This window comes from Sturnira hondurensis, unplaced genomic scaffold (genome assembly GCF_014824575.4).
Source record: "Sturnira hondurensis isolate 20B ecotype Veracruz unplaced genomic scaffold, ASM1482457v3 Scaffold0023504, whole genome shotgun sequence".
Lineage (NCBI taxonomy): Eukaryota > Metazoa > Chordata > Mammalia > Chiroptera > Phyllostomidae > Sturnira > Sturnira hondurensis.
Genome location: NW_028096135.1, coordinates 1 through 144179, shown reverse-complemented (window position 1 = coordinate 144179; position 144179 = coordinate 1). Strand labels below are relative to the sequence as shown.

Sequence of the window (144179 nt, the reverse complement as noted above, 5' to 3'; positions counted from 1 at the left end):
GTATTACAAGTCATGAAATCCAAAGACCTACAGCCAAGATTGCTATATCCAGCAAAGCTTTCATTTAGAATGGAAGGGCAGATAATGTGCTTCTCAGATAAGGTCAAATTCAAGGAGCTCATCATCACCAAGCCCTTATTATATGAAATGTTAAAGGGACTTATCTAAAAAGAAGAAGATAAAATATATGAACAGTGAAGGGACAGCAAACTCACAGTTATTAACAACCACACCTAAAGCAAAAGCAAACTAACCTGACAGCTAGACCAGTAGCAGAGCCACAGAAATGGAGACCACATGGAGGGTTAGCAACAAGGGAGTGGGAGGAGGAGGAGTGGGAAGAAGGTACAGAGAATAAGTAGCATAGACGGTGGGGAGAAAATAGACAGGGGGAGGGAAAGAGTAGTGTGGGAAATGTAGAAACTAAAGAACTTAAGACACATGGACATGAACTAAAAGGGGGGGATGTGGGTGGGAGGGGGTATGCAGGGTGGAGGTGAATGAAGTGGGGAAATGGGACAACTGTAATGGCATAATCAATAAAATATATATATTTTAAAAAGTTCCATTGCTTAAATGTACCATAGTTCTTTGATCTATTCATTTACTGATGGGCACTTAGGTTGCTTCCAGCAATTGGCTATTATAAATTGTACTGCTATGAACATTGGGGTGCATAGGTTCTTTTGAATTGGTGTTTCACGATTCTTACGGTATAGTCCCAGCAGTGGAATTGTCGGGTCAAAAGGTAGTACCATTTTTAGTTTTCTGAGGAAATTCCATACTGTTTTCCACAGTGGCTTCACCAGTCTGCATTTCCATCAGCGGTGTATTAGGGTTCTCCACAACCTCACCAGCACTTGTTTGTTGATTTCATTATGATGACCATTCTGACTGGTGTAAAGTAATATCTCATTGTGGTTTTAATTTGTATCTCACTGAAGGCTAGTGATATTGAGCATCTTTTTTATATATCTCTGGGCCCTCCACGTGTTTTCCTTGGAGAAGTGTCTGTTCAGGTCCTCTGCCCATTTTTAAATAGGATTGTTAGTTTTCCTGGAGTGGAGTTCTGTGAGTTCTTTATATATTTTTGGAGATCAAACCCTTGTCTGAGGTCTCATTGGCAAATATGTTTTCCCATATGGTTGGTTCCCTTTTCATTTTACTGATGTTTTCTTTAACTGTGCAGAAGCTTTTTAATTTGATATAATCCCATTTGTTTATTCTTTTTTTATATATCCCTTGCTCTAGGGAACATATTGGTGAAAATATTGCTGCATGGAATATATTGAGATTTACCTGACTATGTTCCTCTCTAGGACCTTTATGGTGTTGCGACTTATATTTAAGTCTTTTATCCATCATGAGTTTATATATGTGTATGTTGTAAGCTGGTGGTTGAGTTTCATTTTTTTGCATGTGCTGTCCAGATCTCCCAACTCCATTTGTTGAAGAGGCTATTTTTATTCTGTTTTATGCTTGTGCCCCCTTTATTGAATATTAATTGACCATGGAGACGGGTTTATTTCTGGGCACTTTATTCTGTTCCATTGTTGTATGTGTTTGTTCTTTTGCTAGTAGCTGTCTGTTTTGATTAGTGTGGCCTTGTAATATAGTTTGCTATCAGGTATTGTGATCCTTTCTACCTTGTCAAAGAAAATAAATATTAAATAAATCAGGCAATAGTGATTTAGTATGTTAAGGAAGAAATTCAAGGTATTGTGGAAATACATAAAGAGGCATAACCTACAACTAGAAGTGGTGGGGGAACTTGGAGCTGGAAAATTTTAGTTTTAAGTAATAGTTAATAAGCTTAGTAGTTAATGCATGTAAAAAAGCTATCATTTCAGAAACCAAAGGTACGACCCACCCTGACTCCAGGAAAATGCAGGAAATTTGACCTTTGTGCTCCAGAAGAGACCATAAGCAATCAAGGTGGCATCTCAGCCATTGTGTTCCAGGGAGAGACATCCACCACCAAGGACACAAAGAAAATCACCCAGGGTACAGGACACAGAACACAGATAGAAAATCGCCCACAACAGCCCTGGCTGGTGTGGCTTAGTGGACTGAGTGCTGGCCTGCAAACCAATGGGTCACAGGTTTGATTCCCAGATCAGGGCACATGCCTGGGTTGTGGGCCAGGTCCCCAGTAAAGGGCATGTGAGAGGCAACCACATATTAATGTTTCCTTCTCTCTATCTCACTGCCTTCCCCCTGTCTAAAAATAAAAATAAAATCTTTAAAAAAGGTTTAATCTTCAAAATATACAAAGAACTTACATGACTCCACTCTAAGAAGACAAGCAACCCAATTAAAAAATAGGCAAAAGACTTCTCCAAGGAGGACATACAGAGGATCCAGAGACACATGAAAAGATGCTCAATATTGCTAGCTATCCGAGAGATGCAAATTAAAACCACAATGAGATACCACCTCACACCAGTCAGAACGGCCATCATAAACAAAGCAACAAACGACAAATGTTGGAGAATGTGTGGGGAAAGGGGGACCCTAGTTCACTGTTGGTGAGATTGCAGACTGGTACAACCACCATGGAAAATAGTATGGAATTTTCTAAGAAAACTAAAAATGAATATGCTTTTTGACCCAGCAATTCCACTGCTAGGAGTGTATCCTAAGAACCCTAAAACACCCAACAGAATGCAAAAGAACCTATGCACCCCAATATTCATAGCAGCACAATTTACAATAGCCAAGAGTTGGAAGCAACCTAGGTGCCCATCAGTAAGTGAATGGATCCAAAAACTATGGTACATTTACACAATGGAATTCTATGCAGCAGAAAGAAAGAAGGAGCTCTTAACCTTTGCGACAGCATGGATGCAACTGGAAAGCATTATGCTGAATGAAATAAGCCAGGTGTTGAAAGACAAATACCATATGATCTTACCTTTAACAGGAACCTAAACAACAAAACAAACAAGCAAGCAAAATATACCCAAATGCACTGAACTAAAGAATAGGCAGACAGGGACCAGAGGGGAGAGGGGAGAAAATTTCAGGGGAAAAGGGGAAGGATTCACAGGAACAGGTATAAAGGGCACATGGACAAAAACTAACAGGGGTGAAAATGGGAGGGAGGTGGGGAGCACTGGAGTGGTGGGCTGGGATGGGAGTAAAGGACAGTAAACTGTACTTAAATAATTAAATTTAAAAAAATTTTAAAAAGGAAAAGAAAATCCCCCAGGTCTCAGATGCCCAGGACACAGATAAAGAATCAGTGGTCAATGGATGAAAGGATGCTAGGAAAATTGATGGACTGCAGCTTTTATATGATTAATCTCTTTCCTGAGTTGCAAATCTCTTACCTACTCTTTTGTCTCCCTGAATTCTAAATCCCTTATTATACTTTTTCCTCCTTATAAAAAAGGCTGGCTTGAAAGGACATGGAAGATGGCCTTTTAGGGTAAATACCCACCATCTTCTCAGTTCACTGGCCATCTGAATAAAATGTCCCTAAAGATTCAACTCCTGTCTGTGCCTACTCCTGGTTCTGAGGGTGACAGGCAGCATGAATGCTGACTTTTCAAGTTTCATATTCTGGTGACTCTGTTCCAGGACAAGCTTTGGGACTTTCTGGTAAATCTGGGTATTTGGCGGGGAGTCCTGTTGGCTGCCTGGACTGGGCAGCCCTGGGCAGCAGATTTGGAGACTCCCTAGTAGCTTCCAAGTGATTTCACTTGGGGACTCTCTCCAACTCTCAGCGTTCCCTGTTGCCTTCACTTTTAGATTGAATTGCTACACTTTCTGGTTCAGGGTTACAGGCCGGGATCATGACTTTAGATCATCAAAAATTAAAGTGCCTTCTGGTTTTGTTTGTGTGATCTTATAGAGGCCTGCTGGTAGAATGGGTGGAAAAGCCTCCATTCCAGAAAACAGCCCTTTGGGGCGAGTTTTGGCTAATTGGTCAACCTATGCTTATAACCTGTGACTAAAAAGAAAATAGTTTTTTATTGTAATACTGTTTGGCATATGTATAATCTTGACTCAGGGGAGTGCTGGCTGCTGAATGGGCCTTTACATCACTGTATTATACTGCAGTTAAAGTTGTTTTGTCAAAGACCAGGGGAGTGGGATAGAATGCTTTACGTAGAAGCTTTTATGAGTTTACATAATAAAGATGCAGGATTAAAAGGAAAATAATTAATAGTCTAGAGAAAAGGGAATTAGCCTGTGGCAGATAGCAGAGCTCAGAGGAGAAGGACCAGGAAGATCTAGATATTATGGCTGCTGTGAACATGGTCAGGGTTCCCAAGGTCAATCCAGCCCTGGGGGACCTTCCTCCTTACTCAGCTGAGGGAGCTGGGGGAAGTTAGCCTGAACTGGTCTCTATCTCAAACCAGGCAGGGAACCAAATTTAGTGCAGGACAAGCCCCTACTGGGGCAGGGCAATACCCTTTGTGAAGACAACAGTGGGAGTAGGGCCAGAAGGTCAGCCCACTTGATATTATTGGGCAAGTACTCCATTTTCTACATCATATCTGTTAAACTGGAAAAGCTCAAATCCTTCTTATAGGGATGGTCCTACTAAAATGACTGACTTAGTTGCATCAGTTTTTGCCACCCACCATCCCAATTGGACAGACTCATACAAACCTTACTAAATATTTTGTTTAGGGAGGATGAGTTCAGGCTGGAATTGGATAAGGTAAATGAGGAGGCTCAAAATGCACCAGCCTTGAGGCTTCCAAACCTACTAAAGCTCTTTCAGTTATATGTCCATAAAAGGCAGGGCATTGCCCTAGGAGTCCTCACCCAAATGCTTAGTGACATTCCTCAACCCATTGCATACTTGTCAAAGAAACTAGATGTCCAGGCGTGGCCAGCCTGCTTGAGAGCTGTGGCAACCACCTGTGAGCTCTTACAGGAAACTGAAAATTTTCCTTGGGACAGCCTATCACCACTTATGCACCCCACCAAGTTTTGAGCCTGCTGGAGCAAAAGGGAAAGTTGTGGCTCACTACTGGAAGAGTGGGCATGTACCAAACAGTTCTTTTTAACAATCCCAAAATCTCCCTCAAAACTATAACTTATAAATCCTGTCTCTCTTCTCCCAGAGTCTGACAACTTTGCTAATACATGACTGTGCTGAGATAATTGATGAAGTGTATTCTAGCAGAATTGATTTACGGTATCACCATGTGGAAGAGGCAGACTGGACTCTCCATGCAGATAGAAGCAGTTATATGGATAAATGAAAAAGAAAGGCTGGGTATGCAGTTGTGATTCTTGAAGGAATAGTACAGGTCAAGGCCTTGCCACCAGGAACCTCTACTCAGAAAGCTGAACTGATTACATTGACAAGGACTCTGGAACTGTCACACAAAAAGAGAGTGAATGTGTATACTGACTCAAAGTAAGCTTTCCAAATTTTGCATGCACATGGTTCCATTGGGAAGAAGAGTACTATGAGCCTTCAATAAAAAGATTAAGCATGCAGCAAAAATTTTAAAACTATTAGAAGCTGTTCAGGTACCTTTACAGGTGGCAGTTATATACTGCCTGAGGCATCAGAGAGAGGACACTGAAGTGGCTAAAGGGAACAATCTGGCTGATTGAGCAGCAAAAGAGGCTGCTAAAGGAATGTTTATAACGTCTTTGGTACCTGTTCTAGACTTGTCACAATTTTACCCTGAATATTTTAATATTTGCAGGATGGTTGTTTGTTTGTTTGTTTATTTATTATTGTTGTTTAAGTACAGTTGTCTCCATTTTCACCCCACCATGCCCCGGCCCTTGAACCTACCCCCTTTGGCTTTGTTCATATGTCCTTAATACATGTTCCTTAATGGCTCTTCTCCTATTATCCCCTATTATCCCTCTTCCCATTTCTCTCTGGTTATTGTCAGTTTGTTCTGAATTTCAATGTCTCTGGTTGTATTTTGCTTGCTTGTTTGCTTGCTTTGTTGATTAGGTTCCACTCATAGGTGAAATCATATGGAATTTGTCTTTCACAACCTGGCTTATTTTACTTAGCATAATGTTCTCCAGTTCTATCCATGCTATTGCAAAGAGTAGGATTTCCTTCTTGCTTTCTGCTGCATAGTATTCCATTCTGTAAATGTACCACAGTTTTTTGATCCACTCATCTACCAATGGGCACTTAGATTGCTTCCAGCACTTGGCTATTGTAAATTGTGCTGCTATGAACATTGGGGTGCACAAGTTCTTCTGAATTCATGTTTCAGTATTCTTAGTGTAGAGTCCTAGTAGTGGAATTGCTGGGTCAAAAGGCATGTTCATTTTTTGTTTTCTTAGGAAATTCCATACTGTTTTCCATAGTGGTTGTACCAGTCTGCATTCCCACCAACAGTGTACTAGGGTTCTCTTTTCTCCACAACCTCTCTAACATTTGTTTGTTGATTTGTTTATGATGGCAGGATGGTTTTCAATATGTGGGAGGACTGTTTATTCCTATGTTCCAGCAAACAGTTCCAGGGGACTGGGATCTCTGGGAAGACTGATGGTCTTTACACCTCAAAAGCTACACACCACCCAGACTCAATGGAACCCTATCTTGCACCTGATTGTGACCATGATTTGTGCTTTTTTAGCCCTGCTGGATATATATCCTTGACTATATATTTAATGCCAGCTATGTTACCTCTATGAATATAGAAATAAGTAGATTAGCCTGCATTATGGCAAAAGCTTTGAATGCCACCTCAGAAGCCATTAGTGCCATCAGTGCCATCAGTCAAGAACTAGGTCAAATTAGACAAGTAGTATTAGAAAATTGTGCAGCTATAGACTACCTCCTTTTAAGATAATCACAGATGTGAAGAGTTTAAAGAACTCTGCTGTTACAACTTGACTGGTAATTTATAGCTCATGAAGCATAAAGTAAAGCAAGTAAATGAAGTAGTGTCCTATATAATACAAACAGAGGAATTCTTTGATACTGATTTATCTAAACTAAACTCCTGGCTACCTAGTATAGTATTACTGGTCTTAGAAAGGCACTTGTTGTTTTTATTCTTTTGATTTTTTTCAGTGTCATAGCTTGTATTACATGGATCTGCAATTAATTGTATTCTTAAATCTTCTACCAGACTATGCAATGCTAAGATACATGCTCAACAACAAAATGATTACTTCAATATGAAACTGACCTCATAGAAATAAAATAAACTAACGGTGGGAGAATGATGGGAGAACTCAATAGTTGAAATGTTTTTTGTTTTAAGGGACAGTTAATAAGCTTAGCAGTTAATAAATATAAGAAGCTATTATTTCAGGAACTGAAGGTATGGCCCACCCTGACTCCAGGAGACTGAAAGCAATTTGACTTTTGTGCTTCAGAGGGGACTGCAAGCAATCCAGATGGTACCTGAGCCATTGTGTTCCAGGGAGAGACATCTTCCACCCAGGAGACAGATAAAGAAAATCACCCAGGACACAGGACAGAGATAAGAAGAATGGCCCAGGACACAGATAAAGAATCAGTGGTCAACAAATGAAAGGATGCTAAGGAAATTGCTGTACTGCAAGTTTTATCTGTGTAACCTCTTTCCTGAGTTCCAAATCCCTTACATACACTTTTTCCTCCTTATAAAAAGGGCTGGCTTGAAAGGAAATGAAAGATGGTCTTTTAGGGTACTAAACTCACCATCTTCTCAGATGTCCAGCCATCTGAATAAAGCACACATAAAGATTCAATCTCTGTCTCTGCTCATTGGTTCTGGTGGTGACAGGCAGCACGGACACCAACTTTTTGGTTTCAGAGGGAGGAGAAACTAACTTGGTGTGAAGGAGGAAACAGGCTTTCTAGGCAGAGGAAACAACATAAGCAATGGTCTGGATGAAAGAAAAGGCATGGCATATTTGGGTATAATACAAGATGTGTTCAGTGTGGCTGGAGCCTGGAGAGTGAGCCAGGAAGAGGAACACAATTTAGGCATCCTTGTGTTAACAAGTTTGCGTTTAGGTAAAATGGAAGAATTTTAAAGACTGGAGTGGCAAGATCAGTTCTGCATTTCAGTAAGCTCCCCCTAGCTGGTATAGTAATAATGGAGTGTCAGGACATGCAAAAAGACCAGGAGACCAGTCAGAAAAGAGATTACAAGGGCCTCAAGTCATAAGATGAGCCCTAGATGGTGTGGCTCAGTGGATTGAGTGCTGGTCTGTGAACCGAAGGTTGCTGGTTCAATTCCCAGTCAGGGCATATGCCTGGGTTCCCAGTGCAGGGTGCACAAGAGGCAACCATACATTGATGTTTTCCTCTCTTTCTCCCTCCCTTCCCCTCTCTAAAAATAAATGAATAAAATCTTTAGCAAAAAAGAAGATGGCAGTGTAGGAGGATAAGAGAGGACAATGGATGATCATGCTGTTATTGTTGGTTATATGATGATTAGAAGGAGGAAGTGGCGGATGTACTAACACTACTGAAGCACTATTCTGTTTTGAGTTACTTAGTTGAAATCACTCACAAATATCCTATGAAAAAAGTAGAGTTGGCCCTTGAATAACATAGGTTTTTAACTACGCAGATCCACTTACACACAATTTTTTTTTATAATATCTAGTTGGCTTTCAGTATCCTCAGGTGTCACCTCCTTGGAGTCAACCAACCACAGGTTGAAAATGGTACAGTTGGGAATCTTTGGACGTCGAGGGTGTACTGTATGCATTTCTTTGCCATTTTATGTAAGCGACATGAGCATTCACAGATTTTGGTATCTAAGGGACGCTCCTGGAACCAATTCCTTACAGATACCAAGGGGCAACTATGGTTAAGTTTTGGGGGAGTCAAAAGTTATACGGATTTTTGACTGCGCAAGGAGTCAGCATAACCTCCATGGTATTCAAGGGTCACCTGTAATATTTCAATTTTAAATTTTGAGGAAACTGAGACACAGGGAAGTTAAGCAACTTGCCAAAATTACTTAAAAGTTAATAAACTAAGATAAGAAAAGGTATACTCATTGAAGCAGAGAATAGAACTGTGGCTGCCAGGAGCTGGGTGTGGGGGAAATTGGGAGATATTAGTCAAAGAATTCAAACTTTCAGTTTTAAAGTGAATAAGTTCTGGGGATCTAAGGTATAGCCATGATAAGTATAGTTACAAATAGTGTGCTGAACACTGGAAATAAGCTGAGAGTAAATTTCAGGTGCACTTGTCACACACAAATAGTAACTGTGAGGGGATGGATGTTAATCAGCTCGACTGTAGTAACCATTTCACTATGTATATGTATATCAAACCATCATGTTGTAAACCTTAAATATACATACAATATACAATTTTTATTAAACTTTTATTAAGTTGAGTAAAAAGTCTTTGTTAGTGGATTTAATGAGGGGGATGAAGGTAGTAGTTACCCAGCTCCTGTATCTTCTTACCACATAGCTGCCAATGAAACTAAGGGTGCATTTGGGGAGGGGGCATTAATTATCATTTGCATCTCCTTTATTCCTGAATAGTAATGTAGTTTATGATCTTTTTATAATCACTTCCTCTGAACAATTGCAGCTCTCATCTCACGTATCAGAATAAATTAATATATTTATTTTCTTTCAGGAGCCCAACATTCAGATTGCAGCTCACTAACCTTCATCAAATACAGCAAAAAGTAGTACAAATTCATGCAAGGTCTGTGTCCTTTCTCTGGCCAGACTCCCTGAAAAAGAAGTGAGAGCATTTACTTTCTATTAAAAATCCTTTTGTAGCAAATTGATACTAAGAGGAGACATTACTTCATCATCAGCTTAAAAGTAAGCACAAATATAGTTATTTGTCTTCCATTAACTTGACTATAACATCATTTCTTTAATGACAGGTCTCCTTTATTATTACTTCTAAAACTAGGGTAAAGATCTATTTTTTAATTTCAAATTTGTTGCAGACCACTACTTTTATAAAATACAATAAAATTAATTATTACAACATGAAATTAAAAAGACACAGAATACAAGTCATATAATCATATCTTATTTACAGGGTGGGGCAAAAGTAGGTTTACAGTTGTTTACATGGAAAAATACAATAATCAATAAATAATAAAAGAATAAACTGTACTTCCCATACTTACAACCTGCTTTTGCCCCATCCTGTATATATCTATGTGTTTAGAGAAAGTATAAAAGAGAAAAGAAAAATTCTAAAAATAATGCACACTATTCATGGAAAATGTGCATATAAGCAATTAATATAGAGAATTTCTATTATGTTTTAACATTTGTTTACTTCTGCAATTGTAGATAAACAAAAAGTTATGAGCAAAACAACAGCTGTCCATATTAAACACCTGCAGTCACACTTCAAATGAACACCACGCACACCAATATTTAAAATTGTTAATGTTAAAAACGAGCTTGCTTCTTGCTTTCGTAGGTTGAGTTTGTTGGTTGTTTGTCTTAACATTGTATTTCTTCACTTTATTGAAAAGTTTTTTTGAAAGCTTATTTTAAGTAGCAAGATTTTTGCTTATGATAGTCCCCTTTTGTCTCTCTTGTACCCTTGATACTTGGAAAGTAAAAGTTTTATTAGACAAAAAAATTACTCATACAAATTTAAAACACAGGCAAAGCTCTCTGAAAACATTTTAATTCTTATTTTATTTTTTAAATTATCAAATAATGAAATTGACTTTCACTTTTTGGTGAACTACCACCATCAGGATACAGAACAGTTCCAAAAGCTCCCCAAACTCCCTCCTTCGATCCCTTTAAGTCGTATATCCAGTATATGTATGTGTATATACTGGAGTATATGTATACACCATACAGTTGCATTTTTGAGAATGTGATATAAATGGAACCATAGAATATATAAGCTTTTGAATCTGACTTTTTTACTTGGTATAATGCCTTTGAGATTCATCCATTTTGTTGCATGTATCTATACTATATTTATTTTATTTCTGGGTAGTAATTTGTGGAATGGATGTACCACAATTTGGTTAACCGTTCACTTACTGAAGGACATTAGGTTGTTTCCATTTTTTGGCTATTACAAATAAAGCTGCTGTGAGCATGCATGTATAGATTTTGTATGAAGGTTAAGCTTAAATTTCTCAAGAGGAAAAAAATAAGGAATGGAAATAAAGTTTATATTTAACTTTATAAGACACTGACTACAATTCTGACACCAGTTTCAGTGTGTGTGTGTTTTTCTTCAACATCGAGCAGTTCTGGGACATGAACTGGGTGTCATACAATTTAACTCAAACCTGACTCTATTCCTGGAGTTGGCATCAGACCCACCAGGTTAAGGACTCAGTTCTACAAGACTGCCCTCTCTCCACCACTTCAAATGCCAATTGCAAGTCCAGGTTGTCACCTGTGCTATAAATCAGAGGTTCCAGTGACCCCACCTTGGGTTCCATTAATTTTCTAGATTGGCTCACAGAACTGGGAGACACATGTTACATACTAGATAACAGTTTATTATAAAATATTATAACAGAAACAGCCAGATGGAAGATATACATAGGGCAAGGTATAGGAAAAAGAGAGGACAGTTTCTATGTCCTCTTTAGGTGCATCAATCTCAGACCACCTTCAGGTGTTCACCAACCAGGAAGCTCGCCAATCCCATCCTTTTAGGTTTTTATAGAGGCTTCATTACATAGACATAATTGATTAAATTACTGGCCATTAGCAATTAGACTCAACCTCCATCCCCTCCACCCCATCATATGAGTGGTACTGAAAGTTCCAGCCCTCTATGGTTGGCTCCACTGGCAACCAGCTCCCAACCTTAGGTGTTTCCAAAAAGTCACCTCATTATCATAATAAAGGATACATTTATCACTATCATCATAGGACATAACAAAGGTTTCAGGAGCTCTGCCAGGAATGGGATGAAGATCAAATACATATATTTTATTTTAAATCATATATTACACTACTAAATTGTTTTCCAGAGTAGCATTACCACTGTGAATTCCCATGAACAATGTTGTTGTGCATTCCTGCCAGCATATTTGATAATGTTTAAATTGTTATTTTAGCTATTCTAATAGGTATGTAGCAGTATTTTGCTGTGGCTTTAATATGCATTTTTTAATGATAAATGACATTGAGTATCAGGAGTCAACCAGCAGCCCTTGACACAGTCAGGAAGGAGGAGATACATCTGCACAGCAGAGGCAACTGTGGCTGGATTTCCTGTCTATCTCTCCTTGCATGTTTGTTTTTGTGATTAATAGGTGGTGAAATTTTGACACCTGTATTTCGGGTCCAATGATCCGCATAATTCCAATGAAGTTGTACAAAATGATTTCTTGGCCAGAGAACAAAGTTCCCCCTAATGAAGTTGCCCCTGAATATCTAGAAGTTGATGAGTAACAGCCCCTTCTCTACCTTGGACAGGAATATATATTAATTAGAATTAGACAGGCAAAGAAACAGGAGAAGCTGGTTAGCTACTACAAACTAAGCATGTAGAAACAATTACCAAGGAGTCAGAGTCCATATTACATAAACATTTTAGACAGAAAGATAGATAGCTAAGTTAGACATCACAAAGGCCTTATAATAAATTTCCTATAACCTCTGCTCAGTCTAGCATACCCTTTTGCCCCATGTCAAATGCTAAGAACTTTAATAAACAATAAGACATCTAAACTCTGTACATACAGCTATTTCTTTTTTATATTTATTTAAATATTATTTAAGTACAGTTTTCTGTCTTATACTCCCAACCCAGCCCACCCCTCCTCAGTGCTCCCCACCTCCCTCCCACTTTTTAAAAAATACTTTATTTATTTATTTTTAGAGAGAGGGGAAGGGAAGTAGAAAGAGTGGGAGAGAAACATCAGTGTGTGTTTGCCTCTCATGCGTCCCCCACTGGGGACCTGGCCTGCAGCCTAGGCACGTGCCCTGACTGGGAATCGAACTGGTGACTCTTCGCTCCACAGGCCCGTGCTCAATCCACTGAGCTACACCAGCCAGGGCCATACAGCCATTTCTAATTGTCTGATTAATGGCTCTCCTGGTCAAAACAACCTTTGTTTAACATAACTGAAACTATGGAAATTCTTGTACTTTTCCTGGTTACTTCTGTATTGGTTTTTTCTGCTTAACTGATCACGCCATTCGCCTGTTCCTTTAATGTTATGTAACAATCTCTATAAAAATAAAGCCGAAATCAAACTCTGAGAGTTGGGTGAGACCCACAGAGGCTGGCTGTTCTCTGGCATCCATTCGGGTGTCTGGCTCTTCATTTGTCGCCTGTGCCGTCTATCCTTTCGGGGACCTTGAACACCCTGCTGAGGCTGAACCCCGGCAACTGAGCATTTTTTCACATACTTATTTGCCACTTGTATATCTTCCTTGGTAAAGTATCTATTCAAATCTTTTGCTCATTTGAAAAATCAGGGTTTTTTCTTATTGTTGAGATTTGAGAGCACATTATATATTCTGAATATAAGTCCCTTGCCAGATATGTGACTGGCAAATATTTTCTCAGTCTGTAGCTTGTTTTTTTCATTCTTTTGTCAGTGTTTTTTTTTTTTACAAAATAAATGTTATTACTGTTGATAAAGTCAAATTTATCAATTTTTTTAAAGATTTTATTTATTTATCTTTAGAGGGGAAAGGAAGGAGAGAAGGAGAGAAGTATCAATGTGTGGTTGCCTCTCATGAGTCCCCTGCTGGGAACTGGCCTGCAACCCAGGCATATGCCCTGACTGGGAATCGAACCGCAATCGTGTGGTTCATAGGCCCTCACTCAATCCACTGAGCTACGCCAGCCAGGGCTCAATTTTTTAATAAATGATGTTTTTGGTGTCTTCTCAGAACCCTTCTCCTAACCCCAGGTCATGAATATTTTCTGCTATATTTCCTAAAAATTTTATGGTTTTATATATTATATTTATATCTATAATTCATTTGAGTTAGTGTTTGTATAAGTAGTAAGGCTTAGAATCGTTGCATAGAGATGTTCAATTTTTCTAACACCATTTGTTGAAAAGTCTATCCTTTCATTGAATGGTTTTTGCACCAAATCAATTGGGCATACTTATGTGGATCTGTTTCTGGACTCTATTCTGTTGCATTAATTTATGAGTCTATTCCATTGGCCAATACATGTTATGATTAATGAAGCCTTGCAGTAAGTTGTAAAATTGAGTAGAATTATTCTCCTAAATTTATTCTTCTCTTGCAAAATCATTTTAGCTAATCTAGTACTTTTGCCTTCCCATATAAATTTCAGAATCAGTTTTCTATAGCTACAAAGAAAACCCCCACATCATATTGGAATTTTTATTGAACTTATAGCTCAGTTGGTGAGAGCATCATCCCAATACACCAAGGTTCAGGGTTTGATCCCCAGTCAGGGCACATGCAAGAAGCAACCAATGAATGTACAAATAAATGGAACAACAAAGCTCTCTCTTTCTCTCTCCCTCTTTCCCCTCCCTCTGTTCCTCCTTTTCTTTCTCTAAAATAAATAAATAAGAAATTAAAAAACTATAGATTGGAGAGAATTGAGGATAATCACTACATTGAATCTTACAGTTCAAAAATAGTATTCCTTTTTTATTTTTGTACTTTGTTTTTATTTATTTTATATTATTTTTTATAGTTAATATTTTTCAACATGTTTTATTATTGTTCAAGTACAGTTTTCTGCCTTTCCCCCCACACCCCTCCCCACCACCCAGCCCTCCCCACCTCCCTCCCCGTTTTTACCCCCCTTTGTTATTGTCTATATGTCCCTTATAATTGTTTGTGAAAACCCTCAAAAACACTATTTCTTTCTATTTAGATCTGCTTCAGTTATTTCATCAGTACTTCGTAGTTTTTACCACACATGCATATGTTTTGTTACATTTACATAAATTTTAGATGTTTTGAGCTATTGTAAATATTATTCTTTTTTAAATTTTGATTTCTACTTATTGATAGTACATAGAATGCAATTTATCTTTAACAGCATTATTGAGATGTAATTGATATACAAAGAATGGCACATATTTAATGTGTATAATTTGATGAATTGGGACATAGGAAAACACCTTATGATACCATCACCAAATCAAAGTAATGGGTATATCCTATATCTCCCAGGGTCTCCTTGTGCCTCTTAGAGTATGTGTGTGTGTCAAGACCATTTCATGTGAGATCTACCCTCTTAAAATATTTTGAAGTGAAAAATACCATATAAATTATATGTTACCATGTTAACTATATAAACTGTTGTACAGCATATCTCTAGAACTGATTTCATCTAAAATAACTGAAACACCATACCTTTTGAATACCAACTTCCCATTTTTTCTACCCTACCTTCTGGCAACCACTATTATACTCTCTGCTTCAATGAGAATTTAAGACTATTGAACTTCTGGCCAAGATGGAGGTTTACATAGATATGCTTTGCTATCTCAAACAACAAAAAGAAGGACAACAACAAATTTAAAAACTAAACAAAACAAAAAATACAACCAGAACTGTCAGAAAATCAAAATATTGGAAGTCTGACAACCAAGAAGTTAAAGAAAAAACTTTCATCCAGACTGGTAGGAAGGACAGAGACAGTCAGCTGCGGCAGAGAGGATGCGGTGCAAGGCAGCGGACCAGTGCCAGTGAGGTGGTGACTGGAAGACCAGGGCAGGCAAGGCCACGGCTGGCATACTGGGCAGTCTCACATCTGGGTGCAGATAAACTGGGAGAAATGACTGGGGAGTGAGACAGGCCACACAACCCAGGAGTCCAGTGCAGGGAAATAAAGCCTCAAAAGCTCTGGCAGTAAAAACCTGTGAAGGTTGTGGTGGTGGGAGAAACTCTTAGCCTCACAGGAGAGTCTGTTGAAGAGTCCCACAGGGTCCTAGGAGGTATACAAGTCCACCTACCTGGGAATCAGCACCAGAAGGGCCCAATTAGTTTGGAGGCAGCTGGGGAAGTGACTAAAAGCCAACCAAGAGCCAAGCCAATGGCATTTTTTCCTCTTGGACCCCTCCCCCACATAGTGCCACAATGCAGCTTTTGGGCTGTCCTGCCCTAGGCTCCATCACATAACAGGTACACTGAGACACTCTCTCTCTCTCTCTCTCTCTCTCTATATATATATATATATATATATATATATATATATATATATATATCCCAAATGAAAGAACAGATCAAAACTTCAAAAATAGAACTGAGCAATGAAGAGCTAGCCAACTTATCAGGTACGGAGTTCAAAACACTGGTGGTAATCAGGATGTTTACAGAAATGGTTAAGTATGGTCACAAAATAGAGAAAGAAATGCAGGTTCTGCAAAGTGAAATATAAAAAAATGTACAGGGAACCAACAGTGACAGGAAGGAAATTGGGACCCAAATCAACAATTTGGAGCAGAAGGAAGAAAGAAACATCCAACCAAAACAGAATGTAAAAACAAGAATTAAAAAAAATCAGGAGAGGCTTAGGAACCTCTGAGACAACCTCAAACATTCCAACATTCAAATCATAGGGGTGCCAGAAGAGGAGAAAGAGCAAGAAATTGAAAACTTATTTGAAAACATAATGAGGGAAAAGTTCCCCAAGTTGGCAAGGAAATAGACTTCAAGGAAGTCCAGGAAGCTCAGAGAGTCCCAAAGAAGATGGGCCCAAAGAAGCACATGCCAAGGCACATCATAATTACATTAGCCAAGATTAAAGATAAAGAGAGAATCTTAAAAGCAGCAAGAGAAAAGGAGACAGTACCTACAAAGAAGTTCCCATAAGACTATCAGCTGATTTCTCAAAAGAAACATTGCAGGCAATAAGGGGCTAGAAACAAGTATTTGTAGTCATGAAAGGAAAAGACCTACATCCAAGATGACTCTCTCCAGGAAAACTATCATTTAGAATGGAAGGGCGATAAAGTGTTTCTCAGATAAGGTCAAGTTGAAGGAGTTCATCATCACCAAGCTCTTATTAAATAAAATGTTAAAGGGAGTTATCTAAGAAAAAGAAGCTGATAAAAAATATGAACAGTGAAATGACTATAAACTCACAAATATCAGCAACTGAATCTAAACAAACAAACTAACTAACTAACTAAGCAAACAACTAGAACAGGTACAGAATCTCAGAAATGGAGATCACATGGAGGGTTATCAGTGGGGAGGGCGAGTGGGGAGAATGGGAAGAAAGGTACAGGGAATAAGAAGCATAAATGGTAGGTACAAAATAGACAAGGGGAAGATAAAAATATTATGGAAAATAGAAAAGCCAAGGAACTTATACGTGTGACCCACAGACATGGTGGGGGAATGCTGGTATGAGGCAGGGTGCAGGGTGGAGGGGAATAAAGGGGAGAAAAAATGGGACAGTTGTAATAGCATAGTCAATAAAATATATTTAAAAATTGTGGGGATAGATAGTACCATATTCATAATTGGGACAAAATATTCCCAGATTCATAATTGGGACAAAATAAAGTCTGGTGGAGCTGATTTCACCATTAAAAATTTAGGATTAAAATAGATTATACAATGTTTATTTTCTAATTTAGTTTATACTATGAAACTATAAATTAAACAAAGACAATGAAAATTAAGGTTGTTTTTAAAATAACTTATAAACATATATAAATGCTTACTTTCTCAGATTTTTATATGCTTTTGGGTTAGAGATGAGAAAATAACCTCCCAAAGTAGTCTATACACCAATGATCACACATTTGGACATGTCTACCTTCATGAAGCTTTCAAGAAACTTAGCACAAAATTTATAAAAGGCACTACTGGGACAATCCACAGGATATTTGAAGTGGAAAGCAGAAATGGTTTGAGAAGAGAGACATAATTCAGGAAATTGGCTTTTCTTAACCGTGAAAGTGCAGTATGGCAACATAGGATGGGCATTTGTTCCTTTAAGAAACTGATTATTCTCCTTTTCATGGGCATGATGCTAGAGAAAAGGAGCCTCTTTCAGATTAAAGAACATAAATGTGATCTTTTATTAATAGATCCAAGATACTTCCCTTCTTATTTCCTCTCATTCCTACCCTTTCTTACACTTACCTTCTCTGCAAACCAGCAGAGTTCCAATGAGGCCTGAATTCAGGTCTTTCACCAGGTCTACATGAGAAAAATAGGAGTAGGTGAGACATGGTGGGTCTGAGGCCATTGGACCATTCTCTTTCAGGACCTGCCAGACATAGGTGTGACTTTCACCAGGAATGACTTTATCATCTTCCTTCTCCCTTTCAATGGTCTGATCCTCATATTCAGCACCTAAAGCAAGAATGTATAAAATTGTCCTTTTTACGCCCATTGTCCACTTAGGGAAAAATATCAAGTTTAGTCACCAGTAGATTCTACACAAGACACAGACTATCTGCAACTTATTTTTTTAATTTTAATTGTTGTTCAAGTACAGTTTTCTGCCTTTTACGCCCATTCCAACACCCCCTCAGTGCTCCCCACCTCCCTCCCATTTCCACCCCCCTTAGTTTTTGTCCATGTGTCCTTTATACTTGTTCCTGTAAATCCTTCCCATTTCCCCCCTGAAATTCCCTCCCCTCTCCCCTCTGGTCACTGTCCACCTGTTCTCTATTTCAGTGTCTTTGGTTATATTTTCTGCAACTTAATTTAGAAGACTAACAAGCAGCAGCTATAAATGGGGAGAAGCCTCATGTATTCCAAGGGAGTTCTAGACCACTATTGCAAAGGTAAGTGGTGAGTGTTTCTCAATGAGACCTCCATACTGTAACCAACTATTTGCTTTTATTGTTGCATATTTTAACCTAATTGAAATCAGTTTAACTTAACAGATACGTATTGGGTAAGTACTTTGTCTCAGACTCTTTAGTAAGCATTGGGGAGGATCAGGGAAGGAGAAGATACAGAGATTTTTTTAAAGATTTAATTTATTTTTAGTGAGAAGGGGAGGGAAGAAGAAAGAAAGAGAGGGAGAGAAACATTAATGTGTGGTTGCCTCTCATGCGTTTCCAACTGGAGAACTGGCTGGCAGCCCAGGTATGTGCCCTGACTGGGAATTGAACCAGAGACCCTTTGATTTGCAGGCTGGCACTCAATCAACTGAGCCACACCAGTCAGGGCTAGATACAGATATTTTTTTAAATGTTGTTAACTTGGTTCTCTCTAGAGGGGCAGATCACATAAGGGGCAGATGTCTTCTGTCTGTCCTGTCTTTAGCAATGTTAAATTTGATCCCTGGCTTAGCTTGATACTTCTATTGTAAATTGAGCACTATATGTGTTCATTGCTAATGAAGTGTCATTGCATCTAAATCTTCTCTTACTTCTATTGAACCATTTTTTCTGGTAACTCACCATAGCTTTATAATGGTTTCTGAAGTTTCACAGTGGCAAAAGCATCCAGGGTGCTTTTCATTTGTACTCCATCTTATCTCATAACATTTATACACCATCTCCAACACCGCAGTGCAAGCAACCCCTGTACTGCCCTTGTTCTGCCAATATTTTTACTACAAACTCTCAGCAGCCAAAGGCCACCCCCAAAGTCCAGGCAGGTGGTCCCCACCATAAAGTCAGCCTCTCCAGGGTATAGGGAAATCCCCTCCACTGGGGACTAGGGACAAATGGTTTCATCAAGAAGCAACAGCAGACCAATAGTTGTGCTTGGAAACCTTGGTGGACACTTAGAAAAACCTCATTGGTATCTGGGGATGGAGGGTGTGGTTCATCTGTTTATGTGATCATGGGTCAGTATCAAGTTCTGGATAGTGGATATGTTTGGATAGGGAGGGAGGGGATCATGGAGGGGTACAGAAGGGGTTTCAACCATATCTATAATGTTAAATCAAGGAAAGATGGCCAAATGTTAAGTTTTGGCAAAGTAATGTAATGGGCACATGTTTGTTTGCAATATTATTTCCTATAATTTTCTTTGAAATACTTAATTAAGAAAAGAATACCATTTTTCTTAATACTAAGGTTGGGAGAGGGGTATAAGAGGCCAAGAATGTGTGAAACAATATAGCTTTCTTGGGGAGAAGGACAGTGAATGGACTGGGAGAAATGTAGCATTAGGATGGTCAGGCAGTGCTGAGGAACCACTTGAGGTAAGATATTATGAACTTAGTGATGCAACTCTATTTGATTGTGTGATTTCTGTTTCAAGTATGCTATTCACTTGATGGCTAACAGAATAGGCAATGAACAGATTTAGCCAGGGTAGAGGTTTAGCAAACTGAACAGAATTGAGATCAAGGAGGCCAGGAACTTGAGAAATGCATGTAAGGGAACCATGGTTGTGATGAGCCAGGGCATCTAAACTGCTCAAGGAGGGAAATGAAAAATTAAGGGGAAAAGTGATGGTGAAAAAAAATGTAGGATTGATGGATGGTGGACCTAAATGAAAATGAAGAGTTGTTGGAGTGGGCAGTAAGAGAATGTAAGGTGAAAAAAATAGATGATACTCAAAATAGTGAAGGCTCGAACTTGAAATTTCAGGGACTGCACAAGCTGCTAATAACAATGTGTATCCTTTAATGAAGACAAAGTTGATTGTGAAGACCATGTGGAGTAAATGGTGCTTGGGAAAAAGCATTGTGCACAGCTCTTAGAGTTTATCTATCTACTTATGTGTATTTCATTTGGAAGACTTCTGCCTCCATCAATCTTTTCTGGACTTACTTATACATCAGCCACCTGCAAATATTCTAAGTAGAATGTGTTTTATATAATTTTAATTTTCTATTATATAAGGAAAAATACTGTTCACACATTTGAGAGTTCAGGGAGTCTGACTGTCTGCTTCCAATGTGCCTTTTGCACGGAAGATAACCTAAGGAGTGTACCGAAAAAACAGAAATCTACTTCTCAAAAGAAGTCATTTAATCCTTTAAACCAGTCAAAGCCTTTTTAAATACTTTTGGGTTTGAGATACACAATGAAAAGAGAAAATTTGCCCTAGCTGGCATAGCTCAGTGGATTGAGCATGGTCTGTGAACCAAAGGGTCACAGGTTCGATTCTTAGTCAGGGCACATGCCTGGGTTGTGTGCCAGGTCCCCAGTGGGGGCCACACAAGAGGCTACCACACATTGATGTTTCTCTCTCTCTCTTTCTCCTTCCCTTCCCCACTTAAAAATAAATAAATAAATAAATAAATAAATAAATAAATATCTTTAAAGAAAAAAAAAAGAATTCTAAAAAAAGAAAAGAGAAAAGTTAAGTAGGAAATCATGGGACTTCCTGTTGAGAAAACTGAATAACCATCCTAAATGTAGTGGTATAAACAGCTACTATTTTATTATGCTCACTGATCTGTGGATCAAGAATTCAGACAAGACACAGGCAAGCTGGTCACTCTGCTCCATGATGTTGGCCCTGGCCACATGAGTGTAATCCAGAAAATTAAGGACTTCCAATTTCAGAATGAGAAATTGGTCAATATGAGAACACAGTTAGGCTGTGCAACAAAGGGCATGTGCTCTAATACTTTATTAATGATTTCCTGGAATCTTCTTGATCTATATGTTATGATCTCTCTGAACAATATCATAGTTGATTGTGGCATTCTCTTCATTCCCTTCCTACACTATGAAGTTTAAGGAGAAGATAGTTGAAGAGACTTTGGCCAAACAGGTTGTTTGTTTTAACAAGGTCAGCTTGTGCTTCTGTTATTTGGCTCTCATCACATGATGGCATCCATATTTAGAAATTGAGAGAAGGGGAAGGAGAGGAAATATCTGAAAAGTCAGAATCTAAGGAAGAAGAATTTTGTTTCAACTTTATACCATGAGTCTTGACCCTTTCCTAGGAAGTTTCCTGGGCATAGGAAGGCAGATGAAGTGGGAATTTTAGACCCTGTGGCCTGGCTCTCTGTGAGAAAACAGAGGACCAAACCAAAACTTTGGAGATGAGAATAAAATGACAATATCCTTAACTTCATGAAATGGGCCTAGGTTAGAAATGGTCCTAATTCTACTATTCATTAGTTGCATGACCTTATACTCAATACTCTTCTATACCCAGATGACAGTATAATACAAGGACATTTGACTCACCTTCAGAAGCTTTCCAGTAGGATACACCAACAGCATGAAGACTGATAGCATGAGAAGCCATGTTTTTAAGTGTAATGAGTACTGTGTCATAAACCTCAGCCCGGATGGTAGGACCCAGCAGACCTGCAAGAATGAAATGGTTCCCAAAGGTCACTTGGATGGTGTCACTCCAGAAAACCTGTTTTTATGAAAGTCATGGTCAAAGTCACAGTAGAGAAGCATGCCCCTACGACTATTGATAAAAAGTACTTAAATGAATGAATGTAGAAACTGCTATCACCAACTCAACCTCGTGGTTGTTCTGAGGACAGAGTTCTGGCAATTCATTCAATGCATTCATTCATTTAACTAATACTAGTTGAGTTCTTACTATATTCTGGAAACTGTCCTAGGGAGTGGAGATGCAGTAGTCAGTAAGACATCATGGAGATCACTTTTGAGGGACATTAAGCACATAAAGAAATAAACAAGAAAGTTCCAGGTTGTTATAAACACTAGAAAATATGGTGATATGCTAGAAAATGATGGGGCTGGAGGTGGAAGATACTTTAAGTATGGTCATGAAGAGGGGCCTCTCTGAGGATGTAGCATTTCAGCAGAGATACAACTAATAAAAAAGCAAGATTTTCAAAGATCTGGTGGAAGACCATTCAACACAGATAAAATAAATGCAAAAGTCCTGAGACAGGAATAAGCTTCACAATAGTTGGATACATGTGGTTGAAACAAGCAGAGGAGTAACAGAAAATAAGGGTATAGAGGTAGGCAGGGAACATAACATGGAGGACTTTGTAGGCCATGGGAGTTTGAAGGAATTTAGAATTTATAAGAAATAAGCAGGAGCCCTGGCTGGTGTAGCTCAGTGGATTGAGCGTGGGCCTGCGAACCAAACGATCGCGGTTCGATTCCCAGCCAGGGCACATGCCTGGGTTGCAGGCCAGTTCCCAGCAGGGGACTCATGAGAAGCAACCATACATTGGTATTTCTCTCCTTCTCTCCTTCCTTTCCCCTCTAAAGATAAATAAATAAAATCTTTTAAAAAAGAAAAGAAATCTCCAAACCTGTAGAGAATTAAAAAAAAAAAAAAGAAGAAGTAAGCAGGAAGGAGGAGGAGGAGGAGGAGGAGAGGAAGAGGAAAGGAAAATGAAAAAAAAGTAAGCAGACTTAGGATTTGTTTTGGAGGAAGCATCAACAAGATTCGCTGAAAGATTGGATGTTGCAGATAGAAAAAAGAGAGAGAGGATCCAGGGATGCTGCTGTGATTTTGGTTTGTGCAACTGGTAGTCAGGCTATGATACAGAAAATAAAGAGGAAAAAAAAGACTCCTGACTTATACATATATTAAGTATAAGATACCTAGAAATTATTTATTGAATGAACTGGATTCAGTGGGATGAAAATATGAAATGCTTTATTTTTCATTATTTTTCATTTTATTAGGTGAAATTCCCCTTTCTTGCAATTTGAACAATTCCAAATTTTTTTACAGTAACCTTTACATATCAACAATATAATTTGTAGGTACTAATAAGTCCAGTCCAGTCTAATATCAAACTTTTTATCTCCCCTGCAATTTAAGGGTTCCTCCCTCCTCCAGCTAAGTTCTGACCAGCATGGAAAACTTAATGGGAAAAAGGTTTTTTGGTTGAAAGTTTCACAGGTTTTCACCTTTCTCTCCTAATCCTTCTCCCCTACTCACCTTACTGACTCTTGACCCTCTAAGGTTGGAGCTAGTGGGAAATAAAAACAAGGATGAAAAAAAGAGGTGTGATGACAAGATCTTTCTCAGAATGAGCAGTGGTAAAGTGGCTTTGGTACCCCCTAGTTGTGGCACATGTCAAAATTCTGGCTCTTTCTTTCTTAGGGAACATATATGAGTTCTTTGGAGATTCTCTCCCTTAAAATATATGTGTGCCCCACTCTACCACTCCCTGGCATGAGATATGTCTTCTCCACCTGTCACTTGTATCTCTCCTCTCAGTTCTTGTTTCTGGCAGTACAATCACATTGTATAACTTTTTTTTCCTGTTGGGATCACCTAACTCTGGAAGGAAGACCTCTCATACAAGGTCTTCTTGACAGAAACCTTGTCCTGTGACCTGCCTGGCTTCACATCTAGCAGTGAAAGTACAGTTAACTTCTGCTATAGCCTACTCTCCTTATTATACACCATCATGGGAAGTTCCCTCAAGACTCTGGCCTTAAAAGTTTTTCCAAATAAAACCAAGCACTAGTCAGTTTCTCCTAAACTCCAGAGGTCCCATTTCAGGTCTTCTAAGTAATTCTCCTGAAACCTCCCTCATTATAGCTTGATATGAGGGAGAAGCCTCTCTACCCTTATGGGTAGGGGACATACAAAACATAAAAAATCTTTTTCCCCCCAATTTTCAAATATAAACTCTTCTATAAGTTCCTAGCTTTTCTATATATATGCTGGTGGTGTGTGATGGGCAAAAGTTTGCAAAACCAATTTTGGACCACTACCTGAATGAACAAGTCCTGAATAGATGGGCTAATGTCTCTCTTTAGAATTTGAGGATGCATGTCACCTATAATTTTAAGCAATAATTTTAAGGTAGACAATGTCTCATCTTAATGTTTTGTTACATGCTTATCTGACATCTAAGTGAAGGTATCAAGCAACAGTCTGAACTGAAGACATAAGCTCGGGAGTTATTAGCATAGAAATATTTTAAAGCTATGAGACTGGATAAGATCACCTATGGATTGAAGGTAGAGAGAAAAGAAAACAAACTCATGTCCAAGACCCAGGGCACTCCAGTATATAGAGAATATGTAGAAGGGGAGAGTCTAGCAAAAAGATTGGGAACATTCGGCCTGAGATACTGTGGTAGGGAAAACATTTTCTTTTGCAGCTGTTATCTTCAACTACAGGCCCAAGACTGATAAATCCTCTCTTGGAAATAAGACACTCAGATTTATAATAAACAGTCAATATTGTTTTTATTACCCATCCATGGTGGCCTGGGCTTGGCAATGTTGAAAAGGTGATCCGTGAACTCTACAAAGACAGTCTTTTTGTACATGACTGAGGTGCTGAGTGGAAAAGATTTTTGCACTCCAGGAGGAAACCTGTGTGAAGAAAAGAAAAAGTCATTCATTTTAGTGGACTTTCTTTGAACCCACTTGGAAAGGGAGCTGGAAGTGGTGTTTCCATCCCACTCTCCTCGACTATTAAAGCAAATTGGAAGTTGTATATGAATTCGTACTATAGACTGAATGTTTCTGTGCAGAGCACTCATGAATGGGATTAGTGCCTTATAAAAGAAACCATAGAGAGATCTCTCACCTCTTTTATCATGTGAAGTTAAAGTAAAAATATGACCATCTATGAATTAGGAAAAGGGCCTTTACCAGATACCAAATCAGTACTTTTATCTTGGACTTCCACCCTCCAGAACTGTGTGAAGTAAATGACTGTTGTTTATAAGCAACCCAGGCTATGGTGTTTTGTTATAGTAGCCTGAACTGACTAATATAATCCCTAATATCTATGAAAGCAAAACCACGTTTTCAAAAGTCATCTGATACTTTAGGTGCCATGTGATAAGATAAATCATAAAATTGATACCCATACACTGAATCAGCCAAAAAATATTTTACCAAAATAATAACTACAGCATTCTTCAATTTCATCTTTAAAACAGACTATAATAGGAAATTTTGGCCAAGATGGAGGCATATATAGATACACTTTCACTTCTTCCACAACCAAAAGAAAGACAACAACAAATTTAAAAACAAAAATTAACCAAACTACCAGAAAAATCAAATTGTATGGAAGTCTGACAACCAAGGAGTAAAGAAGAAACATTCATCCAGACCAGTAGTAGGGAATAGAGATGGGCAGCCGGAACAGATAGGACTCATAGCAAGGTGGTGGCTGAAGGAGCAGGTGTTTCCACATTTGCATGTAGATAAACTAGGAAAAACAACTGGGGAGTGAGATAGACCATGCAACCCAAGGTTCCAGTGCAGAGAAATAAAGCCTCAAAGGCTCTGGCAGTAAAAACTTGTGAGGGTTGTGGTGGTGGGAGAAACTCCCAGCCTCATAGGAGAGTTCATTGGAGAGACCCACAGGATTCTAGAACGTACACAAACCCACTCACCCGGGAATCACCACCAAAAGGGGCCAATTTCCTTGTGGGTAGTGGGGGAAGTGACTGAAAGCCAGCCAAGAGCCCAGCAAGTGGCATTGTTAACTCTTGGATCCCTCCCCCACATACATCCCTACAATGCTACTACGTGGGTTGGTCCACCCTGGTGAATACCTAGAGCTCTGCCACTTATCACATAAGAGGCATGCTGAGACAAAAAAAATATATATGGCCCAAATGAAAGAACAGATCAAAACTTCAAAAATATAATTAAGCAATGAAGAGACAGCCAACCTATCTGATACAGAATACAAAACACTGGTAATCAAAATGCTCACAGAAATGGTTGAATATGGTTGCAAAATAGAGGAAGAAGTGAAGGCTATACAAAGTGAAATAAAGGAAAATGTACAGGGAACAAACAGTGACAGGAAAAAAAACTGGCACCCAAATAAAAATGTGGACCAGAAGGAAGAAATAGACATTCATCCAGAAAAGAATGAAGAAACAAGAATTCAAATAAACGAGCACAGGCTTAGAAACCCCTGGGACAACTTCAAACATTCCAACATCTAAATCATAGGGTTGCCATAAGGAGAGGCGGAAGAGCAAGAAATTGAAAACTTATTTGAAAACATAATGAAGAGAAGCTTTTCTATCCTGGCAAAGGAAATAGACTTCCAGGAAGTCCAGGAAGCTCAGAGAGTCTTAAAGAAGTTGGACCCAAAAAAGCACACACAAAGGCACATCATAATTACATTAGCCAAGATTAAAGATAAAGAGAGAATCTTAAAAGCAGCAAGAGAAAAGGAGACAGTTACCTACAAAGGAGTGCCCACAAGATTATCAGCTGATTTCTCAAAAGAAACCCTGCAGGCAAGAAGGGGCTAGAAAGAAGTATTCCAACTCATGAAAGGCAAGGACTTACATCCAAGATGACTCTTTCCAGGAAAGCTATCATTTAGAATGGAAGGGTAGATAAAGTGCTTCCCAGATAAGGTCAAGTTAAAGGAGTTCAGCATCACCAAACTCTTATTAAATGAAATGTTAAGGGAACTTATCTAAGAAGAAGATGATAAAAAATGTGAACAGTAAAATGACTACAAACTCACAACTCTCAATAGCTGAACCTAAAAAATCAGATAAAAACAAACTAAGCAAACAACCAGAATGGGAACAGAATCATAGAAATGGAGATCACATGGAGTGTTATTAGAGGAAAGGGAATAGTGGGGGAAAGGTACAGAAAATAAGTAGCATAAATGGTAGGTGCAAAATAGACAGGGTGAGGTTAAGAATAGTATGGAAAATGAAGAAGCCAAAGAACTTGTATGCATGACCCATGGACATGAACTAAGGTGGGGGAATATGGATCGGGGTGGGTGCAGGGCAGAGGAGAATAAAGGAGAAAAAATGTGACAACTCTTTCAGCATAATTAATAAAATATGCTAAAAATAAATATAAATAAAAAATAAAATCTTTTAAAAATTTTTAAAGAAAATAAAATACCAGTAACACACTTCACAGATATAGAACATTTCAAAAATTCATATGAAACCATAAATAAACCCAAAAAGCCTCAGCAATTTTGGGGAAGAAGAACAAAGTAGGAGGGATCACAATACCTGGTATCAAACTGTATTACAAGGCCATGGTAATCAAAACAGTCTGGTGTTGGCATAAGAACAGACACACAGATGAATGGAACAGAATGGAGAGCCCCAAAATAAACCCAAGTCTCTATAGTCAACAAATATTCGACAAAGAGAAAAGGAGTATAAAATGAAGTAAAAATAGCCTCTCCAACAAATGGTGTTGGGAGATCTAGACAGCTACATGCAAAAAAAATGAAACTTGACCACCAACTTACACCATATACAAAAATAAACACAAAATGGATAAAAGAATTAAATGTTAGCTGTGACATTATAAAAGTCTTAGAGGAGAACATAGGCAGGAAAAATTCAGATATTCCACACAGCCATATTTCCCCCGATACATCCCCTAGAGCAAGGGACATAAAGGAAAGAATAAGCAAATGATGCTACATCAAATTATAAACCCTCTGCATGACTAAAGAAAATATCAGCGAAATGAAAAGTAAACCAACTGTATGGGAAAATATATTTGCAAATGACGATTCCTCAGACAAGGCTTTGATCTCCCAAAGATCTCCCACAACTCCATACCAGGAAGACAAACAATCTAATGAGAAAATGGGTAATGGACCTGAACAGACACTTTTCCAAGGGGGACATACAGAGGGCCCAGAGACACATGAAAGGATGCTCAACATCACTAGCCATCAGAGATGAAAATTCAAACCACAATGAGATGTTACTTCACATCAAGTCAGGATGGCCATCATAAACAAATCAACAGACAATGAGTGTTGGAGAGGATGTGGAGAAAAGGGAATCCTAGTTCACTATTGGGAGTGCAGACTGGTACAGCCACTGTGGAAAACAGTATGCAATTTACTCAAAAAACTACAAATGGCTCTGCCTTTTGGTCCAGCAATTCCACCGCTGAGATCATATCCTACGAGCCCCAAAACAACAATTCAAAAGTACCTATGCACCCCAATGTTCATAGCAGCACAATTCACAATAGCCAAGTGTTGGAAGCAACCTAGGTGCCCATCAGTACATGAGTGGATCAAAAAACTGTGGTACATTTACACAATGGAATACTGTGCAGCAGAAAGAAAGAAGGAGCTCCTACCCTTTGCAACAGCATGGATAGAACTGGAAAGCATTATGCTAAGTAAATATGTCATGTGGTGAAAGACAAATACCATATAATCTCAGCTATAAGGGGAATCTAATCAACAAAACAGGTGAACAAAATAGAAGTAAAGCATTGAAATAAAGAAAAAATGACAATGACCAGGGAGGAGGGGGGAGGGGGATAATGGGGAACAGAAATAGAAGGGTCAAGTCAAGGAACATATATAAAGGAGCCATGAACAAGGGCAATGCAGGGAGGGAGGACTGAATGTAGGAAGTGGAGGTGGGTAAGGTGGGGGAGTAATGAAGGGAAATGGGGACAAGTGTAATTACACAAAAATAAAAAAAATTAAAAAACAACAGCAAGGCTCTTAAAATGATCAAAGAAATGCCAAAATACCCATTCTCTTTGGAGAATACACGGGGCTTAAAATAATTTATTATTTGTGGTTCCTTCAAGAATCACAAGATCATAAAATAAATTTAAGTAAAACATTAAGAAGAGGGAGAAAGGTAGAGGAAGAAACTGAGAGCTAGAAGAAAAAAAGAGAATCTCACTCATGTTAGCAATCTAATCATGGTTTCTGGTTTTAAGAGAGTTCCATGACTACCCTACATAAAACAGTGCCTACCAACAGTGTCTTTACCCTCATCATGCTTTTTCTTCACTTATTTTTATTGAAATGATAGATTTCTTTCTTTGTGTGTGTGTGTGTGTGGTTTCTTGTACTGTCTCCTGGCAATCGAATACAAAACCTGCACAAAGACAGGGTTTTTTCCCCTGTTTTGTTCGCTGATGAATCCCTAAGTGCTTGACACATAGTAAATAGTATTTGTTGACTGAATGTCGATGCATCTTTTCATTCTCTACTCCCATTACAGATGGAAAACATGAGCTTCTGGCATAAGGCCAGTTCCCCATCAGGGTTCTAGAAATCCCACCATCTCTCTCCTGATCCAATCACTTACTCTTCAAGAAAAAAAATATGGACAAACAGTATACAAGCCACTAGGGATACAGCCATATGCAAAAACAACCTGTCCCCAGGCTTCATGACCTCAGAAGCTCTAGTCTACAGGTCTAGGGGTGGAGACATACCAGACAATCACATGAAGAAATGTAAAAGCAAAGTTGTGAAAAATACTATGAAAGAGAGGTACTTGATACTCAGCAGGGGAGTCTGACCAAGTCAGGGAGGTTGGAGAAGCAAGCCTTCCTGAAGTAAGTAGCAGCTAAGCTGAGAAAGGAAGGACATCTAAGGGATAAAGAGGAGAGTAGGAGAGGAACGAGCATTGTACGCCAGAGAACAACACATGCAAAGACCCCAGGAAGGGCATATGGCACAGACCAAGAGTAAAGATGAACCATGTTGCTAGAGCAGAGAGGGCAACGGGGAATGTGAGGGAGATGAAGCTGGAGAGTACATAGGGTTTAGGCAATGCAGGACCTTAAGTTACAGGCAATGTTGGGAGTTTGGACACTATCTTAAGAATACTGGGTGCCCCCTGCAGGGCTTTTAGGTGAAGAGTGAAAGGATCAGATCTGTGTTTTGCAAGCTATCAGATAAGCATTATGGTTGCATTGTGTAAAACAAACAGCAGGGGGCAGAACATACGGAGGCAGACTGGAAAATGAGAGATGATAGAAGTTAGGGTTGTGGTGTTGTGGCAGAGAGACAGAGACGGCCAATGAAATGCCGGCTGGAGGAAGGTTTAATGAAGGAGTTGTTTACAGAGCTGTGGGCAGGGCTAAGGGAAGATTCTGAGGGGAAAACAGGAGCACTATTAATGGTGACAGTGGCAGCACAGGTATTAAGAAGGGCAACCAACACACAGGCCTGAAAACAGTCAGAGGAGCCTGGATACTACTCAGTGCAGAGGAGTTGCCAGAACAAGGCAGCCAAGCAGAGATGTACTCAGAGGGAGTGAAAACATAGGGACCAGAACAAGACCTTCCCAGGGATGCATGATAACAACACACACCCCCTGAGCACAGAGGAGTTAGAGAAACTGTCCCTTGACAGAGCTCACAGGCCCCTCTGCAGTGGAGAGAGCAGAAAGCCTGAGGCCCAGGGTCAACCTCAAAGGTTCAAACAGCAAGTGGGGGGTGGGGCTGGGAAGGGAGTGGGGGACAGAAAACTGTACTTAAACAATAATTAAATTTTAAAAAATTATATTTAAAAAAAGGTTCAAACAGACAAAATGGGCAGGAAGGGGTAGAGGGCCCTCAAAAAGATCAGGGGACTGACTGCCGGTGTCACCAGGGCAAACACACATTTGGCACATGGGCCAAGTGTTTCTGGTTCACTCCCTCAGTCATTCAATAAGTATATAACAAAATAACTAACACAAAAGAAATAAGGTAAAATAAATATCTGTATTTGAACAATAGTGATTAGAAACATTCTTTTCCATCTGACGTGCTTTCAGACAATTCACAGACAGTATACATTGTGCAAATGCTGCCACCCAATGTCAGCAGATGTGAGTAGCAGAACACTGCTCAGAATTACTGAACACGTAAAATGCACCAAGCTGCTTTACAAGGAAAGGGTAGCTGTGAGGCCATAAGCCCTCTCCAGTGAAGCACACAGGTACCCTCCACCCACCCAAACCATCAAGCTCCGTGGGAAGGGTGGGAAAANCTGAGGCCCAGGGTGAACCTCAAAGGTTCAAACAGACAAAATGGGCAGGAAGGGGTAGAGGGCCCTCAAAATGATCAGGGGACTGACTGCCGGTGTCACCAGGGCAAACACACATTTGGCACATGGGCCAAGTATTTCTGGTTCACTCCCTCAGTCATTCAATAAGTATATAACAAAATAACTAACACAAAAGAAATAAGGTAAAATAAATATCAGTATTTGAACAATAGTGATTAGAAACATTCTTTTCCATCTGACGTGCTTTCAGACAATTCACAGACAGCTATACATTGTGCAAATGCTGCCACCCAATGTCAGCAGATGTGAGTAGCAGAACACTGCTCAGAATTACTGAACACGTAAAATGCACCAAGCTGCTTTACAAGGAAAGGGTAGCTGTGAGGCCATAAGCCCTCTCCAGTGAAGCACACAGGTACCCTCCACCCACCCAAACCATCAAGCTCCGTGGGAAGGGTGGGAAAATGTAGCCAGGGGCACATCGGGGTGAAACAGGAATAGGTCTCCGAATTTGTGCCCCTGGAGTTTTGATGAGGGGTGTGGCCCAGAGATGTACCTTTGAACTATTCTAGTGAAAAGTAAAAACACACCAGACTGCAGACAGAGCAGACCCTTCCTTCTACGTGAGTCACACGCAACACAAACCTCACAGAAAGGGTGAAAGGAGAGGGATGGACACAGCTGCTCCCAGGAGGAGGCTCTGTGAGCCCCAGACAATGGCAGTGAAACCAAGGCAGAAAGGATTAGCTGAGGAAACCAGGGAGAGTGCCTCATAAGAAAACAAAAGTGAGCCCTAAAATGGTGAGCCTACACCTAACAGCAACTACTCACATAAAGTAAAGACTGTTGGAAGCACATGGAGAAACTGGCGAGTGTACAGTCACAGAGGAAGACCTTAACATCATTAGAGGGATGTAGCAGCGGATTGGCTGAAAATGCTCTTTGAATCTGTGCATTGTTTGGAGTAGACCTCTCTCAGAGACCAACTGAGTGGGGCAAAGGTGAAGATGACTTAGTTCCCATCTCTCTAGGCTCCCTCCCCTCCCACAGAGCCTTGCATTGCAGTCCATTCCAGGGTTTCCAGAGCACTCAAGAAAGCACGTAGCAGGAGCAGCTCTGCCAACCCAAGGACACAACAAATGACTTTCAGTACTGGCTGAGGGCCAGAAGCCAGCGTACTGATAAGAAAGCTCTTCCAGTAAAAGGAGTTGATTTATGGAGGGAGGAATGGGGATATGCATTGGCCAGGGGGCACAAGCATGTTGCAGGAGCAGGTTCTCAGAGGCACATCTTGTGTATTCCTGTTACACTGCCCCCTCTACTTCAAGTCACAGCCATGGCCAAATGGGGGATCCCTGCTTACCAATCTCTAGTGGAAGAAAAATCCTGAGCTATATCTTCATAGGCAGGTATGAGCCAAAAATTGACTGTTGTAAATCCCCAAAAGGCCAAACTTTGGCAGTTGCTGTTGATTTTATCCACTTTGTGCATAAAGACAAATGGACCAAGTTTCAAATATATACAGACTAATGGACAGCAGTAAATGGCTTGGCTGTCTGGCCAGGGGTCTATGAGAAAAAAAAGACTGGAATATACAGAAACAAAGACATCTCCGGTGAAGGCTTATTAGTGAGAGGGCACAAAATAGAAAGATCTTCATGTCATATGTTAATGCCATCACAGAGCATCTACCATGGAAGTAGTACATAACAATTATGTGGACAAAATGACTAGCAATTAACATCAGCCAGCCTCTACATGGCCTGCCCCAGTGCTAAAAAGATATGAGCTAAGTGTCTATGGTAGCAGGGAGAGAATTTATGCATGGGCACAAAAATATGGCTTCCTAAACTTCCAGTCAAGATGTTAGCATAGGCCTCACCTCTTTATACAACCACATCAAAATTACAACTAAAATATAGAACATGCCCTGGCAGATGTGGCTCAGAGGAGTGAGCACCAGCCTGTGAACCAAAGGGTCACCAATTTGATTCCCAGTCTAGGGCCCATGCCTGGGTTGCAGGCCAGGTCCTCAGCGTGGGGCATGCGATAGGCAACCATACGTTGATGTTTCTCTTCATCTCTTTCTCCCTCCTTTCCCCTCTGTCTAAAATAAATAAATAAATAAATAAATAATCTTAAAATATAGAATAACTATCACTCTGAACTGTCAGATATCGAGTTGAATGGAAGTTTGACAACTATGGAATTAAAAAAAAACATCCATCCAGGCTGGTAGGAGTGGCGGAGACATAAAACCAGCTGGTGTCATCTACTACTAGTGGATAAAAACTTGGAGGAGATATCTCAGGAGTGAGGAGTTCCAGCCCCACACCAGGACTCCCAGGCCAGGTTTCCAGCACCAGGAAGATAAGTCCCCACAACTTCTGGCTTCAAAAAGTAGTGGAGATTGAATCAGTGGAAGAAACTTCTGAAGCCCCAAGCAGTTCCTCTTAAAGAATACATACATGGACTCACCTACTCACACTTACTCCCTCAGAGCTCCAGCACCGGGATATAAGCTTGAGAGACGCCAGTGGCAAACTGGGAGAAACTGGGATATCTAGCATCAAGGCAGGCAGAGTCAATTGTCCCTTTTCTGAGCCCTGCCCCAACAGAGCCACTGGGCAGGCAAGCTGATGCCATATCTGAGACTCCATCAACCTGGCTAACATTGTTTGGCCCACTTCGAAAATCCCCAGAGATTCCACTCCACCCAACCTTCTTTTCAATATGAATGGCTGGTTCTTGGCATTACTGCACATTTCCTAAATCTTCTCAAACAAGCAACAGCTGGCCTCAGTGAGCCTCAGGCCCAGCACTAGCAGAAAACAGCCTAGATTCACAGCTTGGCTTTGCTGGGAATCTCCAAGAGCAGCACAGGTAGCAGCCACCTCAGACTGCTTTATAGCTCAAGCAGGGTGGTCCTGGACAAAATACAGGTTGGAACTGACCTTGCCCTGCACCACCTGGAAAACCCCTAGGGCCAGAACACCCAGTGGACAGTTACAGACCACATCAGAGCACCAACACCCTGCCCTTGAACTGCTGATCTTCCGCAGAGGTCAGAGGTTGGTGGTCAGTGGTCACAGCTAATCTTTGCAGCTTGCTAGCCTCAGTAAGTCCCTTTCATTGATCTGCCAGTAGCAACCAAGGCTCAAATATAAGAGGAGGGTGTATTAAGTCCACATGGAGGGTGCACCTTGAGTACCCAGCTTGGGTGATAGGAGGGGCTGTGCCACTGGACCCTATAGGACACCTACTACATTATAGGACACACTACCAAGACAAGGAGTCAAAACAGCTCTACTGAATACATAGAAACAAAGGATTCACTAATTGAAATAAAGAACAATATACAGGGAAACAATATACAAGTGTGGTAGAGTGGATGAAGCTGAGTATCAAATCAATGATTTGGAACATAAGGAAGCAAAAAAACCCCAATCAGAACAACTAGAAGAAAAAAGAATTAAAAAATGAGGAGAGTATAAGCAGCTTCTGGGACAACTTCAAGAGGTCCAACATTCACATCATAGAGGGGTCTGAAGGGAAAGAGGAAGAGAAAGAGGAAGAAACTAGAAATCTATTCGAAAAAAATAGTGAAAAAAAACTTTCCTAATTTGGTGAAGGAAATAGACATGCACGTTGAGGAAGCACAGAGAGCCTGAAACAAATGGATGCAAAAAGGCCCACTTCAAGTCACATCATAATTAAAATGCCAAAGGTTAAAGATAAAGAGAATCTTAAAAGCAGAAAGAGAAAAGAAGTTAGTTATCTACAGGAGAGTTCCCATAAGACTGTCAGATGACCTCTCAAAAGAAACTTTGCAGGCTAGAAGGGATTGGCAAAAAATATTGAAAGTGATGAGAAGCAGGGACCTATAGCTAAGACTGCTCTACCCAGCAAAGCTATCATTTAGAATCAAAGGGCAGATAAAGAGCTTCTCAGACAAGAAAACACTAAAGGAGTTCATCATCACCAAACCATTATTATATTAAATGTTGAAGGGATTTTTTTAAGAAAAAATCAAGACTATGAACAGTATAATGGTAAAAAAAATATATATCTATCAACAATTGAATCTGAAAAACTAAGCAAACAAGAACAGAGACAGAATCACAGATACAGAGAGCGTTTTGATGGTTGGCAAACAGGAGGGGGTGGGGAGAAGGGGAGGAAGAGGTGAGGGGATTAAGAAGTACAAATAGGTAGTTACAGAATAGCCATGGGAATATAAAGTATAGTATAGGAAATGGGGTAGTGAAAGAACTTATACACATGACCCATGGACATGAACAATGGTGTATGGTTTTCCTGAGGGAGTGTGGGTTGCTGGGTGGAGGAGGACAAAAGGGGGAAAATCAGGATGACTGTAATAGTATAATCAATAAAATACATATTTTAAAAAAGCATGGCTTTCTACTGATGAAGGCAGACCTAGTTAGTGTTGGCCCTAAAGTCCAACCTGTCAGCAAGAGAAACCAGTGCTGAGTTCCCAGTATAGTACTGTCTATCATGGAGACCAGCCAACAATTTAACTGCATTGTACACACCTCTTCCATCCCTGGAGGAATAGAACTTGATTCTGATAGAGGAGACACATATCCCAGGAATATGTTAGCCTTCCCTGCCCACAAAGCCTCAGCCTGCACCATTATGTAAGGGCTTACAGAGGGTCTGAGTCACTGATGTGGGATCCCATATAATATGTCAGAGCAGGGGACTGTACAGCAAAGCATGGGCTGGAGTGGGCCCTGACCATCATGTCCATTGGCTTTGTCACATGCTGCTCCATCCAGAAACTTCCAGACAGAGCAATGGAATGACCTCTTGAGGTACAGGTAAAGATTCAGCTTGTGCAAGGCCTGAATCCTTGTGAGGCTGGAAGGGCAATTTCTATGTTGCTGTATATGCATTAATTCAAAGATGGTTGTGTCCCCAGCACATGGGTTTAGGAACCAAAGAGTGGCAGCAAAAAAGCTCTACTTACCATCACTGCCCATGGCCTACCTGAGAGTCTGTGCTGCTCCTTCCAGTAGGTCTGGGCTCAGCAGGTTAGAAGGTCCCCACAGCAGAAACACAAGAGTCTCTTTGAATTAGAAGCTAGGGGCAGTCCCTGGGCACTTGGGGCTACTCATAAGTACCAAAGGAGTGGCAGGTCAGATTTGGAGCCCCAAGGGAATGACCCTGAGGAGACGGCCCACTGTCACACGGGAGAGGCGGGGGATGTACCGTACCCAAGGACAGCCACGTCCCCTGTGGAGGCACAGTACCACAACCACTGGGACCTGGAAAAGCTGCTCCCGATCCAGGTGAGGACAGTGAGTGAGTGGGGGCTGTGATGGAGACAGGGACGGGATGGCCAGGAACAAACTTGAGCCCCAGGCACTTGCAAGGAGGAGGCCACTGGAAGATGGCCTTCAGCTGAGGTTTCTTCACAGAGCTTCCTGGCCTGGGCTCAGGATCTGAGGCCCCCTCCCTTTCCCAAAGCAGCCCACAGGTCCTTCCCAGGGAAGGCTATATCTCTTACCAGAGCAGGCCATGCCCCCTTACTGGGAGACCCATGCCATGCCCTTTCCCAGGATAACCAGTGCTTAATGACCAAACAGTGAAGAGATATGAAGTCCTTGCCAGATTGGCCAAACCTGGGACAACTCAGAAGGGTCAATTCAGCTCCTTGTAGAGTCAGCCTACACTTCAACTCAGCTTCTCCCTCTGCCCACCCCTGTATCTTCCCTGTCCTATCCTCTTCCCCAGCGATGGTCCTCAGAGCACTCCAAAGAAACTTTCTGCACAATAATCTCTGCCTCACAACATGCTTCTGGGGAACACAGCCAGTGATATTAATTCATATTTAAGTGTGTTCTAAATTCATCCATCTCTAAAAATTTCCATGACACTAGCTTTAGCATAGACTTACATGGTTTTTAGTCACTTCACGACATTATTTGATGCCTATATCATTGTGTGCACTTCTTCCTTCAGTTCATTTGTCCTATCTCCTGAGCATTTTGAGACTTACATCCTTCCAAACATATGAACTCATCCTTACATTGTTCCTTTTCCTCTTTTCCCATTTTGTCTCCTAGGTTTTTCTGAGTGTACCTTAGCCAGTTTCTTTAAAGTTTCCATTGGTTTCTAACAAGACTCAGATCCATGCCCAAAGATAGGTATTTTGACATACACTATCCAAGTTCAATATTTCTGACTAAAATGAAAATATGACACATAGGAAATGTTTACTAGAACAAGAACTTGGAAGAGCAGAGAGGGAACAGGATCAAGAATACACAGAAACATGTTTTTCTCCTCTTGTGGGAAGAGTGAAAAAAACAGAAGCTAGATGAAGAAACAAGATTGTGAGACAGAGAAACAGAAGGCCTGGGACTAGGTTCAGAGTAGAACTCTATTCAAAGGGACATAGTAGAGTCTCCTAGGGGCTTCAGCACCATCCAGGTGTGAGATTCACTTCAGAGATGAGCCTACAAGGATCATATAACTCCACAAGCCAAGACCTCTGCCATTTGAGTGAATATTTTTCACTGGAACAAAAACACGTGATTTATGTGCCTGTCTCAGTTTCAGGATAATCTACACAGTAAGTGACAAAATGTTCCATGGTTCACAGGTTTTACTCTTTCCTAACTTTTGTGGAGATTTTTTGTGTGTATTTCCCTTAGGATTTGATATATAAATCTTGCCAAATATATTTGGCAACAATGTCCTTGACATGAACTGTTCTTTCACATTTTATCTAAAACCAATTAGAAAACCTATTATATTTCCTGACCCTTGCTGAGAAGAATTGAGCAGCTGCAGGAACAGATAATATAAAACTGAATTTTCCCAGATGTTTATTGCAAACCTTGGCAGAGGTTGTCAGGATGTGTCCAGAGTCAGCTTATCCTGTTAATCAGTATCAAAATAATCTTGACTATAAAATGGTATCATCAAAATAAAAATTGTATCAACTTTTTCTTGGTAAATACACGTGACTGCCTACACAACAACAGAAAGCTAAATAACAAAAATAAATCATTTTTTCCATTCAATTCAATTTTACACTCAGACTGTTACATACTATGCCACAGATTGCATGTTAGATGGAAGCTACAAAACAAAGCACAATGTATAAGTAGAATTATCTCAATATTAATTTTTTTAAAATACATTTTATCGATTATATTATTACAGTTGCCCCATTTCCCCCCCTTCATTCCCCTCTGCCCTGCACACCTCCTCCCACCCACATTCCCCCCCTTTACTTAATGTCCATGGGTTGTACATATGAGTTCTTTGGCTTCTACTTTCCTATACTATCCTTACCCTCCTGCTGTCTATTTTCTGCCTACCACCTATGCTACTTATTCTCTGTACCTTTCCCCCCTCCCTCCCCCTCCCACTCCCCTGTTGCTAACCCTGCATGTGATCTCCATTTCTGTGTTTCTGTTTCTGTTCCAGTCATTTGCTTAGTTTGCTTTTGTTTTTGTTTTAGGTGTGGTTGTTAATAATTGTGAGTTTTCTGTCCTTTTACTGTTCATATTTTTATCTTTTTCTCAGATAATTCCCTTAAACATTTAATAAGATAAGGTCTTGGTGATGATGAACTCCTTGAACTTGACCTTATCTGGGAAGCACTTTATCTGTTCTTCCATTCTAAATAAAAACTTTGCTGGATAGAGCAATCTTGGATGTAGGTCCTTGCCTGTCATGACTTGGAATACTTCTTTCCAGCTCCTTCTGGCCTGTAAGGTCTCTTTTGGGAAATCAGCTGACAGTCTGATGGGAACTCCTTTGTAGGTGACTGTCCCCTTTTCTCTTGCTGCTTCTAGGATTCTCTCCTTCATTTTAATCCCGACTAACGTAATTATGATGTGCCTTGGTGTGTTCTTTCTTGGTTCCACCTTCTTTGGGACTTTCTGAGCTTCCTGGACCTCCTGGAAGTCTATTTCCTTTGCTAGATTGGGGAAGTTCTCTTTTATTATTTGTTCAAGTAACTTTTCCACTTGCTGCTCTTCATCCTCTCCTTCTGGCACCCCTATGACTCAGATACTGGAGTGATTAAAGATGTCCTGGAGATTCCTAAGCCTCTCTGCATTTTTTGAATTATTGTTTCTTCATTCTTTTCTGGTTGAATGTTTCTTTCCAAAATCATTGATTTTAATCCCAGTTTTCTTCCCATCACTATTGGTTCACTGTATATTTTGCTTCATTTCACTTAGCATAGCCTTCATTTTTTCATCTAATTTGCGACCTAATTCAACCAATTTTGTAAGCATTCTGATTACTAGTGTTTTGAACCGTGCATCTGATAGGTTGGCTATCTCTTCATCACTTAGTTGTGTTTTTTCTGGAGCTTTTATCTGCTCTTTTGTTTGGGCCATTTTTTTTGGTCTTGAAGCGCCTGTTATGTAATGAGGGGTGGAGCCTTAGGTGTTCACCAGGGTGGGGTAACCCCCATGGCTAGGTTGTGAAACTGTATATGGGAAAGGGGTCTGAGAGGGAACAATGATGCTTTCTCTGCTCTCTGCTGGATTTCAGTCACTTCCCCTGCTTCCCACAAGCAAATAGGGCCCTTCTGGTGCTGACTCCTGGGTGGGTTAGGGCTTGTGTACATTTTAGGACCCTGTGGGTCTCTCCAACAAACTCTCCTGTGAGGTTGTGAGTTTCTCCCACTGCAGCCTCAACCCCTACAGGTATTTTTAATCAGTGGTTTGAGGCTTTATTTCCCAGCACTGGGGCCCTGGGTTGCACAGTGTGTCCTGCTGCCTAGTTGTTTCTCCTGGTTTATCTGTGCACAAATGTGGGACCACCCAGTCTGCAATCCACCACCTCACTGGGTCCTCCAGCCCCTGCTTTGCTGCAAGTCCTCTCCACCTGGCTGCCTGTCTCTGCCCCTCCTACTGGTCTGGATGAATGTTTCTTCCTCAACTCTTTGGTTGTTGGACTTCCATACAATTCGATTTTCTGTCAGTTCTGGTTGTTTTTTGTTTTTAAATTGTTGCTGTCCTTCTTTTGGTTGTGTGAGAGGGCACAGCATGTTTACCTATGCCTCCATCTTGGCCAGAAGTCTTAATATTAATTTTTAACAAGACCAACATTAATGGATACATGGCTAAATGTTCAGTTAGTTACCAAGTTATTGACCATCTGGACTTCTACTTCTGCTCAACTTTCAGCTATAGTAAACTATAGAAAGAACTTATAAATCCTTCTCATACCATACGCATACAGTGAGATGCCACTTATACAGTGATTAAAATGGTGAAAATTAAATATTGGCAACATCAAATGTTGTCCACGATGTGTCAAACTGGCACTTTCTTGCACTGGTGGGAGTATAAAATGGAATAATGGTTCCAGAAATCTACTGGCAGTGTCATATAAACTTAAATACGCATTTACTGTATGAGCCAGCAATTTCACTCTCAGATATTTAACCAAAATAAAGCAGATGTCCACACAAAAACTTGTACAGAAATATTCATAGCAAGTTTATTCATATCAGCACCCAAACCAGAAACATTCCAAAGGTCCATGTGAACAGTGAACAGATAAGCAAATTATAATATATTCCCATAATGGAGAAATAATTAGCAATAAAAAGGGTAGAATTATCCTGGCTCCATGACTAAGTTGGTTGGAGCATTGCCCTGTCCACTAAAAGGTTGTGTGTTCAACCCTCAGTCAGGGAATATACCTAGGCTACAAGTTTGATCCCTGGTCAGGGTATGTAAGCAAGGCAACCATTGATGTTTCTCTCTCACATCAAGGTTTCTCTCTCTCTCTCTCTTTTGCTCTCTCTCTCTTTTGCTCTCTGTCTCTCTCTCTCTCTTTTGCTCTCTCTCCCTCTCTCTTTCTCTCTCACTTCCTCTCTTTCTAAAATCAATAAACATATCCTTGGGTGAGGATTTAAACAAGAAGGATAGAACTACTTCATGAAACAACCTGTATAAATTTTCAAATCATGATGCTCAATATAAAGACCCAGACATTGAACAGTACATACTATATCATTATACTGATATAAAAGCCTTGAAAAGTCAAGAATTGATAGAGTAACTCAAGAGTTAAAGATTTTAGTTGTAGTTATAGTTGATAGGCTTAAATGATTAACACCTGTAGAAAGCTGTTATTACAAGAACTGGAATACATGACTCCAGGAGGTCAACAAGAAATTCAACCCTGGCACTCCAGGGAGTCTGGAAGTTATGGATCTGAGCCTTTGTGTTCCAGGGAGGCAAGATCCTGATGCAGATAAAGAATTGTTGATCATCAGATAAAGAAATGGTAGGAAAATTGCACCTCTTATCTGATTAACCCTTTTTTAAAACCCCTTACTTACCCTTTTCTTCTCCTTATAAAAAGGTCTCAAACTATACTATAAGGCCGTGTAATGAAAACAGCATGGTATTGGCATGAAAACAGACACATAGATCAATGAACCAGACTAGAGAGCCCAGAAATAAACCTACACCTACATAGTCAATTAATATTTGACAAAGGAACAAGCACATGCAAGGGGCAAAAGATAGCTTATTCAATAAATGGTGCTGGGAAAATTGGAGAGATTCATGCAGAAAATGAAACTAGATTACCTTCTTATGCCATACACAAGAACTCAACACCCAAAAAAAACAACCCAATTAAAAAATGGGCGGGGGACCTGAATAGACACTTCTCCAGAGAGGACATACAGATGGCAAATAGACATAGGAAAAGATGCTCAGTGTCACTAATCATGAAAGAAACTCAAATGAAAACCACAATGAGATATGGCCTCACACCTGTAAGAATGGCTATCATTGGTGAATCAACAAACAACAAGTGCTGGTGAAGATGTGGAGTATGGGGGACCCTTGTGCACTATTGGTGGGAATCAGACTGGTGCAGCCACTGTGGAAAGCAGCATGGAGTTACCTTGAAAAATTAAAAATGGAACTACCTTATGACCCAGTGATTCCACTTCTGGGAATTTATCTAAAGAAACCCACAACACTAATTCAAAAGAAAACTAGCTACCCTGGCTGGTATGGCTCAGTGGATGGTTGGGTTCCCAGGCAGGGCACATGTCTGGGTTGTGGGTCAGGTGTGTGAGAGGCTATTGATTGTTTTTCTCTCTCACACATTGATGTGCCTCACCCTCCCTTCCCCTCTCTCTGGAAATAAATAAAACCTTTAAAAAAAGAAAAGAAGCACACCTATGTTCACTGCTTCAGTGTTATTTACAATAGCCAAGATTTGGAAGCAGCCCAAGTGTCCATTAGTAGATAGTGGATAAAACAACTATGGGACATTTACACAATGGAATACTAGTCAGCCATAAAAAGAAAAATTTACCCTTTGCAACAGCATAGGTGGATCTGGAGAAAATTATGCTAAGTGGTATAGGCCAGTTAGAGAAAGACAAATACCATACAATTTTACTCATATGTGGAATCTAATGAAAAAACTGAACTAAAAAGCAAAATAGAGAGTCTCATAGAGTGCAGGCTGACCACACTGGGTGGGGGGTTTGAGGGTGAAGGGGTCCAGCAAAAAAGAAAAAGTTCTCATGGGTATGGGCAACAGGGTGGTAATTGTGAAGGAAAGGGGGGTTGGTGGTGATGGAAGATGGTATAAAGGGGACAAATGGTAATGAGGAAAATACAATAAAAATAAATAAAATTTAGAAAAAGGTCCGCTTGAGATAAGATGTTAAGATGGTTTTTGAGGGTACAAAACCCACTGTCTTCTCAGGTCATTGGTATCTGAATAAAGTGCCCATAAAGATTTAATCTTTGTCTCTACTTACTTGTCCTCATAGTGACAGGTAGCACAAACACTGTTTTTTCCGGTTTCAAAATGAGTGTGTCATCCCACAAAGCAGCTTGTTTCCTGGGGGCTGGTCAGGGCAGGGAGACTCACTGTAACATTGCAGGATGGTTGATGTAAATGTTTCATATGTTGATTTGGGGGGTGGTTATCCATTTCTGAAAACTTACTGAACTACACATTGAAAATCTGTGCATTTCATTGTATGTAAATTATACCTGAGGTAGGTAAAATATTGTCCCTAATGAACTTTGTCTTTTGTTGTTATGCCCATGAATTTGTTACAGGGCAAAATAAAAACCAACTTTGTAGATGAAATTATGGTTGCTAATCAGCTGACCTTGGGAGAGGAGATTATCTGGGTAGGCCCAATGTAATCACAAAAGTTCTTAAAAGTAGGAGAGGGAGGCAGAAAAGATGGTTAGAGAGGTGGAGTGGAAAATTAAGTTAGACAAATTGAAAGCATGAGAAAGACTTGATGCTCTCTTGTTACTTTGAAGATGGAGGCCATCACATGGAAATTGAAAGAAGAAACTGAATTCTAAATAAACCTGGAAGTGGACTCTCCCCAGAGCCTCCAGTAAGGAACACAGCTCTGTCAACACCTTAATTTTGGCCTTGTAGGAACCTAAGTAGAGTACTCAGTTCTGACTCACTGAAACTGTGAGATAATAAGTAAGTTTTCTTGCAAGCTTCTAAGTGTGAGGTAATTTGTTACACACTAAGAGGATACTCAAAATTGATTTAAATATTAAAATGACAAGTAAATTAAAAATACAATTAAAAATCATGCTTCTAAATGAAATCAAAGAGGATATTACAAACTATACTGAAAACATGAAAAGAAAACTTTTTATACTATAACCTATGGGAAAAATTGTTCTCAGAGAAAAATACATAGCATTAAGTGCCTTCACCATTTAAAAAAAAGAGAAAAGAACATATCACTTTTCCTAAGGTACTAGAAAAATATAGCTCAATAAACCAAGAGAAACTAAGAAGAGATCTTTGATAAAGATAAAAATCGAAAAAATGAATTAAATATTTAAAATAACTAGGAAGAACAAAGCAACCCAAAGGCTCATTTTTTTCAAAAGACCATCATCAATAACAAAAGAGACAAATCCTTGGCAAACCTGTTCATTGATAGATAAATAGCAAAGACATAGGAATCTAAGAATGAGAAAGGGCACATAACTATAGATAATGTGGGGTAAAAGAATCATGAGAGAGTGCTATAAGCCAGTGGTGCTCAACATTTTGGGCACAAGGGACTGGTTCCATGGAATGTAAGTTTTCCATGGACTGAGTGTGGGCGACGGTTTTGGGGATGATTCAAGTGCATTACATTCAAGCTCACCTCCTGCTCTGCAGCCCAATTCCTATAGACCATGGACTGGTACCAGTCCTCAGCCCAGAGGTTGGGAACCCCTATTATTGGCAACATGGGGGCAACAACATTGAAAAATAAAGGAAATAATTTCCTGGAAAAGTATAAAATTATTAAAGCTGAGTCAAAAAAATTGAAACTTGGTTTGACTAATTATTATAGAAGAGCCTAAAGAGATGACTAAAAAAAAAAAAAGAGAGATGACTAAAGATATTGCAAAGTCATTTGGATCACATGAATTTATAACTGAGTCTTATCTAACTTTTAATGTTATTTGAGCTATTCTAGGTGACAGAAAGGTGGAACATTCATTAATTCATTTGATAAACCCAATAAACCTTTTATGTCAAAATCTAATGAAAATAACAAAAAATAATGCTATAGATCAATACCACATAATAAAAGGACACAGTATCTAAAGAAATATTAAGATATAGACCTCAGCAATAATGACGTTTTATGAACATTAGTTTGTACTCCAAAAATGTAAGGGTATTCAATATCAGGAAATCTTTTAACAATCTGTTTATCAACATATTGAAGAGTAAAATTCAGGTGATGCTAGATGCTAAGGAGTCATTTCCAATAAAAAATTTATGTCAAATGGGAATAGAATTAACAGACTGTCAAAAACAGCAAATGCTATTTTAAAAAGCAAAATATTAAGAATATTTCAAGTAGAAATGCTCACATTTACTAGTATCACTTAATATTTTATTATATTTTCTAACAAACTCAATAAGATAAGAAAAATAATTGGCTATAAACACCAGAAAAGAGCTAAAATCTGACTCATTTTGGATATGATTCAGTACCCATAGAGACTCTAGAGTAAAATTACAAGAATTATTAAGAGAATTCAGGTAAGGTAGCTAGGTTCAAGGTGAATATATACAAATGAAGAGCTTTTCTCTATTCTGATACGAAATATCAAGAAATGAAAATAGGAGAAAACAGTGTATTAACAATAGAAACACATTTATAAATGCATATAACTAAATGTATTAACAAATTATTTACATTTATTATACTATTAAACTTATGGATAAATGAAATGAAATACACATTAGAATCACAACAGGACTCGACTCTTTTTTTTTAGTTTTTAAATTTAATTCTTATTCAAGTACAGTTTTCTGTTTTATATTCCCTGCCCTGCCCCCCCCAGTGCTCCCACCTCCCTTCCATTTCCTCCCCCCACCTTAATTATTGTCCACGTGTCCTTTATACTTATTCATGTGTCGACTCTTTTTTACTGGAAAATATTTTAACATTTTTACATGGAAGAATAAAATTCCTAAGAAATGCTAAAAGAAAAAGTACCAAAAAAACAAGCAATGGTTGATTTCACTTACCAGATACTAAAAGATATTACAGACCCACTGTAATCAAATCAGTATGGTACTGACATAGCAAGATACAAGTATATCAGTCAAACAGCATAATGAATCCAGAAATAGATATTAATTTATATGACAATTTTATATAATGAATATGTCTATTGAAATCAGTGGCAAAAGATGTATTAATTGATAAATGGTGCCATTGTAATAGGCTATTCATCTGGAAAGAAATAAACCTAGACACATTCTACTCCCATACCATACACAAAAATAACTATCACATTAATTGAGCCATAAATCTAAAAAGCAAAACAGTAATTTTTTTGCAAGAAAATCTGAAATAGCCCTGGCTGGTGTAGCTCAGTGGATTGAGCATGGGCCTGCGAACCACACGATCACGGTTCGATTCCCAGTCAGGGCACATGCCTGGGTTGCAGGCCAGTTCCCAGCAGGGAACTCATGGGAGGCAACCTTACATTGATATTTCTGTCCTTCTCTCCTTCCCTTCCCATATAAAGATAAATAAATAAAATCTTTTAAAAAAAGAAAATGTGAAATAATACACATACAATCCTGATGTGCAGAACACATATTTAACCAACATTGGCAATTCTCAAGCTGTGAAAGAAAATATAGATATATCTGTAAAAATTAAAAACTTTTGTTCATAAAGGTTATAAACAAACTCAAGAACAAAAAGTTAACATTTGTAAAAAATAAAAGTGTTCTCATAATTTAAGAAAACAAAAAAGCCCAAAGAGAAATGAACATATAAATAATCGATCTCAAAATATAAATGCAATAGCCAACACACATTTGAAAAGATGCTCAATCTCATCTAAAATAAAAGGAACGTGATTAATGATGCAATATCATTATATACCTACTAGGCTGGCGAACATTAAAAAGCAAGATAAGACTTATTGCTCATGCAAATGCAGGAAGAAGGCCATTTCCATACACTGACGGTAGAAATGTTTAAAAAGTTCTGGACTTTTTGGAAATCAAAACTAAAAAGGAAATATTACTTTTATTCCAGGAACATCACTTTTGAAAATCTGTCCCATAGGAATAAAAGCACCATGATGTAAGGAGATAGGCATAATGTCAAAAACAAACAAACAAAAAAACCTGGAATAATATGGAATCTTATATGGCCATTAAAAAGAATCAACTGAAAGCTATGCCAAATAACTTGGACAGAGTTCTGCTAAGTGTTAATGAAAAATAAAAGTGTTGTAATATCCCACGTTTGTGAGAAAACCCCAATGACTAAGAAAATCTTTATTTTCTGGAACTTCCTGCCAAGACGGAGGCGTAGGTAGAAACACTGTGCCTCCTCACACAACCAAAATTAAGGACAACAAAGATTTAGAAACAAAAGCACAACCAGAACAGAGAGAAAACTGAACTGTACTGAAGTCCAACAACCATTCATCCAGACCAGTGAGAGGGGCGGAGTCAGCAGCCAGTAGAGAGGGGTCATGGCAGGAAAAGGCGGTGGCTGGCAGACCTGGGCACAGGGAGGAAATGAGCAGTTCGAGTGAGGCATGCAAGGAGGTGGGTTGGCTGACCATGGTCACATATTCGAGTGCAGATAAACCAGGCAAAAACAGGCAGTGAGATAGATTGCACAACCTAGGGCCCCAGTGATGGGGAATAAAGCCTAAAAGCACCAACTGAAAACACTTGTGGGGGTTGAGGTACCAGGAGAGACTCCCAGCCTCACAGGAGAGTTACTTGGAGAGACCCACAGTATCCTAGAATGTACACAAGCCCACCCACCCCGGGAACCAGCACCAGAAGGGCCTAATTTGCTTGTGGGAAGCGGCAAATGGGACCAAAATCCTAAAGAGAGCAGAGAAAGCACCATTGTGCTCTCTGATCCTGCCCCCACATACAGGGTCACAACCCAGGAACTGGGTTGACCCCCCTGGTGAACATCTAAGGCTCCACCCCTCATACATAACAGGCGCAACCAGGCCAAAAAATTATGGCTCAAATGGAAGAACAAATCAAAGCCCCAGAGCCAATACTTTTAAGTGACCAAGAAATAGCCAATCTATCAGATACAGAGTTCAAAACACCGGTGATCAACTTCCAGCCAAGATGGAGGCGTGGGTGGAAACACTGTGCTTCCTTGCATAACCAAGTTTAAAGACAATAAAATTTTAGTAGCAAAAACACAAACAAAGCATAGAAAATTGAACTGTACAGAAGTCCGACAACAACGAACCATTCAGCCAGACCGGTAAGAGGGGTGGAGTCAGCGGCTGGTGCAGTGGTCGGGCAGACAAAAGCGGCCTGACTGACCCAGGAGCAGAGGTGGCAGTTTGCAGATCCCAGGTGTGGGGTGGTGGGCAGACCCACTGGGGGTGCAAGGTGGCTGACTGACCACTGTCACACATTCGCACGCAGATAAACCAGGCAAAGGAGCGAGCGGTGAGAAAGACCGCACAGGCTAAGACCCTAGTGCCGGAAATTAAAGCCTGAAAGCACCGATTGGAGAAACTTTTGGGGTCCAGGTGCCGGGAGAAGCTCCCAGGATCACAGAGAGTTTGTTGGAGAGACCCACAGGGTCCTAGAGGTTGCACAGGCTCACACACCCAGGAGCTGGCATCAAGGGGGCCTGGTTTGCTTGCAGGAAGCAGCAGGCAGCAGAGGGGATTGAAATCCGAGAGAGAGAGTGTGGAACAAGTGCCATTGCCCCTCTCTGACCCCGCCCCCACATACAGGGTCACAACCCAGCAACTGGGTCGCCCTGCCCTGGTGAACACCTAAGGCTCCGCCCCTCATACATAACAGGCACCACCTGACCAAAACATTATGGCTTGAGCAGAAAAAGAGGTCAAAGACCCAGAGCCAATACTTCTAAAGTGACCAAGAGATAGCCAACCTATGAGATGCACAGTTCAAAATACTGGTGATCAGGATGCTCACAGAACTGGTTGATTTTAGTCACAAATTAGAGGAACAAATGAAGGCTAAACTAAGTGAAATGAAGGGAAATGCACAGGAAACCAATAGTGATAAAAAGGAAACTGGGACTCAAATCAAGGGAATGGACCAGAAGGAAGAAAAAAAATGACCAAACAGAAAAGAATGAAGAAACAAGAATTCAAAAAAAAAATGAGGAGAGGCTTAGGAACCTCCAGGACATCTTTAAACGTTCCAACATCTGAATTATAGGGGTGCCAGAAGGGGAAAAGGAAGAGCAACAAGTAAAAACCTTATTTGAACAAATAATAAAGGAGAACTTCCCCAAGCTGGCAAAGGAAATAGACTTCCAGGAAGTCCAGGAAGCTCAGAGAGTGCCAAGGAAGTTGGACCCAACAAGGAACACACCAAGGCACATCATAATTACATTAGCCAAGATTAAAATGAAGGAGAGAATCCTAGAAGCAGCAAGAGATAAGGGGACAGTCACCTACAAAGGAGTACCCACCAGAATGTCAGCGGATTTCTCAAAAGAGACCTTACAGGCAAGAAAGGGCTGGAAAGAAGTATTCCAAGTCATGAAATCCAAAGACCTACAGCCAAGATTGCTTTATCCAGCAAAGCTTTCATTTAGAATGGAAGGACAGATAAAGTGCTTCTCAGATAAGGTCAAGTTCAAGGAGTTCATCATCACCCAGCCCTTATTATATGAAATGCTAAAGGGACTTATATAAGAAAAAAAGATGATGAAAAATATTAACAGTGAAAGGACAGCAAACTCACATTTATTAACAACCACACCTAAAACAAAAGCAAACTAAGAGGACAGCTAGATCAGGAGTGGAACCGTAGAAATGGAGATCACATGGAGGGTTAGCAACAGGGGAGTGGGAGGAGGAGAAGGGGGGAGTAGGTACAGAAAATAAGTAGCATAGATGGTAGGTAGAAAATAGACAGGGGGGGTCAGGAACAGTATGGGAAATATAGAATCTAAAGAACTTGTGACACATGGACATAAACTAAAGGGGGGAATGGTGGGGGAGGGTGTGTGCAGGGTGGAGGGGAATGAAGTGGGGGAATGGGACAACTGTAATAGCATAATCAATAAAAAATCTAAAAAAAACCACTAGTGATCAGGATGCTCACAGAACTGGTTGATTTTGGTCGCAAATTTGATGAAAAAAATGAAGGCTACACTAAGTGAGATGAAGGAAAAAGCACAGGGAAGCAATAGTGATGGGAAGAAAACTTTATTCAATGGAGTGGACCAGAAGGAAGAGAGAAACAACCAAATAGAAAAGAATGAAGACACAAGAATTAAAAAAAAAAAGAGAGGCTTAGGAGCCTCCAGGACATCTTTAAATGTTCCAACATCTGAATTATAGGGGTACCAGAAGGAAAGAGGAAGAGCAACAAGTGGAAAAGTTATTTGAACAAATAGTAAAGGAGAACTTCCCCAAACTGGCAAAAGCAACAGACTTCCAGGAAATCCAGGAAGTTCAGAGTGTCCCAAGGAAGTTGGACCCAAGAAGGAACACACCAAGGCACGTCATAATTACATTAGCCAAGATTAAAATGAAGGAGAGAATCCTAGAAGCAGCAAGAGAGAAGGGGACAATCACCTACAAAGGAGTTCCCAGCAGACTGTCAGCTGATTTCTCAAAAGAGACCTTGCAGACAAGAAGGGGCTGGAAAGAAGTATTCCAAGTCATGAAAATGCAAGGACCTACATCCAAGATTGCTTTATCCAGCAAAGCTTTCATTTAGAACGGAAGGGCAGATATAGTGCTTCTCAGATAAGGTCAAGTTCAAGGAGTTCATCATCACCAAGCCCTTATTATATGAAATGTTAAAGAGATTCATGTAAGAAAAAGAAGATAAAAAATATGATCAGTGAAAGGACAGCAAACTCACAATTATTAAGAACCACACCTAAAACAAAAACAAAAGCAAACTAAGCTGACAGCTGGATCAGGAGCAGAGCCACAGAAATGCAGGTCATATGGAGGGTTAGCATGAGGGAGGAGGTACAGAGAATGAGTAGGATAGATGGTAGGTAGAAAATAGACAGGGGGAGGGCAAGAATAGTATGGGAAATGTAGAAGCTAAAGAACTTATGACACATGGACATGAACTAAAGGGGAGGAATGTGGGGGGATGGGGTGTGCAGGTGGAGAGGAATGAAGGGGAGAAATGGGACAACTGTAATGGCATAATCAATAAAATGTATTTAAAAAAGAAAATCTTTATTTGCATATATATGTATATGTGTATGTGTGTATATATATTATTGTAGTAAGGTTACCTGACTGAGGATAAGCAAGAAGGGGGCTAATGTAAAAATAGGGTAGAGAGCCAAACAGAAAGAACAAAAATGACTATAAAGTATGTATGACATGGCATTTAATGCTTATATGGTCATTACGCATGTATTGAATCTAAATGTTTATAATGCATGTTTAAAGAAAACAAAACAAAATTTAAAATAAATGATTTCAGCAGACAACTTAATAAGCAAAAAATAGATCAACAAAATAGATCAAAGGAATTTAGGAAGAAGGAATGAAACAATAAAGGTAAAAGCAGAAAACAACAGAACCAAAATATGGCTCCTGACAAGACCAGTAAAGAACTGAGGAAGTTCCTGGAAATATTATTTTTAAGAGAGGTAAAGAGAATACACACAATATAAAAATGAAAAAAGAGCCCTCGCTGGTGTAGCTCAGTGGTTGAGCACTGACCTGCGAACCAAAGGGTCACCATTTTGATTCCCACTCAGGGCACATGCCTGAGTTGCAGGCCAGGTCCCCAGTTAGGGGGTGCAGGAGAGGCAACCACACATTGATGTTTCTCTCCCTCTCTTTCTCTAAAAATAAATAAATAAGATCTTTTAAAAAAAATCCTTCTTCCTTTTTAAAAAAATTAATAAAAATGAAAAAGGAGATATAGCTACAGACAGAAAGTAGTTTAACAGTATCCCAAGACTATTATGTAATTTGATACCAATACATTATCGAATGTAGGGATAATTGCTTTCCAGGAAAATATATATAACCAAATTTGACCGAAGAAGAGGTATAAAAATCTGAATAAATCAATGCCCATAGATAATATTGAAGGGGTTATTTAATACTATTTTCCCAAAATGCACTAGAGCCTCCCAAAGATGAAAAGCTTCTGAACTCATGGTTCATACTATCCTTACACCAAAACTGAGCAAAGAAATCAAAACCATAACACACACACACACACACACACACACACCCCAGAACTAGAGACTAAACTGTGTGCAATATTGATATTGATGGGACCTCATTGCTCTGCTTCCTTCTGTGGAAGCTTTGTTCTCTCCGTTATGTTCCTTGCCTCTTTGCCCTTTCTATGCTCCACTCTCTAGTTTCCAGAGTGGCAGCATGTGACAATAAAAATCAATAGATAACAGAGAAGCCAAAGAACTTATATGTACAACCCATGGATGTGAACTAAGGTGGGACAAGAATGCTGGAGGGCAGGCAGGGTGGTGCAGGGTGGAGGGGGAATAAAGGGGAGAAAAAAATTGGGAAAACTGTAATAGCATAATCAATACTTGAAAAAGAAAAAATCAATAGACAAAACAGAACAAAATATCAACGAATAGGTCAGATCTTTGGAAAGGATCAGCAGTTAGCATTTGTGCTGATAGCACAGATGCGTACATGCCTTACCTGGAAATGCTTTTCAAGGCTAACTAGCATCACGGCCATTCTAACCTAATGTCTACATCTTCCGTCAACTAGAGTCACATCCCCACAATCCTGGTTGGACCCTACAGAGTATGTCTTTACCTCGTATCCACGTGGAGCTCACTGAGCAGTTCACTATGCATGTAGTCCCAGGACAGTTCAACTGCGCCCAGGTAGTATCTTCTGGTGGCACTAAAGCTGAACGGCAAAAGGCACAGAAAGAAGCAGGTGGAGAGCTCTGTTGGCATGGCTCTTAAGGCTAAGAAATGTTCAACTGGAGAAATGCAGATTAATTTTTCTCTAAAATATCATTGGCTCCCAAGACAGAAAAGGTAAATTTTCTATGCTTTAATGAAGAGTTCCAAAAGTTTTTCAGAGAATTTTAGGGAACTTATTTGCTGGATGTGACAGCAGCAGCACTAAGCAGTAAGGGATAGGATTACTTCCTTTTTGGCAGTGAGAAGCAGCCACAGGAAGAACTGAATAGGAAAAGGGAGGCTGAGCTAAAGCTTAACCCATTCACCTCTGAGAGCAGTAGGTGCACAAGAACACTGCTTTCATCCAAACCTTTAAGGAAGGAAACGGGGATGGAGGTCCCAGTAAAGTGGATCTTTTATAAAAATAGGTTTATTTATTTTTAGAGAGAGGGGAAGGGAGGGAGGGAGAAAGAGAGAAACATGAATATATGTTTGCCTCTCATACACCCCCAACAGGGGACCTGGGCCTGCAACCCAGGCATGTGCCCTGACTATGAATTGAACTGGTGAACCTTTGGTTTGCAGGCCAGCCCTCAATCCACTGAGCCACACCAGCTAGTGCAAGGATCTTTACTTTGTACTCATATTCTTAGCCCACTCCAACCCTCTTCCTTAGTTGTAGTAGCAGATTCTGGGATCCACTTACATAAGCAAGAGCAATCAGTATCCTCATAGTCTCCCTATTTCTACCCTTGTACCTCACATAACCACCACAAAGTGACTTTTCAAAACTATAAAGCAGTCCTGGCTGGTGTAGTTCAGTGGATTGAGCGTGGGCCTGCAAACTGAAGTGTTGCTGGTTCGATTCCCAGTCAGGGCACATGCCTGGGTTGTGGGCCAGTCTCCAAACTGGGGGCATTCTAGAGGCAATCACACATTGATGTTTCTCTCCCTCTCTTTCTCCTTCCCTTCCCGTCTCTAAAAATAAATAAATAAAATATTTAAAAAAAAAACTATAAAGCAGATCCTGTCATTCCTTTGCTCGAAATCCTCCACCAGCTTCTGACCTCACCTGTAGTAAGATCCTATGTCTCTACCAGGGCCTAGAGCATCTGCCATGATCTGCATGTCCCTTTCTCTGACCTCCATGGTCACATCTCACTCTGGCTACTGGCCTTTGCACCTAGACCTTAGCACTAGCTATTTTCTCTACCTGAAACATCTTTCCTCCAGACTCCACACATTTCAGTCCCACATCTCCTTTAAGTCTTGGTTCAAATCTTGCCTTCCCAATGAGCTCAAATATGGACCACATTTCCATGGTAAGATCTCTACCCACACTGACACTACTGCTATTCCTCCTGGCTCCATTTTTCTACATAGCACTCATAACCACACAGACTTCATGTTTTATTTATCTTTCATTGTTGTTACCTGATGCTTCTTAAGGTTGTTTACTTTGGCCCAGGTACAGGATACTATATCTCTTTAAGTGAGAATGTAGCCATGCTTAGTTCAAGCAGAGACCCTACTCAAGTTAATATATATTCAGAGGAGTGAGGGACTCCCCAAGGGCCTCAAAGTATAGGAGATAAGAAGAAACTTGGCCAGGGTTGCGTTAAGAAATGTTATCACTGAGAGCCCAGTTCTACCTGAGCAAGAATCTGTTTGGGAGCAATTAGTGCGATGTTGTCCAGCTCAGAAACAAAGCTGGAAGAAGGTCCTTTGTTAAAAATTTGCTGTACCCTCTCTCTCTGCCAGGCACTAGGATGCAGAGGTAATAGCTGGCATGTACTACATGCCAGGGACACTTCTAAGTGTTTTCTAATGCAGCTGTTATTCTTGTCTTCATTTTGCAGGTGATGAAACTGAAGCACAGAGAGGTTAGGCAACTTGGCCATGGTCATTATAGGGGAACCCAGAGTTAAAGATTTTAGCCTTAGTTATAGTTCATAGGCTTAAGTGATTAATGCAGGAGGAAAGCTGTGAGTCCAGAAAGTGGAATGCATGACATATGTGACTCCAGGAGGTTGACAAGAAATTCCACCTTTGTGCTCCAGGGGGTCTGCAAGCTATTGGAGATGATATCTGAGCTATTGTGTTCCAGGGAGAAAAGGTCATGATGCAGATAAAGAATGGTTGATCAACAGATGAAGAAGTACTAGGAAAATCACAGCCAAACTGCAACTCTTATCCAATTAAACTTTTTTCAAACCCCTTATCTATCTATTCTTCTCCTTATAAAAAGGTCAGTTTGAAGTGAGATGTTAATACCGTTTTTGAGGGTACATAACCCACCATCTTCTCAGAATGCCAGCATCTGAATAAAGCACCCTTAAAGATTCAATCCTTGTCTCTACTTATTGGTTCTGGTAGTAACAGGCAGCACAAATGCTGGCTTTTCTGGTTTCAGTCACACAATTTGTAAGTGGTAGCATTTAAACCCATGTAATCTGGCTCCAGAAGTCATGATCCTAACCCCTATGCCTCAGAGATTAATAAAATCCAGTATCTACCTTCTGGGAGATATAGTCCAATGAGGGAGACAGAAAGGTAGCCCAATAGTTACAATACAGAGTGATAAATTCTCTGCCAGGTGCTTTGCATATTATCTGATTTAACTGTCACAAGGAGACGACAAAGTGAGTAGCACAGTTGAATCATTTGAGGTGCAGAGAGATTGAATAGTTTGACTGAGGCCATGCATCTACCAATTTGTCCTAGCCAGACAGTGTCCTAGGCACTGGTTGTATAGTAAAAAATTAAAACAACTGAGAGACAATAAGTAATAATTATAATAATTATAATACATGAATATCTGATACAGTGTGTTAGAAGGTAAAATAACTATGCATGAAAGGTAAGTACAGTCATCCCTCTTTATCCATAGGTCCTGCCTTCCATGGTTGAAAATTCTCAGTTGTGGGAGATCCAATGGAAAGCATTGTTCTACACCATTTTACATAATAAAACTGAACATCTGAGGATTTTGGTATCTGTGGGGGCCCTGGAACCAACCTCCTATGGATATCAAGGAATGACTGCAAGCAGGAGGAGAAGGAGGGGTGTACCAGGTTGCAATTTTAAATGAGGATGGGTCACTGAAGGTCTCACATTGTATTTCAGCAAAGGATCTTTGGCTTGTACACTGAGGGCAAGAGGGAGCCGGGGTAGGGTTCCACCACATCATGAGGTCCCTGAAATATCTTTAGGTTCCTTCCTTGCCATCTTTCAGGAACGTGGCCTTCGTTCCTTATCTAGAAAGATATCAAGGTACCAGGCCATTTCTCCAAGGGGCACTTATTGGCTTCAAAAGTCAACCTTAATTCCTTAAGGCTTTCTGGGGACACCCAGAGTCCAGGCATGACTCTTTCGATCATGACATTCCAAACAAAGACTTGTTAATAAAACCACTTTTAGAAACTGGCGCTGTTATAAAGAGTACAGATTCTTACTGGGTTTATGCAAATAAACATGTTACCATGAAAATAATACTCACACATTAAGAGTTGTTGAATTCTGGATGGATTAGATAGGGAGAAAAATAGAAATGTTTCAGTATTTCTTATGGGGGTATAATTTATAAATTGTTCTAAGGAAAGAAGCAAGTTTTATTGTATCTGGAAAACAAAAATATTTAAAGTTAGCAATATTTTGAACAAAGTCATAAGAATAACAATTATCTTTAGTTCATTCAGGCCCATATAACCAATTTTATTTGTGTTAACTATTTGCCAGTATTTCCATGAATACAGTTATTCTAAGGGTTCTATAAATCTTTGTTTACTTTAAATATATGACCTACTTAGATACCCGCAATTTAGAGTAAGTCAGAGTCTTCTTCATGAGCCTATCCAAAATGCATTCACAAATGCATTCAAGGAAAACAGCGACACTTTATAAATGACCAGATTTAAAATGACATTGCTGTAGATTTGATTAAAATGCAATTGATAAAGAACTTTGCTTCTTTGTAAGATATAATATTTCAAGATAACAATTTCTCGATAAAAATTACTATGAAATGACATAGAAGAACAATATAAAACCTATATTTTTAGATTTAACACACAATCTTAATATATATAAAGACCAAACAGTATGCAAAGTTTTAAGATGTTGTATAGGACTTATCAGAAGAGTGCATTGAGCATTGGAAACAATTCATATATTCCCAATGTGTGGATTACAAACACCCAGGACACCACTGCTTGATGTCCCCACAGGGAACCATCACTCTCGGCTTGTCCAGTGTCACTAATAGGACACCTGTTACCCCTGAGAGCTTCCTGTTTGAACTTGATTCTGAATCTTTGCAAGCTCCTTTCAGGGGCAGGTTGAAATTTCTAGAAAATCTATTTTGATAAAAATATATGTATACAAATAAAATAGTTCTTATTATTCTGTTTGGCAAAGCTTCCCATGTAATTTTGAGCATATTAACTAGGCCTAATTAGTTCAAAAACTTCTCTTTTGTAAGTAGGGAACAAATCCCTGAGGTATTCCAGGGGCCCATTGGAATAATTCAAAGTTATTTCTCAGTTTTTTAAATTTTAACTTTGGGAAGGTTGTCAAATATACTTAACCAAAAGATTATAAAATATTTTTTTTTGTAAAACACTTTTTTGGTAATAACTCTAAAAGACATTAATTAAACTTAAAACTGGTTTTAATATCAAATATTTGGTCCAAACATAAGATCTTGCATAGTTTATATAAGTACTTAATTTCTTAGGCCAATAAAGTATTACACCCTAGTTACGCCTTCCAGAGGCAGAAAACACACCACATATAACACACAGACAAACACATATCACATAAAGATCACACACATGAAGACTGAACACAAAGACCATACACGTAATTTGAATTACTAATTTTTGTACAGAAAGTATTAGATTTCTCTTATTTGCTTTTCACAACTTTTAAGAAGACTGGAAATGGGATGGAAGGCCCTGGGAGGTGTGTCTCAGTGGATTGAGTGCTGGCCTGCGAACCAAAGGGTCACCAGTTCCATTCTCAGTCAGGACACCTGCCCTGGTTGTGAGCCAGGTCTCCAGTAGGGGGCATGCCACACATTGATGTTTCTCAACTTCTCTTTCTCCCACTTTTCCCCTTTCTCTAAAAATAAATACATAAAATATTTTTTTTTAAAAAGAGACAGACGGTCCTAAGTACCAAGAAGACCTATTAGAACTTTCAATGAAAACTTTAAGGACTGCTCATGACGGGTGGAAATAAAGTCTTGGCTCTAAGAGTCTTGCAGCAGGGAAGAGCCTGGGCAGGGTTGCTTTGGCCCTTGAAATGTCAGAAACCTGGCGACAGGTGATATATGCTGCAGATGGAGGACCAAGAGTTATAATCCATACCAGCAGACAAATACAAAGGGATAGATGTGTTTACCCTGTGTCTGAGGGTGACCTCACCAGTGACAAGAGAACCAGCCAGATGCCCCGGGAATGGATTTACCCTACTCAGACAGGGAACTCAACTCCACACCTGCCCGTGGATGTATTTACCCTGCGCCCTGAGGGTGGCCTTACCTTCTATTTCAGCATTGACAAAACGCATTTTGATGAAGGGTATACTCCACAGTTGACAGGAAGGTTTCCCCACACTGATAAGGGCAAGAGAAAGTGTAAATTAAACAACTCCAGGTACCCCCAGAATCATCAAAGAATGTCACCCAGATAAATTAGGTGGAGGAAAGGTATTGGAGTCTGACTGAGGTTTTTTTCTTTACAAATTTAAAACTTTTACAAACTTCTACAATTTTCACAAACCTTTCTGCAACGTTCACAAACTTTCTTATCCCTTTGAAAATAACCATCTTTAGAATAACTCACTTTCAATCCCTGTCCTTCAAAACTGCATCTTCATGCCTTATGCCTTCTATTATTAAAACCATACAAACTTCTTTCCAACTTAATTTTAAGTTTTAACTTTTAGAACTCTCCATTTCCAATAATGACTGAAAAGTAAGCAACTGGCATTCCACAGATTGGCTTTCATGAACACATCTCATGACCTTTAGAAACATAGGTTGCTTTATTGGCTAACACATTCCCACTTTCAAGAAATATACCTCCAACCAAACACAAGACATTTATCTACAGCTCCAAATCCATTTTACAGCCTCTGTGTAATAAACAACCAAAAGCATGACTAGCAATCAGTTTCAGTATTTCATGTTATTTCAAAATACCTAGATATTCAATAACTTTTAGCAGCATTTGCTAATTTAGAAAAGAATAGCTGAAATAAATTAAATTGATTTGCTCAGATATAGCTAAGGTTTTCCCCCTTTTGATAAGAATCATCTCCCCCCAAAATTTGTATTTTAAAAGGTGGCCTAGACAACAGCTTTGGAAGAAGACCAGGTGTGTGCATTTCAAAAATGTAGGGAAAGAAAAGCAAGCTTCTCCTAGAAGGGCTTTGGTTTCATAAAGCCAATTACCCATAAGTTTTTTAAAAGTGAATAGGGTAGATTTTGGAAAGGTAAAGGGGTTTGGTGGGCTTTGACGTTCTGGATCCACACCTCTGGGCCTGTAAAGACTTTATTCATAAAATGAGGAATTATTTTTAATATCTCAACATTTGGCTGGCCATTCAAAAGTTTGATGAGGACTGACAAATCCATTTACCCATATTTGAAATGCTTTTTACATCTTGAGTATATTTTTCCAGTTTACTGACAGCATATAGCTTAGGATCATCTCTGAGAGCCATGAAAGTATAAATGTACAAAACCTCTGTTCAGGTCCAGTTGCAAGATAGCATCGAAATTAATGGTGTCATTGACTGGCCAAACCTCTCCATTGCTCACTTTATATTGAGACCAGGCTGTATTACAAAAGAAGATTAGCCTTATTCTTGAGGGACTCAGGGTCAAATTCCTCCCAATTGGTATGTACCCCAAAAGGGGACTCTTCAGGCACTGTGGACCGGTTCAGGTTTCAAGTGTACAATTCCATAACACATTACATCTATATTGTATTGTGTTCACCATCCAAAGTCGTGTCTTTCCCTCACCATTTATCCCCCATTTACCCTCTTCTACGTTTCCCACACCCAACTTTTGTCTATGCGTTTTTAACAATCTCTTCACCTTTTTCACCGCTACTACCTTTTAGACTGATCTTTGTAGTCATGCTGGAGAAAATAGATTTTTAAAGGGGTACAAGAATAAGAACAGGTCAACCTGGTAACTGGGGTGAGACATGATTGTGACCTGGGCTAAGATGGTAGCAATGGGGAAGTGAGAAACGGCTGGATTCACTGTAAAGGTGCAGTTTATGGGGGTTGCTGATAAATTGGATTTGTGGGGTTTGAGAGGAGTTCAGAGTAATACCAAGGTTTCGGGGACGGTGAAGTTGCCATTAACTAGGATAGGATGACAGTGGGAGTAGTTTAGGGGTAAGGTGGGGAGATGTGCCCTGGCACAAAGTTAAAGGGCTTCGTAGGCACTGCAGACAATGATGCTCTTTTCTTTCAGAGCGCTTCTCTGTTCTCGTTTGTTTTTAAAAATGACCGTCTTCCTGCACTACAACAGCGTTAGGCACAGAGCCAGTACTGATAAATATCTGTTCAATGTTCACATGAACAAACATGACAAGCCTGTTTCCTTTATTTTTACTAAAGTAATAGGTAAAATAATATTTACTAGCGAAAAGCCGAGTCACGACCACGCCCAAGAAACTTCCTACTTAAGTGCGTGCGTATCAGGCTCACCAAAGTTCCGAGAAACTCCTCCGCAAGTGGCTTTCTGCGCCTGCGCGTCTCGATGCAGCTGCTGGGCGGGGCCTCGGGGCTTGTGACACCGCCCCCGGAGCCTTGTGACGCAGTTGTGTGCGGGGGCGGGGGGCGTGGGTAGGGAGTGACCACCGCGAGCTAAGACCGCCCTCTTCCGCTGCGGTGCTGGGAATGGAAACATCTGCGCCACGTGCCGGAAGCCAGGTAGCGGCGAAGGCGCCACGCCACTCCGCGTCCTACGGCGCTGAGCCTCCGCGGGAGTCATCGCGAGACAAGATCTCTGAAATGGCCGCGTCCAGTCAAGGTAGGGACGGGCGTGCGCGCCGCCGGCGCCGGGGGGAGCCGCCTTTCTGGGCTGAGCGCGGGGGGGATGGCTTCAGGACCTCCCAGACTTTCCCAGGGAACCTAAAGAGCTCAGGGTCGGGGAGGGCATCCCGGGTTTGCCCCGGCCCAGCGGATCCCAGGGTCCGGCCAAGGTCAGGCGCCAGGCTGGGGCCGAACTGCCCCAGGGTGTTACCTCCTATTGGGATCAGACTTCTGGCGCAGTCCCCCAAATCCTAAGCTCTGAGACATTCCGTCACTATTCTCGGAAGGCTCTGGTACTTTAAGGCTAAGGAGGCTTCTTTATCACTTTGGACGTTCATCACAAACACCTGGCAAGTGTTTGCGTGCGAGGCGCTTTCCCTGGCGCTGTTGATGATTTTCAAAGAGTAGTACACTTGAGATGGTACTTTGAAATAGTCTTTTATTTAGTCTGAGTAGCCAAAAGTTCCCAATAATATATTGCGCAGTGTTTAAATCGTTCTTATTACCCTACTTTGAATGCTTCATGGTTATATTCAATTCAGCGCTTGCTTACAAGAACTGATTACTAAACAGAGCTATCTTTGAAGATTTAATTATATAAACTTAAAATTGCGTAAGTTATGTTTAAAACGAAGGTAGTGGCCCTGGCCGGTGTGGTTCGGTTGGTTGGAGCTCTGTCTGGGAAACCGAAAGGTTGTGGGTTTGATTCCTGGTCAGGGCACATGTCTGGGTTGCAGGTTCGGTCAGGTCCAGGCGCGTTCAAGAGGCAACCCATCTGTATTTCTTTCTCACATCTATGTTCTCTCCCTCTCTCTCTCCCTCCTTTCCCTTCTCTCTCTAAAAGCAATAAGTATGTTTAGACACATGAAACAGACGGACAGCTGCCGGAGGGGAGGGTGGGGGGCGCAGTGAAAGATGGTGAAGGGGTTAACCGAAGAGCATTTTCATACATCCCCTGGACACTGGCAAAAATATGGGGATTCGTTTAGGAAGGGGAGAGGGTGGGGCTGGGTAGCTGTGGGGAAAGGGAGAAAAAGTGGGAATAATTGTAGTAGCATAAAAATTAAATAATCAGTAAGCATTTCCTCGGGGGAGGGGCTAAATTTTTTAAAGCCCTGAAAATACTCAAAACTCATCACTTATTGTTTGCCATGTTTTATTGTTATCTGTACTCTTAAGGCTATTTACATTTATTGTGTCTATGTGGTGGAAATAGTATGGAGAACTACTGAGCATCTCTCCCCAAACTCTGTGTTGTGATGTCACAATTCAGTGACGTCACACTCACAGTGAGTGAACACACCATAGAAATTGGCATACAGTACAAATCAGCCCTTCCTCAAAACCAGTTTTTAAACATTTACCAGTACACCACTAAATAAATATAGGTGACTAAGGGGTTGGAATACACAATATAATTATTTTCCTGCAGAGCAGACTTCTTTTATTCACTTAAGATGTGTAGGTTGACCAAGTATTTGCCCGTAGGAAATTGTTTGGAGAAATTTCAGTCTTCATCATAGTAATGATCACATAACACTGTGATCATTGATATCACACAAACAAGGCTAGTGACTTATTTTTGTCTATATAGTGCTTTGTAGTGTTTGTTGAATGACTGAAGTTGTGTGAAGTAAATGACTCTAATTTGATCCCCCCTTTGACTAGAGCTCCTTTTGAGTAAGGGGCCTGGTAAAATTATGTGAAAGCAAAACTCAAAACTCACTCTTGTCTTCAGTGATACTTAACTCAGGGAGAGAGTTCCTTCAACATAGTCATATTTTGTTATATTAGAATTTTTTTTTCATTTAACTACCTGTAAGGTCATAGAAGACCGGTTCCTTACATTCATATTTTGGTTCTGCTGAATTGGGATCTATAATCCATCTTGAACTAATTATTGAATTATATTTTGTGGATGATATGTAAGGTAGGGATTGAGGTTGTTGTTTTTACAGATATTTAATAGTTCTAACACAATTTGTTGAAAAGACTTTTTCACATTGAATTACCTGGGGGTTATGTTCTGAAAATAAAACTATGTATAGATCTACTTCTGGACTCTATATTCTCTTCCATTTATATGTTTATGTATCCTTAGGTAAGGTGTATATACATTGTATCATATATGGTAGCTTTGTAAGTCTTGAATGTCCTTGACCTTTGTTCTGTTTTTCCCCAAAAGTGCTTTGGCTACTTATGGCACATTGTCTTTTCCTAAGTGACTGCAGCAATATCTTCCATTCCACATGCTTTTTTCCCCTGCTGTGGCTTTGACACCCCTTCCACTGAGTGATGGGGTCCATATTTCCTCTTGAATCGGAGGGGGAGTTTGTGACTGCTCTAGCAGCATGCAGTGGAAGTAATATTGCTTGGCTTCAGAGGCTACGTCTGAAATGGTAACAAAGCTTCTGCTCACCACTTCGACTCCCTCACGCTCTCACTTCCTCCTTTGGGACAGGCACCCTTGACCCTAGACACCATGCTTTAAGGAAGCCTAAACAAACTCACACTCAGGGGCAGACTTTGTGTGACTGTAGTAGATGATTCCAGACCCCTACCTGTAAGTCTTCCAGTTGAAGCCCCAGACCCAGACATCAGGCAACACATCGATTCTGGATTCCGGATCCACTGAGTCTGAGAGCATAATAAATTATTGTTTTGCTCCATGAAGTGTGGGGGTAATTTGTTGTATAGCCACAGTAACTGGAACAGTACTCTAGGCCCTTTGCATCTCCCTATAAGTTTTAGAAGCAGTTTGTCCATTTCTGGATAACTGCCTGCTTTTTTATTGGGATGGCATTGAGTGTATAGATCAATACGGAGAGAATGAACATCTTACAAATATTGAGTCTCACAAAACATAGATATGTATAACATCCCTCCATTCAGTCATTCTTCAGTTTCTCTCTGGTGTTGTTATTTTACAATGTAAACTTACAGTGTAGAGGTCTTATGCATCTTTCATTAAATTTATTCCTACGTTATCTTCCCACAGAGAAAAGGGATTAGGCTTTTTATTTTATTAAGTCTTCCCTTCTTGGGCAAATAACTTCTGAGCTTCCATTTCTTAGTTATAAAATAGAGTTAATAAATAGCACCTTGTCTGTGGATTTAACTAGATATATGTGTTTATTGCTTAGCATTTTGTGGTAACTAGTAAGAGCTCAGTGAAACATTACCTCCCTCATATTTATTATCACTAGATATCCACATAATAACTAAGAATTTGTGAATTTGTGAATTTGTGGGCTATGGAATAGTATTGAGTTACTCCTGAAAAGGAGAGGAAAATCCATTTCATTTAGGATGTATTATTAAACATTACTAGCAGTGTCTTTTTGGCTGTTTTTAAATTTGAGAGGAAAGACTAGAATGTTGATTCTATATTGTCTAGGTTTTTTTTTTTCCTCTAAGAGATACTATCTGTTGATTTTGGTCTGATTTTTAAAAACCGCCAGTCAGAGTTTCAGGGTTAACTTACTATTTTTAAAATTTTTTTATTTTTTATTTTTTTTAGATTTTATTTATTTATCTTCAGAGGAGAAGGGAAGGAGAGAAATATCAATGTATGGTTGCCTCTCGTGAGTCCCCTGCTGGGACCTGGCCTGCAACCCAAGCATGTGCCCTGACTGGGAATCGAACTGCGATCGTGTGGTTCGCAGGCCCGCGCTTAATCCACTGAGCTACACCAGCCAGGGTTTAACTTACTATTTAAATTAGAATAATATTTGTCTCTTTAAAAATCTCTTAATCTAGTTGGGAATGGTAGTGATTTATTGTAAAAGTAAATATTTTCTTATTCAATATCTTAATTCTTGTAGGAAATTTTGACTCACTAGACCTTGCAGAGCTTGCTAAAAAGCAGCCATGGTGGCGCAAGCTGTTCGGCCAGGAGTCTGGGCCCTCAGCTGAAAAGTATAGCGTGGCAACCCAGCTGTTAATTGGAGGTGTCACTGGATGGTAAGTAATGTGAAAGTTGTCCAGTGTCTGTTTTTTTACATGGTTTAGTATTGCAGTTGTAGGAATCATTTTCTTTAACCAATAAAAAGCACATTAACTTCTGTAAAATCACTTAATGTGTAGCATTTATCTAAACGTCATGTGTAAGTGATGATGACCATTTAATGGTCACACATAGTTTTTACTACAAGCCAAGTACTGCATAAAACATACATTATATATTATTACATATATGTAATAATATATAATGTATATTTTATAGTATCATAATATAGAATATATATTATATATATTTTTCCTTCTTATAACAACTCTGAGATTGGTACTGTTATTATCTATTTTCATTTTACCCCAGTTTTATTTAGAAATAATTGGTACACATCACTGTATAATTTTAAGGCCTATAGCATGATGGTTTGATTTATATATATTGTGAAATGATTACAGTAGATTTGGTTAACACCCATCCTTTCATATAGACACAATGAAAAGGAAAGAAAAAATTCTCCCTTTGATGAGAACTGTTTGGATTTGCTCTTTTAATAACTTTCCTATATATAATGTATGTTACATCCCTGGTACTTTCTTGCCTTATAAGTGCAAGTTTGTACCTTTTGACTATCTTTCTCCAATTCTCCCTCCCCTTGCCCTCTTAACCCCTTTTCTAGCATTCCACATGTAAATGAGATTATACAGCATCTGTCTTTCTCTGTCTAACTTACTTCACTTTAACATAGTGTTCTCTAGGTCCATCCATGTTGTTGCAAATGGTAAGGTTTTTTTTCTGTTTTTTTTTTATGGCTGAATAATATTTGATATATATAAAATGTTTATATATCTAATGCATATATCTCACAATTGTTTCCATGTGCCTGACAGCCTGTCAACTTTTCTGTTGTTGGTTTGATTTTTGCAGGTGTACAGGTTTCATATTCCAGAAGGTTGGAAAGTTGGCTGCAACAGCTGTGGGAGGAGGATTTTTTCTCCTTCAGGTCTGTATATGAAATATTCTTAGATGTTTGGGATTTCCATTTGACAGTTAGGGATGTGTGAAGAGCTGTAATATAGTCCTGGCTCTGTTACACTAGAATAGCCTTTGTACTTATTTGAAATGCTAATGACCTTTGAGTCAAACTTCATTAATTACTAGTTGAGTTTTATTTTGTCATTTATAAAATGGGGACATAAGTACATATTTCTTATAGCTTCCTTATAGGGTCTTCTTTAATGTCTTTGCGTAGACTTTTATTGTTTTTTAAATATTTATTTATTTTTAGAGAGAGGGGAAGGGAGGGAGAAGAACATCAATGTGTGGTTGCCTCTTGTGTGCCCCCCACTGGGGCCTGGCCCACACCCCAGGATTATGCCTTGACTGGGAATCAAACCAGTTACCCTTTGGTTCACAGGCTGGCACTTGATCCACTGAGCCATACCAGCCAGGGCTATTGATTTTGTCCATGTAGTTCCTGTATATCTGTGGTTTGATTTTATTCCTAGATACCTGATAGCTTTAGTAGCTCCCGTGCCTTTATTGTGCACTTGTTCTTAGTCATAAGGCTATCTCCCAATGGATAGATAGATAACACTCTCAGTGAGTTGGTAGGAGTGTCTGTTTTCTGCCCTGGCTGATGTGGCTTCTGCTGGGGGGGGGGGCATGCGAGAGGCAACCACACTGACGTTTCTCTCCCTCTTTCTCACTTCCTTCCCCTCTCTCTAAGAATAAATAAAATAAAATCTTTTTTTTAAGTGTCCATTTTTTCACATCCTTGTGAACACTGGATATTTTCAGTCTTTTAATTGCTTCCAATCTGATACAAATTAATAGTTGCACATTAATTTTCATTCCTTGATGACTTGTGAAGTTGAACTTTTCCTTTTATTGGCCACTTTTTCTTCTGTTCGTTTCCTTTACCTATTTTTCTAGTGGGTTTTTTCGTACCAATTTCTAGGAGAATTTTCCTTTTTATGAATATTAATGTTTTGTTCATTATATGTATGGCAAATAATTTCTCCAGCCTGGTTTGGGTAACTTAGTTGGTGGTACCATTAACTAAAGTAGAGACTAGACACGAGTGTCAAACTCATTTTAAACGGGAGCCACATCAGCCTTGTGGTTGCCTTCAAAGGGCCAAATGTAATTTCAAAGCCTTAACAGTTAAGGAGTTGTTACATTTTACAGATCTAAAGTTATTTTGGCCCTTTGAAGGCAACCGTGAGACTGATGTGGCCCCCAGTGAAAATGAGTTTGACACCCCTGGACTAGAGGAAGAGCAACAGTGCAGGAAAAAACTATAGAAGGGAGAGAAGCTTTACATATTTAGAGATATTTAAGTAGATACGACTCAACAAAAATTCGTTGGTGAGAAGTGATATTAATGGAGGATTGATTGATAGACTGTAATCAGTTTCTTGGTTCCGTGGATAGTACTGATCCACCAGAAAACTGCATATTTGAATTAGTTTTATCCAGTTCACACATTCTTGATGAAATTATTTTCACTGAATTTTAGTGTTTGTGCCTGCCATCTTTGCTAAGGGAAATAGGCGTATTCTATAGTTATATTTGGGTGTACTTCTCCCAGTACCCCTTATATGAAGTCACTTGTGAGAAATCTCTGTGGGGCCATGTGCTAGATTTTCTAAAGCAGTACTAATTACTACTGACAGCCTTGCTCTGTTCCAAAAACTCTGACTTAACGTTGACTGTTTTTTAACTATATCTTTTTAAAAAGATTTTGTTTATTTATTTTTAGATAGAGGAGTAAAGAGGGAGAAAAAGAGAGAGAAACATGATGTGTGAGAGAAACAGCAATCAGTTGTCTCTCTCATGCCCCCTCCTGGGGACCTGGCCCTCAACCCTGGCATGTGCCCTGACTGGGGATTGAACCTGCAACTTTTTGTTCCACAGGCTGGCGTTCAGTCCACTGAGCCACACCAGACAGAGCAACTTTAAGTCTTGACTTCCAATTCTGATTTTACCATCTTATTTTTTTTAAATATTTTATTTATTTATCTTTTTAGAGGGGAAGGGAAGGAGAGAGGAAAGAAACATCAATGTATGGTTGCTTCTCGTGCACCCCCTGCAGGGAACTGGCTCCTGCTGGGAACTGGCCTGCAACCCAAGCATGTGCCCTGACTGGGAATCAAACCGCGATCGTCTGGTTCGCAGGCCCGTTACCATCTTATTTTTTAAAGCTAATTGAAAACTTTAGAGAGGGGTAAGAGTATAAATAAAGTAAAAAAAATTGTCAGCAGCCAATGAAGGACAATTTATTGATTTCTGACACCAGACATATGGCCTTGCACGATGTTTAGTGAATGTTGTTGTCAAAAGAACTGGATGTCAGATGTCTCCAAAAATGGAAAGTCAGAAGGGTTTTGGATAATGTAGTTCAGTGATTTATCCTGACAAAAAGAAACAACAAGCCCAGTGTTCCTTATTTCTTGCTGCTGTTGAAACTATAGATTGCAAACCATACTGGGTACATCAAAGTTGACTGGCAGCGCGTAGAGAAGGACATGAAGAGAGCCAAGGAACAGCTGAAGATCCGTAAGAGCAACCACTTACCTACAGAGGTGAAAAGCAAAGCTGAGGAGGTGAGACTGGTTCTGTTTACGTGAAATATGTGAAGAGTACAGACAATTCTATATGTATAAAGATGGGGCTAGATACACCTACTTGCCGGCTTTGGAAAGAACAGCTTCACCTCAGAGATATTTTTTAAAAGTTGGGTAATTGAAGTGTTTGGTGACTTGGCAGTGAGTGAGAATGCAGAGTGATATATGCACATATATGAGTCAGTCATCTCTTGAACTAGTTCTTGTAGGGATGGGGATAATGCAGCAAGTGGAAGGATAAGGATGCAGATTGTATAGCCAATATGATTATTTTATATCCATACACACCTCTGAAATGCCCATACTTTATTTGTCCTACATAGAACTAGTGGAATGTCTAGTCCAGAGGTTGGCAGCCTTTCTTGTAAAGGGCTAAATAGTAAATAATTTTAGCTCTGTAAGCAATGTGCTGTCTCTTACAACTACTGACCTCCACTGTGTAGCAAGAAAATAACCATAGATGATATGTAGACAACTGAGTGCAGTTGTGTTGCAATGGACTTTTATTTAAAAACATGCAGCTAGCTGGATTTGGTCCATGGGGTGTAGTTTGCTAATCCCTGATCTAATGCATGAAAGCGAGCTAGGTTGTATTGGCTAGCACAGGAGAAACAGGGAAACTTTTTCCTTTTTAAAAGGATGCATTTTGCTGCTGCTTTATTACCTTTAGAAATAGGTCGAATGTCCCAAAGACACAAGTGCCCTGAACTTGAGGGAAATAAAGCAGCATCTACATTCCTGGCACCTTTTATAGCCTGGAGCAGTGGGCTTCTGGATTCCCAGAGGAAAGAGAAGGGACTTTTGATGTAAGGGTAGATTGAAATAGCCTTGTTCTTGAGGCATTCACGCTCCAGTAGCCGTGAAAGGAGGAAGTCATGTAATCAGATAGAATAGTTGTTAATAGGTGAATTTAGGTTAAACATGGCAGATTAAACACATGCATTTATCTCTGCTTCCTTCTGAAATATATACAAAGTAAAATTAAGCCCACAAGGACCAAGAGAACAGGAGAGGAATACCAGTAGACAACAAATGTAAGCAAATATTGGGGAGTTGGAAAGCAGATGAGTGGTAGATGCCTTAGCAGACTACAAAAATACTGAACAGAGCTCCACATCGCCGAGTACATGATGACAGTTTCTGTGGTGGTGAGTGGTTGGCTAAAGGTGGTCCTTTATGCAGAGTGGAAAGTGGCATTTTGCACGGCCAGGATCACAGATAGTCCCTCCCCTTCCTTCCCTTCTTCCATCCATCTTCTTCAAGCTCAGGTTGTAAAAGTTATATCTTTCTCATTTTGATAAAACTTTGTTATTCAGACAGTTACAAAAGTAAAAGATGATTGTTGAAAATGTCTTTCATAATGTTAATTTGATTAGAACTAACTATTGACTTATAGAGGGAACTTGTTATAAGCTAACCAAAAGGCTGGGACTTGGTTTATTCCACAAATTTCTGTATTTCTTTTCTCTTTAATACATATTTCTTATTTTTTAGAGAGAGGGGAGGGAGGGAGAGAGGGAGAGGAACATTGATCCATTGCCTCCTGCACACACCCTGGTAGGGGACCAAACCCCCAACCCAGGCATGTACCCTGACTGGGAATTGAGCTGGTGACCTTTTGCTTTGCAGGACATTACCCAGCGAACTGAGCCACACCTGCCAGAGCAGATTTCTGTATTCCTATTCATGGCCTGGCACTGTCACATGCCTCTGGGACAGTTGCTGGTTCCCCCCTCAGAGCCCATGGCCTTACTTGGGAAGTAGGAAATGAAAGCTATGAATTCAGTATTTAGCTACAACAGTGACTTCAGTGAGAACAGTTTTACTGAGGTGGAAGAGTTGAAAGTCAAACTATAGCAATTTGAAGCGTGAATAGGAAGTAAGAAAAATAATGGAAGCAATTATTTCAGGAAATTGTATGGTTTTTTTTTCTATTCCTCTTGATGGCAGATGGGAAAGACAGTGCCTCACGTAGGGAAATGTGAGGTCCAATTGAGTCAGGGGGAGTGAAAGTGACACAAGATTTAGGCCCAGTGGGAATGAGGAGGCTGGAGGCTCCCAGGAGGATGGAGCAGAGAGTGGAAAAGATCAGGGGGAAGTCAGGATGTGAGTGGCTTTAAATGGTTGGATGATGAGATCATTGCACTTCAGTTGAAGAAATGATTAGGCTACAATACCAGATGTGTTGTCCCTATGAACACCTTCTAAGGTGGTGGTTGTAGTTGGAAGAAAGTTCTCTCTGAAATGAAGATTACAGAGTAGGGACATGGGAGCCAGGGGGTACTGAGGATATTCTCGGAGTTTCAGATGAGTGGGAACTTTTACAGGAATTTGGAGGCTTTGGGAGTTTAAGAAAATAAGGACTTCTGTTAATCATCCTCTGATGTGAAGTATGAGAATAAGAATTCAGAGCATCTACTTGAGTTGAGGTCTCAGAGGGGCATGGGTGGATAGGTGGACAGATGAATGGACAGGATGAATATATGGAGAAATTTGGAGGAGAGACTTCAGAGTGAGCAACCTCCACTGGAGAGGAGGTATAGAAAATGGAAGGAGTGAAATTGGAAATCATGAATTGCCTCTGTAACCAGTTTATTGAATGTAGCTCTACTCTTTCCCCAGAACTGCCCCCTTAAACTTTGTCTTTCCCTGTGCCTGCATGAACTTTTGGGCATATTTCTTAGCTCTGTCACTAAAGAGGGAATCCATTGAATTGCAGGGGTTAGCAATCCATTTGACTTCTCCTCATCCCCCATATGCAGTTACCTAGTTACATAAAGTCCTGTCTGGAAAACAGCACTGGAATTTGATCACTGTGCACTAGCAGCTCCACTACCACCTTGATTCAAAGACCTATCATCTCTCCTCCTTATCTGACCTGCTTCCTGTTGGGCTTTCCACAGCAGCCAGGGGTCATTGTCACGTGTTAGTCTGTTCTTGGCTTCTATTGTCCTGTGGCTAAAGTACACACAACAGGTGAGGGGATTGACATTGTCAGGATTACATAGATAATAGAGATGATTTCTAATACTAATAATATCCTTAGTAAAATAGCCCATTGTGCTGTCTGTTCATAGGTGGTGTCATTTGTGAAGAAGAACGTTCTAGTGACTGGAGGATTTTTCGGAGGCTTTCTGCTTGGCATGGCATCCTAAGGAGGACGACTCATTGTTCCTGCTTTTTCCAACTAGCTGCCTCTTCACTCCATCATAGGACATCGAGTCTCCTCTTCCTTCTCTTCTCCTGTGCCTTCCTCCCCGCTGCAGCATATCTGACGGCTTCTGTAGGCATCTGTTGGTACAAACTGATACAGCCCTACTGTGAGCCTCATGACAACAATGGAAGAGACAATAAACATTAACTCTCCTCCCAGAACACTCCCCATTTGACTAATCTGTAGGTCAGCAAGAATGTTCCTTTTCCCCTATGTAAGATACTTACTAGAACATACGGCTCACCGTGGAGGATAAGTGGATCCTCAAAGTTGTTCCAAATGATTTGGAAAAGGCATAACAAGCACATAGCTACCATATTATGTGCTCCATGGAAAGGAACTGAATACATTTGCCTTTAAGCATGAAAGATTTTGGTATCTTGGTGTCTATTTTCTTTTTTAGTTGGGTTTAGATTGTAGATATTTATACCTGATAAATTTTCCTGATAAAATAGTGGCACAAGTACTATAACTGAAAAATTATGAATGTAGAATGAACTTGTGCTAAAGGTATATATTCTGAACGGAATATACTTTGTTTGGTGGGAAAATCCTTAGGGAAATCAACCAATAGGTTCATCCTTGGATAGTCAGACTTAATCATTCTGGGGCATTAAGATATTATCCAGGAGGTGGGGGGTTTCCACCATACAGGATAATTCTCATGACTATTCCCAAAGAGTTTATTTATGATAAAAGAAGTGACTTTAGGTGGGAGAAGAAAGAAGCTTTTGGATTTTTATTTCCTAAAAAAAGGTTTTAAGCTTTGAAATGTGAAGTATTCTTTATTTGTCAAAACATTGGATGGTCATAGCTTCTCTGCCAATTCTGTTTCTTTGTCCAGTTAGCATAAAACATGTAACATTTGAACCAGAGTTTTAAAGAGATAGCATTTTCAGAATTGAAAATGGTGGCAATAGCACGTGTAAAATAAATTATTTACATCGTGAATTGTAATCTGTCTCATGATGACTCTGACTCTTAGACTTAATTCTTTAAAATAAAAGTTTATAGACACACATACACTTAGAATCTTAGCACATTTTGCTGTAATGGCCTGATATCACATCTGCAACCCTATCTAGAATATATACTTCTAGAGGGCAAGGCTTGTGTGTTCACCATTATACCTATCGGGCCTAGCACTTAATGGGTACTCACTATTTGTTGAATATATGAATAATGACCTCATACAAAGGTATCTGGAAAAGGGACTGGTGCAAAAAATTGAGACTATAAGTTCTGAGAATGCAGAAAATTTGGAATTAGTTTGTAAACTTGCAGGTGATCCCTTGTAAGTGTAAGGCCTTCCTTTTAAAATGTTTGCCTTTTATCTTAGCTTGGGAATGACGTATTGAACATGGATATTATAGCTACCAGTGGATTTGTGGAACTTTTTAGAATTCATGGGCTTGCATTTTTCTCGTTACATTATGGTAGTACTTTAAGGCAGCATAAGCTATTTTGCTTACAATATTTATGAATTGTCCCCAATAATACTGTGAACCTCTTTGTTGCATATTTTTATACAAGAACTTAATTTTTTTCACATTTTATTATGGAAACTTTCACACATAAACAAAAATAGAGAAAACAGCACAGTGATCCCCTATGTATCCACCACCCACCTACAACGATAATCAATTTATAGCTTATTTTATCAATTATTTTGGAATAAATACCAAATGTGTCATTTTGTCATATTTAGTATATATGTCTAAAAGGCAAGAACTCTTTAAAAATCATAAATGTAATACCTTATTATCATACCAAAACCCTATACTTCTTTAATATCATCAAATATCTAGTCAGTGTTCAAGATTATCTTAAGTTTTACATTTGTTTGAATCAAAATCCATATAAGTTCCACATTGAATTTGGATATGTCTCAAGTCTCTCTTATATGTTCTTTTTATTTTGACTTCCATTATATTTATTGAAGACACTTCAATTTATTGGTTCCCTAGTTCCCCACATTCTGCTTCTGATGTCTGGGTGCCTGCATTAAACCAATCAAGGCTGAAGTCATTTGATGACCCTACTCATCTGACTCACCTAGACCAGTGGGATGGTGACTAAAACCTAACTAAAGTGACCTGTGCACATTTGGGTTGCATGTGGGGGAAGAGGGGCTACTGAATGCCTCTCCAGTAAGGTGCGGGTTGCCTTTTGTCCATTTGTTTTTTCATCTATTTTTTCTGTGACTATTGGCGATCACAACAGAGATTATTAGCAGGTTGGTCTAAGCTGCTTTGAGTGAGTTGTTATAGTAGATAATAGGCTGAAATAAGATCAATAGGTCCTTCCTAAAGCTTATTCCCAGTTGTCTGCCTGCTTCTGGGACCCTGAGGGGGAATGGTTGAAGTTAATATTCCATGTTGGCCTCGTCCTGCTGCTATGAGAATGGCTTTGAGTTCTGCCCACTTGTGGCTGTGCAGAGCTGGTGCTGAGGTTGGACAGTGGCAGTGCTCTGGCACACTGGGTTTCAGCTGAGCTGAACCTCAAGTGAAGTAGGCTCAGGCTTCAGGGGAACCTCTGAATTGAGGCCCTATTGCCAGCAGCTTTGCTTCAGGTGGTGAAGTGGGAGATAAGATTTCTCTCAAGAGTTCTCACCCCTTTGTGCATAAACAAGATACGAGGGCCAAGGTACTGCAGCACTGAATTCACTGTTTTCATTTGACTAGCTAGGCATGTGTTTTTCTCCAGAGTTCAGTACTGTACTAGGCGTCCTTCTCAGTGGTGGAGGCAGGGGGTGGGTGAAGAAACAGCAGTTTTTCTTTGACTGATTGAGAGATTCTGTGCTAGGTAAGGTTCCAACCCAGCAACTTCATTTTGAACATGTTCAGAGTTTCATCGCCCCCTGCTGGCAGGGACGTGGTAACGCCGGATTCAGGGCTTATTTAGCTTGACCCTGGTTGGGAGAATCTCCCCTGGCACAAAACACATCCATCCATCCACACCTGGTGGCCGGAACCCCTATGAGGCTGTTCTTCCCTTTGGCTCCTCACACCACGGTGTCCTCACCACTCTGGGCCACCCTTTGACCCAGTGTCCCTCCTGCGATGGAACCGGATAGGGTGGGGACTTGGGGCTGGGTGCAGTAGGGCTATAATGCTTGACTCTCTTCTGCCCAAAGTTCTTCCTGGTGCCAGGGGAGAGGGAGCCAGGGGCGTTTTCATTTTACATGGCTACGTTCAGGTTCAACAAATACTCCAATGTTTTCAGCCTCCTTGAGGTGAGACTCCTGCCTGGCTGGTGTAGCTCAGTGGATTGAGCCCAGGCCTGTGAACCAAACGATCGTGGTTCGATTCCCAGTCAGGGCATATGCCTGGGTTGCAGGCCAGTTCCCAGCGGGGGATGCATGAGAGGCAACCACACATTGATATTTCTCTTCCTCCTTCCCTTCCCTTCAAAAGATAAATAAATAAAATCTTTAAAAAAAGGAGAGACTCCTCATTGGTTCCACAGTTTGAACTCACAGGATTCCTACCTGACCATCCCTATTGTAATGAGTGTCACTGCCATTGTGGTAACATAGTAATAACATTTTGCTTCTGCTGCTCTCTTTGCTTCAACCTCTCACCACTCAGCCTAGGACGTTTAGCAACAGGACTGGCGGCGTGGGGGGGGGGGGCTTGACTTTCCACGTGGCCTGGCACTTGGGTGAAAACCTTCCCTACTGGACCTTGGCAGTTACCCATCTCATGGATGCTGGCAGAAGACAGGAGGTGATTACAGTTCAAGGATGATATTATTATTTTATTGTTTCAAATGTTTTAGTGTATAATAAAATTAGCTAACATTATTCTCACATGTGGATTTGTTCACATCACTTAGAAGAAAGGATTGGATTATTCGTATTCATGCTTTCTCTCTCTCCCCTTCTCCCTCCCTCCCCAACCCCTACCTTTATCCATCCTCTCTTTTCTCTTCCCTCCCTCTCTCCCTTATTTTTTTGAAGGAATGAATCTTACATAATTGTAGGTAACAAACTCTTTGGGAGGATACTTGTGGTTTTGAAATGCAGTTACTGTGCAGTTAAGTATTATAACAATGTCTTCACCATCATCCTTTCGTTTGGCATTTGCCAGAAAGATGGACATGACTAATGGTTGGGTTCTTATTTGAAATCTCTACTTTTGTATAGTTTGGGAAAATACAATAAATCTCTGGTTGAGGCCCTGGTTGGTGTAGCTCAGTGGATTGAGCGTAGGCCTGTGAAGCAAAGGATCACAGTTCGATTCCCAGTCAGGGCACATGCCTGGGTTGCAGGCCAGTTCCCAGTGGGGGACACATGAGAGGCAACCACACATTGATATTTCTCTCCCTCCCTCCCTCCCTTCCCCTCTTTCTGAAAATAAATAAAATATTTAAAAAAAATCTCTGGGTGAAAAAAGTGGTATAGGGGAGGGTTTGAAATTTCTGAGTATCATTAATTTTCATGATGACCTATGTCTTTGCTGAAGGAAACTCCCTTAAGGCCAGTTGTAGCCCCTGTGGGGAATTAGACTGCTGCCCTCTGCTTCCTCCACCAACTTATCAGTTTGTTTCTTTGTCATGATGTTCAGGTTTGGGGCCTTCTTAATCTCACTGCTAAAATGTGAGATCTCTTGGAGAATCGGGCAGAAAGTATATCTGGATCTGATTTCCCAGAAATCATATGGTGTGGCTTATATCTGTGATGTTGGATTCTTAAGGAATCATGAATTTTAAGATCACTGTTTTTCTAAAGAAAACCAAGTGTTCCACTTTTTCCTCTTTTATATTAAACTTAAGTCAGTTTATGACTCATGCAAACTGTCTACCTTTCTGAAATTGAAATGCTAAGAAATGTCATTAGGATTACTGAGAGCAGTGGGTCTTGTCCTTGCTTGCACATGGGAATCAATCTGTGGAATTTTGAAAACTACTGACACCTGGCTGTAGTTTTGATTCACTGGTCTGGGGTACCATTGAGACAGTCTGAGTTTTTAATATGCCTTAGATGTTTCTAATGAGTAGCCAAGGTTGAGAATCACTGAAATGCAGAGTTGGAAGCTAGTGCTAATAAAAACTACAGTTCTGCAGTTAAAAGTGACTGCTTAACTGGCCCTTTAAAGCCTTTTAAGTGCCATGCAGCTTCAGATGCTGAACGTAAGTGTAATATTACAGTTTATTAAATGTTACAGGAATAATATGGAGTGCATTGTCACACTGGGAAGAGCGTTGTCACACTGTAGCATAATGGCAGAGTAGGGGCTTTTGTCATCAGTTGATGCCAAAGCTGTTAGGTGAAAGGTTGTGGGCTATTCATAGGGCACCGACATATCACCTCACATATTATCCATTACAAAGGGAAAATGACCTTTCCAGACAAGAGGTCTGTCAGTCTCTACTTAACCAAGTGATTAAACTTATTGTCACTAAAAACCGACTTACAAGCTTTTTCATCACTAAAATGCAGATGAGATCTTACCTTCCCAGTTCTTCCATGAAGACTGAGATTCAGAACAATCATGGTCCCTAACGCATAAAAACAATCACTAAATGTTAACCTCTCATGGCTACTTTTCTGTATGCCATAATAGCTAAGAATAAGATTTAAATCAATGTCTGCCAATAGATGTTGACTTAAACTGAGACAGGACTGAATTTAAAGATAGGAAGTATTGATTGATTTGAAGTATTGATTGATTACTTTAAAAGCCCTAAAGTAATATACCCTAGGAAAAAAATTGAAACAGTCTGAAAGTTAAGTAGATAACTCAATACTTTTGTAATAAAGCACAGGAAAGCAATTTATTTGATCATGTGATTCCTAATGTAAATCCTAGCACCACTATTGATAATTTTTTTCCTTTTTAAATCCTCTTCTGAGGACATGCTTATTGCTTTTAGATAGAGGGAGAGACACTGATATGCCAGGGAAACGTCGATTGGTTGCCTTTTGTATGCTCCCGGCCATGCATTGAACCTGCAACCTAGGCATGTGCCCAGACGAGGAATGGAACCCACAACCTTTTGGTTTACTGGATGACACACCAACTGAGCCACACTGGCCAGCACATCAACTTATAATTTTAAATGTAATTTATATTTGTATGAGTTTTAAAATACTTTATTAAATTGTTTCACTAACACAAGAGTTTATTTAAATGGTTTCATGAGCTTGTAGCACTGTTAACCCCGTATGTGGACTAATCATCTCTAAGGCACCATTTCTCCAAGTCTCTCTGGAGAACATTCACCCTGAGAGATGCTGTCTGCAAAATGGGTTTGCTGGGTACACTCTGGAAAGTACTGCATACAATAATCCTTCCCAAAGAATCATAACTCACATTAGCATATGAAAAGCTCTGAAATCTTACAGGAAAGAAACCCGTTTTCTTCTAACCTAGAATTCTCCAGACTAATCTAAACAGACTTTTTCCCTCCGTCATAGTAATCCTAGGAACACTTTAGGGAATGCTGTTTTAAAGAACAGTTGGTCTCAAATAATAATGGTATATGAACATCAGCGATTATCTGAGTCCATTCATAGCAATGTAGGCTTTTCTAATATGCAGGAAGAGGCAAGGAAGGATCAGTCCTGTTATGGCCTGAATGTTTGTATACTCCAAAATTCCTATGTTGAAATCCTACGTGCCAATGTGATGGTATTTGGCTGTGGGACCTTTGGCAGGTGATCAGTTCTCGGGGGTGGAGCCCTCGTGAAGGGTTAGTACCCTTATAAGAGACCCCACAGAACGCCTTCGCCCCTTCCACCATGTGAGGACACAATGAGAAAGGCAGCCACTTATGAACCAGGAAGTAGGCTTTCACCAGACACTGAATCTGTGGTGCCTTGACTTTGGCCTTTCAGCTGCCAGAAGCACGAGAAATAAAGGTCTTGTCTGTGGTAGTTTGTTATAGCAGCTCAAGTGGACTAAGACCAGAGCCTGTCAGAATTTGTTTCTGCTCTTGCTTAGGAAGTCATCCTTTTTTTTTTTTTTTGGTGATGGGCAAAGAGGAAAGCAAATGGCCTATTTGATACTGTCATTCCCCACCCCATCCCTCATCCACTACATGAAGTCCTTGACAACTGTGAACAGGTTTCCTTTGGCAGCCTTCTATTAACATTAGGATCTGCTGTACTAGGTTTTCATTTTCGTGATATCAAGATAGATAAACCACCTAAGAATTCTAATTCTTTGCTGCCTGCCTGACTTTCAGTGAAGTTCTCTTGATAAATTAGGGGTCATTAGACATTACAAGAATCACTTCTATGCTTTTCCTACTATATATACATTGAATAAGTATGACATAATGGTGATGCAAAAGTAGAAATGTCCTTACTTGCACTTGGGAAAACACTTTGCTCTAAATTATTAGAAATACAACAAGTATTAGGTTGGGTTAGAGAAACCTTTGAATTTAGCACCTAATCTATGAAAAGTGTCATGATTATGACACTGGAGGACTGTTTTCACCTGATACCTTATTTGATTAAATTATTGGCCACTTGTGATTGAACTCAAACTTCTCCAGCCTCTCTCCCCTCCACAAAAGTTGGGGGGTGGGCGTGGACTAAAAGCTCCAACCCTCTAATCATGTGGTTGGTTACCCTGGCAACCAGCCCCCATCCATGGGTTTACCTAGTGGCTTTCCTCATTAAAAGTCACCTCATTAATGTAACAAAAGACACATTTATCACTCTTATCATTTAGGAAATTCCAAAGGGTTTTAAGAGCTCTGCCCGGAATGGAGACAAAAACCAAATATGTATTTATTACAAGTGACAATGTCACAAGTACCAAACCAAAAGTTTTTCACTTAAAAGGTTTATTTTCACATGTCAGTTTTATTACATTCTACATATTTAAAATATTTCTATCTGTTCTGCATAGTAGCATATTTATTATAGTTGACTTTTTCCTTTGATATTTGCTGCTACCTGGCCTGAAGAATAGGATAAACAAAACTCGCTTGGTGGAAACATGGTGCAGCATTTAACTTCTCCGCAGATCTTTACTGTGATGTGGACTTCAGCTTTTCTACCTCTTCTTTGTCATATCCTGAACAGACGAGGGATCTTCCCTTGGGATAGCGAGCACAACACTTACGAAGTTCTTGGATGACAGCCTGACACTTAGAGTCCCTGAAGTTGTTGGCTGAAAAACAGACAGGCAGACCCTAGTCATGATCTCATAGGAATAAGGCACAGGGAGTTTTAGATCATTGCTTCCCACTCCTTTTCACATTACTCTATGTACAGATCTGGAAGAAAGAGATCTATCAAAGTCCACTGAATTCTTTCTGATTTAGAGACCAGTCAGCAGGTTAATTAGGAAGAAAAGTATGATTTACAAAGTGGTCAACAGGTATTTTTCTATATAATTGTGTTTTCTTTAAGGCTGAGTTAATAGCTTATGTACCTTTTTCTAGGGCAGTGTTTTTTAGCCTCCCCACTTTTGGTTAACTCCTTTATAATGTGGTGAATCAGAAAAATGCCCATACCATGCATGTTATTTTGCACAGTTTTAATGTGGCTAGTAAACCCTTCCCTACCAAGCCTATGCATCAGAGATTTGAAAACTGCAGCCTCAGGGTCAACCCCTTTTTACAGCTGTGAGCTAACAATGGTTTTTTACATTTAAAGGACTGTAATCTCCCTCCCTCCCTCCCTGTCTGTCTGTCTCTCTCCAACAAAGACCTCTTGGCCTCCAAAGTCTAAACTATTTTCTGTTTGGCCCCTTACAGAAAACATTTGTAGACCCTCCCCCCCCCATTATATACATAGATTCTAAGTCAAGGAGGAATTGACCCGAGTCCTTCCATACTAAAATGGGGTGCATGGGAGTTAGTGTGTGTTAGGAAAGACTATTCTGACTACAAAGCAAGTACAGCAGGGTGGCTGAGTCCAGGCTTGGAGCCAGACCAACGGGATGCAAATCCTCACTGTAACCCTTACTAGTTATGTGTCCCTGAGCAAGTTATATAGCTTCTGAACTCATCTGTAAAATGGGGAGTCACAGTTAATATCTATCTCCTGGATGAAATGATTAAAATGACTTAATGTGTTTAAAGCCCCTTTGGCTGTGCTTGTCACCCAGAGAATGCTTAATGCTAACTCTTAGTCCTTCCAGCCCTCAATCCTTCCACACTGTGACTACTCTAACTTGATTCTTGTTCTCCTTTAACTATGGGTTGCTAATTCAAATCAGTCAGGAATTTATTTGGGAGAAGAAATTAATTGTGAAAAAGATTTTTGGTTTTTCTTAAATTTGAAGAAAGGGATGAATAAAATGGCATTAGTATACATTAACACTTTAGATTAAAAGATTTTAAATAAAATATTGCTTACTTCATAAAATGAAAAGTTCAGGCATGGAAGTTAAAAGTCAAAGGAAATATACAAACAAGGAAATATACATACAAAGGATACAAATATCCTTTGGTGCGGAGTCTTTTGGGGAGCTCAACATTTTTCCTTCTTACCTTTCTATATTTTCATGGGTATCATCTCTATTAGTCTACGTTAATAATGGAAAAGTTATTTTAAAAGTCAGTTTTCAAATTCAGATAGTCTGGAAGTTGTTTCTATTTGTTCTGCCAATAATCATTCACTGACTGAAAAAAATGAAGTCCTCTGGCACTTAGTCAAATATATTGGCTGATTTAAAACCAAACAGACAAATCATATCAAATATACTTCAACTGAAATTCATTTTTGCCTTTAAGACAGTTGCTAGATTTCTGGTCAAGATGAAGGCGCAGGAAAACACACCTTGCCTCTTTGCACAACTATAGAAAAAAAAAACCAACTAGACTACAAAACAAATATTACCCAGTCATGTCAGAAAATCGAGCTGTATGGAAGTCCAACCACCAAGGATTTAAAGAACCCACATTCATCCAGATTAGTAGGAGGGGTGGTGATGTGGAGACATGCAGAGGTGCAGAGAGACACAGAGGCGCGGAGATGTGGAATCGGTGGTCCCACATATACATATGGTGAAGAAAAATTGGGAGGGAGACCTCAGGCACGAGGAATCCCAACTGCAGACCAGACCACCCAGCCCAAGGTTCCAGTGTCAGGAAGTTAAGTCCCCATAACTTATGGCTGTGAAATCCAGTGGGGGCTGGGGTGGCAGAAGAAACTGTGGGACTCACAGGAGACTCCTCTTCAAGGGCCTGCAACTGTCTTAGGACTTATGTAGACTCACTCCCTCTGGGCTTCAGCACTGGGGCAACAGCTGGAAGGGCAACAGCTGGAAGGGCACCAGTGACATATGGGGAAAAAGTAAAGTGACTGGCATCAGGGCAAGTGATGGGAATAAGCTTGCTCCTGGGCAAAATTCCAGAAGCTGGGCAGCAACATTGTCCCCTCTCCGAGCCCTCCCCCACACAGAGCCACAGAGCAGTGTAATGGTTACCCTACCCTGGTGATTACATAAGGCTCCACCCCATTCAATTTTCAGGTGCACTTTTCTATAATAGGCCGAGAGTCAAAGCAGTTCTACCTAATACACAGAAACAAACACATAGAGGTCTCCAAAATGAGGAGACAAAGAAATATGGCCCAAATGAAAGAACAGAACTCCACAAAAGAACTAAACAAAATGGAGATAAGCAATCCATCAGATGCAGAGTTCAAAACACTGCTTATCAGGATGCTCCAAGAACTCACTGAATACTTCCAACAGCACAAAAAAGACCCAGGCAGAGATAAAGGTTACATTAAGTGAAATAAAGAAAAATCTACAGGGAACCAACAGTGGAGGGGATGAAGCCTAGAATCAAATCAATGATTTGGAACATAAGATAAAAAAGCATTCAATTACAACAGCAAGAACAAAAAAGAATTAAAAAAAAATAAGGACAGGATAAGGAGCTTCTGGGTCACCTTCAAGTGTACCAACACCCAAATCATGGGGTGCCAGAAGGAGATGAGGAAGAGCAAAAAACTGAAAACTTATGTGAAAAAGTAATGAAAGAAAAGTTCCCTGATTTGGTGAAGGAAGTAAGACATACAAATCCAGGAAGCACAGCAAGTCCCTGCGTCAAAAAAAATGGACCACATCAAGACACATCATAATTAAAATGCCAAAGGATAAAGAGAGAGTCTTAAAAGCAGTAAGAGAATAGCTGATAGTTACCTACAAAGGAGTTCCCATAAGACTGTCAGCTGATTTCTCAAAAGAAACTTTGCAGACTAGAAGGGGGACTGGCCAGAAGTATTCAAAAGTCATGAAAGACAAGGCCCTGTACCCAAAATTACTCTATCCAGCAAAGCTGTCATTTAGAAAGGGAGGGCAGACAAAGTGCTTCACAGAGAAGATAAAACTAAAGGAATTCATCATCACCAAGGCATTATTATATGAAATGTTAAAAGGAATTATATAAGAAAATGAAAATTGGAACTATGGACATTAAAATGGCAATAAATTCACAACTATCAACAACAGAATCTAAAAAACAAAGTAAGTGAACAAGCAGAACAGACACAGAATCATAGGTATGGAGATCATTTGGAGGGTTATCAGTTGGGACTGGGAAGGGGAGAGACTGGGGAAAAGGTACAGGGATTAATAAGTATAAATAGATTGTTACATAATAGACTGGGGGATGTTAAGAACATTATAGGAAATGGAGTAGCCAAAGAACTTATATGCATGACCCATGGACATGAACTAAGGGGGAGACTGCTGGAGGGAATGGGCGTACTTGGTGGAGGGTGGCAAAGGGGGAAAAATTGGGACAACTGTTGTAGCATAATCAAAAAAATACATTTTCCCAGAAGACTTAGTTGCTGACTTTGGCAGCTTGAATTGCAATTATATTTTTAACACCTTCCTTCTAACCTGACTGCTTTTAAAAAGTGAGCTGTCAGCCACAGGTAAGTATAAACAACCTGTTTTAAAAACAAGTCTTTTTTCTTTATTTATTTTTAACATTTAAAAAAAAGATTTTTATTTATTTATCTTTAGAGGGGAAGGGAAGGAGAGAGGGAGAGAAATACCAATGTATGGTTGCCTCTCGTGCATCCCCTGCTAGGAACTGGCCTGCAACCCAGGCATGTGCCCTGACTGGGAATCGAACCACTATCCTTTGGTTCTCAGGCCCATGCTCAATCCTCTGAGCTACACCAGCCAGGGCAAAACAAGTCTTTTTTTAAACTGAAGAAGATAAAAGTAGCATAATCTGTGTTCATGGATAGGAAAAATTAGTATCACCAAAATGTCCATACTACTTAAAGCAATCTATAGATTCAATGATATTCCTATTAAAATACCAATAGTGTATTTCACAGATCTAGAACAGATATTCCAAAAATTTATATGGATCCACAAAGACTCTAGTCAGAGCAATCTTGAGCAAAAACAATAAAGTTGGAGGAATCACGCTACCTGATATCAAAATAGACTACAAGGCCATAGTAATAAAAACAGCATGGCACTGACATAAAAACAGACATATACCTAGCTGGTGTAGCTCAGTGGATTGAGCACAGGCCTGTGAAGTAAAGGGTCGCTGGTTCGATTCCCAGTCAGGGCACATGCCTGGGTTGCAGGCCAGGTCCCCAGTAAGGGACACATGAGAGGCAACCACACATTGATATTTATCTCCCACTCTTTCTCCCTTCCCCTCTCTCTAAAAATAAACAACAAAAAAAACCCAACCCCCCAAAAAAAACAGACATATAGCCCTGGTTGGTGTAGCTCAGTGAATTGAGCATGGGCTTGCGAAACAAAGGGTCGCTAGTTTGATTCCCAGTTGGGGCATGTGCCTGGGTTATAGGCCAGGTCCCCAGTGGCGGGCATGTGAGAGGCAACTACACACTGATGTTTCTCTCCCTTTCTCCTTCCTTTCCTTTCTCTCTAAAAAAAATAAATAAATCTTTAAAAAAAAAGACATATAGATCAATCGATCAGAGTAGAAAGCTCAGAAATAAACTCACACTTTTATAGTTAATTAATATTTGACAAAGGCAATAACATGCAATGGAGTAAAGATAGTCTATTCAATAAATGGTGTTGGGAAAATTGGACAGCTATGTGCAAAAAAAAATGAAACTAGCCCTGGCTGGTGTAGCTCAGTGGATTGAGCGAGGGCCTGCGAACCACACGATCACGGTTCGATTCCCAGTCAGGGCACATGCCTGGGTTGCAGGCCAGTTCCCAGCAGGGGACTCACGAGAGGCAACCATACATTGATATTTCTCTCCTTCCCTTCCCCTCTAAACATAAATAAATTTTAAAAAAATCTTAAAAAAAATGAAACTAGACCACCTTCTTACACCATACATAAGAATAAACTCAAAATGGATTAAAGACTTAAATGTTAGATTCAAAACCATAAAAGTCCTTGAAGAAAACATAGGCAGTAAGATCTTGGACATTTCTTGTAGCAATATTTTTTCTGATATTCTCTTGTACCATGGACAAGAGAAACAAAAGAAAAATAAATAATTGGGACTATATCAAACTAAAAAGTTTTTGTACAGCAAGGGAAACCACCAACAAAATGAAAAGACAACTTACTGAATGGGAGAACATAACTGCCAATGATATATCTGATAAGGGGTTAATATCCAAAATTTATAAAGTAGTTGCCAAAAAAATCTAGTTAACAAATGGTCAAAGGACCTCAACAGACACTTCTCCAAAGAGGACAAAGAGATGGGCCACAGACATGTGAAAAAATGCTTAACGTCACTATTCATCAAAGAAATGCAAATTAAAACCAGACTGAGATATCACCTCACACCTGTTAGAATGGTTATCACCAATAAAAAAAATAAACAACAAGTGCTGGTGAGGATGTGGAGAAAAGGGAACCCTTGTACACTGTTGGTGGGAATGCAGACTGGTGCAGCCACTGTGGAAAGCAATATGGAGTTACCTAAAAAAATTAAAAATGGAACTGCCTTAAGGCTATACTTTCAGGGATCATTTCTAGTTTGTTAAAAATGTAACTGCCTTATGACCCAATGATTCCACTTCTGGGAATATACCCAAAGAAACCTGAAAAACTAATTGGAAATAATATATGCACCCCTATGTTCTTTGCAGCGCTATTTACAATAGCAAGATTTGGAAGCAGCCCAACTGTCCATCAATAGGTGAGTGGATAAAAAAGCTGTGGTACATTTACACAATGGAATACTAGTTGGCCATAAAAAGAAGGAAATCTTACCCTTTGTAATAGCATGGATGGACCTGGAGAGCATTATGGTAAATGAAATAAGCCAGCAAAGACAAATATATAATTTCACTTATCGGTGGAATCTAATGAAGAAAATGAACTATCAAGCAAAACAGAGACAGACCCATAGAGCAATCTGACAGCTGTCAGCAGGGAGTGGAGGGATTAATCAAAAAAAGAAAAAAAGAGAAAAAACTCATGGACACATAACAGTGTGGGGATGGCAGGGGTGTGTGGGGCGAGGTATAAATGGTGACGAAGGAGACATGTCTTGGGGTGTTGATCACACAATACAGTGTACAAATGATGTGTTGTGGAACTGTGCACCTGAAACCTGTATAATTTTGTTAACCAGTGTCATTCGAATAAATTCAATAAAAAGGAAGAAAAACTATTTCTTTTTTTTTTTTTAAAAAGGACTTTGCTCAGCTTAGTAATTCTCAACTCTGGCTGCATATTAAAATCACTTGGTTAGCTACTTAAGACAGATTACTGCCTAGACCACAGCAACAGGCAGCTTGATTTCATTGTTCTAGGCAAGTTTTTATAGCTTTCCATGAGATTCTCCTACACACCCAGGACTGCAAGCTCCAAGCTTAGATCATACCACTTTTTATTTTCTGCATCTTTGATTATACATTGAAGATCTTCAGGCTGAAATAATTACAGAAATATATTCTGAGAGGAGTTAATATAGTTTGCTGATAAAAAGAACTAGTCTCTTTAGTTAGTACACAGATAAAGGGGAAAAATATTTTAAAAGCATTGAACGTGGTACCTTGTAAACATTTCTGTATTTCACAGGCTTGTTTCTGGCACGGATCCTTCTGCAGCATATCCAGAAAACTAAAATAAGAAAAATGATTTTTATTTTGTCTTTTATTCATAAAGAATTTAAAGCCCCTCTAGAAGGAATTTTCTTCAGAGACAAGCAGTATGCACTTCCAATTGCTGGAAGACAATCACACTGAAAAATACTCTTCCCATTCATAAGATGAATCAACTGTATTTTTATAATATCCATTTCATTTGATTTGGAAGATAGAAGTAGCTTTACATGGAAATAAAACCCCTTGAATTCAATGAACTCATTCTGAATATTGCAAACCAATGTCGGGTTAGAGGAGCGACACTGCTGCCTGAAGTGCCTGCCCACTGCCCGACTCTTTCATTCACAAAAAATACCCTTGGTAAACGATCAAGTTCCTTGAGCCTTTTTTCTTATCGTTTGTGTGTAAACTGGGTAGCTTACCTACCTCAAAGCATTGATGGAAAAATTAAATGTGATAAAGTATACAAAGTGCATAGAATAGTGTCTGGAAGGCAGTAAGGACTCACTCGCTACATGGTAGCTATTGTTCCCAAGATTTTTAAAAAGTAAAACTAAGGTTTTTACATATAAACTGTTATAGCTATTTTGAGTCAGGAAATTCTTTATCAGGTAGTAAATGCTTTCCTAGGAAGCAGCAGTATTTGGCCCTGAGAAAGGTGCTAGTTAAGCAGCTACAATGTTTTTTTGGAGCTCTTACAGAAAAGACTATTTAAAATATCTATAACCAGAGAATGAACTTAAGTGCCCGTAATTTTGATCAGCAACTTCTAATAATTTGAAGACACAATTTCAGAAAGAAAAAAGGCCCAGGAGCCTTTGTAGCTGATTTCATTAATGCCAATGACCTCTTCCCCCACCCCAGATCCCCCTAAGTTCTCAGTAGATCCAAGTTAGGCCAGTACTGGGATGGGAAACACTGGAGCAAAACCTAGAATATTTACAGGATGGGAGAAGGAAAGGCAGATGAATTGCTACAGGGCAAATAAGCGACCAATAGATGTTGATGCTGCTAGGAGCTGCTCTCTTCTCTCTAAATCAGTACCAAGTCCTTGGTGATCAGATCATCTGTTCTGTAGCAGGTGCTGACTTTTGTGGGATTCATCAGATCCCAGTTCCAGCTGATGATGTCCATTAAAGGTTCTATGGCAACTTCCAGTGGAGTCAATTTCAAGTTACGTATCCTGACTAAGTGCTTTGTTGACTTGCTTTCTGCCTGCGTAACCCTCTCTCTGCAGTTCCACTTGAGGTGTTCTTCATGACCCTTCCTAAACTTCCGTGTTCTTGAGCAGTTTTTCAACCCACTCCCTCCCCCAGGCCCACAGGTGGGTGCACTGCAGTGGTGGATGAAGTGATTGCCATATACTGAACAGATCAGAGGAGCATATCTTCCTAGAATTCCAGCACCTGGAAGAAAAATAGATCATTAAAATCACCACAACCAAACAGACTTAAAAAGACGAAGGAGAGGCAGTGGAGAAACAAAAATACATACCAGGTTAATCATCAGGCAAAAGCTTAAGCAACAGCTCCTCTACTCCCCTGACCTGTCAGAAAAAGAAAAGTTTTATAGAGTACTCTGTTGTAAGAGTCCCGGTACAATGAAAAATGATTAAGCAACATGTGTACCATTAAATGATGCTGGATCTGCCACAAGCGGGAGTTGTTATCCATGTAGCGTTCCTCAGGGTAGAGTTGCCACATGAGAGGTAGCTGGGAGGTAAGAAGGTGACTTGGCCTAGCTGCGTCACCTAAGGGAACCTGAACTTGCTGGACCCGTGCCCTTAGGAAATTCGTCCCCTAATGGGAAAAAAAATGATAAAAAATAAAACCAAAGACTTTAGGATATTGAGGCTTGTTAAAAACCAAGTTTCTTGAAAGCAAAATCAATAAAGAAATAAGCAAAATGTAAACAGTTACCTCTTCCACGACGGCCACCCACGTGCGCTGGTATTCGTCGCGGTAGATACCCTCTTGGTGAACCCAGAGGTGATCGGGTGGAGCCCCCACATCCTCTCCTGCCATTCTGGGCTTTGAGTTCCAATTCTAGCCCTGCTTTTCTCCACCTAAGCCTGCAGCACCCGCGCACAGGACACAGGTGTGACTTTTTGGGTTTCAATGAACTCACCAGTGAGCAAGGTGACCTGGTACTAGCAACCACCAACCAGTACCAAACCTCATATATGTCTACTTAACAGTCTAAATAGAGCCAAGGACACCTGAAGCTCCCTGTAAGACACTAAAGTGACACTCAAGCAGAGCCTTGGGTTGACTACAAAGTACTCAAGGATTCAGTTAGGTAAGGAGTTCTGTGGAAATGTAGGACTACAAGTGGGGACCCCCCCCAAAATTGGAATAATCTGGAGGATGGGCCCCTTGTAGTACAGGCTTCCCCCACTAGGAAAGTGTTCTACGAACTCATCTGTATCAGTGTACCAGCCGGCCTTGTTCGGAGAGGCTGTGTTTAGCTTCAGTGATTTTTTTGAAGACTCTTTTGATGCATTTTGCCTATTTCATGATGCATGCTTTACAAGTGCACCTTGCTGAGTGTTCAGCAGTCTTTGACCAAAAATGGCATGACCCTCATGCCCCACCCTCCCTAATCACCCAATCTTGCCCTGAGCAAATTTTTTGTGTTTCCCGGGATGAAAAAAGTCTTCAAAGGGAAATGTTTTGCCAATGTGGAAGAAGTGAAACAAAAACAGCAGAAGCACTAAAAAGCATCAAAATTGGCAAGTTCAAAAACTGTTTTGAGCAGTTCAAAAAATGTCTTGATAGGTGTATAGCATCAAATGGAGAGCACTTTGAAGGTGACTGAAGTTTAAACATGTAAGAATAAATATATAATTCTTTTATAAATAAATGTTTTTTTGGGGGCCCCTCATAGCAGCACAGGAAGCTGGTAGTGATCGCAAGCCTGCATTCACAAAGCAGTGTCTTAAAAAATACAGTCAGCAACAGAATATGCACAGGAGTGTGTCTAAGGGCACGCTTACTTGGCAGGAATGCAGTATAACAGGTACACGGATGCCATATTCCTCACATAAAAGCAGTTTTCATTTTAAAAGGTTAAGATTGTGAAACCTGAATCATGTGCATGGCTTTCTAAATTGAAATTAAAAATTTGTTTTAAGAGCAAACAATGTATCAGTTTACTTAGAAAGGTTACTTATAGCAAATGGGCATTACCAGAAGAGTGTTTTCATAGTAGGGAAAATATTTAAGGTAGCTTCATAGAATTTTTGAGCTGCAAGAGACTTTGGGGATCATGGTGATTTGAAGCTGAGTGAGAGAAAATGACAGTTATCCATCTAAGTCCTTGTTGCATTTTCATAATGCTTCAGGATGTCACAGGAGCCCATTTTTCATACTAGTGAGTTTAAATTCTGATTTGCCAAGTCAAAAGGCCAGAAAAGTCCCTCTGCTCTTTGAGAGGTACAGAGGAAACCCCTGTCCTGGGCAAGCTTTTTACTTAAGGCAGACTAGGTTCTAAACCCACAAAGGCTCTGTCCAACCCTGGATCTCACTTCAGGGCCTTACAATAACCTCACCTGCATTTTGCACTTCGTATGGCGTGGTTTACACTGTGTTTCTACTTTTTGCAGAGCACAGAGATACACCACTGGGGGATCTTACCCCACAAAAGAAAGGCCCCCTATTCCCATTAGGTGGTCATTAGGTGGGAAAGGAAGTATACAGCACAGCTTGGGAAGTTGTTAAACCCTCGAGTGAGACTGTCAAGAGCAAATGAGATGCCAGAATACAGTATGATGCAGCCCAGGACAAAGTTAGCCAGAAAGAATGGAGTTAAACCAAGCCCCTTTTTCAAAGACAACCATCTGAGTCTGACTTTTTTCCCTCTAAACACTGTTAGTTATCTTCCTTTAAAAGGAAAGCAGAAAATGTCTTTTATAGATCTAAAAAATGGTCTGACTTTAGTGAATAATTTAAGAATATCACAGTTGTTTTGCCCATCATACCCTGACTCTGAGCCCATCGTAAGCTCCCAACTTATAGGACTCATTTCAAATTTCCCACATTATAGGACTCCCCCATTTCGAATTGATCTGAAGTGAAAGCCCTTCTTCTTAAATTTTGATTTCTCTCAATGGCAACAACACCGCTCCTGATCCTGCTGAAATTTATGAGTTCTCTTGGAATTCTTCATCAGCTTCAGGTGCTACACCCTATCTGCCGCCAATTCCAGGAAGCACCACTACCACCATATTTTAGATAAACTTTCTCCCAAATACCAGGCTCATTTTTAGCCCCATATTCTTGATCTTGCTTTCCACTTGCCTAAAATGCCTCCTCAAGCCTCTCTACCTCAGTACTATTAAGTATGGCAGAGTACAGGTGCCTGCCTTCTCTACAAAAGCTTCTTGCCTCTCTGGCTACTACAGCATTTATGTCTAAACTAAAGCTCATATTTTGGTATCTACTTATAAATTGCATTGCATATTCACTTTGCTTATTTTAGAAGTACTGTCTCTCCCCAAATACAGTATTATAAGCTATTCAATATCAGGAATGATACAGTACTGGGCACCCCAAATCTCAAATACTAGTCAAATAATATTCCTGCAAGTGGGTGGATATATATGGTGAGTACAGAGGGGAAACAGATGAAGGCCATATATCCTTGAGTAGCGACCGAATCTCTAGGTGTGAGTTTTCTATAGCTATATATATATTTTTTCCAAAGCTATTTTTCCCATTTAATACATACAATTGTTCTGCCTTTCTTCCTCCCCAGGTTTTGGGAAGGAGCAGTACAAACAAAACCCCAGTGCTAATGTCAAAATAAAATATATTAAAATCTGGACTTCAAATACAAAAGAAATAAGTGTGACTACTTTAAAAAAAGTAGAAACCAAGTGTTGCAGATTTCAGGGCCATCTGAACTTCACAGATATGTCCTAGCAACTGTATCATTACAAAATATTCTTAGAAGAAAGGCAGCATAGTATGCTGCTGTGATCTAAAAGCCAATATGCTGGGCATCAGCAGGATGAACCTGGGAACAAATGCCAGCACATGACCCTGGAGTTGTGTATGCTACCACTCAGAGAGAGCATGAAGGCCCAGTAAAAGGCAACTGCAGTGATCAAGGGACCGAGAAGCTGTGGTATGCACATAAACTAACATCCTCAGCAGAGAAACGCAAAGGCTGAGAGGGACTGAGATCAAAGCCCACAAAATTACAGGTTGTATAAATGTGATTCTTGGAATACTTGCCCCTAACTTTTTCCTTGGTCAAATAAGTTTGGGAATCTTGTAGAGTCATAAAGCACATTAACACAGCAAAAGCTCTGGCAAGTTATACAAAAAAGAAACTTTATTTTGCTTAACATTTCCCAAATTTATTTGACTAGAGAACATTTCTCTGAATGTGACACTTGCTCACAAAATTCAGGACCCCTTGAACTAGGATCTCTTAAAACCTCAAAATAAACTGAAGCACAAGGAGCAATATAATACACAGAACATAAACTTGTTCCACTCAACTCAAGGAATACTACCAGTTGCAAATTCCGATGGATTTTAAAGTGTTTTTATATAGCTTTATCATCCATGAAGGCACTAAAAGAGATTGTCCCCATGGGGGTCACCTCCATGCCACAGAGACCACACTGGCCTAGAGAGACTATGTCTTAGTAAGGCATTTTGTAAATTATATTTAAAATGGATGATATACAACATAAAAGTCTTCCTTAGGTACTAATATGAATAAGACCATTACTTTTCCTTTATAGAATGAATTATTTTGTCTTTTTAAAAGGATAATTTAATTTCCAGGTTTTCTTTAAACAGTTTTAAACATTAATCAGTTGAATACACTTATTTCATTTGAAGTCAATTAATGAACTCACTCAATTATAATGGGTGAGGTTACCAAGAACAAAGGCCTGGAGTCAGCCTGGCTTGTGTATAAATGCTGATTTTGCCACTTAATAGCTTTGTGACCTCAGACAAGTTAACCTTTCTACACCTCAGTTTTCTGAGGCATAAAATGGGAATTAAAGAACATATTGATCATAATAATCACACTTATTTAGCACTTCTTAAAATTTTATATATAGACACTTTTAATCTTCATAATCACCTGATTATTTTTCCCACTTAAAGATGAGGGCAGTAAGGCACAAAGAAGTTAGGTAACTTGCTTGAGGTTACACTGCTAAGAAGTTGCAGAGCCTGATTCCAAATGGGGCAGTTTACATATGAAAGGCATATAAATGCTTAGTAGATTGTCTAACCCATAATAAGTTTGCCATAAATGTTAATAGTTTTTTCTACTCCAAATAAACATTTAGGGTTGTAAAATGCAGCCATTAGCATTATAAAATTTAGAGAATATCATTCTAGATTATGAGATAAAAATTAACAACAAAGGTGTTTTTCTTTTCGAAAGTGCTTAAAAACAATTTATAAACTCAAAATATCCCATGACTAAACATAATAATAGCCATTCTTCCCCCATCAAGGCAAAGCATACTAGCCACAAACAGTAACTGAAAATAATATATGGTGCAAAATCAAAACTTAAGAGAATATTTAGATGGGTCCAATGTAATTGTAAACTTAAAATTTCTCCCAAGCTTCATTATCGACATTTATCGTGGAAAGATGTGCCACGTGATCCTTAAGCATTTGGCAAAAATGGAGGTTACTGGAGTGCATACCAAATAGTTCTACTGTATGAGGGCCTTATCTGTAGGGAAACTTGTGTTGGAACTGATTTGGGAGAAAAGAGCAAAGCATCAACACCGCTTCAGGTAGCACCTTGGGAATGTTCCCTTTCCAGTACTTCCAGGTCTGCCTGGCTTCAAAACTACACAGGGAAAATGAGATCAAAGAAAACATATACACTGATAGGCTGTGAAGGCAAGACATACATTTTTCTTTGATTTAGAATCGTTCCTAAAATCCGCGTGCAATTCCTAAACTCCAAAGTTAAAAGATCTGTACTCTCAACCCATGGCACGGTAGGCATACATCAAAAGAAAATCACTTTTACCTATAATTTCACCATGTCTAAGCATCAAGAGAAGGAGAGCTGAGAAAGGTGGATAACTACTGTGATACAACCGACCTTGAATCAAAACTGATGTCCCCCATTCCCCTTCCCCGGAACACATACTTAAAAGCCTTTGAAGAAAGTAGCAGCAGCCCAGCTTAACAATGACTTTTTCAGATAGAGTAGAGCACTTTCTCCCAGAGGTTACTCACATGAATATAATGTTTCTTGGGCTAATTAATCCGCCTCGAGATCAGAGAGGCTAAAACTTCCAGGTCCCCACCTCGGGCCAATCAAGCCGGTATCACGGCCGAGGTCACCAGAACCGAAGTTACGAGGCAAGTGCCGGCAACCGGAAGAGGTCCAGGGAGAGTGGTACAAAATTCAGGGGCCGTAACTTGGAATCAAAACAAAATAAAACCTTAACTATCCTAGGACTAAATTTCAAAGAGCGTCCCACTAGCTCCAGGGGCTGGTGCGCGTGACGATGCTGCCTCCGGACTGCACCCCGAGCGTGTAGGCCGCGTAATGAGCTCCTTAGCGGGCGGGCAAAATGGGCGATGGCGCAGGGGAAACGCCTACCCGACCGCCCCGGAGCCGCTCACGTACCACGTCTGCCTACGGCCCGAGAGCACCGCCTCCCAGCCACCCCCACCGCCCCCGCCGCCCGGCCTAAAGCCCCGTCAGTGGCCGGCCACCGCCCTCCGCCCCGACGGCCACGCCTTGCCCCAACCGGCGCGGGCGTTTCCCAGGTGCCGCTGGGCCGCCCCGCCCCCGCCCCCAAGCTCCGCCCCCACGCTCCATCCTGGCGCCCGCCCCGCCCGCGCTCCCCAAGTCCCGCCTCCGCGGAACCCGCTTGGTGGAGCTCGGGGTTGTTCAGGCCTGAGAGGGCTTGAGGCGGACGCGAGCAGCGTCGGACCAAAATGGCGGGGCAGGTGGTGCAGGCGGTGCAGGCGGTTCATCTTGAATCCGATGCTTTCCTAGTTTGTCTCAACCACGCTCTGAGCACAGAAAAGGAGGAAGTGATGGGATTGTGTATAGGGGAGGTGAGTAGGTCAGTTAGCCTGGCCAGAACCCTGATGAGCAGTCCAGCGTGTCCTTGGGGTCGATGTTAGCGCCCAGGGCTGCGGAGGCCACAGGCTTAGATCCTGAGTTAGATCCTTGGACAGATCCTTTGATGGCTCTGTCGTGAGGGGCTGGTATGTGGTTGCTTGACACCCGTTTAGCCTCGCGTCACCCCCAGCGTTCCGCCTAAGTCTGAGGATGGAGGGGGGCGGCTTTTTTCTGAGGTAATCTCGGCGTCTTCTTTAGATCTGGAGTTATCGCCCCATTGACCAAAACCGCGAGTCCGGCCAGAAAGGCATTATGGTATAATAGGACATCAGTGTATTAAGAAGCTATTGACCACTATTAGGGTCCCTTACCTCACCTCCCGTCTTCCCTCTAGGACTTATTTTAATTGTGTGAACCTAAGAGGAGAGGGTTTCAAAGACGCGTAAGTTTCCGCAGCGTTAGGTGTTGCAGAAGGGCGAGAGAGGATGAGGAAATAGAGCTTAGTTGTTTATAATCCGACTTAAAAATTCTACAGTTTTTCATGCCCATGTACAGGCCCATATGACTTAATTTTCTTATAATCTGCATCCATGTACGTCAAATAAGCGTAATACGATCAATAATGTTTTCTCCTCTTTCCCACTTTAGTTGAATGATGACACAAGGTAAGACAATATTTGTTTACTCGTGTCTTTTGTTCTGTAGTCATTATTAACTCAGGATTATGACAAGCTCAGCAATATTGTGTATGGGTTGGATTTTTTATGGATTATACTTTAAGTTACTATTATCAGGCCGAAGCTCCCTCAATGGATGCTTTGAGTAAAGTCCCAACCCTGGAGGTTGATTCCCACCCTACTTCCTGGTAGGAGGATATTTAGTTGAGGTATGGATCCTCTTATGTGAAAAATGTGGTTGAGGGAAACAAGATTGAGTGAATCTGTGAAAGCTCTTACAGATAGAATTTTGTTGACTGATATGGTGCTGTTACAGATAGAATTTTGTTGACTTATATGGTGCTGTTACTTTCCATTTTCTTACTTGATATGTTTTATGTTCTCTTTTCCTAAAATGGCAATGAGGTGCTGGTAGTCTTTTGTGGCAGATAATATGCATATTAACAGACATTTCCCCCTATTGATCTATTCCTCCGTCTAAACTGGCTCTTCCATCTCTATGGCTTTCTACCTCCCCAAGGTGAGCCCTATAATGATCTCAGAGATCCCAACAGCTTGGATGCTTGAGGTGGTGAAAACTTTGGGTTCTTTTAATTCTAACTTTGAAGACTGACAGGATGTGTACTCTCAAACCCACCTCTTTAATACCAAGGAGTATAGGAGTTTAGCTTTGCCCATGAAAACTTTAAGCACTCAGCCACGAATGCATGTGCCCCAGACTGCTACTAATGGATGTATGGGCACAGGTTTAGCTTCAGTTTACTGTTCCTCCTCTTTCTTTGTGTCTGCTAAGGTTTTATTGTTCCCCTTTTTCTAATTTATCTCCAAAAGGAGTGACTCTAAATTTACATATGCTGGAACTGAAATGCGCACAGTTGCTGAAAAGGTATGTGTGCTAGAATTTTGCATGATGGAAACTTGCATGTGGGGAGGGATTTCTGTGCTCCGTTTGATGAATTCAGCCAGGGATCAATCCATTCTGTGTAGGGCCACATTGCAGCTGGGTGAGGTGTTCTCCTTAATAGTCTAGTCACTAGAAATAGTACCTAATTTTCTGGTTTTATGTAGCAAGTTATTACTACTTGATCAAGGTGAATAATCACTGTCAGCTCTCCTCCTTGCCGACGTGTCTGTTTTCTGTAGTCACTGCTCTTACATCCTTCCTTTAATAGCCAGACCTCTTATTTTTTAAAACTTTATTCATTTTTTATTTAGAGAGAGGGGAAGGGAAGGAGAAAGAGAGGGAGAGAAACATCGATTAGTTGCCTTCCATATTTGCCCCAACCAGGGACCAAACCTGCAACCTAGGCTTGTGCCCTGACTGGGAATTGAACCGGTAATGTTTCTGTTTGTGTTATGATGCCCACCAAGTGAGCCACACCAGCCAGGGCAATAGCCAGACCTCTTAAAAGAACAATCATAACTTATTTATCTTGTCCATTCAGACCCACCAAAATCTGGGTTCTAATTCTACGTCTCCAGCCACATCCTCATTGCTACATCAGTGGGTTATTTCTTGGTGCTTCTCTTAATCTTTGAACTTGGAACTCAGAACTCTCATGAGGTTTTGTTTGTTTTTGCTGTGTCTCCCTATTGTGTCAATAACATGACATTGTTATTACTGTTTTGTACAATCATTATTCATTTATGTTAACACACATATTTTACCCTTTATGGTGTTCTTCATTCCTTCCTTCATAGCTGGGACTTCTGCCTGAAGAACTCTCTTTAGAATTTCTGTGCTGATAATGAATTCTCTCAATTTATTTGCATCTGAAAATGTCTTTATTTTGTCTTCATTCCTGAAGTTTGTATTCTTTGAATATAGAATTATCAGTTCCTAGATCTTTTCTTTTTGTATTTTAACATATTACCTCCTTCTCTTTAGGCTTTGTTTCTGTTGAAAAGTCAGGGGTTTTTTGTCTTTTTTAAAATATTTTATTTATTTATCTTTAGAGGGGAAGGGAAAGAGAGAGGAAGAGAAACATCAATGTATGGTTGCTTCTTGTGCATCCCGTGCTGGGAGCTGGCCCCTGCCGGGAACTGGCCTGCAACCCAGGAATGTGCCCTGACTGGGAATGGAACCGCAATCGTCTGGTTCGCAGGCCCATGCTCAATCCACTGAGCTACACCAGCCAGGGCAAAAAGTCAGTTTTTTAATCTTTTTTAAATTAAATTTATTGGGGTGACATTGGTTAATACAATTATACAGGTTTCAAGTGTATGATTCTATACTACATCATTCATATATTGCATTGTGTGCTTACCACCCAAAATTAAATCTTCTTTCATCGCCATATATTTCTCTTCTTTACCCTTTCCTCCCCCTCACCCACCTTCTGTCTGATAACCACCATACTATTATCTGTGTCTATGAGTTTTTTTTTATTTGTTCATTTGTTGCTTTTAGTTTTATATCCCACATGTGAATGAAATCACATGGTTCTTGAATTTTTTGGTCTGACTTATTTTTTTTGCATGATATTCTTAAGATCCATCCATGTTGTTGCAAATTGCAGTATTTCATCTTTTCTTATGGCTGAGTAGTATGGCATTGTGTATATGTACCACACCTTCTTTGTCCAATCATCTATTGAGGGACACTTCAGTTGTTTCCATGTCTTGGCCACTGTGAATAATGCTGTAATGAACATAGGAGTGCATATGGCCACACATAAATGTTTTCAAAATTTTCGGGTAGATATAGAGATGAGGGGTTGCTAGTTCATATGGTAACTCTATTCTTAATTTTTTGAGGAACCTCCATACTGGTTTCCATAATGGCTGTACCTGTTTACATTCCCAGCAGCATTGAATGATGACTTCTTTTTTCTCCACAACCTCTCCAACACTTGCTATTACTTGTCTTGTTGATAATAACCATTCTAACAGGTGTGAATGGAGAATAGAAAGCCTCTTCAATACATGATGCTGGGAAAATTGGAAAGCCACATGCAAAAGAACTAAACTAGACTACTGTTTGTCCCCATATGCAAAAATTCACTCAAAATGGATCAATTATAAAACCTGAGACAATAAATTCATAGAACAAAACATAGGTACTGAACTTATGGACCTTGTTCTTAGATGGGATTTTATAAATTTTACCCTAAAGGTAAGGGATATAAAAGCAAAATAAATGAATGAAACTATATCAAACTAAAAAGCTTCTGCACAGCAAAAGAAATTGCCAACAAAACATAAAAGGCAGCCAACCAAACGGGGGAAGATACTGGCAAAGAAAAACTCTGACAACAGGTTAATATCCAAAATATATAAAGCACTCATACAACTTAAAACAATCCAGTTAAAAAATTGGCAGAGGACCTGAACAGACACTTCTCCCAAGAAGACAGACAAATTTTCAACAAATACAGGAAAAGGTGCTCAACTTCACTAGCTATTAGGGAAACACAAATGAAAACTACAATGAAAATTCAGCTTTGTCTTGTTGCTCCTTGGACGGTCAGTTCTCCTTGTGTCTGCTTTTGAATTTTTTTAAATTTTTACTGTATTCTTTTCTATTACCATTTAATCCCCTTATACTCCCTCACCCCTGCAATCACCACACTGTTGTCCGTATCCATGAGTCCTTTTTGCTTGGTCCCTCTACCCCCTACCCTGCCCCCCCTACTAGCTGTCATGTGCTCTCAATCTACAAGGCAGTCTCTATTTTCCTTGTTAGTTCAGTTTGTTCATTTGACTCCACATATGAGTGAAATCATATGGTATTTGTCTTCCTCTGACTGCCTTATTTCACCTAGCATAATGTTTACTAGGTCCATCCATGCTGTTGCAAAGACTAAGATTTTCTTGCTTTTTATGGCTGACTAGTATTCCATTTTATGGCTGAGTATTCCATTTTCTTCTTCCTTTTAAAAAAATATTTATTTTTAGAGAGGGGAAAAGAAAGAGAAAGAGAGGGAGAGAAACATCAATGTGTGGTTGCCTCTTGCATGCTCCCCTCTGGGGACCTGGCCTGCAGCCCAGGCATGTGCCCTGACTGAGAGTTGAACCCAGGACACTTTGATTCACAGGCTGGTACTCAATCCACTAAGCCACACCAGCCAGGGCTCTTCTTCCTTTTTTTTAAAAAAAAGTATTGTTATTACAGTTGTCCCACAATGTCGTCCTTCGCCCTATTCCGCCCAGCCCACAGCCTGCTCCCACAGTCATTCCCCACCCTGTTGTTCATGTCCATGGGTCATTCATACATGTTCTTTGACTAGTCCCTTCCCCTTCTTTCCACTGTTAGTCCCCTCACCCCTCCCCTCTGGTCACTGTCATTCTGTTCCAGGTTCACATGCCTCTGGTTGTGTTTTGCTCATTAGTTTATTTTGTTCATGAGATTCCTCTTAAAGGTGAGATCATATGTTATTTGTCTTTCACCAACTGGCTTATTTCACTTACAAAATATCTTCCATTTCCAATCTTGTTGTGGCAAAAGGTAGGAATTCCTTCTTTCTTTCTGCTGGGTAATATTCCATTGTGTAAATGTACTATTGTTTTTTCTTTAAATCCACTCATTTACTGATGGGCACTTAGGCAGTTTCCAGCACTTGGCTGTTGTAAATTGTGCTGCTATGAACAAAGGGGTGGGTAGGTTCTTTTTGTAAGTCTAGTATTTTTAGGGTATATTCCCAGCAGTGGGATCCCTGGGTCATAAGGCAGTTCCATTTTTTGATTTTTTTAAATTTTATTTATTTATCTTTAGAGGGGAAGGAGAGAGGGAGAGAAACATCAATGTATGGTTGCCTTTCATGCATCCCCTGCTGGGGACTGGCCTGCAGGGAACCGGTCTGCAACCCAGGCATGTGCCCTGACTGGGAATTGAACCGAGATCCTCTGGTTTGCAGGCTTGTACTCAATCCACTGAGCTACACCAGCCAGGCCATTTTTTGATTTTTGAGGAAACTCCATACTGTTTTCCACAGTGGCTGCACCAGTCTGCATTCCTATCTACAGTGCACTAGGGTTCTCTTTTCTCCACATCCTCTCCAACACTTGTTTGTTGAATTATTAATGGTAGTCATTCTGACCAGTGTGAAGTGATATCTCACTGTGGTTTTAATTGGCATTTCTCTGATGATTAGTGACATTGAGCATCTTTTAATATGTCTGTGGGCCATCTGTATGTCTTCCTTGGAGAAGTGTCTATTCAGGTCCTTTGTGCATTTTTCAGCTGGGCTATTTGGGGGGGTTTTGGTGTTGAGTTTTGTAAGTACTTTATAAATTTTGGATATCAACCCCTTATCAGATGTATTGGCGAATATGTTCTCCCATTCTGTGGGTTGTCTTTTTTACTTTGTTGATAACTTCCTTTGCTGTGTGAAAACATTTTAGTTTGATGTAGTCCCATTTGTTTATTTTTTCTTTTGTTTCCCTTGCCTGGGAGATATATCAGATAAAAAATTCTACTAACAATATATAACATGTTCCCAATACCTAATATTGAAGAGGCTATTTTTACTTCATTGTATACTCATGCCCACTTTGTCAAACATTAATTGACCATAGAGACAAGGGTTTATTTCTGGGCTTTCTATTCTGTTCCATTGATCTATGGGTCTGGTCTTACTCCAGCGCCAGACTGTTTTGATTACAGTGACCTTGTAGTATAGTTTGATATCAGGTATTGTGATCCCCCTGCTTTATTGTTCTTTCTCAGAACTTCTGAGGTTGTTAAGGGTTTTTTCCATTCCTTTTAAATTTTTGAAATGTTTGTTGTAGATCTGTGAAATATGCCATTGGAGTTTAAAAGGAAATTGCGTTGAATCTATAGACTGCTTTGGGTAGTATGGACATTTTAATAATGTTAATTCTTCCAATCCATGAAGACAATATATGCTTCCATTTATTTGTTTCTTAATTTCTCTCTTCAGTGTTCTGTTGTTTTCTGAGTACTGGTCATTTACCTCTTTGGTCAGGTTTATTCCTAAGTACTTTATTTTTCTTGTTACTATAGTATATGGAATATTTCCCCTGTTTTCTTTTTCTGATATTTCATTATTGGTGCACAAAAATGCCCTCGATTTCTGAGTATTGACTTTGTACCCCTGTGTTTTGTCAAAATCACTTATTAGTCAAGTAGTTTTTTTGGTGGAGACCTAGGATTTTCTGTGCACACTATCATGTCGTCTGTACATAATGACAGTTTTACTTCTTCTTTTCCCATTTGGATGCCTTTTATTTCTTTCTGGTCTGATCTCTGTGGCTAGAATTTCTAGTACTGTGTTGAATAAGCGTGGTCCAAGCAGACACCCTGGTCTAGTTCCCGATCTTAAGGGAAATACTTTTAGTTTTTGCCCATTGAGTATGATATTGGCAGTAGGTTTCTCATATATGGCTTTTATTATGTTGAGGTATGCTTCCTGTATTCTGACTTTGCTGAGTGTTTTTATCATAAATAAGTGCTGAATTTTAGCAAATGCTTTTTCAGCATCTATTGATATGATCATGTGATTTTTGTACTTTGTTTTGTTTGTGTGATGTATTACGTTTATTGAATTGTGACTATTGTACCATCCTTATATCCCTGGAATGCATCCCACTCAATCATGGTGTATGATCTTTTGAATGTATTGCTGGATCTAGATTGCCAGCATTTTGTTGAGAATTTTAGCATTGATAGTCATTAGAGATTTTGGCCTGTAGTTTCTTTCTTTGTTGTGACTTTACCTGGTTTTGGAGTTAAGATAGTACTGGCCTTGTAAAAAGAGTTTGTGAGTCCTTCCTCTTCTTGGATTTTTTTGGAATAGTTTGAGAGGAATAGGAGTTAGTTCTTTAAATGTTTGGTAAAATTCTTCTGTGAAGCCAGCTGGTCCAGTTTTTTTGAGTGCCTGGAGCTTTTTGAGTACTGCTTCAATTTCACTAGTTATTATAGGTATAGTCAGGCTTTCTTCTTCTTGATTCTGTTTTGGGAGATTGTATATTTCTTGAAATTTAGCTATTTTGCCCAGGTTGTCCAATTTCTTGGCATATAGTTGTTCATGGTAATTTCTTACAATCCTCTGTTTTTCTGTGGTATTCGTTGCAATTTACGAACCTCTTTCGTTTCTGGTTTTATTTTTGGAGGTCCACTCTCATTTTTGTATGAGTCTGGTTAAAGGTTTGTTAATTTTGTTTATCTTTTCAAAGAACCAGCTCCTGGATTCATTGATCCTTTGAATTGGGTTTTGTGTGTGTGTGTGTGTGTGTGTGTGTGTGTGTGTGTGTTTAGTCTCTACGTCATTTAATTCTTCTCTGATCTTGATTATTTCCTTTCTTCTATTCGCTCTGGGGTTTGTTTGTTGTTGTTCTTCTAGTTCTTGTAGATGTAGGGTTAGGTTGTTTATTTGAGATTGTTCTCTCATCTTTGCAATGTTTACAAGGTAGGCCTTTATTGCTATGAACTTCCCTCTCAGGACTGTCTTCTCTGTGTTCTGTGGGTTTTTAATAGTTGTGTATTCATTTTCATTTGTTTGTAGATATTTTTTGATTTCTTCCTTGATCTCATTCTTAACCCATTCATTATTTAATAACATATTATTCAGTCTCCATGTGTTTCAATGTTTTTTCATTTTTTTCTTGAGGCTGGTTTCTAGTTTCAAACTATTATGATCCTTGAAGATGAAGAACACAGTTTTCTTGAATTTGTTGAGATTTGTTTTGTGTCCTACCATGTGATCTGTCTTTGAAAATGTTCCATGTGCATTTGAAAAGAATGTATATTTTGCTTCTCTGGTGTGAAAAGTTCTGTATATATCAGTCAAGTCCATTTGATCCAGAATGTTCTGCAGTGCCACAATATCCTTGTTAATTGTTTGGATGATCTGTCCATTATTGACAGTGGGGTGTTAAAATCCCCTGTGATGACTGTGTTGCTGTCTATATCTTTCTTGAAGTCCTCCAAGATTTTCCTTGTATATTTAGGTGCTCCTATTTTGGGTACGTGCATGTTTACAAGAGTTATTCTTCTTGTTGGACTGTCCCCTTAATTATTATATAGTGACTTTCTTTGTCTCTTCTTATGGCATTTGTTTTGAAGTCCATTTTGTCTGATACAAGTATTGCTGTCCCAGCTTTTCTTTTTCTTTCCCTTCCCTTTCAGTCTGTGAAGGTCTTTTGTTCTGAGGTGGGTCTCTTGTAGACAGCATATATGCAGGTCATGTTTTCTTGTCCATTCAGCTACTCTATGCCTTTTTATTGCAGCATTTAATCTATTTACATTTAAGATTATTGATAGGTATTTATTTGTTGCCATTTTTCCCTTTGTACCTGTGTTCCTCTCTGTGTCTCTTTTTCTTCATCTTATAGTCCCTTTAGCATCCCTTGCAATGTCAGTTTGATGGAGGTGTACTCTTTTAACCTTTTTGTAATTTTTTTTTGCCTGGGAAGCTTCTTATTTGGCCTTCCATTTTAATTGAGAGCCTTGCTGGATAGCGTAATCTAGGTCGCAGGCCTTTGCTTTTCATTACTTGGAATATTTCATGCCATTCCCTTCTGGCGTGTAGTGTTTCTGTTGAGAACAGTCAGCTGCTAGCCTCATTAGAGCTCCCTTGCATGTTACTATCTTTACCTCCCTCACTGCCTTTAAGATTCTCTGTTTGTCATTGAATTTTGCCATTTTAATTATATGTCGTGCAGTGGGCCTCTTTGGGTTCCTCTTTATTGGGACCCTCTCTGCTTTCTGGACTTGCATGACTTTTTCCCTCACCAAGTTAGGGAAGTTTTCTGTTAATAATTTTTTTAAATCTTTTAAAAAATTTAATCGTTGTTATAAATTTTTCCATTGCCATTTAGTTCCCTTATAGCCTCCCCCCCCCAGCAATCACCACCCTGTTGTCCATGTCCATGGGTCCTGTTTTCCTTTTTGCTCAATCTCTCCATATCATTACTTTTTCAAACAGGTTTTCTACCCCTTGCTCCTTTTCTTCTTCTTCTGGTAACCCTACGATACAAATATTACTATGTTTCATGTTGTCCTGCATCTTCCTTAAACTATCTTTGTTCTTGTTGAGCCTTTTTTTGTTTTGTTCCTCTGTCTGGGCTTTTTTTTTTTTTTTTGCTACCTTGTCCAACTCACTGATTCAGTCCTCTGCTTCATCTAACCTGCTTTTAATCCCTTCAAGTGTATTCTTCATTTCAGATATGGTATTCTTTATTTCCTCCTGGCTGTTATTCATAGTTTCTATGCCCTTTTTCATGCTGATGTAGTTCCCAGTAAGTTCTTATAGCTTCCATCCTTGTAGTTCTCTTGAGCTCCTTGAGCATCCTTATTACCATTATTTTGAAGTTTACGTCTGAAAGATTGCTTGCCTCAACTTCACTTAGCACTCTTTCTGGGGATTCCTCCCTTCCTTTCAATTGGGAGTTGTTTCTATTCCCCCTCATTTTAGGTGACTTTTTTTTGTTTCTGCATATTATATTGATGTGCTTTCACTCCCTGTCTTCATGGAGTGGCCGTCTGTGGTAGGAGACCTGTGAGACTCAGTGGTGCAGTCTCCTTGATCTCTTGAGCTAAATGCTCTGGGGATGCCCTTTATGTCATTAATGTGGGCTGTCTTATTGTAATTGGGTTTTATAATTGGGTACTGTAATTTAATTGTTGTTGGGTCATTCTTTGGTGGGTTCTTCCCTCCAGCTGGCTGACCGAGGGTCACCCTGCCCACCACAACTTGTATGGCGTTGTGCAGGTGCTGCCAGAACAAAACCACAGAGCCCAGGGAACAAACCCACATCCAGAAAGATATCCCTTACACACAGCTCCACTATCAACAACAAATGAGCAAATATTAATAAACACGGAAAGAGATTAAGACTACTGTAGGAAGGAAAAATGAATATGAGATGAGTAATGGAAAGAAAAATTGTTTTGAGAGGGTAGAGGGAGGAGAAATAATAAGAGTAGGGAATGGAAACAAGGCAAAAAAAGAATTAAAATGAAGTTTACATTGTAAATTAAAATGGGGCAGGGGAGAAAGCAAAATGAAGAAAAGGAAAGAGTATAATATGAAGTTTAAAAATTTTTTTAAATAGGGAAAAAATAGGAGCAAAATTGAAGAAAAACATCCATCACAGAAACATCAATGACAAATGAGCAAAGATTAATTCTGGTGGAAAGGAAATAAGAAAAAAGAAAGGAAAAAAAGGAAGGAAAAGTGATTTTGAAGGGATGGAGGGAGAAGAAATAATGAGAGTGAGGAGTGAAAACAAGGCTATGAAAGGGAAAAAGTGAAACTTAAAATTAAAAAATAAAGGTCAAGGGGAAGGCAAAATGGAGTAGGAGAAGGGAACAGTGAAATTTGAGATTTGAAATGCAAAAACAGTGAATATCTAGTAATAAAATTGAAGAAATGCAACAACTACCACCACATTAACAACCAATAAGCAAAGATTAGTAAAGGTGGAGAGGGGAAAAGGATATTATAATAAAGAGAAAAAGAATGTGAGATGACTAATGTGAAGAAAAATCATTTTGAGAGGCTTCAGGGAGGAGAAATGTTAAGAGTGCAGAATAGAAACAAGTTGTAGAAAGGGGAAAATAAAATGTAAAACAAAAACAAGAAAGAAGGCAAAACAGTAAGAGAAGGGAGAAGCAAAATATAAGATTTGAAATAAACTAAAATTTAAAAAATAGTGAAATAATAGGAACAAAGTTGAAGAAAAAGAAAGAAGTGTTAAGAAGTTATGCAGGAGAGAAAAATAACACAAATAATGAAGAAGACTTCATCTCAGCAGAGTCCAGTGTTTGTCACTGTTTTCTCTTTCTGGATCCACCCCTGGTAATGTCAGGTGGTGTCCCAGTCTAGCCCTAGGCAGCCTGTTGGAGACTACCAGGGATCCCCTGTCTGTGGCTGTCTCCTTCAGGCTGGCTGGTGCCCACTGTTCTGCCCTGCAGCACAAGACCTAGGAGTGCTTCATCTAATGTCTGAAAGCACTGCCAGTACTGCCTCCACCTGCCTCCAGAGCGTGCCTCTGGTGCAATCGTTAGGGTGGAATCCCTGGGTCACCTCTGGGGGGTACTGTTCAGTCTTCAGGAAAGATGGTGGGAAGTGTTTCCCTGCCCCCTGCCACAGGTCTTGGTTTGTCCCACATTATTTTCCAATAATGTGTAGTTTCTCATGAATTAGCTGTCCGTTTCCTGTGAGGGGCCAATCTGTGTAAAAAGGGCAGCTCTGTATAAGAGCAGAGGCTTGGCGGGGTCCTGAACACCCCTTGTCGCACCTGTCTCTAATCCCTCTGTGTTGCTGATTTCAGTGGACCAGGGCTCGAGGAACCGGCATAGCTCGCAGTGTCTGATAGAAGTTCAGAAAGGGCCCTGTCAGAGCTCCTCCTTTCCCCTGTGGGTATGGCTGAATAGGGGGCTCCTGAGCTGGCCTCACTGATCTGCAGAGCCTGCAATCCCACAGGTACGGGTTGGGCACACCTGCCTGTAGGGGACCTGCTTGGCTCCAATGAATCTCAGGCATTCGGCTCCTGGCTGTCCAGCCCCAGCCTGTCACTCTTCAAGGAGATTCAGGACCAAACTCTCCACTCTGTACAGCTCCCTGCTCACCAACCATGCTGAGTTGGGTCCCCCAGTCCCTTTAGCATGACACTTTTCTGTGAAGTTGGACTCAGTGGGACTGAACTGTGCTTTCATTCTGGTTTCTTTGTGGGTAGAGCTGCTGCATGCACTTGCATGAGCACAGGGTTCCTGCCATGTTTTGCCTCAGCTCCTCTTTTAAAAGAGTCTCTGTGTGGCCCCTACACTGCAGCACTGAGCCCTGGGCCAGTTCTCCACGTGCTCCATCTCCCCAAAGGTGCAAAGTCTCTCTTGGTCAGGTCTGGCCACAGCCTGCCAGTGTCTCAGACAGTTTTAGGAGATAGAGTTTCTCTCTGGAGCTCTCCCAGTTGGCACTGCAGCTATGGACATGCTGCTCACTATGAGTGTAGCCTGAGTCTCCCAGACTTTGTATATCCTTCCAAGTCTCTCCCAGTTAGGGTTGGTGGTTTCCCTCTGTGGGACCAGGGCCCTGCTGTAGGAGGGGAGGGAGCCACTAAGGTGTGTTTTCTGTCTGTTCTCTCCTCTCCTGTAGGTACCTCACACAGGGTATTTTTCCCCCAACTTACCAAATCTCTTACCAGATGGTGCACAGCATCCTTTGTACTCCTTGGCTTCAAAAATTCATATCATGTTCAGGTCACTTATGGGAAAATCAGCTGAAAATCCATGCCAGGGGCACAGGCAAGTGGGCTTAGCTTGCCTATCTTTTTTTTTTTTTAAGATTTTATTTATGAGCCCTGGCTGGTGTAGCTCAGTGGATTGAGCACGGGCCTTTGAACCACACGATCGAGGTTCGATTCCCAGTCAGGGCACATGCCTGGGTTGCAGGGCAGTTCCCAGCAGGGACTCATGAGAGGCAACCATACATTGATATTTCTGTCCTTCTCTCCTTCCCTTCCCCTCTAAAAGATAAATAAATAAAATCTTGAAAAAAGATTTTATTTATGTATTTTTTAGAGACAGGGGAAGGGAGGGAGAAAGAGAGGGAGGGAAACATCAATGTGTGGTTGCCTTTCACATGGCCCCCACTGGGGACCTGGCCTGCAACCCAGGCATGTGCCCTGACTGGGAATCAAATCAGTGACCCTTTGATTCACAGCCCGCACTCAATCCACTGAGCTATACCAGTCAGGACTTGGCCACCGTCTTCTGAATCCCCATTTTCTATATTGTGTACTCTGTGCCTCCCAGACGCTCTATGGTCACTGGGGTACAAACATAACTAAAACATGTTCCCTGCTCTTAGGATCTTGCATTCTAGTAGAGGAAGAAATAATTGTCAACAAAGAGAACCCAGCATGGTATAAGCTCTAGCAAAGGTGTGTATTGGTATTATTTAATAATGTCATATGGTGGGGAGAATGATTAATTCTCTGTAGAATGAGCATTTAATGGCTCATCAAAAGGAATTTAAAGGCTATGAAAGAGTTTACCAGGTAGAAAAGGCATGAAAGGGGACCACATTTCAGGCTCAATAGCCATATGTGTATAATGGCTGCTATATTACACTGTAATAGCTCTATAGCTTACTCTAAAAGTCTCCTTTCAGATCTTACCCATGTCCCTGCAACATCTGGCAGTGCCACACCCATCTCCCCCCCTACCCCAGTAACTTTTGAACCATTTCATTGTTCTGGTTTTGACTCCTGTGTCTTCCCTCCTGGCTCCTTTTATTGTACCCCATCCAAAATGTGGGCACCCCCCTTGATTTAGGCCTGGACCTCTGCCCCAACTCCACAGTGTTCCTTGTTATTATTTACATCCTCTCATCCCAGATCAGCTCATCTGAAAACATGCTCAGCTTCCTTCCTGATCCTTGCTAAACTTAGATCTGCCTGCCGTGTTTCACCATTTCAGCCTTGAAGAGTCATCTTGGACAATTTCCTGTCCTCTGTCACCCATGGTCCATAAGCTACCATATCTTGTGGATTATTCCTTTTTAATTATTCCTCTCAATTCTGTCTTTTCCATTTCTGCCATCCAATTAGTCTGGTACTTTATCATTACTTCATATCCAGGCTATCTGAAATAATTTTCCTCTGTCCAGTTCATCCTGCAGATCATGGCTTGGCATTTGACGTCCTGTGTGTTTTTATCAATACTTTATCCTTCTTCCTTAGCCTTACTGCCTGCCATTCCATCTAAAGTTTTATAGTAATACTTAAGTCAGGTGGCCAACTTGTCTCTCAAACATATTACTAGCATCCATTTAGCATTTACAGAAATTCTATCTGCACACACAGCAGTCAGGAAATACATATACTCATCTGCCTTTTCTGTGGAGATTTAAAATTTTTTTTATTATTCTGTGGAGATTTTTGTTCTAATTTAAGTGACTCCTCTAATTTAAGATTTTTGTTCTAATTTAAGTGACTCCTAATTTAAGTGACTTGGTCTCTATCTCCCTCTGAGCTTCTATGGCATTAATTTACTACATTATTTTAGTGTAGTTTCAGGTGTGATACTTGCTGCTCAACCAAAGTGTTAGCATTTTGACTTGTATTCTTTTGTGTGACAGTCAAATGATTATTAGTCATTCAAAAAGTCCTTCCTTGGTCTAAATATTAGCTTTAGTATTTTTTAAATATTTTATTTATTTATCTTTAGAGGGGAAGGGAAGGAGAGAAATATCAATGTATGGTTGCCTCTCATGCGTCCCCTGCTGGGAACCAGCCTGCAACCCAGGCATGTGCCCTGACTGGGAATCGAACCGCGATACTCTGGTTCACAGGCCCGCGCTCAATCCACTGAGCTACACCAGCCAGGACGGCTTTAGTATTTTTTTGTTTTGAAATGTATATGTTGAGGTTGAATACTTTTTATTTGAAACATTCCATTATTTATGAGAAAAATATCAGTTTTCTAAGATGGAATCTTTAACCTGATGATGTAATACAGTACGATTCTGTAAATACAGGGATAGATATTACTGGAGAGAGACCGAAGTAAACATCACTGTGGATTTTCCTTTAGGTTGAGACCGGCAGAATTGTTCACATTCATTCCGTCATCATCCTGCGACGTTCTGATAAGAGGAAGGATCGGGTGGAAATTTCTCCAGAGCAACTATCTGCAGCCTCAACGGAGGCGGAGATATCCTTTTTTTAAAATTTTTATTTATTTATCTTTAGAAGGGAAGGGAAGGAGAGAGAGAGAGAAATATCTATGTATGGTTGCTTCTCCTGTGTCCCCTGCTGGGAACTGGCCCACAACCCAGGCATGTGCCCTGACGGAATCGCACCGTGATCGTGTGGTTCGCAGGCCCGGGCTCAATCCACTGAGCTACGCCAGCTAGGCTGGGAGATATCCTTAATTGGTTGATAAGAAGCTTTTCTGTGCTATGGGGCTTCTAGGCCAGGTTCCTCTGTTACCTTAGCCTGCTTAAGGAGACTTCACAAGTTCACTTCCTGTTGGCTTGTTCTCAGTTTTCATACTTACGCCTTAAATCTAATTGCTTGGTTAATCAGAATTTTTGCCCACTTCTCCTTTTGAGTGGCTTTAATTGGAAGAATTAGAAATTTCTAACATTCCTGCTCTTAAATACCAAAAGATCCCAAGGTCAGATCCTATGACAGCGAGCTCTATGGGGAGTCCCTTCCTCCTTCTCTTCACCAAACTTCTTCAGTCCCCTCTCCCTCCACCAATTTTCTTAGTATCATTCAGTTTGTAGGCTTTTTACTATCTTGGTCTCTATTGTTGGGGAGGATTCTCTTTTGGAGTTGTCTCAAAACAAATGCCATGCTGAAAACTCAATGCAATATTTCATGTTAAATACCACCCAAGAGTGATCAAACAGGACATTTGCTTCCCATGATCTGGACTTCGTACCTCAGCTATAGCAAGTTAAATTTGCCTCAGTAGTTTTAGTAATTTATCAGTCTTTTGGATAAGTTAAGAACTTTTAAAAATAGGTTGTACATATGCATAGTATAAACTTTAACAGGAACAAAAGGAGAAAAAGTATTTTTCTCCATACTCTGGGCCCCAGTTTTCCCCATGGTCCATCCCTGGTCATAAGCAGGGTTATCAGGTTTTCATGTATCCTTACAGATAAATTCTGTGACTATAGACAGTTTTTAATATGTTCTTGTTTTTCAAAGTACTTAACACATCCTGCATTTCACACATGTGTACACTGCACACTCACAGACTGTGTGTGTCGTCAAAGTTTGGTTTTTGTTTCCTTGCTCCCAGGCCCTGGTAGATCATAGTTTTTGATTGTTGCCACTGTGTAATTGTATCTTATTTTTTTAAGGGTTATTTGTATTTTCCTCTGAAGTATCTGTTTATTTCCTTTGCCCATTTTTCTATTTATTTGTAAATCTTTTTCTTAATTTATAGGCACTCTGTATGTTAAGAAAATTAGCCCTTTGTGATAAGGATAATGCTTTTTCTCATCTTACTCAGGGTATATGAGTTTTTGTCCAGATTGTTTTTGCATTTTTATATAATCAAATGTAGCATCTGTTTTGTGGCATATACCTTTTTAAAAGCTCTTTATTTTGAAATAATTGTATAGATTCATTGGAAGTTGCAGAGATAGTACAGAAAGGTCCCTGTTCCCTTCACCTTGTACCCTTCTCCTGAAGGTTATGGTTTATAATTTATAGTGTAATATGAAAGCAGGAATTGACATTGACACAATGTGTTGTTCTATGCCGTTTTGTCACACGTATAGATATAGGTAACCACCATGGCAGTCATGATGTAGAACTATTCCAGTGCCATAAAGACCTGCCTCATGTTCCTCCAGTATAGTCACCCTACCCCAACCCTTGGAAGTCGCCTATCTGTTCTCTATCTGTATAATGTATAATTTCAAGAATGTTTGGTAAATGGAGTCATACAGTCTGTGATCTTTGAAGACTGTTTTTTTTTACTCCACCCCTGCCCACATTCCTACCCTTACTACCACTAATCTCTTTTCCATCTCTTCATTAAGGATTGGATTTTCTTGTTTCCACATGCCTGGTAATTTTAGGTCCCATGCCACACATGTTTTTTCTCTTGAGTGCTGGATGTCTTTGTACTTACTACTAGACATAATTTTTCAGCTTTCTTTTCTTTTTTTTTAAAGATTTTATTTATTTATCTTTAGAGGGGAAGGGAAGGAGAGAAGGAGAGAAGGATCAATGTATGGTTGCCTCTCATGAGTCCCCTGCTGGGAACTGGTCTGCAACCCAGGCATGTGCCCCAACTGGGAATCGAACCCCGATTGTGTGGTTCGCAGGCCCACGCTCAATCCACTGAGCTACACCAGCCAGGGCTCAGCTTTCTTTTCAATGCTGTTAAGTTACCCAGAGTAGTTGGACCCTTTAGAGTCTGGCTCTGAAGGTTTTCTGTGTGGGCCCTTTCAGAATGGGAATCATTCCCCCTAACACTTCTGATGCAAAACCCTTCGGAGCACCCTGCTCTGTGCCTCCCACATTGTGAGGGTCACCATCCTGGTCGGTGGGGACAGCCACTAGTCCCTGTCCAGCCTGAGCCCCGGCATGGTTACCTCTCATCCCTTCCGGTAGTTCTCCCCCAGGCCTCGTGTAGTTTCCTCACACGCTTGTGCCCATCCGTGGTCTGTGGCATACTCCAGGGGGACCCTCTGCGGTTAGGCAGCAATCTCGCCCTCTGCCACTCTCTTCCCTGCGGTCCTCTACCTCACTAACTCTGCCTACTGGACTGTCCTAAACCAAGGGAACTGGTGAGCTTCACCTCAATTCCCCTTTCTGCTCTGTGGCCTGGAAGTTTTCTCAAGCACTCATCTTATTTGTTTCCCATTTACTGGCTTTCCTGTTTCATATAATACAGTTTGTTTGCTTGTCTCAGGCAGGAGGGTAAGTCCAGTCCCTTCTATTCCATTTTAGCCAGGAACAGAAAGCCCATTCATTGGTATTTAAATAAACAAAAAGAAACTCTGCCAAAATAAAATTCGCAGAAAATAATTGTATAAAAGATATTTATTATTGTGATTATACTCTTAATAATCTGTTAATCTACAATAATCTATTATAACTTTTAAACTAAAACTAGTCCATTTCCAAACTGGGAGGGGGTGGCTGGATGCATTGTTGCCTATTAATGTGCTAACATGACAATGAATGCTGTTACGTACTTAACTCAGTGCCAGGCATGATGCTGAACACCTTCCTTGGATTACCTCAGTTACTCTTCACTGCTGTGTGGGCTGGATTTCCCCCCAATCTGCAGCTGAAGAAATGGGCTTAGGGCAGTGAAGTGATTTCTTTTGGCATTTGAAAGTAAAAAAGTACTTAAAATATATTCTTTCTCAGACTTAGTTCTATAGAAAGGATTATTGTGTTTTAATGTAATTTGCAGGGAACTGAGCCAGCATGTCACACTTTAGCAGCAGCAGTCTCAGCAGCAGCAGAAGGGACACCTTATGTCTGAGTTGATTTCTTATCTCAAGTTAGAGACTCAGAATTATGGGAGAATTTTATTTCTAGAAGGAGGAAAATATTCCTTTGGGGGCCATTTCCAGACAAATGGGGAGACTGAACTAGGTTTATTTGGTCTCTGAAACTACCCTACTTGCTGTTGTTCACATTGGCAGCCTGCCAGAGAGAAATCAAATGAATTTTTTAAATCTTGTATTTCTTTTTCAAAAATCAGAGTAGGATGGAGCTAGAGAGAGAGTGGAAGAATACTCAAGTTAGTAATGTGACTTCCAAGGATTAAAAAAGCTCTTCAGATAGCACACTAATTAAGTATTTGAGTGATCAAACATTAGCTAAATTGTATTAAGAGGATGTAACCATATATAATAATGGAAATCAAATGGATTCCATTTTTAAAAAAGTAACACCTTTGTTTTTTTTTAAAAATGGGAAGTCTATGAAATTCTGGGCATCAACCTTATTTCATTCTTTTATTGACCTTATATTGTAAGTGGTTTGTTTTAAACCTCAGGATACTCTGCGAGCCATTATTAGCATCACAGATTTTGTTCCCACCAGTTGAAGAAAATTCCTTGACAGGCACACAGGTTGGCTGAACTAACAGGTCGCCCCATGAGAGTTGTGGGCTGGTATCATTCCCATCCTCATATAACTGTTTGGCCTTCACATGTTGGTAAGTATAACAGGGTTGCAATGTTTATTGCTCTTAGAAATAAGTGTAGTTTTCCTTTTCTATGACATGGGCTATGGTTGTTTTAAACCAAAATCTAATTATCCTTAATCAAGTGTACTTATTTTTATTGTGCTGTGTTTTTTTTTAACATTTCATTTACTTATTTTTAGAGACAGGAGAAGGGAGGGAGAAAGGGGGGGAGAGAAACATCAATGTGTGGTTGTCTCTAGCGCCCCCTCCTGGGGACCTGGCCTGCCACCCAGGCATGTGCCCTGACTGGGAATCAAACTGTTGACATTTTGGTTCATAGGCCTATACTCAATCCACTGAGCTACACTAGCCAGGGCCTATTGTGTTATGTTTTAAAAGTGATAATTTATATCATATTGATTGTTTTTAATAGAGGTAAAATTTCATTGCTCTATTTGGACTATTTAGGAAATAAAGATGAACTAAAGCCTTACAATTGGCTGATATAAAAAAAAAAGTAACTTTGCCCTGGCCTGTGTGCTTCAGTTGGTTGAGCATTGTCCCCTAAAGCCAAAAGTTGCCAGTTCAATTCCCAGTCATGGCACATTCCTGGGTTGTGGGCCAAGTCCCCGGTTGAGGTTTGTGCAGAAGGCAACCAATTGATAGTTCTCGCCCTTTCTTTTTCCCTCCCCTCTCCTTTCTCTAAAATAGATAAATAAAATCTCTTTAAAAAGGTAACTGAAAATTGGTGTTTGGTGATTGCTGAATGCTACTGTCCCACACACTCGGATATGAAGGGTGAAGTTTACAAAACTGATGTTCACAATCTCTGTTTTACACACATTCCATCCTAGCTGTTGGAGTTCTCAGCCTGCCTCCTTACCACTCTAATCAGTATAATGCTACAAAATTACTTTCTTTTTATCTTTACCCCTTCCCTGAATCGTGGGTTTTTTAGTTGTTGTTGTTTCTACCTGACTTTCCTGAAGTAGAATAAATAACTGTACTTGGGGAAAGTAAAATAACATTCTTGAACGTTTAACTGTATGCTACTGGTTTATGAATGTTTTCTTCTCTAATCCTCATGGCAACCTGTGAGTTGGAAATCCTTCCCTCTTGGACCGATGATTAAATAGAGACTCACAGGATTAACTAAGCAGCAGAGCTGAGATTTGAACCCAAGTCTGTCTTCTAAGTCTGTGCTCTTCCCATGGTGATGTTCTGTTTCTAGTTATAGGGGCTTGAGTTGATTGCAAATTCTGTATTCATCTTTGCTGTGATATGAATGCCAAAAAATCCGCAGCTGTGCTGTCTCCAACTTTAATAATAGATGAGTGAGCGCAGGCCTGCGAACCAGAGGATTGCAGTTCGATTCCCAGTCAGGGCACATGCTTGGGTTGCAGACCGGTTCCCTGCAGGCCAACTCCCAGCAGGAGACCCATGAAAGGCAACCATACATTGATGTTTCTCTCCCTCTCCTTCCCCTCTAAAGATAAATAAATAAATAAAAATCTTAAAAAAAATAGCATTAAAAAAATAATAGATGAGTGGTTCTGTATCTAGAGTAGTGATTCTTGGTGTGGGGAGGGATACTTCTCAGAATCACCTGGGAGAGATTTTGTAAAATGTACTGTACCAAATTCATTTTTTTCCAACCCGGACATACTGCTAGAACCTCTGGGAGCAGGTCATAGGTAGGTGTATTGTGAAAAAGCTCCTCAAGGAATTCTGGTGCATGGCCCCAGTTAAATACCGATTTAGAATACGGGAGGTAATGCACTTGCTCTTTTTCTTGCTGACAGGAACTTACACCTGACCACTGTAACACAGTATTGGCATGCCTAAGATATCCCTTAGGAACAAAAAATGGATTATCAAAATGGTTCTTTCAATGGAAAAGAAAAAGTTTGAAACTAGAACTTTCAATAACAAGAGTAGAGGTGTCTTTAACTCTTATTTTGACATAATGTGAGGGTTAAAGTTGGTAAAAAATTCTTGAATACTCTGTTCCTAGATTTGCCAAATGCTAACATTTTACAACATTGGCTGTGTCATTCTCTCTTTCTGCTATATCCATGCACACCTGTGTATATGTGTATTTGCATCTTAGTTCAATGTTTTCCTTGAAGTATTTGCAGGTGAGTTGTAGACACTACAACTTTTCTCCTAAATACTTTTCAGTGTGAATTCCCTAAGCACAAAGATATTCTCTTATGTAATTATAGTATATTTATCAAAATTGAGAAATTAATATTGATAAATACTATTATTGAAATTATTGGCCTTATTTAAATTACTGACCATATTCAGATTCTTTAGTTGGCTCACTGATGCCCCAATAAAGGTTGTTTTTGTAGCTATGAATGTATTCTTATAAAACCTTGATATTACTGAATAAATTTAGTGTTTGATTGTACCTAACTTTTACTCAGTTATCAAAGCTATTGGTTTCCTGCCACCATCAACACTAAAATCAGATTGGGCTCAAATTTCTTCTATGGTAGTGCCATCAGCCAGAAAGATGTAAGTACCAAATGGTAATGAAAGTGGAGTGTATATTCCTGAGCAATTATTGGAGCGTATATTTCTGAACAGTTATTGTCACTCTGGTGATAAGTTAGAATTGAAAGGATGTAAAATTTTGTGGTAAGAAAAGTATCTCCCTAAGAACTTAGAGGAAAAAAACATTATCAGTCTCTGAAGTTTAATACCCAAAAAGTGTTCATAATTCAGAGAATGAATGAATTTTTCTGTCAGGGGTGGAAGAGCCATGCCATTAAACAAGAACCCAGGGAAGCATTTGCGATGCAGCAGTGAGAGTAGTTAGAAAACCAGGATACTGCAGAGTGTAACTGAAAAAATCAACTGTAAATCATAAAATGATTAAGGGGCCAAATTAAAATAATTCAACACAGTGGATTTGGAGCCTGGAACATTGAGATCTTACCTGGAAACAATAATTCTTAATGGGTTAAGCCAAAGGAACAAATAACAAACTGCAATAAAGGATCTTCTAGGAGTGTTAATATTTTAAACTGCGAATAGCAAGTTCAGAGAGTAATCCTGCCATGAACATTGGGAACACCAGCTTTGGATTCTGTTAGGAAATAGGTCTGTATTCAAATCTCATTTCAGTTACTTACTGCTTTTTTAAAATCCCAATTCTTAATATTTTATTGTGTATGCTGTTACAGTCATCTCGATTTCCCCCCTGTGTTCCCGTCTACCCAAATCCCTGGGTAATCCCTACACTGTTGTCCATGTCCGTGGGTCATGCATACATGTGCTTCGGCTCCTCCCTTCACCTTCTTTCATCCAATCTCCACCCCCTCCCCTCTTACAGCTGTCAGTCTGCCCCATGTTTCAGTCACTTACTGGCTGAGAAGACTTTTAACCTCTCTGGGCCATACTTTCCTCTCTGACAGAAATGGACAGCATGTTATGGTCTCAGTTAGGAGCAGTATATGAAATCATGTATATGGCATTTTATTCTATGCTTATCACAATACCAAAGATAGGTACCAAAGCACTTATTTCTAAAACTCTTGAAGACAAAATACATACAGAGAGAGTACGGTTAAATACCTAAAGTTGAAGGGCAGACAACATTTGGAGAATTAGCAGTAAGAATATATCAGGGCTCTCAACCAGATCTCAAAATATTTGTATTAAAACTATGGGTAGAACTAAAGAAAAAAATAATCTCCCAACTAAGCTGGTGTTCACAATGAATAGATTGCTGAGGATTTCCAGAGCCTAGGGGACTTCGTAGATAGAAAGATATAACTCATCTCCTCCAAACAGCTGTTCAAGAATTGAGTCATATGGGCCCTATAGTAGCAAGCCTTGGGGAAAAAATGAGCGATGACTAAAAACAGGTTGATTTAAAGTATGTACAGTAAGTATGTTTAATAGGAAAATAGTTCCAAGCTATTTTAAAGAATGACATGTGAATTATCTTTAATTTTCCATTAAAGATAAGGTGGGGAGGGAGAGGGGTGTGGCAGTGACGTGTATTTGTGTGTGTAACAAACATTTTAATGCTTTTTATGATGAGGTTATTAGTCGAATTAGGTTAAGTTCCAGTGGGTTAAATAAGACAATGTTTTAAATGTATTTTATGGGATTATTGCATAAATGATTATTCAACAAATATTAGATACTTCTGTGGAATAATGCAGTCATGGTTTCTGCTGTCTTGGAACTTATGATTTGGACTTTATGATTTTGTGGGAAGAAAAACACAGTACTAAGATTAAAACAAAGAGTAACTACAATAAAGAAGTAGAATATTTGTACCAGCAATTTAAACAGGGTAAACACCTATAACAGTAAAAGCCTCAGGATTAAGAAATAAACACAATAATATATCATTAAAGACAAGCTATAAACCTAAAAACTTAATAAAAAAGTAGCAGGCTAGGTTAAACTATATGGAGAAAATAAAAGTAGCAGTTACATCATTAGCAAAAGGGTGAGAGAAGATAGGCCATTCTGTAATAAAAGGCACAGTAAATAATGAAACTAACAATGTTAAATTATGTTCTCCACCATAGAAATAAAATATACAAAGGACAAAGTTTTCCATGTAAGGAATAGAAAGGAAACTATTCATTCCTTCAGGAGTATGAAGTGAGGTTTTTGTTGTTGTCGTTGTTGTGGTTGTTTTGGGCTAGGGTTTCCAAAGGCAGGGGTAACACACTACGACTTTAAAACTTGGAGCAGACTGACAGCTGTCAGAGGGTGTGGGGGCAGACTGGATGAAAGAAGATGAAGGGATTAAGCCAGAGAACACATGCATAGGCCATGGATACACACACAGTGAGGGCCAGAGGGGGGGGGCAGGGTCTGGGTGGAGGAGGGCAAAGGAGGGGAAAATAGGGGACATCTGTAATAGTGTCAACAATAAAATAAATAAAATAAAAACTAAAAAGAACAACTGTACTTGAACCACAATAAAAATGTTTACAAAAAAACCTAATAAGAAAACAATGAAAATCAGACTTGTAGAAAAATTGCAAGAATAGCATGATGAACCAGATTTAACAATTGTTAACCTTTTGCCAAATTTGCTTTATTATTTCCCTCTGTACCTTCCCAATACACACATTATCTGAAAGTAACTTATTTCTTAAGAACAAGGATGTCCATTTTCATAACCACAGTATAGTTATTAAAATCATGAAATTTGATATAATTCCCTTTGTAATGTACCAAGTTTACTCATATGTTGCCATTTATCCCAATTTTGTTCTTTATAGCAGTTTTCCCTTCCCAGCCCAGGATCCAATCTGAGATCATGCATGGCATTTAGTTTTGTGCCATTGTAGTCTCAAATCTGGACTTTTTCTCATTCTGAACATTCTGAACTCCCCACTTCCTCCTTTACTTTCAGCAGATGGCACCCTTCCTACTTTAATAGAGGAAACAGGAATAATTAGAAAGGAATTTTCTCCATTTTTCTTTACTCACCTACTTATTGCTTTACCCATATTCTCCTTTTCTCTCTTGTTACAATAGTGTATCCTTTCTTTTCGCTAATACCCATCCATCCACTCCTGCTCTCAGTTTTTGTCTCCTGTATTCTCGAGAACCTTACACTGTTCATTATACTTCTCTCTCTCTCTTACATCTGTATCCCTTTCTGTTGTGCTGGTTTCTACCCATAATTTATTTGTTCCTTCCACAAATAGAGTGTCTGCTATGTGTCTGGCCCTCTTCAAGACGCTGTGGATAAAGCAGTGAAGGAGAGAAACAAGGTCTCTACACTCGGGTAGCTTTCGAACACGCTCATACCTCACATGGTGAAGAAAACAAAACAAAAAACTTTTCCCAGTCCCACTTCCCTTTCAGGTACATACTGACTTTCTCCTCACCTTCATAGCCAAATTCAGAGATATATCTACATTTACACTTTCTCACCATTCACTCACACTCCATACCCTGCTCTAGTCTGGCTTTTAGCCTACCGCACTGTTGAAGTGGATCTTGCTAAAGTCATCTGTGACATCCATGTTGAAAATTTAGTGAACATTTTAAGTCTCTGTCTAAAGTAGCATTTGACACTACAACTATTCTCTACTTCTTGAAACACTTCCCAAGTAACTGTGAAGAGTGTGTGACTCTTAAGGGAAGAAACTAAATGAGGCTCAGAATTGAAATATATTATCTAAAACCAGACAGCTAAGTAAGTGGTAGAATCAGTATCTGAACTGAGGTTTGTATGAATCAGGGGCCTAGGCATTTTGCAGTGTCTTGCTTTGATCCAAGATAGAAGGGATGGCGCCTGTGTTGGAGCATGGTAGTGACTGAGGAGGGAGTGCTGTTTATGAAAACAGGAGATGGAGGAAGCATAGGTTTGGTGATAGGGAAAGAGAGTTGAGTTATAGCATACTCACACAGTTAACTTACCTGAATTTTACCTATCCATGGTTTGCAAAAGTAAAAGGAAAAGTAATGCAGGCTGTTTCATAAATCTGACAAGACTTGGCACTATTTAAAAATTACTCTTATAATTCAGGCTGTTCCTAAATTTGAGACCTGCTAAATTCTTTCATATAGAGTCAGGTAATAGGCACAGCTATAAACAGTGAGGCAGTGACATAATTTATCACCAAAGTGGGTGGGTCAGATCAGCCTCCCATGACAGACAGTTATAGGCTGCAACTTCCATTAAGCAGTTTGGTTCAACCAGTCATTTTAACAAATCCATTTTTCCCAAGCAAGCATTCTGTTCTAGAGGTTACAAGTCAGTACTTCTTAGGATTATTATGAACATTTTTGACATCATAATACATTCGTAATGCCTTTCTTAGCAAACAGGATTAGGTAGAAACTATTAGAATAAGTGAAGGCTAAACTATAATTTTACTGTAATAAAATGGCTACCTCAGGGCTTGTATTTTTTATATTTATTGATTTTTTTAGAGAGAGAGGAAAAGGCAGAGAGAGAGAGAGAGAGAGCGCAAAACATCGATCTGTTGTTCTACATACTTGGGCATTCATTGGTTGCTTCTTGTGTGTGTCCTGATGGGAGATCGAATCCAGAACCTTGACACATTAGGACAATGCTCTAACCAACTGAGCTACCCATCCAGGGCTTCAGGGTTTATATATTTTTTTAAGATTTTATTTATTTATTTTTAGAGAGGGGGGAAAGGAGGGAGAAAGAGAGGGAGAGGAACATCAATGTGTGGTTGCCTCTTGTGTGCCTCCTACTGGGGACCTGGCCTGCAACCCAGGCATGTGCCCTGACTGGGAATGGAACCAATGACCCTTTGGTGTACAGGCTGGCACTCAGTCCTTTGAGCCACACCACCCAGGGAATGGGTTTGTATTTTTATAGTATTTGTGTATATTGTCTCCCATTCTTTTAAAATAAGTGTGTGGCCTGTGGTTTCTGTTTTAGGGAAATTTTTAGTCAAGAGTAAATGAAAAGATACTGTGTTTATACTATTCTACTTTCATACCAGGAAATAGGAAGTGTGATTCTTTTGTCCCGTTAGACTGTTTCACTGTCCTGTACTTCTCATAAGCGTGAACATCTCCTCTCAGAATGTGTCTCTAGTGTTTACAAACAAATATTTTTCATATAATGTTGTCCCTCAATGCAAGTGAACTGCAGTATATGGTATTCAAGTGATGAAATAGTGATCTGTTCTAATGATGAAAGAAAAACTGGACAATGCAGTTGCAGAATATAATTTAGAATAAACTGTATCTTATGGATTTGGCATTTAGGTCAGTTAGAAGTAATTAAGATGTCTGAGGAAAATAATGTAAAGCAGGGTAAGGGGCATAAGACGTGCCTGTGGGGTGGGGGAGAGGTTTACATTTTAAGTGATATGATTAAGTCTTAGGGAGAGGTTAACAGCTGAGCAAAAATATGAAGGACGTGAGGGAGTCGGCCATGCAAATGTCTGGGGGAAGAGTGTTGCAGGCAGAGAGGCATGGCCAGTGCGCGAAGGCCCCTGAGGAGGAGTGCCTGGAGTGTATGAGGACATGCAAGGAGACCAGTGTGGCTGGAGCTGAGTGACAGAGAGGCAGAGTGGCAGAAAATGAGGACAAGGTGGTAATGGGCGCCTCAGGAAATATGTAGGCAATTGTAGGCCACTGTGGATTTCTAACTTTTAAGTGTGATTGGGAGCCATTGTAGAGTTTTCAGCAGAGACATGGCATGATCTGGCTTAACTTTTGGAAGGATTGCTGGATACGGGGTTGAGAACAGACTGTAGGTTGATAGCAGACTGTTGCAGTGATCCAGGATAGAAGTGGTGGTGGCTTTGTTGAATTGTGGTAGTAGTTGAGGTGGTGATAAGAAGTGAGCAAATTCTGGTTATGTCTTGAAGGTGGAATTCACAGGGTGATGAATTGGTTATAGGGGATGAGAGGGACAGGAATAAAAAATGTGCACAAGTGTTTTTTTTAGCTTGCACACCTGGAAGGATGGAGTCGCTGCTGATTAAGATGGGGAAGCTTGGGGGGGAGGCATTAGATTTTTGTGGGGGAAATCAAGTGTTTGCTTTTGGACATGTTGAGTTTCAAATGTCTGCTGGGCAAGTGATACTCACCTAGGCTGGCATTGATTCATGAACTGTCTGTGATCAATGAGATAAGGAGCTTAATACTGAACATAAATCATCTGTGACACGAAGCACATAGTGTCATTTTTTCCCTTAAGACTTTATCAGTGAAGGAAGCAGTGCATGAATATGCATGCCAGCTCAAGCTCTTGTCTCCTTGTGAACGGGTAACAAATAGTTCATGGACAAGCTATTCTCTGTATCACAATATTCAGACAACCAAGTCAAATTATCAGGTAGATCATTGATATACAATTCTGGAGTCCCGTTAGACTCAAAGTCTACTTTGGAGTAGAAGTCTGGAACTAGAGTTTATTGGGTACGAGTTGGGAGTGGCTAGTGTAGAGATGAGGTATGAAGCCATGGAACTGGGTGAAATCCACCAGGGAGCGAATAGAGCTAGAGGAGAGGGAAGAACTGAAGACTGAGTCCTTGGTATGCCTTTATTTCCCGAGTTGGGAAGAGGGGAAGGATCCAGCAACAGAGACTGGGAAAGATTAGCAAGGAAGTTAGGATAGATGGGAAGAGTGGGAGTGTGAGGCCAAATGAAGACAGTTTCAAGGGGGAGACAATCAGCCAAATCGAGGACCGAGAATAGATCATTGGTGATCTTGCCAAAAGTGATTTGGGTGGAATAGTGTGGACAGTAATCCTTTTCAGACTCAGATAGTAATTCTTCAATGATGAGGATGAATGGAAAGAATGCTTACAAAATACCTTTGATGTGCTAGGCATTGTGCTAAAAAATCTTGCAGTTTTTAAAATACAAAACCCTGTGACAGTAGGGATGATGTATATCCTTATTTAACTGATGAGGAAATAGGCTTAGTGGTATTAAGATTTTTACCAAGGTTATACTACGGAGATTGTTCATTCAATGCTTTTTATTTTCAGCAACAGTTTTCAGTGTTTCCTTCATATTCATTGCTAGGTACTGCTTGGTCTCATTCTTTACTTAGGAAGGCACCAGGGAGACGTCCCAATCCAGATCAAAGGGTGTAAGTGCAAAAGAATGTTTAAGGGCATGTTGCCAAACAAAGTGAGCCTAAGTCGCTGGACCAAACCATGCACTGCAGTGTTTTGTTATGATACCTGATCTTTTATATCCTTCATATTAACAATGGTCTGAAGACTTCAGACCTTTGTATTTTGCTTCTGTTTAGTCTTTCCTAATCTTTTAGTTAATCCTTTCAAATGTTGTTATTTGGTGACTGTGTATGATTTCCTTTGCAAAAATTGCATAAGCATATTGTGAAATGGTGTTTCTACTCCTTGGAATGTTGAATTTAATTCTACTGCAGTCACTTGTATGCAGTGGTTTCCTCTTAAGAATTTCCTCTGTAATAGTTCTACACTTCATTCTTTAGTATCAAGTCTAATGTATTTACTTCCCTAGAAGCTATCCATCAAAAAGTTTATCCTAGGAAATCTTTTGGTTTCCTTTCAATACCTTCCTTTCCCTTTGAGTCCCCTAGGAAAAAATACTGAGTTTTGGGGGCTAATTGAAGTTTTCCATTTTTCTCTTTCTATACTACATTTCATAGCAGCGCTATGAAATGCCTAGTGTTGGGCCAGGCAGTCTACAGTTATTAATAAGTTTTCTCACTTAATTGCAGGCCTCCCATAGTATTTCTCTAACCTAGTAAAATATTTATGCTTTGACAATCGTATTGTCCTAAGAATATATCTCTTTTTTGCCTAAAGAATCTGAATCCTGGGAGGATTACATACCACACAGTTTATTGACAGCAGGTTTTTATTTTTTATTTACAGATGTTCGTACCCAAGCCATGTACCAGATGATGGATCAAGGCTTTGTAGGACTTATTTTTTCCTGTTTCATAGAAGATAAAAATACAAAGGTATTGTGTGTGTGAACACGTGCACATCTGTATTGTGTGTGTGTGTGTGTGTGTGTGTGTGTATGCACACACAGAATAGAGAAAATTTGTTTTCCAATTTTAATAGAGTGGCCAGGGAAGGTTTCAGTGAGAAAGGTCATTGAGTTAGGACCTGAAGAAAATGAGGGAGCAAGTCTTGTGGATTTCTTGAGGGAAGAGTGTTCCAGGCAGAGGAAATAGCCAGTGCAAAGACTCTGAGGTGAGTGTGTCATGTTCAGGGGACATCAAGGAAGCCAGTGTGGCGGCAGCAGAGTGAGGAAAACTGTGACCATATGTCCCAGTTTGCATCTGTTAGTCCCAGTTTAACCCCATTATCCCAGTCTCCTATTCAGGTAATTCACTTCTTAGAAGTGTCCTGGTTTGTAACATAACTCATTTGGTCATGCTGCATAGAGGTTGAAAGATAACTAGGGCCAGATCTTGTAAGGCCTTGACCTTGACTCTGAGTTGAGAAGCCACTGGAGCCACAATTTCCAGCCTTTTTCATCTCATGGCACACATAAACTAATTACTAAAATTCTGCAGAACACTAAAAAATATTTTTTTGTCCATCTGAAAAAAATTGGTATAATTTTGATCCATTCACACTGGGCAGCTATCATCATGTTTGCTGTTATAATTTTTTTATTTGACAGTCTAGGGGAAAAGATATCAGGGCCCCTGACTAAATAGTTAGGTTTTGCATATTTTGAAAATCCTTGGCAGCACACTGGTTGAAAATCGCTAGGCTAGAGAGCGATTTTATATTTTAATGGGATATTTCTAGTTAGTGTGTTAGTAATAGACTGGACAGGAGGTGGGGTTGGGAGCATGGGGAGGGAGGAGGTTATGGAACCCACAGTATATGTGAAAGCAGTTAGGAGGGTATTGAAGTAATCTAGAAAGAGACGATAGAAGTTTGACCAGGGTGGTAGGAGTGGAGGCAGTGAGAAGTGGCCAAATTCTGCATATAGTTTGATGGCTGATAATAGTGACAGGTGCTCCCATTTATTATCTGTTGTATGGTGTACACTCATTATGTGTTTTACCTAAGTATGCTCTAACTCTGACAACAAGCCTATAGGGTTTATTGTTTATTTTATGGATGAGCAAACTGAAGCTCAGAGATGTTAACTCGACCAGTGGCTGGTCTTGCCTTTCTCTATTTAGAGCACTTCTTTTTGAATTTTCTGGTCATGTCAGGAGATTCGGTATGTGTCAGTTGAAACAAAAAAATTACTTTTTAACATTGTAGGTATGAATTTTGCCAAAACTCTCAAGCATGTTCTGTCTTTAGCACATTGGTTAGATTCTTAGAATCTGTGTTAACAATGAATATTCTTCACAAAATCACTTTTCCACAAACACTGAAGCTTAGTATGTTGAACTTTATACTTCATATGAAATGCTTTTGGTTTTGTAATCATGAATTTACTTGCTGTTATTATGAATACTTATTGAATAAGTTTGTCAGCTTCCAACAAAGCAGTTTGAATGCTCTGGTTCTCAGTTTCTTGGTCCTCGTGTTTGGGAATAGTTCTCTGCTGTCACACGAGCAGGTACTTGATTGTGGCCATTTCATGTTGGGTTAGTTACATGATACTTCTTGTGGAAACTGATTCGTGGCATATTCCATGTTTGTAATCTCTTTTAACCTTCCACTTTCAGAGTGGCCTTTGAGTTTTAGGTTAGAGTCTCCTGAATTGCGATACATTTGTCAAAATTAATCCTTCTCTATGTGACCTTTCTTTTTTTCTTATTTCTTTGTTTTTCCATAGACTGGCCGGGTACTCTACACTTGCTTTCAATCCATTCAGGCCCAGAAGAGCTCAGAGTAAGTACGACAGAGATGCATGTATGTATTGGTGCATTAATCTCTAGTCCTGGAACTTGATTGTTTTGTTAAATTTTATGTCTCTCAACGGTAAGACACTAAGAATTCTGTAGTCTGCTTATACCCATTAATGTCTTTGTAAAGAGTTAGAACCTTTTTACCATCTTGGATATTGGGGACCCAGAGAGCTGGGATCATATAATCAGTCTTTTCATTGCGATTATACTGTCACGGCCCAGTCCTGCATTTCCTTTCTTGCAGTTATTCTGGGCTGAGCCGCACTGCTACTGTTCCTTTTTACTGGTGGGTTATACAACAGAGAGTGAGGATGCGGAGTACTATAGATTTGTATAGACACACTGTCTTTGCTATTCCACAAACTTGATTTTAGAATTATATTATCACATTCAAATGTTTGCATAGGTTAGTTTTCTCATTTAAATTCAATTCAACCTAAATTAGAAAATCTTAATATATATATACTCTATGCTAAGCAGTATGGTAGGCAGTGAGAACACAAAGATGAAAGCAAATTCATTATCTAGTTGGGAAACAGAAGCAAAGACTGTCTTAAATTTGTTGTAATAATTGTTAATTTATTATAATTAAGCATTGTAGCATTGCTTGAAATAGCAATGAACTGGAGAAAAGCAGATGTCTCAGTACAGAGTGATTAAAGTATGCATCCAAATAATGGATTAATGTGTAGTCATTAAAAACTGTGAGGGAGCTTGATAGTAATACAGAAATATCTCCAAGATACATGTGTTCAATAAAAAAGGTGAGGCAAAAGAATATTATATATAGTATGCTACCATTCATGGAAGAATATGGAGGGAAATATGTACATGAACACACCAGCATACTTGCTTATAGCTACATAGAATGTATGAAAGGAAACACCATAGCAAGAGGAAGTGGGAAGGAGGAAGCAGGGGGTGTGGAGACTTCATCATCCTTTATGTAGCATTGGGGTGTTGAACCACACAGAAGTGTTCCTTCGTCAAGTAACTTTAATTTCTAAAATCTTCATCAAAGTAATGGGTGCACATGAATAAAAATATCAAATGGTATGGAAGAAGTTAAAGTAAATAGTCTCAGTCAAAAGGAACCACTTCTTTCTCCTAATTCTGTTTTTAGTTCTGATGTTTATTTTGATATCACTAAATAATATACTTTCAATACCCTTTCTTGATTTACTAATTGCAGATAACATCTATTCTTATTATTACAGTATCTTGCTCTCATAAATGAAGGTTTACTTGCACTGCCCCATCTTCATTTTCTTTGCGGCACTTTTATTACTACTTTTCATTTTTCTGTTGGTTACTTTTCTAATCTTAAATGAAGTTTTACCCTTTTTACTTATTTTATCAACAACAGACAAAAGGCAATATCTTTTGGCTCCCTACTGTTACTTGCAGTTTTACCACAAACCTTTATATTTTCACAGTTGCAAATATTTTTGTTCTGTGTTGTAAAAATAATTGTGTATTTTGTGCTTTGTCTACAGTAGAAAATAAAGCATTTATATTATGATTATGTAAATATTATTCCATGTTCAACCAAGCGGTTTAAAGTGATATACTTTGATTCTGTTTTCTTTCTTTATATCTTACTTTTTTTGTAAGGTTTTGGAATGGCTTTTTCCCCTTTATTTTTCTGCCTTTGTTACCTCACTGAGCTTTTATCATCAAATTCCTTAGGAGTAATATAAAGTTCTTTGGATCCCCTGCTTTTCCTAGGATTGCTCCTTGAAACCCTCCTTCTTCCTGCCCTCATCTGGTCTCAGCTGATGTCCCGGCACTTTCCTTCGTTATCCTCCTGGGTTGGATCTGCTGTTGTCTGGATTCCCTGTGACCTTTCTTGGTTCGCTCTGTCATTTTGCTGTTAAAGACTTCTGGTAACTTCCTAAGAAATGTGCACATTTGCACTAAACCTTCTGAGACCATGCTTATCTGAAAAAAATTTATTCTTAATAACCTTAATGAAGAAAGAATTCTATATCAACATTTTTCCTTCTCAGAACTTTAAAGGCATCGTTTCATTGTTTCTAAATATCCAGCGTTGTTGGTCAAGTCTTCCACCAGTGCAATTCTTGTTCTTTTGTAGGGGACTTTTTTTTATCTTTCTCTGAAAGCTTTCAAGAACTTCTGTATTCTTGAGGTTGTGAAATCTTCTGTGATATAGCTAGATTGTGGTTATTCTGTGATTTAAATTGGCAGATGCTTTCAATCACACAGCACTTGTCCTTCAGCTCTGGGAAATTCTCTACTATTTTTACTTTCTTGTATTCCCAGATAAAACAATCCATGACTTACCCACTACCTGGGAAGAAGAAATACTATTTATAGTTCAATCCAATCCCATAATTTAAAGATTTTCCAAGTTTAAATCACGCCAAGGGATAATTTTCCAATCCTTCAGTTGCTTCCCTTTCTCCCGATGTTTTGACTCCACAAGACGGCATCTGTAGTGTTGGAGAGGTGACGTAAACAACCTTATGCTGTAGAGGAAGAAGACTTCCTGGCACAACAGGTTTTAGGAGTAAGGGCAGTAGTCCTTCTATTCATGGTCAGTGCTCACCTTCACTTAGCCAACATTCTTCTTTTTTAAAAAGATTTTATTTATTTATTTTTAGAGTGAGGACAAGAGAGGCAGAAAGAGAGGGAGAGAGACATCAATGTGTGGTTGCCTCTCACGTGTCCCCAAATGGAGACCTGGCCTGCAACCCAGGCATGTGCCCTGACTGAGAACGGACAACCCTTTGGTTCGCAGGCCAGCACTCACTCCACTGAGCCACATCAGCCAGGGCCCAATATACTTCTCTCTCACATGGACTTAAAGCCCCAACATGAAGTGATACATTAACAGCTTCCTCTGTCATGACTTTCTCCCTCCTTGTCCACTAACTTAGTAGGACAGATGTATCATATCTTTTTCTCTATTTTTAAAAAATATATTTTACTGATTATGCTATTACAGTTGTCCCATTTCCCCCCTTTATTCACTCCACACTGCACACCCCCTCCCACCCATGTTCCCCCACTTTAGTTCGTGTCCATGGGTCATGCATATAAGTTCTTTGGCTTCTACATTTCCTATACTGTTCTTAACCTCCCCCTGTCTATCTTCATCCTGCCATTTATGCTACCTTTCCCCCCTCTGTCCTTACCCACTCCCCAGCTGATAACCCTCCATGTGATCTCCATTTCTGTGACCTGTTCTACCTGGTTGCTTAGTTTTTGTTTCAGGTTTGGTTGTTAATAACTGTGAGTTTGTTGTCATTTTATTGTTCATATTTTTATCTTCTTTTTCTTAGATAAGTCCCTTTAACATTTTATATAATAAAGGCTTGGTGATGATGAACTCCTTTAACTTGTCCTTATCTGGGAAGCACTTTATCTGCCCTTCCATTCTAAATGAAAGCTTTGCTGGATAGAGCCATCTTGGATGTAGGTCCTTGCCTTTCCTGACTTGGAATACTTTTTTCCAGCCCCTTCTTGCCTATAAGGTTTCTTTGGAGAAATCAACTGACAGTCTTATGGGAACTCCTTTGTAGGTAACTCTCTCCTTTTCTCTTGCTGCTTTAAAGATTCTCACTTTATCTTTAATCTTGGCTAATGTAATTATGATGTGTCTTGGTGTGTCCTTCTTTAGGTCCGACTTGTTTGGGACTCTCTGAGTTTCCTGGACTTCCTGAAAGTCTATTTTCTTTGAGAGATTGGGGAAGTTCTCTTTCATTATGTTTTCAAATAAATGTTCGATTTCTTGCTTTGCCTCTTCTCCTACTGGTACCCTGTGATTTGGATGTTGAAATGTTTGAAGATGTCCTGGAGCTTCCTAAGCTTCTCATTTTTTTTGAATTCTACTTTCTTCATTCTGTTCTGGTTGAATATTTCTGTCTTTCTTCTGTTCCAAACCATTCATTTGAGTCCCAGTTTCTTTCCCCTGCCTGTTGGTTCCCTGTACATTTTTCTTTATTTTACTCTGCATAGCCTTCACCTTTTACTCTAATTTGTGACCAAATTCAACCAATTCTGTGGACATCATGATCACCAGTGTTTTGAACCTTCTTGCCTGCATCTGATAGGTTGACTATCTCTTCATCACTTAGTTGTATTTTTTTTGGAGCTTGATCTGTTCTTTCATTTGGGCCATTTTTTTTTTGTCTCAGTGCGCCTGTTATGTAGTAAGGGGCAGAGCGTTAGGTGTTCACTAGGGTGGGGCAACCCACGTTTCTGGGTTGTGATGCTGTATGTGGGGAAGGGTTCCAAGAGGGAACAGCGGCAATTGTTCCGCTCTCTGCAGGCTTTCATTCACTTCCCCTGCTTCCCACAATCAAATTGGGCCCTTCTGGTGCTAATTCCTAGGTGGGTGGGCTTGTGCACATTCTAGGATGCTGTGGGTCTCTCCAGTGAACTCTCCTATGAGGCTGGGAGTTCCTCCCACTGCCACCTCAACCCCCACAGGTGTTTTCAATCAGAGGTTTAAGGCTTTATTTCCCCACACTGGTGCCCTGGGTTGTGCAGTCTGTCTTTGCTCCCCAGTTTTTCCTTCCAGTTTATCTGTACATGAATGTGGGACTGCCTGCTCCTCTAGCTGCTGCCTCACCTGGTCTGCCAGCTGCCACTGCCCCTGCCCCAGTCTTCTAGCCCACACCCTGCTGTGAGTACTGTCCACCCTAGCTGCCAGTCTCCGCCCTTCCTGCCAGTCTGGGTGAATGTTTCTTCTTTAACTGCTTGCTTTTTGGACTTCCATACAGTTCGATTTTCTGGTAGTTCTGGTTGTTTTTTGTTTTTAAATTTGTTGTTGTCCTTCTTTTGGTTGTTGAGGAAGCACAATGTATCTATCTACACCTCCATCTTGCAGGAAGTCCACTGTTATCCTAATTTTTCCCAGTTTGCCCTCTTCCACCAAGCCTGTCCTTTACCCCAGGTCAATCCTCACCACTGTGCATGTCCATAGATCATTCATATTTGTTCTTTAACTAATCTCTTCACATTCTTTTAACCAGTCCCCTCCAAACCCTCCCCTTTTACAGCTGTCAGTCTGTTCCATGTTTCTATGCCTCTGGTCCTATTTTTCTGGTTAGTTTATTTTGTTCATTAGATTCCACTTATAGGTGAGATCATATGGTGTTTATCTTTCACCAACTGGCATACTTCACTTAGCATAATAGTCTCCAGTTCCATCCATGCTGTCACAAAGGCTACAAATTCCTCCTTTTTTACTGCTGTGTAGTATTCCATTGTGTAAATGTACCAGTTTTTTGATCCACTCATCTACTGTTGGGCACTTAGGCTGTTTCCAAATCTTGGCTATTTGTAAATAGCACTGCTATGAACATATATTCTTTTGAATTGGTGTTTCAGGATTCTTAGGGTATATTCCCAGCAATGGAATTGCTATGTCAAAAGCCAGTTCCCTTTTTAACTTTTTGAGGAAATTTCATATTGTTTTCCACATATGTACTAGGGTTCCCTTTTCTTCACATCCTCACCAGCACTTGTTTGTTGATTATTTTTTAATATATTTTATTGATTATTCCATTACAGTTGTCCCATTTCCCCTCTTCATTCCCCTCTACCCTGCACCCCCTCACATTACTCCCCTTTAGTTCATGTCCATGTGTCATAAGTTCTTTAGCTTCTGTATTTCCCATACTATTCTTGCCCTCCCCCTGTCTATTTTCTACCTACCATCTATGCTACTTATTCTCTGTACCTTTTCTCCCCCTCTCCTCCTCCCACTCCCCTGTTGCTAACCCTTCATTTGATCTCCATTTCTTTGGCTCTGCTCCTGATGTAGCTGTCCTCTTAGTTTGCTTTTATTTTAGGTGTGATTGTTAATAACTGTGAGTTTGCTGTCCTTTCACTGTTCATATTTTTTATCTTCTTTTTCTTAGATAAGTCCCTTTAACATTTCATATAATAAGGGCTTGGTGATGATGAATTCCTTGAATTTGACCTTATCTGGGAAGCACTTTATCTGCCCTTCCATTCTAAATGAAAGCTTTGCTGGATAGAGCAATCTTGGATGTAGGTCCTTGCCTTTCATGACTTGGAATACTTTTTTCCATCCCCTTCTTGCCTATAAGATTTCTTTGGAGAAATCAACTGACAGTCTTATGGGAACTCCTTTGTAGGTAACTCTCTCCTTTTCTCTTGCTGCTTTAAAGATTCTCACTTTATCTTTAATCTTGGCTAATGTAATTATGATGTGCCTTGGTGTGTTCCTCCTTGGGTCCAACTTCTTTGGGACTCTGTGAGCTTCCTGGACTTCCTGAAAGTCTATTTCCTTTGCCAGACTGGTGAATTTCTCCTTTAATATTTGTTCAAATAAGTTTTCCACTTGTTGCTGTTCCTGTTCTCCTTCTGGTACCCCTATAATTCTGATGTTGGAACGTTTAAAGATGTCCTGGAGGTTCCTAAGCCTCTCCTCATATTTTTTGAATTCTTGTTTCTTCATTCTTTTCTGTTTGGTCATTTTTTTTCTTCCTTCTGGTCCACTCCATTGATTGGTCTGTCCCAGTTTCCTTTCCATCACTATTGTTGTCCTGTGCATTTCCCTTCATTTCACTTAGTTTAGCCTTCATTTGTTCCTCTAATTTGTGACTAAAATGAACCACTTCTGTGAGCATCCTGATCACCAGTATTTTGAGCTGTGCATCTGATAGGTTAGCTATCTCATTGTTGCTTAAAACTATTAGCTCTGGAGCTTTGAGCTGTTCTTCTTGAGCCATAATGCTTTGGTTTGTTTGCGTCTGTTATGTATGAGGGGTGGAGCCTTAGGTGTTCACCAGGGCAGGGCGACCCAGTTGCTGGGTTGTGACCCTGTATGTGGGGGCAGGGTCAGAGAGGGGCAATGGCATTTGTTCTGCTCTCTCTTGGATTTCGGTCCCATGTGCTGCTTCCCGCAAGCAAATTGGGCCCTTCTGGTGCTGGTTCCCAGGTGTGTGGGCCTGTGCACCCTCCAGGACCCTGTGGGTCTCTCCAACAAACTCTCTGTGAGCCTGGAAGCTTCTCCCAGCACCTCGACCCTGAAAATTTCTCCAATTGGTGCTTTTAGGCTTTAAATCCCATTGCTGGGGCCCTGGGTTTTGCGGTCTGTCTCATTGCTCGCTCCTCTGCCTGGTTTATCTGCATGCGAATGTGTGACCGCAGTCAGCCAACCACCTTGCACCCTCACTGGGTCCGCCCGTTGCCACCCCACACCTGGGATCCACCAACCGCTGCCTGTGGCCCGGCCACCTTTTCCAGCCCGACCCCACTCTGCCAGCCGCTGACTCTGCCCCTCTTACCGGTCTGGCTGAATGGTTCTTTGTTGTCGGACTTTTGTGCAGTTCAGTTGTCTATGTTTTGGTTGTGTTTTTGTTACTAAAACTTTGTTGTCTTTAAACTTGGTTGTGCTAGGAGGCACAGTGTTTCCACCTATGCCTTCATCTTGGCCGGGCTGTTTGTTGATTATTGATGGCCATTTTGGCAGGTGTGAGGTGATACTTCAATGTGATCTCTGTGATTGTTAGTGATGTTAAGCATTTTTTCATATGTCCCTAGGCCATCTGTATGTCCTCCTTGGAGAAGTGTCTATTCAGGTCCTTTGCCCATTTTTTTATTGGATTGTTTGTCTTCCTGGCATTGAGTCATATAAGGACTTTATAAATTTTGGAGATCAAACCCTTGTCCTATATATCATTGGGAAATATGTTCTACCATATAGTGGGTTTCTTTTTCATTTTTATGATGGTTTCTTTAGCTGTACAGAAGCATTTTAATTTGATGTAGTCCCATTTGTTTATTTTTCCTTTTGTTTCCGTTGCTCTAGAAGATATATCATCAAAAATGTTGTTATATGAGATATCTGAAATTTTACTGCCTGTGAAATTTCCTCTAGGATTTTTATGGTATTGTGACTTATAGCTGGCTTCATCTATTCAAATGTTTCCCTGTATTGTTCTTTATTTCAATTAGTATAGTCTTCATTTCTGACTGGGGCTTTTTTATGCTACTGAGGTCCTTACTAGGTTCCTTGAGTATCCTTATAAGCAGTGTTTTAAACCCTGCATCTGATAGATTGCTTGTCTCCATTTAGCTCCTTTTCTGGAGTTTTGATCTGTTCTTTCATTTGGGCCATGTTTCTTTGTCTCCTCATTTTAGCAGTCTAAACAGTTTATTTTGTGTGTGAGGTAGAACGTCTTGGACTTCTTGTCTTGGTAATATGGCCTAATGTAGTAGGTGCCCTGTAGGGTCCATACACCCTCCCCTATCACCCAAGCTGGCTACTCACAGTGCACCTTTTTAAAAAAAAGATTTTATTCATTTATTTTTAGAGGGGAAGGGAAGGAGAGAGGGAGAGAAATATCAATGTATGGTTGCCTCTCATGGGTCCCCTGCTGGGAACTGGCCTGCAACCCAGACATGTGCCCTGACTGGGAATCAAACCGTGATTGTCTGCCTCGCAGGCCCGTGCTGAATCCACTGAGCTACACCAGTCAGGGCACGGTGCACCTTTTGTGTGGGCTAGTACAAACTCCTCTTGTTATTGAGCCTTGGTTGCTATTGGCAGATCAATGGGAGGAATTTACCCAGGTCAGTGAGCTGCAATGATTGGCTGTGACTGCTTCCCACCAACCTCCATCCTCAGTTGTGTGAAGATCAGTTGTGCAGGGGCAAGGTGGTGGTACTCTAAGTTGGACTGTAGCTGTCAACTGGGTGCACTGACCTTGGGATTTCTCAGGTGGTGCAGGTCAAGGTCAGTCTCCACCTGTGTTTTGCTTGTAGCCACCCCGCCTGAGCTATAAAGCAATTTGAGGTGGCTGCTACTTTTGCTTAGCTTGCAGATTCCCAGGCGAAGCCAAGCTGTGAATCTAGGCTGCCTGCTGCTGGTACTGGGCATGGAGTTCACTGAGGCCAGCTATTCCTTGTTTGAGAGGATTTAGGAAGTTATGAGGCATGAGTCAGGACCAGCCTTCATGTGGAAAACAAGCTTGGGTGGTCTCATAACTTCAGTGGGACAGAGTCTCTGGGGATCTCCAAGGCGTGTCAAATGCTGTTAGCCAGGTTGATGGAGTCTCAGATATGGTACCAGGTTGCTGGCTCTGTGGGGAGAGGGTTTAGAACAGGGACAATGGCCTCTGCTCACCTGGATGCCAGACACTTCAGTTTCTCCCTGTGTGTCACTGGTGTTTTTCAAGCTACTGTGCTGGTGCTGGAGCTCAGAGGGAGTGAGTCTGAGTAGGTGAGTCTGTGTGTGGGTTTTCTAAGGAACTGCTTGGTTATCTAGCAGTTTCTTCCACTTACTCAATCTGCCCTGGTTTTTGTAGGCAGAAGTTATGAGGACTTATCTTCCTGGCACCAGAACATGGGCTGAGGGGCCTGGGTTTCATTGCTCCTGAGATAACCCTCCTGAATTTTTATCCACCACATATGGGCGAGAGACCAGTCTGTTCCACCTTAGTGCCCCTGTTATCAGTCTGAATGGATGTGGTTTCTTTGATTCTGTAGTTGTCAGACTTCCATTCAACTTCGTTTCTGATGGTTCTGAGTGATGCTTGTTCTATATTTTAGTTGTGATTTTGATGTGGTTGTGTGAAGAGGTGAACCATGTTTGCTCACAACACCATCTTGACCAGAGTCTTCAAGATTGTTTCTTCTAATTGAAAAAAAAAAAGATTGTTTCTTCTGCCTTATTAAATCTGTTGTTGAATCCCTCTAATGAATTTTTCAGTTGATTTATTTTTTCACACCAGAATTTCTATTTGTTTCTTTTTTTAAAAAAGATTTTATTTATTTATTTACCTTTAGAGGGGAAGGAGAGAGGGAGAGAAACATCAATGTATGGTTGCTTTTTTGCATCCCCTGCTGGGAGTTGACCTGCAGGGAACTGGCCTGCAACCCAGGCATGTGCCCTGACTGGGAATTGAACCGCGATCCTCTGGTTCGCAGGCCTGTGCTCAATCCACGGAGCTATACCAGCCAGGGCTCTGTTTGTTTCTTTTTAATAGTTTGTGTTTTTTGATATTGTCATTTTGCTCGTGCATTGTTTTCATAACTTTATTCAGTTGTCTATCTTTGTTCTCTTTTTACTCATTGAGCATCTTTATGACAGTTATTTTTAATTCTTTTTCTGGAAGCTCATAGATTTACATTTCTTTAGGGTCAGTTTCCAGAGTGTCATTTTGTTCCTTTGATTGGGACATGTTTCCTTCATATGCTTTGTGATGGATGTCTTGTTATTGAGGCTTGGGCATTTAAGAACAACCATCTCTCTTTATGGACCAGCTTTATACAGGGAAAGACCTTGAATGATCAGTCTAGCTAGAGATTCTAGGACCTCTCAAATCATTTTAAGGATGTTTCTTCTCTGTGCTTGTGCATATGCTTTTAGTTGTCTCAAATTCCCTAAGGAAGCCAAAATAAAATTCCCTAATGATTTTGTCTCTGCTTCTTCTCAGAAGCCTGTAATCTTTTGCTCTGCTTGGCCTGTGTCTATGGAACTACAGCTCTAACGTGCAGCAGTGGTTGTGTTACTTTTCAGTGGCTTCCAAGCAAGGCCACTAAGAAACCAGACCCTTGGGTAGCGCCCAGGCAAACGAGAATGTTAGATGCAAGGTCTACTCTCTTGTTTCCATCCTGAGAGAGGATCCACAGTATGGGAGGTTTCTTCTCATTTTTTCCATGCTACATCAGAGAGGGGGATGGGCACGATGAGACATGCAAGGTACCATGAATTTTTGTACTCTTCACTGGGACCTCTTTTTGGTTTTATACTGGTGTGGGTGCTATAACTTCTCAGTTGATCTCTAGAGTTTTGCCGAAGATATTCTGTTCCATATGTCATTGTTAACTCAGTGATCCTGTGTCAATGTGAGGGCCTGAAGCCCATTATTAGTCCACCATCTTGTTCATGTTCGCCCCATTTGGTTCCTTTTTGGAACCTGTATTTCTGTGTTGATATTCTTCATTTTTTCATCAATTTTTGTCCATCTTCCCTTCTAATTTCTTAACACATTAATAGTTATTTTAAAATTCCTTGTCTAGTAATTCCGATATCCATGTCATCTATGCATCTTCCTCTATTGATTTTTTTCTCTGATCGTTTGTCATATTTCCTCATTTTCCTTTTTAGGCCTTTTATGGCAAAGTGATTAAAATCACCATGGAGATTAGACTAAATGTTATTATTTGCCAGAGAGGGCATGCCCATCCCCCTATTAAACAACTAGAATGGGAGACTCACCATTTCATCCAACCAAAAGTTAGCTGTGTTGGAGCTGTGTTGCTACTTTTGATATTTTCTGTTTTACTTTCATTTTGCTGGAATTTTAGCACAGGGGGAGATCTGTCCTATGTGTATTCCAGTTCCCACCTTTTAGCAGCAACTTTAGGTCTAACCAACATGAAATTATGAGCAAAGCTGATTCTCCCACATCCTTCTGTGTTCTAGCTCAGATCCCAGTTTTCTATGTGTCTGTATTTTCAGCAAGTCCCACCTGTGGGGTAAAATCAGCAGGAGGGTTGAACTGACTCTTTTTTAGCCTTCTACATGTTTTAATTCATCATACTATCCCACAATTGTTACAAGCCCCATTACATTTCTCTTAGCCCAGCAACATTCATCTGTGTGTGCCAAGCCTTACCCTGTGTCCCCAGACAACAGAGGTACCCCTGGGGAGGAGAGCAGCCACTGGTCTCTACTCATCTCATTGTTTTTCTCAGGAATGTGGTTCATTTAGATTTATCTTTGTATCCACAGTTCTCTGCAATCTTTTCTTAAATCTACATATTTTTGTTTTATCTATTTTCTTGTTATTTTGGAGGGTATAATGGTCTTTGGTAAACTACATCATAACTGGTAGCAGAATTATCAGCTCATATTAATCCATTTAGGAATTGGGATGATTCAAGTTTGGGCCCCTTTAATTGTACTCTTAGTCCATATTCTGTTAAGGTTTCAATCCAAAGCCTGGAAACAATTTACCAAGGTCTCTCCCATCTGACAAGCCCTGAATACCTATTTTGTCACCTAACACCTGTAAGCCCTTTTGGGAAATTCTCTTCGACTTCCCAGCGGGTAAGCTTCCTCCTCTGAAACCAGAAAATGTTTTTCTAGGAATACTGTCATAGAATGCCAGGCCCATCTCTGAATTTTCCTCCTTTCTCAGATCTTGACACCACAATTACTTGCTGCTTTGGTAGTTACCTAGTAACTTCCAAAAGATGCTATTTTATTTTGCCCAGCTATTCTCGTTGTTCTCAACAGGATGATTGGTCTTAACCATTTAGTTCATTAGCAAAAGGAGATTCCCTACTAAGCTTTGGATCTTCACCTACCAAAGTCCTGAGACTGTAGTTTTGAATAAACTGACTGAAGTTCTAGCTCTTTCCACTAGGAGTTTATGAAGATGTATATTCAGTCTCAGTGGACCATTGGAACCATTACTGCTCACTGGTTCTGACAAACTCAGTGGGAAACACTGCTAAGCAGACTAACAGCAGTAGCAGATTGACTTCTTCAGGGTTTCTGGAAAATGAGTAATGATAGTCACAGTGTATTACTTTAAAGAACCTTCTGCACACCACAAGCAGCTATGGCGTACTCTTTCATGAGTGTCTCCTTGACTACTTACATGTAGGGAGGGTGTTTATAATCCTCCATCGGTTGTGTTCCATCTGGATCGTGGTATGGGGCCCAGATACATTCTGCTGGGTGGGAAAGAGAGAGAGGAGAGCTAGATTTTATGCTGCTATATCACAATGTGCCAGTGGGGTCTCACAGTGCCAGAAGCCCTCAACTCAACCTGGACGCTACGGTGAACCCACTAGCAGGTTGAGTTTATGTGTATTTGGGGTGAGAAGTAGGTGGAGTTGGATTGGCTGACCTTAGTAGTAAGCAAAGCTGATTCTCCCACATAGCGTGAAAATGCAAGTAATTGTGAATTTCTTACCTCCCCCCCCCCAGGGAAGAGAATGGGAAGTAAGTGCCACCAGTGAACACTGAGTTAGTACAAGTAAACATTTAGATGAGTAACCCCACCTACATACTGAATCTAATGGAGTCATCAAAGAGTCTGCAGTTCCTCTTCCTCAGGCTTTATGATCAGTGTTCAATCTCACTGGCAACTTCCTGACCAAAAACAGTATTAATTCGCTATTACCCCGGTCTGGGGAACAAACATTAAGGACCTTGAGGTCCCAAAGCTTCTGTTAAGTTTGTAGAAGTGGCCTCAGATTTTCTGTGAGATTAGAATATACTGGCTCTGCAAAAGTACTTCCAGTTTCCTCACCAGATGGACTCAATTTGAACTCTGTCCACTTTGCAGTTGAGCTACTAAGTGAATTATAGGAATGTTTAACCTTTGAACAATGCCATGTCCCCAAATTTCTGTTAAAACTATAGAAAACTTCTGATTATGACAACTCAGCATTAAAAACTGAGCCACTTCTTGGTACATATCCAAAGGAAATTAAATATGGATCGGATCTGAAAATGATATCTGTACTCCTGTGCTCATTGCAGCATTATTCACAATAGCTCAGATACTAAAACAACCTAAATGCCTGTCAGTGGACAAACGGATAAAGAAAACATGATATCTGTGTATGTATGAGTATATAAATACCATTATCATCAACATAGATGAACCTGGAGAACATTATGCTAAGTGACATGAGCCAGATACAGAAAGGCAAATACCATATGATCTCACTTATATGTGGAATCTAAAATCTAATATGTGGAAGTAAAACTCATAGAAGCAGAGCGTAGAATGGTGGTTGCCAGGGGTGGGTTGGTGGAGGAGAAACTGAGGAAGTGTTGGTCAGAGGGTACAAAGTTCCAGGATGACTTCTGGAGATCTAATGTGCAACATGAGGAGCATGTGCAACATTATCTTTAGTCATAAAGATAACGATACTGTATTATAACTTGCATTTTGCTAAGAAAGTAAATCTTAAGTGTTCTCACCACAAACATGGTAATTATGTGAGTTGTGATGAATATGTTAATTAGCTTGAGTGAGGTAATCATTTCACAATGTGTGTCAAAATATCAATTTGTAAATCTTAAATGTATGTTATTCCTATTTGCCAGTTATACCTCAAGAAAGTTGGAAACAAGAAAAAACTGACTTGAATTGATTGTCTTTCAGGTATGAGAGAATTGAAATCCCAATCCATGTTGTACCTCATGTAACCATTGGGAAAGTGTGCCTTGAATCAGCAGTTGAGCTGCCCAAGATCCTGTGCCAAGAGGAGCAGGATGCATATAGAAGGATCCACAGGTAGAAACTTTCCTTGCTCCTCTTCTCCACTTCTAGATCCCAGTCTCAATTGTCCTCTTCTGTCCTTTCATCTTAGCAGCTGAGCACATTTTCCTGAGCACACTTTCCTTTTACCTCTCTGTGAGAGTGCTTTATAGCGGTCTTCAAACACAGTGTTTCTCATGCTGTATGAAAACAATCTTGTTAATGTTTGTTTATCTCTTGCTGTGCTTTGGATCCTCCAAGGGCAGAGACTTTTTTGGATATAAAAAAGTAATAAATTACAATATCTTAGTAGCCCTGATTCCAAGCACTGGGTCTTGCCCAATACTATGTGAAGGCTTCAGTGAGACAGTAATTTCAGAATCATCTCTTTGAAGTATATAAAAATTCTGAATAGAGTCACATCTCAAAAATCATGAAAAATTTAGCAGTAATGGGAATTTAAATTATACAAATTCATCTAATCCAGACTGACAGAGGTCTGGTGCAGTTTATTATTTTGTTATATAGTCCATGACCCTTCACTGCTGCTTTGTTGCTAACCTAAACTATTTTATCCCTTTAGTCTTACACATCTGGACTCGGTGACCAAGATCCATAATGGCTCAGGTAAGATTTTTTTATTGAGTATAAGCAGTTTTCTCTGAAATACTCAGCCCACAGGAGTAAATTTTGTTTCAGTGACTGAAGTGTTGAGTACGAGTTATCCTCAGGTTTCACTTCCCAAAAGCTTTGCCATTCACTAATCCTGCTCCCAATTTTTCTATTGAATGCCCTGGACTGGAGGAAAGACAGGAACAAGTTTTATGATAGACCTCCTCAGCGGTGTGCTGGTACATGTTTAATAACCAGTTCTCAGGGAGCAGGAAGGGCCCTGATTTGGTGGTTTTGCCTGTTTCCATGGTACAATACCCTTCCATGGCTCATTTCAAAGCACTAACATGGCCTCAGTCAGATCACAGACTTTCTGGAATTTCAACGATTGGCTTTTGTGAGGTAGTCAAAGTTGGTTTTAGAACAGCATCCTATTGTGGCGGAAGTTGAAAGAGATGGATAGACAGACAGACAGATGAAAGAGAGGGCATGAGGGAGGAAATTGTTTCATACCAATAAATATAGAAGGAAAATGTATACAAGCCCAAGGAACAGCAAGCTCAATTCAATACATAAAATTACTTTCCTACAACATACACAGCTATACACCCACACTTCCTCTCTAACCCTGACTCTTAGGCCATTCTGTGCAATCTTCCCCAGTGGCTGACAAAGTCACCAGTAAAGAAGAAGGGGAGGCTTTCAATGTTACAGGTAATTACTCTGCAGAGAAAAGAAGAGAGAGATGGCTCAGTATATTTGTCCCATAATTTCTGTCTGGAGGTAAAACCTGACAAATAGTTAAAAGTTGGTAATATACCAAACTCTGTCCAGAAAGTGTCCAGCCATTTACTATGAAATGTAGAAACATTTATGGGAGAAGATACAAGAAACATTATACATAGGACAATGATGCCTCAGTCCCCTTCAAAGTAGGCACCTTGGGACCTAACACAGTTCTCCCAGCAACTATTCCACTGTTCAAAATGCACTGCAGAATCCTTTGTTGGAGTCCTCATCAGCTGCCCCATCATATTTTTTTGGAAACTCACTAATGGTCTGAAATCCTTTCCCTTACAAAGGTGATTTTAGCCTTTGGAGAAGCCAGGAGCTGCAGGGTGCAAAATCTGGGCTGTGTGGGCACTGAATCACCTGGGTGATTTATTGTTTTCCAAAAAAACTTGAACAAGACATGATGCGTGAGTAGCCATGTTGTAATGTAGCTGCCAATCACCAGTTACCCGTAGCTGCAGCCATTTTCGTCATATTGCATTTCTCAATTGATGAAGAACACTGAGGTAGTATTTCTTATTGTTTGGCCTGGAGCAGCATACTTGTGGTGGACAATACCTTTCCAATGAAAAAATACAGTTACCATGGTCTTAATCTTGCTGCAACTTTGCCACGCCTTCTTTGAGCATGGAAACCAGGCAATTTCCATTGGAACGACTGGGCCTTCATTTCTGGATCATAGCCATAGACCCACGTTATGACCTTCTTGAGGAAATCTGGGTCATTGATAGAGGTTTGAATCAAGTCATTAGCAGCTGCAGCATGATATTCCTTCTGCTGTGGAAGCAGAAGCCACAAAATGAATTTTGCCACAAAATGTGTCATGCCAAGATCCTGAGTCAAAATCTCGGACACAGTAGTTTTTGTAACCTCCAGATCAGCTTATAGTTCTTGCGCTGTCAGTTGCCAATCTTTGTTGATTGCAGCCTGTACATGTTCAACATTCTCAGGTGTTCCACTTGTTGCAGGCCTTCCAGAACAAGAATCACTTTCAACAGATTCTCGACCATCTTTGAAGTGTTTGTGCCACACTTTTATTTGCACTGTACTCATTGCCTTATCTGCAAAAGCCTTCTGAATCATCTGAATAGTTTCCATGGAGGAATGTTCAAGCTTAACACAAAATTCAATGCAGATTCATTGCTCTACTCAATCATTTTGAATGCAGTGGCCACACAGTATACATGCTAAGTCAATGGCATCTACCACCCTCACTGACTAGTGCAGTGAAGTTGTCATTGTTAACACATGCACATTCCAGTCTACTGTCCTTGGCTGCCAGGTTATGTTAGTGTCACGCAAAGTGTTCTGTTAACAATGGCTGGACTTTTTCTGGACAGACATCATATAAAATGTAGCCATTCTCTAAAGCCAAAGTATTGTAATTTAAGTCATAAGTGGACAAATCAGTAGAACCAAGTAAAGCCAAGAAATAGGGATGTGTATATGTATGAATTTATATTTAAGAAAGATATTACTTCAAAACAATTTTAAAAGGATGGATTATTTACTAAATAGTACTGGGATGGATCATTTTTTAGTTTATTCCTTCAAGAAACATTTGAGTACCTACCCTCAGCTAGGTACTATTCCAGGACTAGGTCACTGTCCCGAATGAAAGAGGCAGTCTTAACCTTCATTGACTTACTATGTGTTCGATTTCCATTAGGGGGAAATAGATTCCTAGCTAACTTCCTACACAAAAATAAATTCCAGCTATATTTAAATTTTTATTGTTAAATATGGTACAACCACTTTGGAAAAGGGGCTAGCAATTACAATTACCAAATATCCCACCAGCTCCTCTTCTAGGCATATACCCCAAAGAGTTGAAAGCACATTTTCAAACAGAAACATGTACAGGAACATTCATAGCAGCATTATTCACAATAGCTGAAGAGTGGAAACACTCAAGTGTCTGACAGTGGGTGAATGGACAAAGTGTAATCCATCCATAGAACAACTACTGCTCAGCAACAAAAAGTATAAGCTACTGTACTGATACATGAACAACCTGGATGTATCACAACAGCAGAGTACCAAGTGAAAGAAGCACCACACAAATGCTATATATTCTGTAGTTCCATTTTAAAAAAAATTTTTTTATTTAATATAATTTTTATTTAATTCTTGTTCACGTACAGGTTTCTGTCTTATATTCGCAACCCTGCCCGCCCCCCACCCCATGCTC

General features: G+C 40.0%; 5 protein-coding genes across 9 annotated transcripts in view; 2 read left to right on the top strand and 3 right to left on the bottom strand.

Annotated features, from left to right (window-relative positions):
• The window catches only part of F8 (coagulation factor VIII), a 211571-nt gene extending 158488 nt beyond the window's left edge, over nt 1–53083 (bottom strand). For all 3 annotated transcript variants that reach the window (XM_037037826.1, XM_037037828.1, XM_037037827.1), the window contains exons 1-5: nt 52767–53083; nt 24916–25037; nt 21945–22067; nt 17971–18183; nt 9576–9644 (exon numbers count right to left, since the gene is read on the bottom strand). In XM_037037826.1, coding sequence (XP_036893721.1) covers nt 9576–9644; nt 17971–18183; nt 21945–22067; nt 24916–25037; nt 52767–52912 — 673 coding nt within the window. In that variant the 5' untranslated portion in view covers nt 52913–53083. The remainder of the gene's footprint in view (nt 1–9575; nt 9645–17970; nt 18184–21944; nt 22068–24915; nt 25038–52766) is intronic.
• Nucleotides 53084–60726: 7643 nt separating this feature from the next.
• FUNDC2 (FUN14 domain containing 2) lies at nt 60727–73411 on the top strand. The gene is made up of 5 exons (XM_037037836.1): nt 60727–60917; nt 64744–64882; nt 65799–65874; nt 68348–68479; nt 71578–73411. The coding sequence occupies exons 1-5, from the start codon at nt 60785–60787 to the stop codon at nt 71653–71655; spliced, it is 558 nt and encodes a 185-aa protein (XP_036893731.1). The 5' UTR covers nt 60727–60784; the 3' UTR covers nt 71656–73411.
• A 6087-nt stretch (nt 73412–79498) lies between these two features.
• Nucleotides 79499–94029, bottom strand: MTCP1 (mature T cell proliferation 1). The gene is made up of 7 exons (XM_037037833.1): nt 93943–94029; nt 88630–88781; nt 88339–88509; nt 88205–88256; nt 87755–88116; nt 86659–86726; nt 79499–79843 (listed from the first exon to the last, which is right to left on the bottom strand). Exons 2-4 carry the CDS (start codon nt 88732–88734, stop codon nt 88209–88211), a joined length of 324 nt encoding a protein of 107 aa, XP_036893728.1. The 5' UTR covers nt 88735–88781; nt 93943–94029; the 3' UTR covers nt 79499–79843; nt 86659–86726; nt 87755–88116; nt 88205–88208.
• On the bottom strand, nt 79499–94032 carry CMC4 (C-X9-C motif containing 4). Of its 2 annotated transcripts, none has more exons than XM_037037834.1 (3): nt 93943–94032; nt 86659–86726; nt 79499–79843 (listed from the first exon to the last, which is right to left on the bottom strand). In XM_037037834.1, exons 2-3 carry the CDS (start codon nt 86714–86716, stop codon nt 79701–79703), a joined length of 201 nt encoding a protein of 66 aa, XP_036893729.1. In that variant the 5' UTR covers nt 86717–86726; nt 93943–94032; the 3' UTR covers nt 79499–79700. The 2 variants fall into 2 exon arrangements, with proteins under 2 accessions (XP_036893729.1, XP_036893730.1); XM_037037835.1 differs by lacking the exon at nt 93943–94032 and adding an exon at nt 87654–87748.
• Nucleotides 94033–94562: 530 nt separating this feature from the next.
• BRCC3 (BRCA1/BRCA2-containing complex subunit 3) lies at nt 94563–141264 on the top strand. Of its 2 annotated transcripts, XM_037037839.1 has the most exons (9): nt 94565–94776; nt 95432–95448; nt 96292–96346; nt 109961–110080; nt 113983–114070; nt 124396–124484; nt 126281–126336; nt 140489–140620; nt 141168–141264. In XM_037037839.1, exons 1-9 carry the CDS (start codon nt 94654–94656, stop codon nt 141247–141249), a joined length of 762 nt encoding a protein of 253 aa, XP_036893734.1. In that variant the 5' UTR covers nt 94565–94653; the 3' UTR covers nt 141250–141264. The 2 variants fall into 2 exon arrangements, with proteins under 2 accessions (XP_036893735.1, XP_036893734.1); XM_037037840.1 differs by lacking the exons at nt 95432–95448; nt 96292–96346 and having other exon boundaries at nt 94563–94776.
• The last annotated feature ends 2915 nt before the right edge of the window (nt 141265–144179 follow it).

Bases quoted from the DNA above. Each gene is read 5' to 3' on its own strand.
- FUNDC2 (XM_037037836.1), top strand. From the start codon at position 60,785: ATGGAAACATCTGCGCCACGTGCCGGAAGCCAGGTAGCGGCGAAGGCG. The intron at 60,918-64,743 runs GTAGGGACGGGC...TAATTCTTGTAG, and splicing joins AATGGCCGCGTCCAGTCAAG to GAAATTTTGACTCACTAGAC. The intron at 65,875-68,347 runs GTCTGTATATGA...TTGAAACTATAG, and splicing joins GAGGATTTTTTCTCCTTCAG to ATTGCAAACCATACTGGGTA.
- CMC4 (XM_037037834.1), bottom strand. From the start codon at position 86,716: ATGCTGCAGAAGGATCCGTGCCAGAAACAAGCCTGTGAAATACAGAAA. The intron at 79,844-86,658 runs GTACCACGTTCA...TCTGTTTTTCAG, and splicing joins AATACAGAAATGTTTACAAG to CCAACAACTTCAGGGACTCT.
- MTCP1 (XM_037037833.1), bottom strand. From the start codon at position 88,734: ATGGCAGGAGAGGATGTGGGGGCTCCACCCGATCACCTCTGGGTTCAC. The intron at 88,510-88,629 runs GTAACTGTTTAC...TTTTCCCATTAG, and splicing joins GGGTGGCCGTCGTGGAAGAG to GGGACGAATTTCCTAAGGGC. The intron at 88,257-88,338 runs GTACACATGTTG...TTTTTCTGACAG, and splicing joins AGATCCAGCATCATTTAATG to GTCAGGGGAGTAGAGGAGCT.
- BRCC3 (XM_037037839.1), top strand. From the start codon at position 94,654: ATGGCGGGGCAGGTGGTGCAGGCGGTGCAGGCGGTTCATCTTGAATCC. The intron at 114,071-124,395 runs GTAAGTATAACA...TTTTATTTACAG, and splicing joins TGTTTGGCCTTCACATGTTG to ATGTTCGTACCCAAGCCATG. The intron at 126,337-140,488 runs GTAAGTACGACA...ATTGTCTTTCAG, and splicing joins CAGGCCCAGAAGAGCTCAGA to GTATGAGAGAATTGAAATCC.